We start from the raw sequence: 143,334 nt of genomic DNA on the forward strand, positions 1-143,334 counted from the left end.
CATTATAGCCTTTGGTTGACCAACAACTGCTTCAGGTATCCAGCTAGAAGTATTTTCCCCAAGCAAGAAGTTTCCCATCATTGCCCAAAGAAAAGAATAAGGGAAGCAGACAAAATGCAAGCACCTCCAAGTCAGTCTTCCACGGGAAAGCATAAGCACGTCACCATCTGGGACAGTAAAGAACAAATAGTAGAAAGTGTCCCATCTGCTAGTGGCTGGGAAATAATCTATGCAGTATAATGATTGACCTTGGCCAATCACTAGTGCCTCTAGGTTATGAAATAACTCACAAGATGCTCCAGAAGTTCCACACAAACAGTTGAGTCTCATGAATCTAGTAAGTACTTTCGGAAAGTCAGTTTCCTATAGAGGCAGCCTGCATCCAACTACAAGGATGCAGGGAACATCTCTGCTTTTTCAGTCATTCTAATGAAAACAGTAGATGAACCACATCAAGGGGAAATGGCAAGTTCTCTTTAGCAACTGTTCTTACAGCACAGGTAAATTCTGTTCCAGTTGCAAGGTAACAGATAGGAAAACCTTGCAATATAGCTACAGCTCAGATGCACAACACATTTGGAGTTGGTATTATTGTTAGGGCAGCAGTAAAAGCGGTGACTGTAAGACTTCTCACGGAGTCCTTTATCCTACCCCATGTACACAAAAGATGGCACAGACAGCAAAGGGAAAACATAAAATGCATGCAAAAGAGTACATGTCTCAGGAAAGATATATCCACCAAAGTCATGCTTCCTAGAGTTGAAGGAAATTCTGGTCCACAGTACCAGGAACACTAGTCATACCTTGCTCAGTCCCCGTGAGGACAGCCAAACCTTGTTAAATTCAGCCCTTTGAATTCGTAAATAAAGGCAAGGCTGGTTAAAGGCTAGCACAAGTACCTTTTACCACAAGTGGTTAAAGTATGGCAGAGTGGTTCAGTCAGTGACAGGCAGATGAGTTGGCAATTTTCGGATGTGCTAGTGAGCCCTTATTAAGGCAGTCAAACATCCTTCTAACACTGTGATTCTTCTATTTGAGAGACAGGCTTACTGGGGTGAAAAGAAGTGACTGTCCCTTAACTATGCCACACAGCACAGCAGAAGAAGCAAATCTTACACATTCTGAAGCACAGTGGAGGACTCTAGAAAGCTGTGCCTCACCACACCTCACTCCCAGGGAGCCAGACCAGATGACCTCCAGAGGTCTCTTCCAACCAAAATTATTCTACCATTCTGTGATTCTGCAACTCTGATTACCTGAGCCATTCACCAATGAGCAACGTATAAAGGACCAGCGTTCTACAGACTGGGCTCCCTGCAGTGCCACAGCACCAAACAAGGACAACTGGTATGTTTCTTTAAAGGTTAGGAATATAACATTTATTCAATGCCACTAAAAAGTACACCATTTCCAACAGCCCATTGCACACCTAAGTTTCCAGGTCAAAGCAGGAATAAGAAGGCATTAGGTATTGCTTTCATGGGCACTAGACATAGATTCTTTAGAGTCACAAGTCTCACGGAAAACAACTTTATCTGTTTTTTTGCTTGTTGCCTGTCCAATCAAAAGCAGCCATCCCAGCCTACATGTTGAGACAGCTAAGAGGAGTTTGGTGGGAATCTCAGTTCTTTCAGCACTGACATTAAATGACTATGCTTCTTCCACTGCGGGAACTTCCTCTGTCCTGCAAGAGAAAATAAGAGATTCAGGAACATGGAAGGATGCCTAGAAACCATACGTCTTTCTGCCTGCTGTGAGCACCATAGTGAAACCATTCATACATACATCCCAGCTGAGACGAGAACTGCACTTCCTTCCAAAACTCAGAGGAGAAAACGGTAATCTGCAAAATACGGCTCTTTGAGAAGAGTTTCACCTAGTAAAATCCTGCATGTACGCGACACGGAGTCACTTAAAAAAATGAGTTTTTTAAAAACAACAAAAGAATGGTAAGGGAAAATATACTGGCTAAGTTGACAACTAGCTATTGGATATGAAACCTTTTCACACTTTGGTTGCTACTTCATATCTAGTCCCTGTGTAAACTGAAATAAGATGAGCTGAGAACAATGGTTGTTCAATGCCATATAATGCATGTTCAGTGCTCAGGAGTCCCAACAAGCAAGTCATCCTCCTCTATCTTGGCCTGGAGGATCATGTTTTTCACTACTCTAGCCATCCATGATCTTAAAGCCCATTTCATATAGCTTTAGGCATCTTACCTGAAAGCTTTTCCATATAAACCATCTTGGAAATACCACCGAGACACTATAAACGTTAAATGGTGGAGACTGGTAATAGGAGAATTATGCACATATTAAACAAAGAAATTAAAAGTAAACCAAAGCTACAGAGGGTTGTAGAGGGGTTCTCTCCAGTGCTGCCTACTCTGGATGTGCTTCTCCCCAAGCAATGCTAGGAGAACAGCTTTTCTGACACCAGTGCATAGAGGCTCTAAGTAGGGACTGGAGGGCATGGGGGGTGATAAGGGTGCTACTTTATTTGACTACTCATTTTGCCCCTGAACACACTATAGCAATGCAACATATGTCTGAAGGGAGGGGACTCAACAACCTTTTGATAACTAAGCTGCACAGGGCATCCAGCACTCCTTGCCCTCCTTCAGAAAGACAACAGGTTACAGAAAGTAACAATAATCCACCCTCACCCCACATGAACCCATCTCTTCCCTTGGATGGGGAATCAGCAAAGAGAGCTAACTTACTGAGCGTGGCCCTCCCCTGTCTCTATGCTTGCTGTCCTGATCTGGGATGATATCTAGTGAGCGGTAACTTGGGGGTTTATCTTCTGGCCGGTCCCGAGACCGGCGGTGACGCTTGCGGTTCGCCACTGGGAGACGGACATGCTCTTCAGAGGAGCTCCATGACCCTCGCCGAGAAGGGGGAGAGTAGCTGTGCTGGCGGTGACCTGAGTTGTTGCTCCTCCTGGCATGGTGCTGGTAGTCTTGTCTCCCTGTGGGCTGCTGTCTTGAGTCACGATGGTGGCTGGACCGCTCCTTGGCCTCTTCCGGGTAGAAACTACTGCTGCTGCTGCTGCTCTTGCCCTTCTCAGCATGGTGCACAGGTGACACATCCCGTCTGGAGTGCCCAGGCCTGCCATTGTAGCTGCCTGTCCTCTGTCTTGGAGGACGCTCCTCTTGCTGCTGGTCCCAGGGCTCCCGACTGTAGGTGGAGTGAGAATCCCCACCGGGAGGCCGGGGCCACAGTCGATTTTCCCTCTTGTTCTCTGCTGAGGAGTCCCAGGGTTGGGGGGTGTGAGCACCTCTCTGGAGGCGTGAGGAGTTGCTGCTTCCGTGGAAGGAGGGGACAGGATCGATGAGCGGAGGCAGACGTATTACCCTGTGTTCCACAATATCGGAGCCTAGGGAGGAGAGCACGCTGGAATGCGGCACAGTCTGCTGTTGGCGGGAGGGTGGCAGGGGTTGAGATAGGTTGAGATTTTGGATTTCAGACTCCAGGTAGTCCAAGACACCCTTGTTTGAAGAAAGCGGACCTTGTGGCTGCACCAGTGGAATACTGCTGTGCAGGGACACATCTAAGGATGAGAGCACAGGACAATGCAGCAAGTCAAGGCAAAACAACGAAGAGAGGGCTCCTCTCCATAGATAATCTTGGCTGAAAACCTTTTAAGCATCTCTTCCCCACTGCAGATAGTCCCCTGCAACAGCCATGCAAGTTTCAAGCACCATAGGCAGAACATCTGCACTGCACAAGGTAAGGGGCAAAGTACAGTAACTGGAAAGCTGCAGCATTATCTGTGTTTTGGACAGCACAGAAGTAAGACATCAGTCACCCAGCAAACCAGGAAATCTAGCTGATATACTCAGAGAGAGGATTTTTTCCCTACAGCATTGATACCAAATTTCAATTAAAAAAAAACAGAAATTTCATAGTGTTCTGCTTTCCTGTTATATCTTGTTGAAATGGAAGCAATACAAGTCAAAACTACAGAAGAAGAAAATTTTGTATATATTAATGCATACACACAGAGATGTACAGATTAAGCAGCAAATGAGGAAATTTCTTCACTAGGAAGCTGGTGTAGCACTGGAGAAGGTACCTGAAGAGGTCATGGAATCTCCATCCTTGGAGATTTCCAAAACTTGTTAGACAAAGCAATGGATGGCATGATCTAGGTTGGTGATGGTCTCGTTTTGAGCAAGAGTTTAGACTAGATGACCTTAGAGGTCCCCTCTGCCCAAAATTTATATGATTTCTAAGCTGATTTTAAATAACTTTAATGGAAAGTTAAGCACAAAAGATTTGATGACTATGAAAACACAAGCTGAAAAGACTGCCTGAAGAACTTTGCCCATTGTTTTCTGCTAATGTGCACATGTCTTTAAGAAATTCCAGTGTTTTATATCATGGTGACTCGGTCACCAGATCTTCCTAAAGAGAGCTGGTGTCTTAGCTAGAAAAAAAAATGGTAACTGTAAAATTAACCAGCAGGCTAAAAAAGTGTATGCTCAAACACTTTGAATCCAGTATTCAAGACGTTTGCAAACTATTTCTTCAAACAATAGCTAAGACTAATCAGACACCGTATAAATCTGTGACTGCTGGATACTGATGAAAAGGTAATTTTAGATGGAAATTCGTTAAAAATTATTTGGGAAGTTGTTATGCTGAATTCTCCTATTTTTCTTGGACAATTAAAAATATTACTGGCAATAAGCTTTTTCTTTTATGTTTGATAATACCTCTTTCTCTAGAGCTTTAGACACTCCATCTTCTCTCCTCCATTAAGGTCACAAATAAATACCACTAATATATGTGATTTTGGGGGGAAATGTCTGGAAAATCCTTCCTAGTTCAGTAACAAGTCCTTCATTCTTTGGTGCATGCAGAATAAAGCTATTGCACAGAAGGCCATTTGCCCTCAAACATATGAAGACTAGACATTTGATAAGAAGTCAAACAAATTGCACTTCACTTGTCATATCAATTTTGGCTATAAGGAGTTGACCGTGACCAGCACAGCAGAACAAAGAGACAGTATCCTCCTCTACCACCGGAAGCAAGATAAGCTGGGTATATTTACCCTGCAGTCACTGTGGTGTAGCACAGATATACCCCACTTAGCACTAAACTACTTTACCCAGCACTGAGACTAGGAAAACACTTAAGACGGATATGTAGTATTTATCCACCCAGGTGGATAGTATCTAAAACATACTGCAGATACAATAGAGCCAATATTGCTTTGGTCTGGTGTTCTGGAGAAACACCTTTTTGCTTTTGTGGTAGAGAAGCTAAAGCCTCACCGCCAAACCTCTGTGAGAAGTTACCAGTTTCTCATCCAGATTTCCCTCTGAAATGATGCCCGATGTCTCACCTCGTTGCAGCAGAGGGTTCAGCTGGTAAGAAGAAAGTTGAGAATTCCCATCACTACCTCTGTAGAACATGTTGGGTGACATCCAAGGTGCAAGTGCACGAGCCTGCTTCATGAAGCGATGCCGTTCCAGTGCTGGAAAAGAAGTAAGTTTACAGCAGCTATCCCTAGAGCACAGCCAGCAGAACACATACAGTACCATTTTGCTTGATACATTGTGTCTTTTGGATGTGATCAGTTATTGGAAAACAACAGAATGAAAAGCTCTCCATCCTGTGACAAACAAAAAAGAGCCAGGGAAAGTTGCACAGCTTCAAACAGATACCTAAACAGAAGAAAAGGGTTAGTGCCAGATCTTCAGGGTACAGTTCCAGCAACTGGGATCAGCTGGCACTTCGATTAAGTACATAGCATATAACCAAATGGAAGACTTCTACCTGCCCACCTTTCCCATCATTACGAGTAGAGCTGCAGAAGGATGGGAGATAATGTCTTGTACAGCAAGATATACCACATTGCTTTCTCTCCTTAAAACTCTTTCAACTGGTCATTGATCCTTTTCCCCTTGGCTTTGATTTACAGCCAAACAAGAGCTTTTTTGTGCCTTTCATGTTGGCTCTGTCCAGATTATGTTTTCCACATCATAGTTAAAAACTTCCATCTTTGTCTGTCTGTTCTGCAAATAAAGCACCCAGAGATGCACTGTCCAGCTTCTCCCTTGCCAGCCTTTCAACCACTCTTGCCATCTCTTTCTAATTTATCTCGGTGTGAATGCTCAAATTAAATCCCTTAGGACAGCATGATCAAACAGGTAAGCAAACTAAATTTCCTGTTCTCAATGGCAATGTCCTGTGTACCAAGGGAGCAAAACCAATGGAAATTCCTCTCTCTTACTGGCTTCCTCCACTGCTCCAGATCCTTTCTGATGGGGTCAGGCTCAAAGTCCACTTCACTTTTTACAGCTCTTCTGCCTCACCTCCTCTACAAAGACAACGTCACCATCTCTGTCTGCAAAATTACCAGTCATTGCTGCTTCTTTTGGGGGAAACACCTAAATGATCACGTTACAGAAACTTACTACCTCTACTACAGACAATCAAAACTCAAGTTTATGAACAAGTAAATACTGAAAGTGCCAGACCTTAAAAAACATGACTGTGCATGTCTGTCATTGCTGTTTGAAGCTTTTCTGCAACTCAAACCTTTGCAAAGTTTCTCTTACATGGCTTCTCTGGAGTCTGAAAAGAGGCAGGCTTTTAGTGCTGTCTTTTCCCATGTCAGGTACTAACACAACATTCATGGCTATACATTTCAGGAGACAGACAGTAATGTAATTGTCTTTGAGACCTTTCCCCCTCTGATAAATCTGGCTGAATTTGGTTGCTGAAATTAAAAGCTATTGGATTGGAAGAGCCAGAGCACAGACAGACCAATTGGCTGCATAAACCTTGCTTCTTTAAGAAACCAGGCTACAGCTAAGCTCCAATTAATTCTGTCCCCTGGGTTCATCTGCAGCAGGCAGTATTTAGACTGTATGCTCTTTGGGACTGAGCCATCCCCTTCATTTCATGTAGACTCCTGCTGTTAAGAAGATTATATACATGTCCTCCTTTAGCTGTTTCACTGAATTTATATAGATCAAGACTGGAGCAAAACAGGGACTGCCCCTACAATCTACCATATCCTTTGCTTTCTCCACAGTTCAGGCAGCTCCCATTTGTTCTCCATCCCAAACTCCCCTCCTCTCTCCAGCCTGGCTCCAAACAGACTGAAAAACAAAGATGAAAACTTCAGGGTTTTAATCCTAATACTGTGATTTTTCTTCAGAGCACTGTGGCCTGAGGTATGAGCTTTCAAGTGTCTTATGTCAAACTTGCCTTCTTTTCTTTTTCTTTTTCTTTTTTTCTTTTTCTTTTTCTTTTTCTTTTTCTTTTTCTTTTCCCCCCCTTTTTTTTTTAAGGAGTTTTTAAGGAACCCTGGAGTTCAAGTTTCACACTTGAAGAAAGAGAGGAGCAAGGAAATGAAATGAAAATAAGGGAAAGGCCTTATTGATTCCTCTCCTGCTCCTCCCATTATCACCTTGAGAATCACCTACAGGTTGTATCTGCTGAATGTGCATCTCTAGGTTTTGACTGCAGTCTTCCCTGAGCAGCAAAAGGCCCAGTACAGGGCATATCTACAGGTTTCCCTCCTCACGGCGTGAAGGCAGTCACTGGGACCTAAACCTTCACATCTGTCTGATTCTCTGGTCTCTCCTTTAAGCTGAACAAATGCATAATTATCCATGGACTTCCTATGCTCCATCATCTTCCCTTCCTTCCCCAGATAGCTTGCCTCCCAGTTTGAACCTGATACACAGAGCACTGAATTCAGTACTCTGATTTCTCATCTGCAGAACAAAGGTAACGTTGCAGATCTTTTCTGGGAATTCTTGAAAATATACTGAACTGAAAAATGTTAAATTCCTCCCAGTTCCAAAATTCACAACTGTTGTAAAAATTTGGGAAGATGCCTCATTGTTTCCCCCACCCATTCTGCACTGAGAAAATTTTTCACCTTTGTCAGACTTTGCAGTTGCTGGGGCAAATCCAATTACAAAAATATACTTTCCAATTCAGTCAGACTCAGGTGCAAGTACATCCTATTTTGCATCAATTCATGCCTGGAAGAAATCCACAGGAGGGAAGTAGCTAACAGGAACCGAAGGTCATACATATATTTACCTTCATATTTGTACCAAGGAACTTTTCTCAGAGCTTTCCAGAGCAACATAATTGGCTTGCCCCAGGACATATTTAATATTTCTGTAACCTCACCTCTAAATTATGCAAAGAATTCACTCCTTTTGTAACTAGGTTCAAAACCATGTTAGTTAATGACCTGACTTTTAAAATACCCCGTGTTACCTTGCCCCAGTGGCATCTTTGCCTGTTCAGCAGATCTAGGCTACCCTCTAGTGGCCAATAACTGGGAAGAAATCAGCCACATTTAAATGGCTCTCTAATCCTAACATTTAGTTGAGGATTTCCGCTTTTTCTTCAGTTGCATAGAACGGTTATTCCTCATGACTGCTTTTTAAGATACCTCCTGTCTCAATCTTCTTCTGCATTTTAAGGTCTCCTGTTCCTTTTCTGGAAACCAAAAAGTAAGTTAGAGGCAGGAAGAAGTGAAGAGAAGGTGCATTACAGCAACGGAACAGTCACACAGATCCCTTGCAAAGTGGATAGAGGGCAGTAGCTGGGATGAAAATTACAGCCAGAGAATTCAGCAGCCAGTCAAGGAGGCTTGACTGGTCCGTAACTTCTCTCATGAGCAGAGAGACCTTTTAGGTGTCCCCCACGAATCTTTCCTACCTATCCTCAGTAGGAGACAGGAAAGACAACACCAGTCTGGAGTGTGCTGTTATCTATTACAGCATAGAAAAACAAAAAAAGAACTCACGCATATTCTGAATGCTCCTTTGCTGAAAACCAGGAAGCCTGGATGTATGAGTCTTATATATCTATCACCTCTGTCTCCCTCAAGGAAATTGATTTTTCTGCCAAGTCTCCATAGCCTCCTCACAACCAAACATTTCACTTGGGAGAACATAAAATACCCAGAAAGTGTTTTGTTTGGTTTTGGTTTTAGCAAATGAGGGGGATACTCTGTTCACTCTTTGCAATGGCTAAGCAAATTAAGCTTAAATCTAAAACTCTCACAGTAGGTTCTTTCAGCTCTTAGAGAGGTTGCAAACATCAAGGTATACCACAAAACTCTTTGCAAGCAAAGGGACACCAAAACCACAGCTACTTGTTCACAAATCCCCTCCTTGCAGCACCTAGGAAGAACTGGATGATTTCAGTGACAAGTAAATGTCACTTGTTGCATTTTGTTCCTGTTAGAGCATGTAAAATACAGAGGGCTATTCCAGTTTGCGTCACTGCAGAACTATGAAATTTCAGGTACAAGAACACAGAGGCTAAACAACTCCAGTAGGCAGAATTCCAATGCTATGCCTGGCTGGCTCTATTAACAGAACAGGCACTGACTTCAGAATCTTTATTATTGCTGAAAACTATGCAAAACTCTCTTGACCCTCAAAAACTCAGAAAGCATTTGCAGAACTGACCATCAAGACAGACCATCTTCCTCCTTTCTTTCTCATCCTCCTTCTCACCAAACAAAAAGTGAACAAACAAAAACTCTTTGCTTGTAGAAGGAGCAGGTCTGAAATACTCATAAGACAGAAAGTCCCGATTTTTACAGAGGTACCTCCCAGAGCAGCACATTGCAAGGCTAGGCCAGTTTGGAGAGCAGCATCATGATAACGGGAACAAGGCATTCGCTTGCCTCCCTCAAATGCACAGGCAGAAGAACCACAGTAGAACTGGGATGAAAACAGTCCAGAGCTATTCACATGAGGCCATGCTCTGGATAATGTGAGAGAAGCTGGCAGTAAGCTGTGAGTGGGGAGAAACTTCTGAAAGTAAGACACAGAGCTCCATAGGAGCAGGGTTGGATCCACACATCCTAGTTCCCCTTCTCTATTAAGTTACATGAAGGTTACATTGGCCAGAAAGACATCTCAATCTTCACATTGAAGCACAGGGAGAAATTGGAGCACAGCAAGCTGCATGTCAAGCTTTTGCCTTGACAGAAGCCATGGTTGGACATATACTTGCTTACACCTCACCTTCCTGGTTACAGCAGCACCGTGTTGGGCAGCAGACGCATGGGATGTGGCAGCAGCAATACTGGGGGCAGCACTGGCACCAGCACACTCCAATCAGCAGAAGGAAAAGGAGTCCACCAAGGATGATAAGGAGTACTGTGAGCCAATCTATGAGGGAAAGAGAGAGGAACCTCATATACCAGTAACCAATAAGTTACTGAGCACCTCTCTACCCAGAAGACATCTTGGGGTGGGAAGGAAGAGAACCGGGGACACTCAGGGGACAGACCACAAGCACTTACGGAGAACAATTAGCTTAACTTCCTTGTCCGGATCACCTGATGTATCTCCTGGTGCTTCCACAGTGCAATAATACATGCCATGGTCCCACCACATAACCTCGCTGATGGCAAGGTCTGCCCCTGTGGGAGAGGGATACAGAGGGTCAGCGGGCTCCTCAAGACTAGCTCTGTTTTCAGGCCTCACTGTAAGATGGCCCTGTGCTTGCAGGCGACATACTGTACTGTATTTTCCCTCTTCCAGTGGGCAGCCATCACTTTCAAATGAAAACAACTCACTCCCATTTTAGTCTATGGAGAACTCCTTTAAGTACCATTAACTGCTCATCCCTTTTCTCTTTGTGTTGCTTGAAGGCAAAGTAACTTACACGTGGGGCTAATTCTGTGTGGAATGAAATAGCAGAGCACTGCTGGGTGACGGATTTTAACAGAAATCTGCTGCTTCTGTTGCTGCCAGCTCCCAGCATTGGTTTCAGAGTACTGTCAACCTCACTGGCCAGCAGGGTGCCTCATTAACTCCAGGAAAGACCAGGAAACCACTACAGTGTATGCACCTCTTTCTAAGCTCGCATTTCATAATATTTCCCTCCTTCCTCTCCTCTTATCAAGAAATCACCTTGTCGTTTTTGCATGCAAAGGAGCTGGAGCAGAAGAGTTTCAGGGAGCCACATCAAATAAAACAGAAATAGAATAAAACAATTATACAATAGAAGAAACATGCCTAGGATGTTTACCACACTTAGATGTAACACAACCTCACACCTTAAAGCTGTTTCAGGTTAGGCCATGGCACACTGAATATGGATCGCTGTACCACATTGGGCCAGCTAGTCTAATAACTCTTTTCTGACAGTACCAATAGCTATTGCTTCAGAGACAGCAAAGAGCACATATTGCACCTGGGCAAGTATTCAGTATTTCTTAGAGGAAAGAATTGTTTTCTAGCCTCTGGGCTCTTCAACTCGCCTCTGCACTCTTCAGCGAAATGCTCAGGTATCCTCAACTCTGTCTTAGCTTGCAGAGCCTTCAACACCCTCAGGCCAGGGAAAGCAAATCTGGCCCCTCACGACTCTTGCTCCAATGCCACCTTACAGAATATGTAAGCTACAAATGATATTAGCCATGTTCATGCTTCTCTACACTTAGTAGGCCCAGATATTAGATAGTTACTGGGTTCACTGCCTGCCTGAGAAGTTGTGTCACTTACGGTTCTGAATGGTGATCTTCCGTTGCCTGTAATCGATGCCCAGTACAGGTTCGTTCTGCCCATATTTCTGGATGACAATGCGCACCTTTCGTTGGCTGTCATTGCAGTCATCAGACGGATCTTGCCCAAGAGCTAAACCAGCCTGGTATGCTACAAACACACATCATCAAATCAGAAGCCAGAAGTTTTTTTTCATAGGTCCAATTTCTATCCCCTTGTAAACAGAAGAAAAACTCTTAAATACACATGTACATCTGTTTTGGTTTAGTAACACAAACTATGGCTTCAAAACAGCAAGAGCAACTCTGGAGTACTTAAAAGCAAACAGAAGTGGAGCCACAGAAATGACAGAGATTTTGAGAATGCAAAAGCTGCAGAGGAGATGGCTCCTGCACTCACAACTGAAACAATGACAGTGGAAAGAAGCTGATGATGGTAGGCAGGAGGGCAGCTCCTTGGATGAAGACAAACAGCAGGGAAAAAAGTCACACAACTCATTAGGACTCCTGGAGCAATATCAAAAAGCATTTTTATTTCAAAACCAAATCTCTAGACAAATATGAACTGGTGTAGGACCCACTGATGTAGGTCCCACCTGTACTCCATTATGTTGTTCATAAAGACAGAAAAGAATCCATCGTTTGAATCCACCTCAGGATTATGTGTAGACTCGACAGAATTAATGAATGATTAGAGGCAATTACTGTGCATTACTCCTATGAGAGACTTGCAGCAAAATCTAACATTGAATCACTAGGCATTTGGGAGATGAAATTTGGAGAGATAATTCATACAAACACTCAGCATTATCCTTAAAGGGCTTGCAGTGAGGAGAGGAGAGGACAAAGCTTGTTAAAGGCCTCCATGCAGCTCTGTCTTCAATGTATCATGAAGAGCAGGATCCAGCTAGGCTAAGATTCTGACCTTCATGCTTTCTATCCCTGTTAGGGGCTATTAGCTCAAGTGTAGCCTGAACTCGAAGCACTAACTCTCTGCTGAAAGTAGTGGAGCCTGGGATCCATCTGCTCATGGACTTGGTAACATGCCTACCTAAGCTGTCTAGACTGCATGATGGAGAGCTAGGACACTATGGCACCAAACAAGCCCAGGCTCCCCACTTTGAGCTCAGTATTAAGTGTACAGTTAAGCTAAGATATGGCAGCCTAAATATACCTTAACAATCATTTTAAACACTCCTGAAACAAGGCCACAAACACTAGAATGTCTGCACACAAAGTGCTGTCACTTTCAGGTCTTTCTGCCCTCCAAAATGCAGGTGTTTCTTCTGCTTCCTAAAATCAATAACAACTAGTCACTGGCCACTAGCTCCAACCATGAGCCCCATCATGAAATCACAAAATCCATTTGTTGCAGGGTCCTTGCTTTCTGCTTTGGCAGAACGTAGGGTCGCAGGTTTGACATGTGCCAAAAACGGCAGAGCTTCCTGCCTCCCGACCTGATGACAAAGAGGACAGATGGTCTGCTTTGGCTAAGATTTCTCCGATACAGTGACATAAAGCCTTGATACCACAAAGGAAATGACATCTCTGCCCTCTTTTGTTGGAGCCCAGGGAAGTACCACCACCTGACCCGGTTTATGTGCAGAAAGAAGTCAAAAGTGTACATTCCCCAGTAAGTCTACCTTCCCCACGCTTCCATTTAAAGAGGAATTCATTGGAGAACAAACCTGACACTCACAGGCTGAGTAGTAGTCAAAGATGGGATCCTTGCAGAAGGATTTGAAGCGCCAGGTCACCACTACATCCTGCAGCTGTGCTGAGGTGCTGTAGTCACACCTGAGGACCACACTAGCAAACAAGGTGGTGTAACGCTCAACATCCTGAACTGTTACCAGCAGGGAGAGGCAACCTGCAAACAAGAACACAGAAGACAGTTGGCTGGCAGGAACAGACATCACATCACAACTTTCATCCCGGACTGGACCAACAACAGAAGTACGTCTCCTTTGGCCTCATGTAGAACTTGTACCCAGAGACCTCACAGTGCTTCACAAACAGTGTGTGAAGCGATGTCTCACAAGCCCTCTGGTGAAGCTGTGCAGATGAATCCTGGTTAGGATGCAAGTCCTGTCTCTCCCTGACAGAGCACAGCTTGAGCTATCCACCTGTCCTATTGACAGAATTCTTTCCTCTGAAGCAACTGTTACTAGATATTATGTAGCACATCACTCATACTCTACTCTACATGGTAGAATTGTCCCTCCAGGCTGTGGGAGATAGTTCTTTGGGCCAAAAGTGCGCAGAAGGGAATTGCCTTGCTTGTCATCCCAACCAGATAGGTTCTGCAGTGCTATCTGTTATGTGAACATCTAAATGAATTTTGTCAAGGTCTTGCTAAGATAGCCCTCAGAATGTTACCTAGTGGTGTCTAGGATGAAGACAATACTACTTTTGGGCTTTAGCATTATAGTTCCACCTAATCTTTATATCACTTTAGAATAACAGACATCAATTTTCCCCTTCCCCCCCTTTTTTTTCTTTCTTTCCATAAAGCTCTTGTTTTTCACTTTCTGACCTCACCTGTAACAGCCTCCACAGCATTTTCTATCCAAGTACAGCATCCACTGAGCAAGGTTTCACAAAGTTTCTTATAAGATATACATTAGTTTAGCCACACTCCAGTGACACCTCTATCTTGTTTAAACTTTGATAACACAATAAGTTGTGCTTGTCATTAACAATAGCAAAGTTATCACTCATTGCCCTTCGATAAGGCAAGGCAAACAGTGCTAAGTGAGTATAGGATACACTCTCCGGAGTACACCCCCAAGAACAGGACAGGGTTTGCAGTGCCATGGTAAAACGACCCTTAACTGGGGTGCATGACAGTGGGAAAGGAGGAAAGGAAGGTGGAAGGCTTGGAAAGTGCCAGCTGAATGGGTGATCATGAACTAGCATTCATTTCTATTGCGTCTTTAAAAATCTTCCATTCGTTCCATGTTTCGAGGATGACAGCAAGGGAACCGGGGACACTGCAGTATTATCTGGATCACATCTGCAAGTGCAATTCTTTCAATGTCCTTTTAGGTTGTGTCTCCACAGTATTCTCCAGGCAAATATGAGCTTTACCCATCCACAGTCTGTGCCAGGTGGAAACTATATAGCTACAGAGGTGCAATACTGCCTCAACAAATATTTCTGCAGTAGGATATGTCAATGCTGTGCTGCTCAGCTTCTGGTTTGAAACTCTCTTGGCACACCAACTTGAAGTACAGGCAGAGCAAACTCATTTGCCTGAAAAATGCCACACAAACAAAGAGAGGACCAGGGTAAACTCCAAATCTAAGACTCTTCTGAAAAAACCCCACATATACACACACACACAAACACAGAAATATCAATGGCCATGCACAATTCTAGCAAAAGCAAGGCTGTCTAGTTTTCACAGTGCTGTAGCAAGGCAAGGTCAAGACTGGTGACAGTTACAGTGGTTCTTATTTAACTACACTGCACTTCAACACATCTTGTTTCATCTGAGGTTTTCACTGTGAAAGAGCTAACCTGCAGTATCTTACTGCAGGAAAACACAAATGAACGCAAAATCCAAACCCTCAAAAGACTGACAAAACCTTGATCTCATTGGAAAGCAAACAGGTCTTTCCCACATGAATTATGAACTGCCTAAACTCATGAAAACAGAACTGATTTTCCATGAGTTTGTTACAACAACATCCCTCAGACAAGAATAAAATACTCAAAAATCACCACGTTTTTTTCACTTGAAGAAACCAAAGCTCTTTATGAAGGCATTCATTGTCATTACCTCTGTTATACCAAACAGTGAGAGTTAAAGACACGTTCCCCGTTTTTTAAACAGGTTAAAAACTTACTGTTCCCACTGGATGGCAATCAGATGTCTTAGCATTTCTGATGTTTCATGCTAACCTCCTCAACCAAGATCACAGAAGACAACTGAAAAGCTGAGAAAATAAGGAAGGTTCCTAAACTTGAACTGCATTCTTCTACTGCATTCTGCTGCCCTTCTTTTCTGCTTGGAAAGAATGAAATCGGGCACTACCAATCTAGTAAGTCATCATTACCTCTGATCTGTGACTTTGTATTGAAAAGACACTGATTTCCAGACCAAGTGAGGCCAGTTTTAGCTTGTGAGAACATCATGTAGGAATGGGGCTGCCAAGCAAGATAACCAAGAAGTATACCTCCCTATTATTTTCCTTCCTTTATTGGTTCTCTGCAAGAAACTGAACATCTAAAGCTAAATCATCAGCAAGGACCCAGATATCCAAGACCAAAATGATCACTCCTGAGAGCAGATGAGGAGCTAGAGGAAAGGAAATGACTATGCTTGCTGAAGGCCATCTACGGACATCAAGGGGAGCTCCTGTTTCCACACAGGCATGTTTCTACCAACCACCAAAGCACTGCAACTTCGCCAGATCTCAAAAGCAGCTGAGGATGCGCAGCCCCAGCAAAAGCTGGGGTTAGCACTTGTGACGAGCCATCGGGGAGTCCCCATGCTTCTTCCTGGTACTCAGGTCCAAACCAGCCCAGCTGCACGCAAGCAATGCAGGCGGCGAAACCTCTTCCCCTCCACCTAGGAGAGGAGCCAGCTGCACCTTGGCGGGTGGCGATATCCTCCCTCTCTGAGAGCGGCCACTGGCACGGCTTTGGGGCCCCGCTCAGGACACCCTCCGCCCCAAACCTGCCCTGGCCCGGGACGGGGAAGGAACAACACGGGACCCAGCCACCCCTTCCGCGGGCCTCAGGGCAGCCGCTCCCCCCGCCGCGCCGGGCCGAGCCCCGGGGCGCCGCGGCGGGGCCGCACTCACCCGCCGGCAGCCAGGCCAGCAGCAGCAGCGCCCGCCGCCAGCGCCCGCGCGGGGCCATGGCGCGGCCTCCTCCGCCGGGGCACGTCGCGCCGGGCCACCCCGCCGCGCCCACAGGCCCTCCCCTTCCCGTGGTGGCACCTGTCCCAGGGCCGGGCGCCTCCCGCGGCCCTCCCCGCACCTTTCCCCGTCGCCTTCCGGCCCTCGCCGCTCCCTCGCCGCCCCACCTCCGCCCGGGGCCCCGCAGGCGCCCCCTTTCCCCTCGCCAACGCCCGGCGCCGGGGCGCCTTCCCGGGTCAAAGCCCTGCGCGGGAGTCGGCGGGGGGAAGAGCGTGCTTACGCGGGCTTGTTTTTTCAGGCGCTCTGAATGCAAAGGGTGACTGACTGGCCAGTTTTTGCCAAGTTTTTCCTGTGCAGGAGGAGGAAAAAAAAAAGCGTGGAGAATTTCACACGTGAATTTGGAAGAGTTTTCAGCCCTTCTTGGAAACAGCAGGATACAAGAGAGAACTTTAATAATCGTGGCCATTATAATTTCTGACTGAACCATTCACTGTTGCCTCCGACAGAGTTGCTAAGGACTGGATCGTTAAATTATTCATTAAACGTCCTCATATATCCTGGCTTTGTGCAGCACCACGCGCCTTTGTATTGCACGCACACAAAGCACTCTGCGTAGACACTGCCCTTCACGACGTGGCGACCCTTCTCTCTTTAACTTGAGGGATGGACCTGACCTCAAATGCTTTCCAGGAGATGTGAAGATGTAACACAGATGTAAACGTGCACTTTTTGTGTGAGCTCAGTTTTCCTTGGAACTACGATGTGATCTATCGGTGGGGCCCCATGGGAGCAATGCTTTCCTACTGTGTGGGCCCAGCGAAGCTGAAACAGGTTGAGTCCGTCAGACCGCAAAGCTCATCTTGTTTTAACAACCACAGCTCAAAGCAGTGAGGATGGGGCCCACCAACGTCCTCCAAGTACTTCAGGAACGTTTGAAAATACCAGGACAAAGACAAAAAAAAAAAAAAAAAAAAAAAAAAAAAAAGCAGACACTTTGGGGGATTAATTTCACTTTCCTGTTTAGTTTGGAAAAAGGTCACAAGAGTGGTCAAAAGGGATTTTATTTTTCAAAAAATAAGACACTCCCCCCCCCAATCTATTGTACCGCCCAACGCACCGGTAACGGCCGGCGGCGCGCGGCCCACCCCCCCGCCGCCGAACGCCTCCAGGGCGCATGCGCACGGGCGGCCGCCGGCACGGCCGCACTACAGTTCCCAGAGCGCTCTGCGCGTCGTGGGAGCGGTTGCCTGGAAACGGGGCGAAGCCGCGATGGAGGAGGCGCCAGGTACGGAGCGAGCGGGCGGACGGGCGGGCGCCCCCGGGGACACGCCGCTCCTGCCCCACACGGACACCGGGGCGGGGGCAGGGGGAGCCCCCCCCATCACCCCGGGGGGAGCCCCCACGCCCCCGGGTTTCTCAGTGCCCCACCGATCTGCCCCCAGCAGCCACCCCCCCTACCCTGCACTCTCCTCCTGGCCGTTAACGGGGGGCTCCTAACCGCCGCCGCGGCGGTCCGCGGGGCCCCTCTGTGGCGACGCCGGCAAGCCGCCTCCCCACCGCGCTCCCCTCCCCGGGGGGGCTGTTTCCTTGCTGATTTTATTGCCGACTGCATCTGTGGCATACGTCACTGCTCTCTGAAGTTCATTTTTACGGTTTTCCTTTATACTGTAAGTTAATAAGTAACTACGGTGATGTGACCACTTCGGTGTTTCCACTTAATAAAAAACCTGGTAACTCACCTTTATTCACAATGCAGGTTTTAGTGGGCTTAACGCTTTTGCTTGCATGAGGCAGGACTGGGACATCTGGGTCCTACCTTTTAGATGTGAGGTTTGAAATCAGAGTCAGATTTTATTTCTCCTAATTTTATAGGAAAATATTTTGAACATGTGCAACACATATCAAACAACAGTCATGTTCTAAGCACTCTAATGGGCATCCCTGTCCGCCTTTTCCTTCTCTCTATCAGGGCAAGAAGAGATAATGAGGTTGTGATAAAGACGATGTGTCTGGATCCTGCTTTGTAGCTTTATTTGTGCTGTCTCAGACTCTAACCAGTAGATGTTTTATATATTTATCCTTAATTACTGCAAGGATTGGTATTTTCTGTTCTTCTCGTTCTTAGTCCTCTAGCTATTGTAAGAGAGATAGGTATGTTCCCTATTGCAAAAAAAATTTTTCTTGAGTTATATGCCTAAAACTGACATTTAATACTAATTTCATTGTGATACAGACTGATAATGATACACAGACAGCACAGACTGGCAATGTTATACACAGCTACGCCTGATTTACACTTAGATATTTTTCTTTGTATTTATGAGCACTAAAAGCCATTAAATTTTTTGAAGGAAAATAAGTCCTTCAAAACTTCATTGCTCACACATACCATGCCCACCATCAGCCCAAAACACTGTGATGTGGTCTCTAGGATAAAAGGAATGCTTAAACAGTTGTTTGGTAGTGTTTCTTCATTCTTAAAGAAAGAAAGACTCAGAAAAAAACTGCTAAGGGGACTGTACCTGAAAAAAGTTAAACCATCATGACTTGACAGATAGAGGAATAATTAGACACTTCCAAAACAGAGCTAGATTTGAAGAGGAGCTTCTGCCTGGAACAGAAGATCAGTACATAGTTGCTCACGGTAGACTCTCCTCATGACAGTTGTTTCAATCCCTATTTAAGGCCAGTATTACCTCAAGGTCAAAAAGAAACTAGTGAGTAGCATGTAAGGCTTAAAGTTACTGTGCTAGAAACAGACCAAGTTGGAATCAATAAAGCAAAAGGAAGTCCTGGGATAAACTGAATAACCTTGCATGGAATAAAGTCAAGTAAAGGAACTGCATACAAGGCAGTCTCTCCTGAGGAAAGAACACATGGCTGAAAATACATTTTGAGTTTTGTTCAACCTACTGGTGCCTGAAGCTTTTCTACAAAAATTTACAGACTTGTTGTGTGAAACAAAAAATTAAACATTTGTATGAACCAAAAAATTAAGCTTTTGTATGAACCATAACGCTTTTGTGTTAAGTTTTGTGAGAGCCAAAAAAATAAATCCTACAGAAGCAGCACAGAAGAGATGAAATTTTTAACCTCTTGCTTATTACTAGTACTAAAAGTGCTGTAGATATGTTTTGCAGTAATAGTTCCCTATTTCTATATTTTCTGAAGTACTGGACAAAACTGGCACTATCTTCCTTCCACAGATGTAAAAGCTGAGGTGAGAAAGGCCATGCTTTTTAAGCACAGTCACACAGTGGTGAGGCAGAAACAGTTTTTATAGTAACAACTAGAATTTTTCAGTTTCTGTAGCGTAACTGTGGGCTATATTGCAATCATTATTTAATTTGAGGCTTTCTATGCAGTTAAAGTGTCAATCACAGGATTTATGGAATCTGGTACTGTGTTTATGAAGTTTTACACATTTAAACACCTTTTTTTTTTTTTTGAAAGAGGAAAGGCGTAGGAGCATAATACGAAGAAAGAGGATCCTTTTAGTGAATTGTTTATACATTATCAAATAGACAGCCATTTGATTCAATTTTCATGTATTTTGAATAAATGAGCCACTTTGTTCACGTGAAAGATCTCTTAATGTCCAAATTTGCTGAGAATCTGAGAGAAACTCCTATACATAACAATTCTACATGGCAGCAAAATAGCTAACAAACATCTTATTTTTGAAAAGGCTGAGACAATATTCCTAAATGAACATATTTATCCATTCTGAGTTAAGGTATGGCTTTGGAAGTCGTAGCTAAGGGAAAGGCAGTTTGAGAGAAAATATTTTCCTTGAAGTTCACAGCTTATAGCCCTGGTCACTGAAACAAGAAAACATGAAATCACTCCTGGGTGAGTTCTTAGAAAGCTAAATAGGGGAACTGATGTGGATCTGTTACAGTATTTAAAGTCAACATCATGAACTATTAGGGCTAAGTTAAAAAAAAAAAAAAAAAAAAAGTATATGAATGCCATGCTCAGGCAAAGTGTATGATTTGGGATTGACCAAATTTTCTGATAGTCTACTTGCCTTTTTTCCTGTGAGAAATGTCACACTGATTTTATTTTCCACGCAGTTTTCAGTATCAAAAGCTTTAGTTCTAAACTTTTCAGGAAAACTGTCTCCTAAAATATGTACAGAGAGAAAATCAGTGTTCACACAGATGCATACCTCTGGCAGAGTGAATCTGTACTAAAGTTTTCTGGACCTGTAAAACCTAGTATCTGCAATCAGAGTAGACATCCCCCCTTGAACCTCCTCAGAGTCTATAAATTCAAAATTTTTGGCACAGTGCTTGAGCACCATCAGTGTAATATGAACAGTGAACATTGTGATACCTTCTATCACTAGAATCCACGTGTTGATGCAGGCTGAAATTTTCATACCATAATTCAGCCTAAAGCATTTTCCAGAGCTGAATTAATTTATAATGAAAACTAGTCTTAATAGTCTTAATTTTTGGAAGATAAATGGTTGATAATTAGTTACAAAAATTTGAAAATTTATAGCACTTTTATCTATGGATATCAAAACACTTTGCTAAGATGGGTAATTATTATTATCACATTTTTCACAAGAGATAAGTGAGACAGCCAGAGGTGAAATGGTTTATACAAATTGTACACGTCATTACTAGATCTAGAATGAATTCTGGTCTCTGTACACTCCACGATATGTTTATGCAGCTAGTCTATAATTATCTCTTCAATTTTAATGATGTCAGATCAGTTACTGTACTAAAAACTTATGAACTTTATTTAACTATATAGAGATACATTGGAATTGTTTTACGTTGATTTGTTTTCTGAATTTAAAAATTTCTGAATTTCTACTTTCAAATTTTTCCCATCACTCCTGAGGGGTAATACCTCATTTTAATTCTTAAATGAAATTAGGTAGGAAAGTCAGACTCTGGCAAAGCCTCAGAACCATCAGAAGAAGATAAGTAGGACAAGTTGACTATATAATGGTCAATGTACAATGTCCTTTTGCCTTCCTTTTTTCTCTGATAGATGGCATTAATACATAGATACATTTAGATATTTTCCCTTTGCTGAAATGCATCAAAAGATCTTTTTCCCAAATGGATTCTGACCCAATGTTAAGAACAGAAAATGTATTTTTAAGGACTTCTCTTTCTTGGTATAAATGTCAAGCTTATACATAGAAGGAAATTCATTTTAATTCTGGCAATATTTGTTCTTCTGAATATTTAGGTTTCTTTACAATCAATTTCTGAATATTTTTAATTCAGATTTTTTTAATAGCTGCGGTATTTGTAGAAAATTGCTCCAATGTTCACTTTAAAGTGCTTTCTTTGGAAATGGAGACCATGTTTGAAATCAAAAGGCAGACCAAATGTAGAGTAAGAGCAATATTTGTCCTTTTTGCTTCTTTTATGAAAGAGCAGAAAAGTTTATATAAAAGACTAATGTGATCATTTTTTATTTGAAAAATCCAGATCTTTTCACTCCAGGGCACAGTGGTAACTAGTGAAATTATAACACTCTGAAAAAAATATTCTGAAAGCTGAGAAATTGCTGGGGGTGGGAGGATTAAGCTGTTTAAAGTTCTTTTTTCTTTCTTTTTTTCATTTTATTAATTTGCTTGCAAGGAATACTGAATGTTTTGAAGAAAGCTCTTTTTTCCTTAAAGATTCATCTCTCTTGCTTCTCCATTGAAGATGTCAGATGACCTCAGACTGTTTCCTGAGATTTATTGAAGCCCACTAGAAAGATGGAGGACTAGCTTTTTTTGCTCAAAAATAAATCTTTCCTGAATATATTGGAGAAGCCCAAAACATGCAAATCTCTCTTCGGCTTCCTCTATCACATGATATTTAGATGAAAGTCTTTCTAATAGACTGAAAAAGTACACAGGGGTCCTTACCGGGTTCCCAAAAACAGAGCCAATGAATTCACTTTGAGTTAAACATATCCCTGGATTATCTGTGCTTGTAGTCTGCAGACAAGACACATTATTATGTTTGGGAATCTCAGAGTATTTGGGAGGAAAGGAAAATAGTCTAAAAAGCAAAAGACAAGAATATCAAGAGTGTCTCTCCACCACCACCAGGTAAAGAGGACGTGCCATCATCTCCAGGAAAACAGGAGGGAGCAGATGAGAAGCCAGCAGAAGGTGTCCAGGCAAATACCAGCAGCGTCCGTGAGTATTTCCTGCTATTATATAGTGATTTCAGTACCGAGCCTATGATAGCTTCTGGCTTCTCCTTCAGCTTACCCATTCCTTACTAGTAAGTGTGAATCTTCAGTTGCTACTCCTGATGCTGTCAAATTTAATTTTGACTCTAGTCAAAGATTTGCTCCCTCTAGAGAATTTCTGGGCTGACCACTGTGTCTGCAGCTCCAACTGTCCTTCATCCCATGAAGTCTCTTCTCTGACAATTCTTGCTTCTTGAAGAGGTCTCAATAGCCAATACTGCAATTAATTCAATAGTAATTCATCTTTCTTGATGCTCTGGGTTATTGGATGTAAACTCAGTCAGTCTCTTTCAATCACAAGGGCCTGGTTTTTGTCTTTAATACTGCTTTGATCTTGAAAGGCCTGTCTAGGTCCTTTGAGTCCAGTGTCTTTTTCAGAGATTCAGTATGTCATCTAACATATTAAATAGTATAGATTACAGAATCCACTAGTGACTCCTCTGCAGAACTTTGCAAGGCTTATACTGACATATTATTTTTGTCATTTGTTTGATATTCCTATAATACTTTTTTTCTGTTATAGGATGTGTTTCTTTCCTTCCACTAAGTTCTAAAATGTGGTTATTTGAAGGCAGACTTTTCTGTAGATAACAGGAAATTCATTGATGAACAGAAGGCTTTTTTGTTTTGTTTTGTTTTTTCACTACTCTGGAACTATATATTTGTTTAAATTAAGCATGTATGAGCAAAGTAGTCAAATGTAGTGATTCTAATTATCCTTTGCAGAAGAAAGCAAAACTAGCCTTCTGAAGGAATCACCAACTGCAGAGGAACAGGAAGAAGAATTGGAGCAAGTGGAGTCAGACATTGATCAAATTCGTGAGTGCTGCTTTCCACTGAGAAGATACTGACATGTACATAAAAATCCCCCCGGCTCTCCAGTTTCCCCCTTTTTTTTTTCTTCGCCTGTTACTGTTATGAATATTATCTCAGACCAGTGCTACTAAGTTACAGCTACCGAGTTTCTCCTCTTTCTTTCAGCTGGCTTACCTTGTGTATTTTGTTTCATTCTTTCCCTGGTGCTGAGGGGCTGTATTGTATGTTTTTGTTACTGATACAACATCTTTCATAAGATGTTTTCTCATATATTTTTCATATAACATCTAGGAGACAAAAAAAAATTAACATTAGGTGATAAGCTTACAAAATAGGTAATGGAGATTCGGTCTGAGGAATCAAGCTTGAAAATACTTTTAACGACTGCTTATAACTAATTGGAATTCATGTTGACATATTTTGCATTGCAATCCAGTGAAGAACTTTGCTGAGTCACATGTCAGCAGTATGCCCTATCTGTGACAATAGTATCTTATTATAGTCTGCTGTAAGGAAAAGAGCAAAAAATATGTGCTTGTACTAATTGTCTAGTATAATGATGTGCATTCAGTAGCTACTAAAAAGAGACACTTTAAACTTTATTTGGTTTCCAAAGCTGAGACCTAAGCACAAAGCAAAGCTGAACTGAAACTGCTTTTAGTATCTTAAGGTCTTGAATTTTAAAATCAATGTCTTTAAAACATACCCCAAATTTTTTGCTTTAATATCTTCAATGTAGAGTATTCACAATAAGGTTTTTAAAAACCTGAGAAAGGGCTTGTTACAAACTGCCCCAGGACAAGTTGTTACAAAGATACAATACATCTGTTTTCTGCTATGGAGTGCCTGTTAGTGTGTTAAGGAAGCAAGGAATCTGTAAATGCTTCATTTTTGCAGTTAGGTACAAGTATCAGCAAGAAGCCTAAGATTTACAGCAATTATAACTTTCCTTAATGTTCCCACTTTGGAGATGCAGAAGAAGATGTGGAAGAGCAGCATGATACTGAAGTATGCTCAGAGCCAGAAAAAAGGCCTGAGAAAGTAGAAAAGAAAATCTCAGAAACCTTCTACTATAAGTATGAAGATTTATACTCACGGCCATTTGTCACTGAAGACTCTGGGATACCAATTAACCTTCTTACTCTTGAGTATCCTTTCTGTTGAGACTGTGCAAATCTAGAGCTAGAAATTTCTTAAAGTATGCTCTTAAAATTGTACTTGCCTAATTTAGAGTACCCTATGTGGCATTAGTGGGATACCTCTGGGTGAGACACAGATAAGAATCTTGGCCAGTCATGGTTCTGGGTGAATTTGCCGTAAACATTATCTTGACCTCATAAGAATTTGATATTGGACATAGTGCTTACTGTCATAAATACTCCCACAGAACTACATCATGACCAAATTAGTGCGATCAGGCAGAGAACTAGGGTAAGAATATTCCCTGCTAGTAACTCTTCTTTTCTGTGTAACTATATTGGCCTTTCTGACAGACCTTATGAAAGGGTATGGGCAGAAGAGCTGCTGTGTACCTCTTTTCTTTTCTTTTCTTTTTTTTTTTTTTTTTTTCCCAGAACTACTAAGGGAGAAGAGGCGAAGAAGTTAAGTAGATTCTTAGCTCTGGTGCTCAGAAGACATAAACTGGTAAAATGAAAAAAGTGATGATCAGTAAGTGATGACCTTTGCTAGATATGGTCAAGTAGGATAGGAGATACGGCTTTCAGAAGTGCTTATGGTTTTCTCTGCAGACATAGTCAAGTTGCTGTTGAAGACTGGATTTTCCCTTATCTATATCAGTATATAAACATTAAATAAGTGAACTTGAGTATTTCTTTGGTGTGATCACTTGTTTGTAGCACAGTTCCTAACAATCTGAGGCACAGCTCTTACATTTTTTTTTGAGAAGAAAACATTGAATTGATAGAATATAAATCCTTGCAGCCTGAAAGGATCCAGCAGAGGCAAGAAGTGTGCCCTGTAATAGAGGTAGAAGGATGAAAAACAAAATTTATAAGGATTCAATATTCCTATCTCAGTCTTGGTCTAAGTACTGATTGTTTCTTTCCAAGTAGTAAAGTTTTCTAGAGACCCAGTATTAAATCTTTTCCTTATTAAATATTCTCAGACATTCTTTTGGATATGACTGCATGAGAACTGTAAACCTGCTGATGATGGATAGCCAAACACTGCTCTATATTGCAGGCAACCATGTGGTGCTCCTGGACCTGAAAACTAAATCTCAGAGTTACCTCCGGAGCAGCAGTGGTGGTGGAATTGGGGTTATCACAGTATGGATTATGTTTTTTGCTTTAGGATGTCAGTCCCTTTCTACAAATGAAATGGTCATGTGGTTGCTTGATGGGAGATTTCTACAGTTGCATTGGCACTCTTTTGTTCAACATTTCGTCTCTCTTAGTCATAACTGATACTAGTTTAGTGTTTTGTCTGTAGGTAAAATTTAGAAAATCAAGTACCTAGATAAATGAAGACAAAAATATCTGGTTTAATTCTAGTAATCTCCTACCAAGAGCTTGGGTTCTGAAATGCTTTCTCTGCTTTTGTAGCTCCTTATCCTGTGAATGGCCCTACCAGCTCTCAGTAATATTTCACATGAGCAAAGCTTTCAGAATCCCAGACTCGTATTGTTCTATTCCACTGTAAGCAGCTTTTTGGGAAAATCATATGTGTTTTCACAGCAGTTGCATTCAAGAGGGTTGTTCTTTTTATATTACCCTCTGAAAAAGTAGATGACTGTTGACCCAAGTGCTGTTCAGCTAGTGTATTGAGTCAGACAGAGCTAGTAAAATAATGCGTGATGAAGCAAATTATTATTTGGTTCCACAGTTTGTCATAGTTTTGCAGCATATGTGCAATATACCATTTTTGTATGCATAATGGTCTAACTCCAGTAGTGAGCAATAGATTGGCAGTTGTTGAGAATATGCAGATAGAATAATGCAATCTGTCAACCACAACATCTTCTGACTAATGAACAAGTAGATACAATAACTCAATAATTAGCTGAATACAACAAAGGTGTTTTTACAGCATCCAAAAGGATTTTTGTTTTTTTCAAGGCACACCCTACTAAGCAGTACTTTGCAGTAGGAGAAAAAGGAAAGAAGCCAGACCTCATCATCTACGAGTATCCTTCACTGAGGCCCTACAGAATACTACGAGGTAGTGTAAAAAGCACTATTTATTTTACACAAATGGGCCAGTGCTTATAGATCCCAGCAGATGGAGTAATGGTTCATTTTAAGTTTAGAAGAACATACAACCTTTTGGTACTTAACAGCACTGATTAAAAGTTTTTAAATTTTTCAATGGTAAAAAGCTTTTATTTAGTAGATACAATCAACTGAAGGCTATTAACTGGTGAAAAAAATGTAGTGGAAGTTGAGCTCCTTTTAAAGCAGTTTTTCCAATTGTTTCTTCCTCTTTTCTGTGTGTGTGTGTTTGTGTGTGTGTATGTGTGCGCATGCGGGTTGGGCTTTTATGTCTTTTCAGGAGGAACAGAGGAAGCCTATGTTTCTGCTGATTTCAACAATTCTGGCAATTTGCTAGCCAGTGTTGGTAGCGATCCTGACTACATGTTGACGATCTGGGATTGGAAACAGGAAAAGATTGTATTGAGGTCAAAAGCTTTTTCCCAGGATGTTTACAAGGTCACGTTTTCTCCTGATAATGAAGAGCAGTTAACTACGTCTGGAACAGGACACATCAAGTAGGTTTACTGATTATAGTTAATGTGCATGAGCTGTAAAGCCACAATATCTGGAAGATGACTAACAGGAAAGTGCCATTAGCAAACATGGACCAATGAGAAATGCTATTTTATCTGGCCATAACAATTACAAATATGAGAAAACTATTTCTTCAGACAGTCAGCCAATTCTTTTAACACCTTTGCTGTCCTAAAGGTATGATACTTGGTGTTGAATGCTTGTACCATTGTCTCCATTCTTGTAATTCCAACAAGCACTGTGAAGAATTAATCAAAAATATTTACATATACATCTCTTCTAGCTGTTAACATAACATACATACCTCCTCTGCCTCTGGGGTTTTCTACCTTTGATTTCTTGAGCTTAGCTGCTGCTTGGGCAGCCACTAGAACTGGTTGCCGAGAAATGGCTCAGGACCCCTATCCTGCTGTCAGAAACCTCCAAGAAACCCTTACAAAAATTTCATATACTCTCTTTTCTAGTAAGTTCATGGAACCTTTTGTAATGAAAAATGAATCACAGCCCTAAGCTCTTTGGGACAGGGATTGCCTTTGTGTCCAGTGTTCAGCCTTAAAATACCAGGGAGTTGAAATATGACTTAGATGCTATTATAATAGAAATTATACCTTTAAAATGATAACATATCTAAAGACTTTTGGATTTTACACAGGAATCAGATCAAAATCTCCAAATCTCTACAGTTGGTTTCAGGGTGGGTCTGAAATAAGAAATGGCTTGTTTAGACCCAGAAAAAATGTGACTTGGAAAATATTAGTTATGGAAATCATGCAAAATAAGCTCTTTTATAGTCTTTATTTTGAGCTACAATACTATGAATACAGTCTGACATAGCTTTTATAACACTGATATTCCTAAGCCTTAACCTAAGTTTAGTCCCAAATTCTAATTTCCAATACCTGTCTTAAATGTGATATGCCTCCTGTGCACAGAGGATGCATTGCAGTAGATGTTAATTTTTTGTGATACAGTAATTTAAAGTTATATTTTATACTGGTATAAATATAATGATCAATTAAAAATAGCTGTGAAGAACTAGGATAGAACTTTTCACTCACTGAGATTTTTACAGTCTTGTTTAAGTCCCTGGAGGTATTTGAATGAAATGCAGTGGAGGACACAGTCCTCCACTGAATTACACACAGTCCTCCACAGATTTACAGGGTTGATCATCAGACTCTGGAAACGGCAAGGATGAAACAGGCATGTGCAAGTACATGTGATGGTTATAGCAGGAAGAATATAGTTATATATTTTATACTTACTTATTTTAAATAGTAGTTTAGTCTTCATTCTGACCCTGCCAGATCATTTTTCTAATTTGCTTTTCATAGGGTTAGGAGAGAGAAAAACTGTATATTTACAAAGCTTTGTCTCATTTTAGAAAGATAAACCCAAGTTCTCTTATGAAAAAGAGTAATAAATTGTCAGCTTTCACCTCAGAGGTATCCCTGGGAAGATTATTTCAATGTCTGAGAAAGAATGAAGACTATGTTTAGGAAATCTTGTATTGGAGAGGGGCATGTTTTCTGTACTCAGGTTCTGGAAGATGGCTCTCACATTCACTGGTCTCAAGTTACAAGGAGCCTTGGGCAGGTTTGGAAAAACTGCAGTGACTGACATTATAGGGTATGTGGAGCTGCCTGATGGGAAGGTAAGTCTGAAAAAGTTTAATTCATTTGCTGTTCTCTCTCAGGATTTGGTATAAATTCTACTGAGTAAGTTGGAGGGTTACTATTTGCTTCAAAATGAGGTGAACTAGACCTTCATTGCACTACTGTGATAAGCTAATATTGACATTAATTTGCCAGAAAACTGGCTTGCTTTGTAATAATTGAAAAGTACAGTTAGCATTGTAATTCCCAGATGAAAGACTGGTGTTAGCTTAGACCTGAGGCTTCTATAATAGAGCAGTGAAAACACTGAGAGTAAAGAAATCAAAGAATATTATCGCTTATTCTTCACCATTTCAATGAATTTAAGTGATAAGCTACATTCCTAAAAAGTTGAATCTCCTCACCATTTATGCCTTCCTTCTCTTGCAAATATCTGTACATTGCTATGAATTTAATGCTTTCATAGAAACAAGCCACAAATATTTATCAGATTCTTGCCAGTATTTCTGCATGGTTAAGTGGAGGGGCTTATGTGCTTCTTTTTGTTTGAATTGAAGGTTATCTCAGGGGCTGAGTGGGGTAACTTACTGCTTTGGGATGGAGGCCTCATCAAAGTAGAGCTTTGTCGAACGGGATGCAAACCTTGTCACAACGGCCCAATCAGCCAGTTAATTCTGGATGAAGGAGAACTTGTGACTGTTGGAAAAGATGGCTTCATTCGGGTGAGTTTTTCTTTAGTGCTCTGTGTTGTGCAAGTTTGTGATCAGCAGGTAAATGTTACATATTGTGATCAGCAGGTAAATGTTACATATTTTTCTTTCCCAGAGCTTATTTGTGGAGGCAGATTTGCAATGCAGTGGCTTTCTGAGAATGAATTTTTAGAACAAACTTAGTAAGAGCACTTCTCCACAGTAGATTCAAAGTAGGTGTTTGAATCAGATAGTATTTATACAACATCTTTTGTTTGATAGTAGTAATTAATCACCATTTACTCTAATAAATCAAAATAAACTTCAATGATTCTCTAAAAGTTTTATTCTTGCCTGCATTCTAATAAATCTCTTTGTAATGTAGTTTTGGTTAATCTTTATAATTTTCAGATCTATTAGTATATTTATTTTTATTTCAAAGGGTAAACATGGCAATATTTGAAATTGATTTTCAGATTTTGTAATAGCTCAGATTATTTATGTTAAAATGGCATAGATATTCATTAATATCTTGGAGATACAATCACTGAAATAGAGTAGCAATTAAAAGATAAAGCACTGAGCATTCTGAAGGTAACACATGAAGCTATAAATTGAGGTCAAAGTGGTTTCCTTAATCATGCCCATTGCTGATCTCATCTGCTGATTATCAAGGATTTTGCAGTCCTGTTCACCTGCTCTTAAAAGGAAGACAAATTGTGCCTTCTACTGATTTGTGAAAGACCTGGATAACCAACAGGAAGCTGAATCTTACCGTTACAGACCACAGAGGGGTTCAAACACCCTAGCTTTCTTTTGGTTGTGTTTTAAAAATTGATATAATCCCTTTAGAAACATTCACTCAGGGTATCAGTGTGCCAGCTGATGTCTTGTCCTCATCTCACACAGCAGAACTTGGATGTGTAACATTTCCTTTTCTTTCTTCCCTAATGCTTCAATATGCACGATGTGCAGTGCAGGCAGGTATTGTTAACTCTCTGCACTTCTGAGTCAGCCGTGTATAACTTTACCAGTACTGGGGCTGGATTTATGGCATTGTTGTCTCAGAATTGGATTGAAATATTTTGCAATATGTTTTGCTTTCTGCCCCATTGTATCAGATGGTAGTAGCTAGTTGTCAATATTGCAGGTTATATTCAAACCAGTGAAGCAGACGTGACAGGTTTCATGCTCTGCCTGTGAGACTTATCCTTCCCTAGTTTCTTATCATTTTCAATTTCCATATTAATTGTATGTGAAAATGTGATTTGGACATGTTGGCCTAATGAATACTCATTTTCTGTGCTTGCGACTCCATGAAGGTGTGGGACATTGAAACAGTAGATGCTGCTGATACCATAGATGAAACAGGTTTACTGGAGATGGAGCCAATGAATGAACTTCTGGTTGGCAAGAACGTCAGTCTGAGTTTCATGGCAAAAGTTCATGATCGTGGACAGCCCATTTGGTATGCTCAGGTAAGATACACTCAAGTACATACAGCTCTGTGGAGAAATACAGAATGAGGAAGATGATGTTAAGTAATAGTGGGAGTCTGTTACCAGTCAGTATATTTTTTTTCCTGTAGAATCTAATCATCTTCCGGACCTATTTTTAGAGTAAAATAACATAGGAGACTTTGACTTTCAGAATCAGAACTACGTAGGAGTTGGAGAATGTCAAAATGTGTTATCTAACTTGTTTTATCCTGGAATAACGAGTAGGACTGATAGGACCAATGTGACCACATTCAGTCATTTGAATTTCGCAAGGATAATCTTTAAAGAATTTTTAAAGAATCACAGAAGGCAGTTTTATTTTCAAATTGAGTTTGAAAATATTCAGGTTACATGTTTTGTTTTTTCTTCTTTAGGATGCCAATGGAGCACTATGGAAGCTGGATTTGACTTTTTCAAATATTGTAAGTTTATTTTCTTTTTCCTTCTCCTGATTTCTTCAATTCCCTTGCAATAACTTCATTTTAATATACTGGTTGCCTCTGCAGTGCAGTTTATTTTTTACAGAGTTAGATAGTTAAAAATTTTAGCATTGAACCAGATTTTTTTTCTTAAACAATTTGTTTACATAACCTTATTGATTATAATGATTGCACAGGATTATCAGGAGAAATTATTGATTTTTGATTCCTGAAGTTTTGGCCACAAATTCAAGATGCTTTAAAGTATGTTTGAGTTTTAGTCTCATAAATTGGAAATACAAGACACCTAAATGGAGGATATGAGTTCAAGGAGTATTAACATAACCTGTCTAGAGAGGCTGTATTTGAAACAATCATTACAGTTATTTCTAAATGACGTAAAGAACTAGAAAAACAAGATGATGAAATGTACCTTTCGTGTTTTATCAAACTAACTACAGGTAATACTGCTGTAGATGTTTTTGATTAAAGAATCAGATGACAAAGGTAAAATTACTGCATTTCATTTTTGCTCTACAACGTATTGAAGTAAGTGGGAATGCATCCTTTGATTGGAAAAAATGTTATATGTGGTAACAGACAACTGATGTTCCAGGAATTTTATGGCAAAGAGAGATGTGTGAAGCATACTATAAAAACTAACAGCAGAAATTTATGGGAAAAATCTGTAACTCCTTGGATTGTGAAGAGATTTCCCTTGCAGTATAACCCCTAAGTGTAAGAGCATTTTCCTTGCCAATACAACAGCTTTTGTTGCAAAAGCAACAGCTTTTTCTTAAAAATGTTAACTCCAGGCTAGAAAACACTTAGAGAAAAGCACTGTCCTTTATTTTTTCATAGAAAATGCTGGATTTTAAAATAAGGTTAATGTTCCTACGTTGACTTGTTCATGATCTTGTTATGGATATATACACGGAGGGGGAAAAAAAAAAAAAAAGGAAATTGCATATAGGCACCCCAAATTTTGTTCATGCAACCACCCCCTGTCTAGATTTTTCAGGTTCGCTGTAGGTATGGCTGATAAAACCTTTCAAGGGCTGTTCCAGAGTACAGCAGAAGTTTTGTTCTTCTGTTTTGCCTCACAGACACATGATCCAGAGTGCCTGTATACCTTTCACTCTGGAAAGATTGAAGCCATGAGTGTGTCTCCTGTCACATATCTTATGGCTACCACTGCTCTTGACCGTAAGTACACTCTACTCTTCTTCTCTCAGCTCTTTAATTATGGTTATTTAAGAGTAATGGGAACTCCTGTTTTGGAACTACTCTGTTTTGAACTGAAATTGAGTATTTGCTCTTGTAAAGTTGCTTTCCAGACAGTTGTTATTCTATGGATCCATTCTTTAATAGTTAAGATATATTGTTAATGTTGCAAAATAATGTGTTAGGATTGCTTCATCTTGAAAGCCTTGGTTTTGATGAGAGAAATTCTTGTGGGAAGCTTTGTAAATTCTGTTTGTTCTGAATGAATGACTGGAAAGATGAGACATTTGGTTTGAATAACAACATTTCTATTCCAGGCTCTGGATTGATAAGTGTTGTGGTTTTTGTTTTGTTAGAAATGACATGAATTTCTAACATTGTATAAGTCATTGTGAATATTAATATTTGTGGCTTTCTTAGCAAATGAAATAGCTATAATGGTCTTAAATGCTAACATGCAATTACAGACATTTATTTAAAATATATAAATACTGCTATTTAAGTTTTTCACATTTAGCTTTATCCTTGTTTGAAAGAGCCACAGGCCAGAACTTTAATAGTATCATTTATGCTGCTGAGAAAATGCTACAAGGTCTTTAACAAAATTGCTTGTCAGCAGTGTCTTGTCATTTGTCTGTGTTACACCATTTACATGCACTTATAGCCTGAAGATAAACTCCTACTAGTTGAGCAAATGACATTTAGGATATATGCCAGCTGGAATGGAGTTTTATGCAGATCAATGTGTGTGTCGACTAATCTGTTAATTTCACCTCCAGTGAAGATGGCTGTTTTTGAACACTCTCCCATTTTCATGCATTTAAATATTTCCCTCCCTAGGCAATTCCAAGCAGTAACATATCCTCTTTTCCTATGTTGTCAGTGGAGATATCCCTTAGAATATACCACTGTTCTGTGATTACTTAAGAATTTCACATAGTGGTTGGTATGGGACTTGTTATGACAAACTTTAGCCCTTACAACTCAGGGAACGTTTAAGTTAAAGAGTAAAGAAAGCCTGTATTTTGTTCATGGGCACCATGCTAGCTGTTGTGCTCTGTAATCACCAGTCATGTCTTTCCAGATGGGTGTTTGATATTTAAAAAGAAAAATAACTTTCTGTTCAGTTTTCATTAAAAATAAATAGCAATTTCTTCATAAATCTTAAATAGTGACACAGCAAAAAGTAAGTTTCTACTATCTCCTTTGAACACAGGATCAGTGCGTATCTATGATTTCATCAGCAAAAGGCAATTGAGTGAAATTAAGTTTAAGCAAGGAGGAACAGCACTGACATGGGCACCTCGTGTAGTAAGTTTTTGCTAGTATGTTAGTAAGAATTCGTAAAGGGTCTATGAGAAAATTGAGAAAGATGCTTGCATTACAAAATCTTAAAGAAGTCGTTGTTTAGGCCATACTGGAATTTACTGTAGTATGCATATGTACAGTTTGCATAGTAATATGTATTTTTAAGGTAGATGTACAGTTTGACTTTACCACTGATTGTCAGTTTTCCTATTTTATATCTTGCTGAGATTTTAAAATCAGACTTTGGTGGGCAGTCACAGGAAATCTTATTTTATAAACTAACAGCTTCTATTTAAGCCAAACAGTTATTGTCAATTAACATGAGTTGCTAAACACATTTTGAAATGACAGTCCAGGCAATCCACAAACATTTGGAGATAAATTGTAAGAACTTGTAGCCAGAACTGATCATTTGTGGAGTGTTGAGTCTATCTCTTAGACAAATTTTCAATTTTAATTAAAATAGTGCCTAGTTATCTTCTTGAGGAAACATAGCACGCCTAGTGGGTTCATTATGCAAAAATTTATGGAGGAAAGTACTTTAGTCTAAGCCCACTGACTTACACTGCAATTTCTTTATCTTCTTTCTTCCACTCAAAGGTAAATCCTAAAGGAGGTCTAATTGCTGTGGGGTTTGAAGATGGCGTTGTGCGTATAATTGAAGTTTATGATCCCAAAGGACTGGCCATTGTGGCAGGACGGACCAATATAGGAAAGGCAGAGATGAATCTGAAACAAGCTTTCAAACCTCACACTGCTGCAGTAACAGCCTTGGCATATGAACAAAATGGAGATGTTCTTGCTACAGGAGTATGTGTCATTTCCTTCAGTTATTTTTATCAAGCCACAATTGTAGAGATTATTTTTATATAGATTAGGTAAAATTTATTGACTGATAACACATCATACTTACAGTATTTCTTTTGATTGCTTGTTATAGTTCTCTGTAGTACTGGGAAAAGAAAATGTTTGCACTCACCTATGTTTTCTGAAAAGAAGCAACCATGCAGTTGATACAATTCATTTTGTGAACTACTGGAGTGTTTAGTGTGAATTCTGTAATCCCCTTTGAAGATGGATTTGTTTCATTTTGTAATTAGTTTAGTAGTAGCTTGGAATTAGCAGCAGCAACTTCATTTGTACTTCAGAGATCCAGCCTTAGTATGAGGGCTACTGGGGAGCAGCAACGGTGGGGCTGCTCCGTAACATTGACTCCAAAACAAGTAAGGGCAGTGTCCTCACGGACAAGGCACCATCCCAGAGTTCCTGAGCAGCCCGAGCAGAGTGGACAGCCACCAGTTCCACCAGCATTCCAGTGATCATTAGAGAAAGGCAAGGTTACAAGTCACATCTGAGGTCAATCCAAGAAATCCAAACTACAGTTCAGGAACAGCTGGACACAGGACTGGGATCAGGTGCACCTATGACATAACTTAGGTCAGGCCTGAGCCTGGGCCTAAGCTTAAATGGAGCTTCTGGGGCAATGGGCAGAACACGCATGAATGGAGTTTCCAAGTGAGGCCCATCAGGGCAATTAAGGCCTATGGGTGCACTCAAAACCCTGAAGAAGGCGAATAGGATTTTTCACCATCATCAGGGAAACACAATTCTAAGTGCCCAAGGCAGGTGGAGGACTCACTTGTCTAGCCACAGATGTTTTGAAGTATGTGCATTTCGTGGAGTACCTGCAGTCTGCCATTTTTTTTTTTTTTGATAAGCTTTGATTCAGTCATCTTTCTTTTTTCTTCTCAGAGTAAAGACAAAACAGTTTTCTTTTTTGCTGTTGAAGACAAATATGAGCCAATTGGATTCATCTGTGTCCCTGGGCCTGTGCAGGCATTACAGTGGTCTCCACCTTCTCATGTGAGTAGTGAATGTTTGTTTGTTTGTTTCCTCCCCCAGGGTATTAGAACGTCATTTTGAAAAGAACTTCTGATCAAAATAGATGAAGATCCATCACCCTGGCCATGTTCTCTATAGACAATGTAGAAGACTCTTTTCTACTGTGTTCTTCAGGCAGCTTCAGAGTGACAGATCTTGTTTAGCTGTATCTCCAATTTAGTCACTCTGGACATATTTTGGACTTTGGATAATTAAGACCAGAATCATATGTAAGCCACAAAATTCTGGTCACCATCTTGAGCTTCTTCAAAAAAGGAACAAGCTTGTGGTGTAGCTTTTTAAATGTCTAAATTTTGTTGGTATAAGAGTTACTTGAGCATTATTGCATGTGCCTCTTTCCCATATTGAAACATGCGCTTGCAATTGTAGGCAAAGTGTTCAGTGCCTGTAAAGAAAACTTTATGTGCCTCCATGAATTCACACTCTGTATCTGAACGTAATCAGTCACTTACTCAAATCGATTCTCACTAACAAAAACTTATTTTAAAAGTTTGAGGTTAGAGTGGCATCAAATTTTGTTGGTCCAGTAATCTTGTTTAGAGGGGCATTTTGATACTGATAAAGTGCACAGTGAGATGTAATTATATTTATACATAGTGGGAAAGTTTTGCTATTGTAGTTTGTTCATGGGAACTGATATAAACTGTGCTCAGATAAGAACTCTTGCTAGTATGAATGCTGTCTTTCTCCAGAAATGACAAATCTTGGTCTCACAGCTGCATTTTGGGTCCTTTACTTGAAGGCAAGGTATTCCTGTTTAGTAGAAAAGCACCCATAATATCTTTGATATGTCAGATCTGGCAGAGCAGTTCTGTCTACCAGTGTCAGGTTTCCAGTACTAAATATGAACACTTACTAAACACACTTGAAGCATCTGAGTGTTTTATGCTACCTTTTTTTCTCTTTAAAATAAGCACCTTGTTGATTAAATACTACACATTAAACTAATTAAGTTTTAAGACTAAGGTTTTAGAAACACAATCATATTATTACTAGTTAACGTTCCCATAGTATGCCAGCTTTGTACTTTGTAGATCAGGGGTCAGATAAAATAAGCTTATCTCCCTTCTCTAGATTGCTTCTGAAAATTGAAACTAAATACAAACTTGCCTTTTAAAATCCGAAAAGACCATTTATTTACCTTACCTCAATTATTTTCCTTAACTTTGCATTTTAAGGGACCTGGCAGTTATAGCAATTAAGAAAAAACAACCAACCAAACAAAAAACCCAAGGTAAAATAGCTTTTGGCAAGATTCCCAGCCCAGTCTTGAAGATATAAAGCATTTAGAAAGTTTAGAAACATCTGAACTTTCATGTACTTGTCAAAACAAAACCTCAACCCCTAACTTCTGTGTCACATCCATCCTTTAAAGTAATCAAACTCCTAAAATGTCATCATGCTGTTTCCAAGCTAAACAGTGTCAGAATGATAGCTTTTTTGTATATGGCAAGGATGTCTTCACTTCATTAACTTTGATTAGGATACACAGTATAACAGAAGCTCCCTGGTTTCTGATGTCCATTTAGATGTGTCAATTTAAATAATACAATTAGAGTTAATGCCTCCTATCTGGTGTTTGGTTTTGTGCATGTGCATCTTCTGACTAGCTGTCCTTTCTCTCAATTCTATTTATACATCTTCCCCATGCTTGCTTTTTCATGTGATTTTTCTACAGGTTAAGAGTACTCTACTTGTCCTCTGTGAGAATGGCTTTGCTCTTCAGGTTCCTGCCCCTCATCCAGAGGAAGAGGGCACTGTGTCCACCTATCAAATCAAAAACCTGCCCATGCAGTACTTCCATTTTTACAGCATTAAATCCCGAATAAAGGTAAAGAATTCTCCTGTGGAAGAATTTCATGTTCTCCATGTGCTAGAAGGCTTCTAGTGTCTGTATTGCAGCATGGTATTTTTGGTAAGCTTTTCAGACAGAAAGGCCAAGTACGGTCCATTTGTGACTGTGTTTCAAAATTGCAAATTGCAAGTTGCTGGTTTTTTTTTTTTCCATTGAAATAACAAGCACATCACACTGAAAGCATGATGTGCATTTTAATCAATATTAGATTTAAATTTTAAATCAATATCAACATAGTGGTAGTGAAAGATAGCACAAGATGTTAGTTCTTAAAATATTTTCATTTTGGTAATTTTCAGAAAGAAGTATGTTCCTTGTGGTTGACCTTGGCTCTGTAGGAAATTCCTTTGAACAGAATCATAAAATACCCATTTGGTTACTTTGAGACAAATACAAAAATCATTCTTTTTCAGCGGTTAAATAGTTCTGATTTTTTGCATGCTTTAATAACTTTAAAATGTCATTTTTTTTTAAAAAAAGAATAACCTTCAGTATTGAAATTTATGCATTTCTGAATGAGAACTAGAATTTTAGAAGAAATACAAGGCCAAAGGAAGGGTTACGCCAGCTCTCAGCAATGATTAATTTTATGAAGTTATAGAGCAACCTGATGTTAGGCTCAGGAGCAGTGCTCTGTGAGCAAGCTCTCATTCACCACGTTCAGTCCACCAGATCACAGCAGCCTCTGGTTCTGTTCTTGACAGAGAAAGCAGAGAAATCATAGGTTAACTGCTCCTGTGTTCTCAGTGGCACCTTACCAAATGTTAGGCAAAGCCTCATTTCTCGTTATAACTAGGAGGAAGTCAGTATTCAGGAGAGAGTTCTTGGTGGTTTCCTCACACAAAGAACCATAAGAATGATTGCAGCATGATATGTAAGGAAAAATTGAAAGAATATGAGTATTTTTTTTCTTTTTTTAAGTCAAAAGAGAAAAATACTGTTGCAAGATATTGAAAGTCTTTAAAATCGAAAAGGTTTCTGCAAAGAGAAAGAATATTATTTTCTTTTTCCTCTAAGAACAGATCAATAAATAATAAGCTGCAATATGGATGTTTTAAATAAGGTGTAAGGTGTTTTTGTTTATGCTAAAGTAGGCTTGAATGGAAAGAAGATTTTAAAGGTTGTATAAATTTGCCAATGTAATCTTCGATTTAGCGTTCAGAAGGAACAGCTTCTCTGTTTTACTCCACATCAATGATATGTTAGAACTTGAGAATCAAGAGTTCAGCTTTCCAGCTTAAAGTTTTTCTCTTCAGCCAGCATAGAACAGAGTTGGGGAGCTCTGCAGAGGTAGCATGTTAATAGTGGTTAATATTGGGAATAATCTGTCTGAAGAATTGCTGAAGTCTGCTTCTCATGCACAATAATTTCTGTTTCAAAGCACCATGAGTCAAAATACTTGGGAGCAGGGAAACAGAGGGGCATTTTCATTGGAGACTGAGTGGAGACTCAGAGGTCTGTTTGATGTCTGCTGAACTGAAGGAAAAGAGATTTCTCTAGATATTTTCTGTATATAAGTCTAGGATGTTATGTGTCATTTATGAGACCCATTCAGTCAGTAATGTGTGGAAAGCATTGATTTCATCTTTTACTGCTTGCTGTAATAGCTGGAAGAGGAGATTGCACGGAGAGAGAAAAAAAAGCAGGAGAAAGAGAAAGCAAAACTTGAATGGATAAAGCAGCAACAGGAGATGGGAAAGCAGGTAGAAGAAGAGCCTGAGGAGGAACCTGAAGAAGAGGGGCCATTGCCACCTCTGTACATACCAGAGGAGCCCAGTCCCATCCTATGTGGGTTTTATTCAACACCAGGGAAATTTTGGCTCTCCTTGGTAAATCAGTTATTCTTTTATGTTTCTGGAATTGCATGTTGTGGCAACCTTTCCTTCATATCTGGATATCTTGGCTGATTTCAAATATCTGTTTTCTATTTGTAGGGCATAGGTTTCCCTTCTTATTTGATGGTTTCAGTGGTCTATCTGAAGTAAATCAGTAATATCTCTCCATTCTGATTGTCCATAAATTTCTAATTGTCATTCTTCTCAGTGAGGCCTAAATGAGTACAAAGACTAACCTGTTCCCTCACTAGCAGAAGGTAGAATCTTAATTTAGTGGTAGGATGATTTGTAATGCCAATGATTGATTTCATCTGTGGTTAAACAGAATCTCTAAGTATCTGGAAGGAACATTTTTTCACCTATAGTAGATTCATTTTCTTAAAATGACATTTAGGATAGAAAAAATAATTCATAAAATTGCATTTACCTGGTTAACTGTTTCAGTGTTCCCACCATTTCTTTGTGGTCCTTCTCTTCTTCAGGGTGGTTATGACTCTGGGTTCCTCTATCATTGTGTGTTCTCCTCAAATGAACACCAAGACAACCTTGAAAACAGGCAAGATGAACCCTTTGAAGTGATTCGTATGGAGGACACTGATGACAATCCCATCCACCAGATCTCCTTCTGGTATGTGTATATGTATATTAAAAAAAAATGTAACAGATCACTGATAAATCCTGGTGAAACTAAACTTGGGACAGAAGATAGTACACTACTTTGTCTTTCTTACTTTAATTAATTAATTTATTTATTTAAACCACGGACCAATACTCCTAGTATGCAGGAGCTCTCCCTAATTTCCTGGGAGTGAGTTTTACTTAGAATTCCTGATGGACACAGTTGCACAGTATAGCTAACAGCACATTCAGAAACCTCTAAGATGAAAATGTCTGTCTTTTTTTTTTTTTTTTTTTTTTTAATATAATTAAGTACTAATTAGGCCACAAACATCTTGGATAGTCAATCTCAAGGAGAACCATTAGAAGTCTTGCTACCCTTTTTATTGGATTGCAAATTGTGATCCCCAGAGCACCAATTGTCTTCACTATTTAGCAAAGAGAAAACAGCCCTCCAGGGGAACATTGAGGGAGCAGTTCATCCCTCTTGAAGAAAGAATACAGGCCTGTCAGGATATACTGCAAACTGTACAAATGAAAAGGAGAACTGTTTGCAGACTCTCAGAATTATTCCCTATGAGGCCATGTGTAATCTGCATTTAAGGAGGCAGGCTGAGATCAGAAGAACTGTCATCCACAATTGCATTCTCCACCAATCCTATTAGTTGGAGAGCTGGATTGGGATTTTTCTTTTTTTTTCCATCTCTGAACTTGGTCTCTTCTCTGCATGAGTTCCATGATGCCCAGTAGGTGTTGGAGTATTCCTGAGCATCCAATTAGCTTGCCAGAAGTTTGCAGTAGCATCATGCCTTCTTTAAGTGGTCTGTATACTTTGCTTCCACTTTACAAACTTCGGAAAGTTTCATTTATTCAGCTAGATTAGCTATTTAGAAGCATCATGTTTTGAGCTGTGATCTTACTTGTCCCAAGTCACCCTCTATGACTGTTTCTGGTTAATTGTTTTACAGTACCAGCAGACTGTTGATGTTCTGTGGGATGCAGAATGGCGCACTGCGTGTTTATCCTCTCCGAGAAAAAGACCTTTCAGCAAATACCCTGAAGGAATACTGGTCCTTCAACGTACATGACAATGATTATGGCCAGATCCAGGGGATCTGTTCTAGTTATGATGATAGGTTTCTGATTACCTGTGGTGGAGATGGAAACATTTTTGCCTTCAACATCTTGTCTCCAGAGGTCATTCACAAAGAGCTAAAAGCCAAAATCCCCTCTCCGAGGGTAAGTCTTTAAATGAAGATTCCTCAAAGTCTTTGGTAGAATGTTTTGATCATATAAAGACCTGCAGCTATGATTCTGGAACAACTCTAAATGTATACATTCCTAGCTACCTTTTTTTCACATATAGGGCCTATCTACTATGAAACTGCTGCAGATGGGCAAAACTCAGTTCAACTATTTTGGTTTGCAGATCTTCAATAGCAAAAGCTGAGGTTTCCAAAACAGTTTGAAAAAAGAGCACATGCAAAACATTTCGTAATATATAGGCCCTATGTCTGACTTGCTCCTTCTATGTGTTTTATGCTTCCCTTCAAACATGGAAAGTCTGTCTTTTTCATATATAATATTCAACTATCCTTCTCCCACTCAGAAGTATAATCATCCATGTTCCTAGGATGAAGGTACCACAAAGATTTCACGTATTTAATATCTGTCTTGGATTTAATTCCAGTACAGTGCAATTCTGCCCTGGGTGGGGGATCTAGAAACAGTGTTGGAGAATGCCAAATGTATAGTTTCTCAGTGGTTTTGGTACAATAAATATACAATTGACAAGCTGGATTTTTAAAATTTGCAAAATAGCTCAGCATGATAGTGATCCTATTGCTCTTCTGGTCTTGTGCAGCATCAGGAGTAAATGATTCTATGTGTGTTCTGTAATCACTGTGCAACTCATTACCTTTAGCAGATTTGAACAGATGACACTGGAGCTTGGTAACAGTCCTTCTGATAAAACATTAAGAAGAGCAAGACTTTATCTTATCCTTTCTAAAATGTTCTGACATTACTGAATCATCCCCAAATTATGCACATTTTAAAAATTCTTTGAATCATTGAAGTAAGTAAATCTAGCAGTGAGAGCTGTTGAGTAAGGAAGTGCTATAATGCACAATGAATTTTGGAGATGGTCTGCATTCATTGTAGTTTAAAACTCTTTAAAGTGTCAAGATTATCAAATTCAACTTTTAAATATTTTTCAGTATTAGCTGGAAATTAATTTTGGAAAGATACTTAGCAAGGGAGATAGAGAGAAAATTGTATGTGTAAGGGTGACTGTTATTTTACTCATTTAGTTAGAACTGCTCACCGCTCATGACTAGTTGGAATTTTTACCAATATTGCAAGAATATATAACACTGAGAAAAATGATTTTCTTAACTAAATGAATGATTGGAAACTATGGTATCAGCTCCTTGCTAGCTCCACTATCACAAGTAGTGATTAATATACAATTATAAAGCATATATATATATATAGTTATATAATTTTATCATTTTGAATATGTAAGTATCTCTATATTAAGATCTTTAAGGTGCAATTTCTATTGTTCAGGCTAGCAACATTGCTTAATGACCATCCTAAGAGTTTTTCCTTATCAGAGTAAATCTTCATTAAGTATCTATTCTAGTTGGAAGTCATATGGAAGATTTAAAAAAATACATCATTGTTAATGAGATTCTTGGAGAATCAAATACGAATCTTCTGAAACTAATTGAGTTATATTACAGATCAATTTAGTACCATTGTATTCACTGTAGGGTAATAGCCCCCCCTCTTTTTTTAGAGCATGATTTCCTAAGGAAATGAGCCTTGCGCAATTGCAGTGTCCATCCATCTGTCATTCTTCACAGCTAATAATTGGGAACCCATTTTGGATTCAGCAGACGCAAACCAAATGAATTACACATGTAACTTGGAATTAGCCCAGGATGTGTTGTCTCTTGTCAACCTGGCAGTGATGGAAGACTGGAGTATTGGATTTAGGGGAGTGGAGAACCAAAGATCTTAGGGGACAGAATCAAGTTGGGACATGCAGTCACACTGGGGTAAACATATATGGGGAGGATATAGGATTTGTGTTTTCTGCCCATAAGAACTAGGCTTCATTAGTTCTTTTATATGTAGAACAACTTGATTTTTTTTTTTTTTTGAAACATTAAAACCTGATTTTTAAGACCAGTATAGCAGCATGGATCGTGAAGGTTTCTTTTGGTTTTCCAAGCATCATCTGACTTATGAAAAACAATGGGAGCTCTCTCTTAATTTGTGACAGTTTTATTATCTGTTGAAACTATTATTACTTGCTTAAAGGCAAGGCAATGTTTTTATTCCAGAGTGGCCTTGAGAAGGAGAAGGCTGCTGAAGACATTGAGGATCCCAGTGCCTACAGGTAAGAAGTGCTCAGATAATGAAGAAAGATTTCCAAGCTCTGGTAGCTGTCTTCTAACCACATATCTCCTCTCACCCCCTAAGAGGTATGGGGAGTGGATCACCTTGAACTTGGGTTATTCTCTCTTTATACACAAGGTCTTTTCAACTTTTACTTCCATTCCATCTCCTTGCTCTGTGGAAGTAATTGAAGTATGACAGTCTGAGACTTGTTTAACTTCAGAGAACAGAGACAACACATGGCCAAGGTCAGAGCCCCAGGATGCTAGGAATGTACAAATACGTAGTAAGATTATTGGCCTCTCCTTGGAAGGCTTGGAGTGCTGCATTCTAAGTTATCTTCAGAGCAATTAAGTTCACTGTTTAAGGTTATCAAAGAATGCTAAAATGTTACACAAACTGATCTTTCTTCTCTTCCACTGAGATAATGCCATGTCTTTTTTTGTGAATTTTCAGCATTGAGAAAGCCAGGCAGAAAAAGGAGTATGAACAGATAATGAAGGAAGCTGAAGACAAGAAAAACAAGAAAAGAGAAGAGTTAAGTGCACTGAGACATGAGTTTCTTTCTTTGCTTCAAAAGAATCAGGAATTGCCAAAGCATATGCAGCTGCACAGAGAAGTACGTATGGTTTTCATAAGGTTCATTTACCTTTAGAGGTTCCTTTTTCCAAAATGTTGCTACTCAGTGGGTTAGAGCCAAATATGTTGAACCTTGTGGATCAAGCTGGTCCTATGAATGTATAATATCCCTGGAGTTCTAAATCACAGCTCATGATTTATGCCATTTAAGAGGTATATAGGAAAAACTTGGTTCTCTGTGAGGGATAGAATAGCCTCTAAAGTAAATGACTGTTATGTGTGTGGAACTCTGGTATCTGTGCAAAAACATTTCATACCAAAACCTTGTAGCGAAGCTACTGTGATACTGGGTTTTCTGTCTTTCTGCAGCAATATGAGATAGACCATAGAATCTTTGAAGAGCTGGATAGGCAGACAGCACAGAGAATCCACTTAGTGCAAAAGGAGATGGCTTGGGAGCAGGAGAAACACTTGATTGGACTGCAGAAATTACAAAATCGATAAGTACCATTTCTCTTCTACCTCTCCTTCTGACTTTGCATGAGGTTTATTATCTACGAAGTTGTTTCTGTCAGAAGGAAAGAGAATGCAATATTTTATTTCTTGTATAATAAATGTTTCTCCTTCTCTGTTATGATTTTATATAGGACATACAAAAGAGTACATATTGCTATTTGGATGTGATTACTTCTTTTGAATTCTTGGTCAAAATTTGGATATGCAGATCAAGAAAGTAACTTAATTCCGATTCCATTCTATACAAATAAAACTATTTTTTTTCAGAGAATAAATTTGCCTATGTTTTGCCAGTAAGTTTAGTAAGGTTCAAAAACTCTTATCCAAACTTTGAAGAATAACCTGTGAAATGAACCCTTGTTCTTCAGGCACAGTGCATCTGTCAGGTATTTTAGCGTCATTGAAAACATGGTGTGCTCTATACAGCTTAAAGATGTGAAATGAACTTTCTCAAGAACACAAGTTTAAGTGCAAGATGCATTGTTTTGTTTGTTTACTTAAATATAAGCATTCTAGCAAAAGATGAATCTATAAAAATAAATCCACAATAAAAAAATAAAACTATAGGTGCTAACAAAAATACCGTAGTGAAATAGAACATGTAACACTGGGACTTCCACTGACAAGAAGATTTGAATGAACCTGTTTTAATCACTCCTTAATCAAGGATGAAAGATACTTCCTTGAAAAACCAGGTGCAAATTTCAATACAGAAAGAGCAGTTCATGTGTTTATTCTTAAGCATCTCCATTCCTGGATTGGATGAAAATTAATAGACAGTGTCAGATGTCATTGTGCTATTAGTTACTGACTTGTGTATCTACCTGTAATGAGTGTGTGTGTAATCAGTATACTGCATTACTCGTATCCTTTTGGTCATAGAGGGAAAAATGGTAGTTGCTCCTGCTGACATCAGACAGTTTTGTCTAATTTTGTTCTTCAGGTTTCGGGACTCACTAGAATTTGACACTGTGGTTGTTCATGCTATTCAAAGCAATCATAAGATTTCTACCTATAGACTCCTAGCAATCTCTGAGAAATGCTACCAAGATAAGCAACGTGAGACATGGAAGAAGACAGTACTAAAACAAGAATGGAAAGAGACAGAGGAAAGGAAGATTGTGAGCGAAACAAGGCACATGCAAAGAACTACTGGTGATCATTTAAAGCTTATCAGTAATATGATTTCTGTCTTTCATCTCAGTTTATTTTCCTGAATACAAGTTAAAGAAATTATAGTATGTTACATAGTGACACTCTCGTAATTTTGCACGTTTGAGTCAATGTCAGCAATAGTCTGTCAGCTGTGTGAGTAGAATGTGACTAAGAGTGAACTCAAACAACCCAAATGCATTCAGAACATTCCCTGTGATGGACTATCCTGATCTACACTAGATCTAAAGGAGCTGTCCCAGGGTTTCTGGTAGTTGGGACTGTACTGTGTTGCACAGTACTTACGTGTTCATGTGTTTATTTTTTGGTCCAGCTGCTGGAGTTGTCGAGGGAGAATCAGAGGCAGAAAAGCTGAAAAAGTCAGAAGTACGAACGGTGACCACACGTCTTATAGCAAACCAGCGTGAGCAAATCAAAAGAATTGTTGAGAAGTCTGATAAGGTCAAAGCTAAGATCATGAAGAGGAAGGAGGAGTGGGAAGAACTGTGAGTCTCAAATCAGGATCTGTGCCCTTTTTGTTTTGCTTCTTGTCTGAGGTCAAATAGTTCCATTTAGCTGTCATACAGGGCTATCATATTGCTGCCTAGTTCCTTATTCTTCTAATGAGTATAATTAAAGTTGAGGAGCTTTTATGTGCCTCTGAGTCTCAAGTGAGGATTAAAATCTTTCAGTTAGCTGCATGGTTCCTCTTCTTAAAACATTAAACATGGAAGAAGATTATCACTGATTCAGCTAGGTAACTGTATCTTCAGGTAGAGAGTAAGAGAGGGGCTAAACTGATGATGGCTTATGCACCCAATAGACCATTACAGTCAATCCTCAGTTAACCTTACCAGCACCACACAGAGCAGAAGCTGCAACAGCTGGAATAAGTCGGTTGCATTAACATCATGACCATTACTTGAGAGTGGGTTTGTGACATGCCTTTGCGCTCCATGCTGGCTCCCATCTTGAGAGACAAGAAAGGGGGACAAGAAATCTTTGAATATTCATGGAAGTACAGAAGCTCAAAGCTCTTCTTTAGGAGATGAATCACAAGAAATTGAACTAATGTAGTGTCAGAGCACAAGCTGTTTTGAAGCTATAAACAGTTTAACAATAAAGAAAGTAGTATCCGTTATTTTGTGCTGCAACTTGGCAGAGTGTTGCAACATGAGTCCCTGAGAATAGGAGCAGCCTGTACTCTCTAAACCCAGAACTCAGTCCAAGTGCCAGGGTTTAACCTGTCTCATGGCAGGTCTACATTACAAGAGTTCTTGGGCAGAAAAATAATCTATCTGAGGTTTTCCTTCAAATATGCAAGCCTTTTCTTCTCAAAGTAGCCACTGCTCTATGAAAGAGGTATATGATTTGCTCTTGATCCCTAACTCACCTTCCAGACCTTGCTACACAAATAGGAAGGTATCAAATAACCCTGTTTCTTCATCTATATGATGATTGTCTTAAAGCTCTGCTTTGTTTATACCTACTAGATACAAGAACAAACCTAGTGATGACTATGAGAATCCCAAAGATGCTCAGGACATCAAAGAAGCACAGGAAAATATGGGAGATTATAAACTGAAGACTGCTGCTGACTACAAAGTCCCTGAGCACAAGCGTATAAACACTGAGAAGAAGATGATACAGCTTGCATCCTTGGAAGTGTTGGTATGTAAACTGATTCACTGGTATGAAAATATCCCCCTGTCTGGAGGAGGGAGGATGGGCATATTAGTCTCTGATGACATTTTTTGAAAGGAGATCAATTGGATGCATTGGATGCGGGAAGCCTTGAAGGATGGGCTGTGTCAAGTCAACTTCAGTTACAAATCAACTTGTGAACTGTTACTGCTTCATGAATCTCAAGCTCAGATCAATCCAGGATAACTTTCAGCTGGCCCTTCTTAAACAAGAAGGAGAATTTACCTTTTCCAGCACTTCAATAGGAACATCTATCTTTCAAAATTTTCGAACAAATCCTGTCATCTAGTCATTGTTATACTTTCTTTAAAACTCTGAACTAAATAATCGCTGTCATGAAATACCTATAAACAAACAGGGACGTGGGCAGAGACAAGTCTTTTTAGAGTTGCTTCTTCGTATTGGCACTTGGAGGATCACTGCTGCTGGGTGCTGAGCAGTGGAATCTTCCTGGGAAACCAGATGTTTTCGTGCTACCTCCCTGTGGCAGGACCCTCTTAGCCACTACATACCTTTTAACCACTAAGCTCAAATGTTTTGCAGTACCTTTGTTGGTTTCTTTGTGACTTCTTTTTTATTTTCCTTCATCTCATGGGAACTCATAGATTTTTCATTTTATTTAGCTAGAGTGTAGAAAAGTGAAGACAAACTTCTTTAGCTAAAAGAACAATGAAGAAATATGTCCTCTGGTCTTGAGTTTGTCTAGTTGCTTTTTGGTATGGGGACATTTCTTGCCTTGCTTACTGACAAACGGGCCTCTACTCAGCATAGTTTATCTAAGTATCGCAATGCAAAAATCATACTCTGTATAAAAGTGTCTCAATTCCTCAAAAAAAAAAAAATCCTTGAATCTTCCTCAGTCCTGTCCTTGCAAACCTGTTGACTAACCTCAGGCTCCCTCTAGGCTGAGTTGCTTTGATAATGAGGTTACAGCATTATAGAGGCAATGCTATAATCTCAGGGGCTTTATTGTATCAGTTTAATGCCCAAGTGTCAGTACTTCACTGTATGATGATGTTACAGAGTTCCCAGTGGTTAATCTAGTTCAGTAGGATAAGCCAATACAAACAAAGGGAATAGTTCTTGTTGTAAATCATAGGTTTATACAGAAGCAGAAATCCAATTACTTCAGATGGCTGGTGTATGGGGTTGTTTTCTTTTATCAAGGTAAGAGAAGTTTCTGCCAAATGCATTCATAGTCACGTTCTATTGTTAATTCATGTGAAGAGAGGAAATGAATACAGTGTCCCTTTATTAGTGCCCTGAGATCTGTTTTCAGGTCAGTAAAGATGCAAACAAGAAGTTACTAAGAGGCTTTGTTGCACTCATCTGTTTAATTCATGCCCCTTACATTTCAGATCAGTGGATATTTATCTTTGAGTTGGAGAAAAATATTCAGCTGATCCCAAATTTTTCTGAGTTGACTTAGGGATCCTGGATTATTGGAAGGCCTAGAGAGAATTTGTTTTGGACATCTAGTGCTTTTTATCCAATTGCAAAAGTTTGCAAAATTCAACTTTCTTGCATTTAATATTGCTATCTACTATACTTTGAAAATTCAGATAGTTCTTCCACTTCCAATGGCCTACAGTAGTTGTGTTTTCAGCTTCACAGATAAAAGACAATCTCAACTCATCTTCCAGATCTACATTTATGGAGGACTGATCATTTCTTCAAGGTTGTATGAGATAGCTGCTTTGTTTCAAAGACTGTCTAAGAAATGCTAATTTGCAGAGAAGGTACAGAAAAGAAAGTTGATATGGAAAGAAGGAAAGTCAGTATGACAAGCCACTTATCCATTACTTGTATTGGGGGAGATCACATGCTATGTAAATGTCCCTGGGGAATGCTCCTAAAATTGTTTTTTCTTTGCAGATCCATGAGAAGAAAGTGAACATGAACAAGCAGATCATGTCTTTGCGGGATCTCAAGATTTCTATTATTGATGAAATCAAGTGTTTAGTGCAAGAACTGAAATCTGTGCAGGCAGCCTTGGATTTATCTGAACAGCTCCCTCTTCCCCCAATCCCTCAGTTACACCTGGATGAAGTTCCAGAAAAAAAATTCCAATTTGACAGTGACATCCTCCTGAAGTTCAAACATGAGCAGGAGGCCAAGGCAAAGCACCAGGAACAGTTGGAATGTGAAAATACATTTGGTGTTTTCAGAGAAAGGTTTCTTCATGGTCCTTCCATCAGTGAGACTGAGCCTATGACACGGACCACAAGTATGCGCTCAATAAAAATACCATCATCTGTGGTCACAGAGCAGCCAAAGGTTTTTGAGATTGAGAAGGCAGAACCAACAGAAATGGAATTAGAAATAATAAAGAGGGAGAAGATTAGAAACATATACTTACAGGAGACCTTGATTAAAAGGGTAGGAAACCAAAAGTTCATTTTTTCAGATTGAATAACCCCACTCTATCAGAAATAAAACCAGAAACTCTTCCGTCTCAGTGCTGCAGCTACTCTTGCCTTTGGGAATTTCAGGAGAATGTTATCTAGAGTAAATTTACAGTGTAAATCAGTATAAATCCCTAACTGTGATTACTGTGCTGACTACTGTCAATAGAAAAACAGATCTTGGAGTTATTATTAACTGTTCTGTGAAAGCGTGAGCTCAGTGGTCAAAAAAGACAAATAGAGTATTAGAAATTATTTAGAAAGTGATGGAGGAAAAAATGAGTTATCACTATACCTTCATACACACATGATGTTCTTAGCTCTCAGATAACATGAGTAATCCTGGCCTTTTGATCTCAAAACTAATTTTGTAGAATCAGAAAAGGTACAGGAGAGTGTAACAAGAATGCTTAAAGTCATGGAAAAGCTTCTTTAAAAGGCATGTCCTGGGCATCTTTGACCAGGAAATGAGGCAACTGTAGGGGATGTGACAGAGATGACAAAATCATGAACTGCTAGAAAAGGAGAGTGGAACCTGCCTCTTAAAAGAGGAGGGATATCAAATTAAATGGTCAGGTAGAAGGCTTAAAACATTCACATGAGAGTAGTTTTCCTAGCCGATAATAATTGAACTTTGGCACTTCTAACTTTGGGATGGCGGAAAACTACAATTTAATAAACCGGGGGGGGGGGGGGGGGGAATCAATTCAAAGCTGCTGATGACAAACATACCACCTCAGACTCAGGATATCTCCAAAGTCAGAGTTTAGGGTGGTATAGTGGGGAGAATGCTGAAAGTGTATCACTGTTCAATTGTTTGCTCTGCTTCTTATCTTCTTTCCTAAAGAATTTTCTGTTGGCCGTTGAGTCTATGGTCTAACCCATCACAGACACCTTTGTGTTTCTATGTATGAAGGTTTTGAGAAAACATGCAAATGCTGCTCTGACCATCACATATATAGCAGCCGCTCCTGTTAGCAGCTGTTAGTACAAATTTCACTGTAAATGTCTATGGAAAGACCCAGTACATATTCCAAGACAAGTGTGTCAAGGCAGAAGACAGTAATAGGTTTGTTGCTATATCTAGGATTGTTACAATGAACTGCTTCAGGCTATTGTAGAACACTGTGTGTATGATAAGTAAAATATTTCCTTGAGCACTATGGGAGGCACTGAAACATTTCTGCGAAGTTCTAGTGATTCTTGTGTCTTTGTGCTGAGAACAAAGACACATTTGGGTTTAATTTTGTCTTTGTAAACACTTCAGTAGTTCATAGTAAATAACATGGGCAAGTTTTTGACTTGGCAAAGAGAGGATATTTGCATTCTACTCCTTTCTCTAGCTTAACATCTTTAGCTCACTTGTAATACTTGCCCTGTCTCTGATTTGCCTTTCTCATATGCTCCAGATCAATGCACTGGTGATCAACTTTGATGCTGAACTCCGCTACCTGCGACATATGAAACTGAAGCTAGATGTGCAGATGAAATGTGCTGACCTGTGCCACATCACATGGTTTGAAGAGCTGCTTCTCTTGAAGAACTTCGAAAAACATGAGGACCTTCTACAGGGGCGTGTTAATACTCTCTTCAGTGAGCAGAAGGCCATGCAAGTAAGTAGTCCACGTGTGTCTGGATTTAATAACACTGCTAATGAGTGGCTTGAAACAAAAGCAATCCATAAAATAAATGATGTCATCTCTTCTCTTCCCTTTAGCACTGACTCAGTGTTCAGTGCTAATTTGGGGAAATAAGAAGCTCTCAATAATGGTCACTTTTAGTTTCAAATACTTAAATTTTTCTAGATCTTAATAATTGTATTTTAATGGGTACTTAGTGATGTGGAATTAGTGACAAATCATATCCTTTAAATTAAGAGCTTTTTTTTTATATATATATATAGCAGAAATTAAATAGCTACCTTGCACAGATGGAGGATAGAAAGTATGAGATTGCAAAGCTTCAGGACTGTGAGAAAGCTCTTTATGCCACCTTCCAAGCATCCCTTGGAGAAAATAACAAGTTTGCCCGTTTCCTGACCAAAGTTCTGAAGAAAAAAATCAAGCGCATTAAAAAGAAAGAAGTAGAAAGAGAAGCAGGTTGGAGACACTATTTATTCTTTTTCTGATTTATGGATTTATTATACATATTTCCTTGCTATCAGGTAAACATCTCAATGTGCATGGAGTCCTAGATACAGCATTCAACATTCAACTTGGTTCAAAAAAACAAATAGATTAGACCTATCCAGCTTTTGCCTATATGAAAACTTACATTCTGTGGCAGCCATTTTGCATTATAAGAATGGTGTAATTCAGTCTCTGGCATGATTACATTTGGTCTGATGACAGCTCCTAAAACTTACTTCCTGTATGTCAGTATTGAGGATACATTGATAATCAGCAGGAAGAAGAGGCAAAGCTTTTAATAGCTACTTCCTATGCTCTACCAATGGGAGCTATGGATAAGTGATTTATCTGCCATGTTCATGACATTTTCCTTTAATCTGTCCATTGACTAATGAGAGGTCATAAACCCAATCTACAATCATCCATTAGTCACTGGACTAAACATATTTTGAAATGATTTCATTCGTCTTAGTGACTAGGTATTTAAACTATTAAGACTAGGCAGTGTTATTGAGCTAAAATACATGTTTGCTGTCTCTGACTTGATTTTTGATTTCAAGGGTGACATGATGTGCAAAAAGTACAGACAATAGTGATGCTTTTGTGACAGTTTTTGTGCCTCTGTGCGTTTTACCTGACTGATTAATTTCTGTAGTAGAATGGTAAACCCGTTATGTTTAAATTCCAAATAGCTAGTACATACAAAAAGAAGAAAAATCCTTGAAGAAAGTCCTTCAAAATGTGCCTGTGTTTATTTGTGCATGTGGTGCTATTGGATGTTCTCTCTCCTTCACTTTTTTCTTTAAATCATCAAATCAATGGGATAGGCAAAACGTGCCTGGGTCCGTATATTACTAGGGTGATTTTCTTGGATTATGAGGGATGCCAGCACATCAGCACAGTGTACAGCTAAAGGGTCTGTGGGTCTTTTGCAAGCCAGCAATACTGTTCTTTTCTTCTAGATGAAGAAGGTGAGAGTGAAGAGGAGAGTGATGAAGAGTCCAGCTTGGAGAGTGATGAAGAAGATTCAGGATCTGAAGATGAAGTCTTTGATGACTCGGTTTGCCCAAAAAGTACCTAAGCCATCATTTCACTGAATTGATTACCTGTTTATCTTTATGTGCAATAATGTGTATTTAAAATGAAAACACATATTTTCTCATTATTTGTTTCATATTAATGCTATTAGTAAGGGTAAGAGAGTATTCGCTCCTCCTGAGTGGGACCTTTCTCCTTAAAAAATCTCAGTGAAGATAATAAAACCGCTGTTGTACAGAACACCTTACTTAAAATGTTTGGGAAAAAAAAAAAAAAAAAAAAAAAAAAAAAAAAAAAAAGCTTAGCTGAATGCTAAGAATTAATTACTATATATAAAGGATCCTTCACCTTTCATGGCCGTTTTCTATAGAGAAGACACTCCTAGTGTGAGCAGAGCTAGAGCAAGGCTGCAGATGCTCTCCAGAAACCTGCTACCTCCCTGTGCTTCATGCCTGTGAAGGGAGTTCTGGGGAAATTCTCCAGTAGTGTTAAATTAAGCTCTTTGTTACCACCTCGTGGATTTATATGGCAATTGCCTGTTGCTAGGCTTTTCTCTGGTGGGTATCTGAATGGTTAGGAGCTTTATTTTGCAAAATCCTATTCATTCACTTGTTCAACAAAGGCAACCAACTTTTTTAATTGGTATTTAAACTTTTTAAAACTATCCCCCTAAACCCTACTTTAGGTTTCTTTTTCAATCTTTGAGTGATATATCAATGACCACTTAACAACATTGCTTTATTTTTGGTTAAAATTTACCATCAAATTGCCTTATCATATTGTTTTAAAATTGGTTTTAAAAGAAAAACCTCATTTTCACAAATTGGATTTTTGATTAACTCCTCTCCTACCTCTTTTAAAATGAAATATTAGGAAGAAATACAGAAGATTTTTACTTATTATTGAAACACTCTAAATTACTAATTTAGTGATGAAATAATAACCTACATTTTGCACCTTCATATTTGTGCTTTTAAGTGTAGTTTGTCTTGTCCTTTATTGGACTTCTTATGCCAGCTGATTTGGGTATATAATGCTGTATTGATTACTGAAGTCACTGTGTTAGATTCACAGGTCTTGCTTTGTGTCAAACAAATGAAACTGGTCCTATGGACCCCAACTGCCTTTGCAAATAAAGCTATAAATGATCCCCATAGCAAGTCCATCGTTTATACTGACAGGTGCTATGGACAAATAACTACATATTCTCATAACTAAAGATTGTACCATAACACACGTTAATTTCTGGGACTGAATTAGTTACATAACATAACTTGTGAGCATTTGGATTTAATATTGCATTTGATGCATGTTTAGTTCTGAAGCAAACTGTTTGGACTGAATGTAAAGAAAAAAAGATCCATCCAAGATGTTCAGTCACAATCATGAAGACAGTCAGCCCAGATTGTTGAAGTCTAACAAAGCTCTAAGGACCAACAGCATGGTGTTATTATGGGTAACCTGCATAGTAGGAGAAGCAGCTAGCTCAAGCTTGTAATTACAGTGCAGTTGTAATGAAACTAAACTATCCTATGACCCTTTCCTTCTCAGATTGTGATGAGGCACTCTTCCAAAACACTATCCAGCTCCGTGAGAAGCGATTAGACATTGAGGATGCTTTAATAGAGCAGAAGAAAGCTGCTGACAATCTCAGAAAGGAATATGATGCCTTGGCCAAAAAGGTACTGTGTGTCCTCTTCTCGACAAGCATCAGTTGCCTCCAGCAGAGTGAGAACACTATGAAACTGAATTTGTCTGGGATTTGAAACTAGAGCACTAACCTTTCAAGGGGCCTCAATCTGGGGAGAGATAGCCATGCTAGCATGGAGGCAGGATGCAGCCTCACAGCCACAGCAGAAGGCTCAACATACGTCACCCTGAAATGGGTAAATCAAGGTGGTCTAGCCCCAGCTGCTTTGGGTCTGGCTCCAAGCTTTAGGTCTATCTCTTTTCCAACTGTCTAATCCTCATGCAGCAGCAAGATTTGGACTCCCTGGTTTAGATGCAACACTTGATGTAGCTTGGCCCATCTTATGCCCATGTTTATGGGGATAGAACATATAGAGCATGCTTGTCCTAACACAAATGCATGCTCAAATAAGTGGAGAATAAAAAAGGCATCTCTTCCATCTATTTCTTTTGCTTCTAGTTATTTTCTTCTGCTCTTTGTCACGGTAATCATAAAATAAAAACTCATTTGTGAGTTTTCCTTTTAGCTCTTTCTCAGCTCCTACATTTATCGAGGCATTTGCTTTGTATTAATTCAAAAATATCTTAATTTCAAAGGTTATCTGTGATTGGGAGTTCTGCCAAAATAACATTATGCAAGGCTCCCTTTTATTGTGTCTTAAAAACGACCCATCAAATATGTTTAACTTACGACTTTTTTGTTGTTGTTGTTTATTTAGTTTTTAAAGGCTTTCCTAAGTGCCAGCTGCCACATATTCACCCTGGAGTCTGACATTTGAGTCTGAATTGTTTCTTTCTCATGCAGAATCAATAAGCCTTTCCAGGCATAAGACAATAAAAAAATATCTTGCAGGCTCTGTAGATCTAGAAGTGTTTTAGACACTAAACAGAGCAGCTGTTTCTTGATCCATACATGGCTTTTCCAGTAAAAAGACTTCTGTGTGTGTACATGTGCATAGAAGTATTCAGCATAGAGTCTTGCTTGAATAGGTAGCTCAATGTCATGTTAGTGAAACTCATCTATCATAGCACGTTTTAAAAAAATATCTATTGGTTTTCCATGCTTCTTTCCCTTCAGATCAAGGACTCTTAACACAGAACCTTGCTGCCTCACTTACTTGAGAACTTTCTTGAAAATTGTGCTTGTCCACAATTTGTTTTTTGGCAGGCAAAAGTAGTGGAAGCTAGCCTGGACACAGCAGAGGGGGAACTGGAGGCCTTTCAGCGGGAAAAGCAGCAGAGATTGAATGAGCTGCATGTAGTTGTGCCTTTGAAACTTCATCAGGTAATTCACATGTTCTGCATTTATCACTTCTACTTTTGACAGATGCAAAATAAACTCTTTACCTTTAGACAGTACTGTTACTGGTTTTGGAGAACCTTAGTTCTGGATTTGCTACGTTCTCCTTGGAGTGACAGTGCTATGAATTGAACTTCATATTGCTGTTACTCTAGATTTTTCCTTCTCTACTCCTATACTGACAGAAAAGGGATAAGGACAGGCAGGTTGGCCCATTGCTGAAATATGTGTAGCCTTCAAGCATTTTACAGGTTTGGCATGGGATTTTTCTTCAGGTCTGTGCCTATTGATAGTTTTCTGGAAAAAAAATTCCTATTGAAACTAGTGGGAGTTTTGCCCAGTTCAAGAATGCTGGATTGGATATAATGCATTCATCTACACAGCTTTTTATTCCATGTATGATGAGCAGAGAATGAAGAGGAAAAACTCAAGACAATGCTCTTATTTCCTCAGGACTGAGTCTTGTCCTCAGGGAAAGATGATAGGCCTCATCTGCCTCTGCCTATTCTGGCTCAAATACTTCTGAGACAAGCTCAGCTCTCTCCATTTGTTTAATCTCCCTTCATTAAAACATCGGTAAGAAAGACAGAAGAGTCTCATACCTGGCTGCACAATTCTGCAGCTCCCAGATCATCTGAAAGCCACAGATGTTTGGTAGGGAGTTCCTCTCTCCCCCTCAGTTCCAGACACTGTATGAGGAAGAGTAGACAACTTTGTGGAGAGAATCAACACAGAGCTCTAAGCAGCCTTTTAGCTTTGCTGCGTGGTGGTGGTTATTTGTCCCAAAACATGAGTTGTGTCTATGTTCAGTGTTTCCTCACTTGACAGTTCTCTAACACTCACACATTTGTTATCCAGAGAGGTCACCAGCACCCTTAGAAAATAAAAGTTAGCATTGCTTATGGCTGTTTCTGGCAGGTGGAGTACTTGGTTAATGGGGAGATACCCAGTGACTTCTCCCAAGCTTTGGTATTTACCAACCAGTCCTTGGAGTATCTGCAGAAGAGAATTCTGGACCTACAGAATGAAAAGATAATGCAGAGAGAGATCTTTAGGAAGGCCCGACAACAACATAAGCAGCTTGTCCAGGACAAAAAGGAGATGGAGATAAAGATTCAGCGTGAGTAACAGAGACTCTAAACAACACAGTTTGCTAGTGCTCTTTCTGTGTCCCTTTCTGGGTGTGAGTAACTCACCAGCAGTCTGTTATCTTTACACGCACACAGATGTCCCAGATGGTTATTGCAGAAAATAAAACAGAAAAAAAAAAACAGATCGTGGGCTGTTTTGATGAAGTACTGGTAGTGCGCCAGCATTGCAGAGTTATTTGGCTGTGTTAATTTGGGAACTTAGTGAAAGCAGAGCTGACTGAGAGGAGACACTGGAAATCAGGACACACAATTGCTATTTTTGGCTCTAAGTCAGAACTGCTAGGAAAAAGTACTTCCTCTAAAGTCACATAAACTTTTTCAGCAATTTCTTCCCCTTTCCTCCTTTGAAGAACAAGGCAAGCCCTATTCAAAACAATTCCTGAATGACCAACCCTAAGGATGTTCACATATCTGGCACTGCCAAACCCACCTCTGTGGAACTGCCAAGACTTTAGGTAGCCTTCAGCATGGGAGTGACTGACCAGGACTGGCCAGGCATGTGGCCTGGTGGCAACATAGGCTTGATCAGTGCCAGGGACAAATAACAGCATTTGGTTGAGCTTTGTATGGCTTTGTATAAAATATTTCTTAGAGAGCAAGTATCAAAGAGCTCAGACAAAGGGAGCTATGAATAAGCTGCAAATCCTTACTAATGGGCAAAAGTGAGTTCTTCAGTGAGTGCCATACCCTTTCTGTTAGGACTGGAAGAGAAGTGTAATCAGCTGATGATGACAAAGTTTGGCCAACTGGTTGATTTAGAAGCACTCCAAGCACACTCAGTTAATGCACGCTTGGAAGAGTTGAAGGTGCAAACAATGGAGAAAGAATATGTGCATTCCCAGGAACTCGAAGAATGGGAGGTAAGGAACAAGAGGAAGAGATAATGGATGATGATGATGATGCTGTTCTATTAAGGCTTCATTTGCTTGAGTTTGAATAGCCACACTAAAATCTTTGGTTAACATGTTCATTTTTTCCCCCATCTGTAATCAAGAGACTATAATGTTCAAAGCTTATTTTCCATCATCCTTCCTATCTTTCCTCCAGTTGCTGCAACACAGCCTATTTTTTCTTGGAGGTAGTTAATCTGTTTTTGTTTTTTGTTTGTTTGGTTGATTTTGTTTAGTTTTTTTACTTTCCTCAAATACATCCTTCTACTTCACTCTCTCTGTCAGCTTTTACTAGAATCCTTTCTCTGGCTTTCAGCCAGCATTCAGCACCTACTGCATCTTCCCACTGTATCTGGTGATAACTCTCTGAATGCAGAGCAGTGCTGCCTCGTGCCTGGGATGTTAGACTGTGCAACATGCCAGTAACTGACAGTATGGGAAGTGCGTGCCTATCTGGAGGGCCTAAGGTTTTGCTACAATAGTGTGAGCAGGCAGCAGTCTTATAGTATCCTCACAAAGCACCACTGTTGTCTGTCACTGTGTACATAAGTAGAGAGAAAATTAGAGAACAGCCTGGAGCAGATCGCAAAAGATCCAGAAAATCTCTCTATGAGCAAGTATTCTTGTTTTAAGCTGATTAAGATTTTTTTTCCTGTGCAGTGAAACACCATCGTCTTTACACATATATCTGATACATTTTCTAACTTCCACTTTTTCCTGTTCATGTTAGTTGGCAGCACATTCTGGGCTTAGCCTCATTGGGGACATTCACTGCTCCTTGGTCCAGTGTCCTTCAACAGAGGATACATCTAAGTCTGACTCAAAACTTTTATAATTGACTTTGGTGAGGACCCAAGCAGGTTTGTAGTGAACCACCTGCTCTTTGCGGGTTTGTGCAGCATGACACTAACAGTCCGTTTCTGGGGAAGTAGGGTGTTCAAGCACGTTTGCCACTCCTTGCTCTCCCGGTCATCTGTGTTTGTAGCTCTGCAGAGAATTCCTGTCCCTCCACTGGATTTGGACACGGGAGTCAAATTTCAGTACAGAAACTAATAGGTCCAGCCTTTTCTATTCCTTTGCTATGTTGGCTTGCAATAGGCATAGGAGCCATCTTAATATCTAACAGGCATGCTGAGGTACAGATACAATGTATCTGGGTTTTTTTCTTTCTCACCCTTTGCCTAACTGCTGAGTCATTGGCAATAATAAAAAAGAACAATTAAAAAAGAAAAGCCTTTGTACTAAGGATATTACAAGATCATGTGGTGCATTCAGGATCACAGTCTGTCCAAGTCTCTTTTGTGACACTTACATTCCTGACTGGCACTTCTTCTCTATTTCACACTTTTTATTATCTCATCCTGGCTTATCTGTTTATATCTATCTAGGAAAAAATCGTCGACCTGCGGCAGCAGCTAATGATGCTGACCAAAGAAAACACCAGCAAGCTGCAGCAGCTGAACCAATTCTACCTTGAAAAGCAGCAACTTGAAACTAAGCTGGATTCACTAAAGAATGATCTAGTAAGCTTTTTAGCTGTTGTACCACATCAAGGTTTGGGACTGTTCAGAAATAGATGAGCATTTATCTGGTCCTCCTGCTTCTGTGGTCTAAGATCTTGCTTTGCAGTCAGCAGTTCAGTCTAATACTGTCTAGTGGTACAGCCTGCTCCAGTTCTTACTGAAAGAAAGATGGTCTGATCCTGAAGTAGGCCATACCTTAGCTTCTCTATTAATTTCTTAGCTGGTTTCTAATAGTGAAACAAATCCATCTTCTTTCCTGCCTACTTATAATTAGAGAAATTCTAATAGCAAGTCAAAGCTATTTCCTTGTTACATGGAGACAGCCAAATGAATTAGGACGTTTTCTTTACTCTGAACTAGGGAATGAGCCAGCCACCTGTCCAAGGCTAAATTAATGGTCCTTCACTCAGTGATTTCTAAGTACCTCTGACTGAGAAGCAGAGCAGTCATGAAGCTGATCTGCCTCTGAGAAAGCCTCTCTTTCCTACTTGAAATAAATTCCCACTGTCCTTTCTCCCATGGTTTATAGGAGCTAACTTTTCTCTCCTTACAGGGAGCGGAATTTCAGGGCCCTCGAAGTACTGACACTATGGAGGAAGCCAGGCTGAAGTCAGTGTTCAACTACATGCTTGGTGAGACAGCACTCCTGAAAGAAAAAATCACTCTCCTAGGCAGGAAAGATGTACGTCTAGGAGAGGAACTTGCTCACTTTAGCAGAAAAAATGCATACCTCTTTCTCCAACCTTTACCTTCCTGGGACTCTGAGACACCAACTGAAACATTCCCTATTCCTACACCAGAAAGGGTATCTGGTGGTCAGAGTGCACCTTAAATATGGACATAGTTAACTGTGGAGGTAATAATCCCTGTAAGCGTGAAGGGAACTGTTTTTGTTATGCAGGGGTTTAGTTGTAAAGGTTTGTATCTGTTGTCCTTTGCAAAATATGATCGTAGTGACAAATAGGGAATAAAAAGAACAAATACAACCAATAAACATTATTATCAATCCATTGCAGAGATTTGCACTGGACAGATGCTCTGTGAGTGTGTGTGTGTGTTCTTAGCTCTTGGTCAAGAGGATGGCTTTTGAAAGTTGGATATAAGAAACAATTTCACATAGCAAATCTAGTTTTGGCACTGGAGAATAGTAAAAGGGGTCTGCCTTAAAGCTGTGTTTCGTTATTGATTGACCATCCCAGCAGCAATGGCAGCTGAGAGTCACTTCTCTTATCCCTAAGACTGAGCTAGTTAAAGTCATTGTGAAAAGAGAAGGGAAACGTTATTTGTTTGGAAAAGCAAAGGGCTCTTCCTCTGCAGGGCCTACATTGTTAAGGGTATAGGCCCAACCAAAGAATTTCTTGCTTGCTTCTGTTTTATAGAAGTGGGAAACGGCACTGAAGTGAAGGTCTAATGTTGGAGTGCAGAACAGTGTTAACCTAGTATTAGAAAGCTATAGTAAATTTGAAGTTAGACCGTAACTCCACTGACTGGCACCTGCCTGTATTGATCAGAGTGAGAGCAGAGCCAGGCTCTATATGTTTTCAGGTTTTATTCTTTCTTTCCTCTAGTGTCTAGGATGTTGACAGTGCATGATCATCTACAGCAGCTCTTACCTTGTCTTTCTGTGAAAAGCTTCTTCAACTTCAAAAGTGGAGGGGTTTTATTGCACTTTTCTTTCAGTGCAAAGCTGCTGAGCACAGAGAGGTTTCAGTTTTGTTGTTATTTTTAATTAAACAAAATATGCAACCTGCACCTGCTCTTGCTTCTCCTCTCCACTCTCCGCCTTTTCCTGCTGTTTTTATATCTTCTTGCTGGTATATGCTCAGCTGGGATCCAACCATAGCCCAGACAGGCACAAGAACTGTTCCTGCTGGTCCCAGCACAATAAAATGAATGATACTTTTGCTGCTTGCTTCTTCAGTGGGCAGCTCTGAAGGCACTGAGCATCCTCTGTTTCCTTAAGAGATGGGAGAAAAAAGAATACCCAACAGACTTGGATGCTGAAAGCCTTTGAAGTGAGAAAAAATATAGGATGGTGGGGGTAAGGAAACAAGAATTTGCAGAGGTTTGGATTTTCCCACTCAAACCCATGCAGCTATGTTTAGACACAAATGAAAATTTCTTCACTTGTACCCCTCACTAGTGGTTTTATGTCACTGAACTGGCACATGGGTCTTCCCTCTTCTGTTGAGCTCAGCATTGGATGGCCTAGCAGACTATAACATCACCTTTCCCTAGGTGTCCTGTTTGCTATGTTTCTGCAAGGGAAAAAGAGTAGACTGATTTTATGGGAGAATTTAGTGTACAGCTAGCCAGAGAAAAGACTAAAGCCTTTATTTTAGATGTTAAAGCATGGGTTTGTCTTTACAGATATGCGGCTGCAGATGGCGTATATGTGAAAGGTTGTTAAAGTTGATTAAGCAGAGTGCATAACTCCAGTCCATTCATGTGAGTGTGTTCCTGGGAGATGCCATCCTGTGGAGGAGAAGGAATAAAAACCTTTTCCATAGCATCATCTTTCATGAAGCCCCTGCTGCAAAGAGAGTGCTAGATGTTAGCAGCAGCTCTGCTTGGGCCCCTGTCCCACAATGTTTCTTGTGCTGCTTTCTTTCAGTCTTCTGTTCTTAAGAACAGCCTAGTGCCATAGATGGCTGCTGTCCTGTTTCTTGGCCCCTCCTGTTGCTTTGCTGAGGATGCCTTCTGTCTCTGTAGCATTATAAAAGGCACATATACATCTATATACAAGTGCATAAATATATAAATAGAGATGTTATACAAAAATAAATACCCATTCTCTTTCTCTCTTTACAATAAGTCTTTTGCAAAAGGCAGCTTCGTCCCTAACTGGTAGGAGAATGAGTCTCTAAGGGCTTCAGTGGTGGTGGGCTGCTTTTCAGATGCCTTGGTAGGTCCTGACCCAAAGATGTGAGCAATGAATTCTGGGGATGGATATCTCCTCTTGACTGGCAGCAATCTAGCCGTTCTACTTCTTCAACTGGCACCAGGCCAAGGCAGCAAGGGCTTCCTGAAAAAGAGAGGTGCAAGAGACTATTAGAATGTATAGAAATATACATGTAGAAATGGGAGATGCTGTGGCAGCTTTCTAGTCAACAGTCTACTTTATGAAAATTGGTACCCTGGTCAAAGATAAAGAACCATGTTCTGAAAGTCCTACCTCTATCAGAGTTTGTTCCCATGCTTTCACATGATGCTACAAGCTTAAATGTACATGCATAAAAAAATGCATGATCCATGCTACAAGAAGGCTAGATCAAGTCCTGAAGGAATGGATTCAAGTCATTGTTCACTGGTCTTTGTGTTTGACTGGCAGTCTAGGAAGATTAAGTAGGGATTAAGTAAGTCCCTGCAACTGGAGGTAGGTATACGCCTTCTAACAACATATAGGTCAAGCTTTTGGAAAAATGAGAATCCATCTTCTGAAACTGGCCCAGGCAGTTAAGTCTCCAGCTGCTAGTGAGGGCTTTTCATGCTGCTGTTCTGTACAGTATTAAGGAATACTCTTGCACCACACTACTGAGCATTAACATAGCCTTCAAAAAGGCTCTATAATGAGAATTCCCTTCAAGATCAGCCTAAAACAATGAGATGAAGCAATCTCTGAGCTTTCCAAACAACTGACCTTGGTGGAATATGGGATCTTGTCGAGCATCCAGGCCAGGGCCTCCCATTTTGCTGCCTATCACTGGATGATGCAGGCCAACAAAGTGCTCTTGAAGGTGAGCACAATCATCTTGTGGCTGGAGAAGCTGATGAGTGGAATCATCTGGGAGACTGTAGAGGAAAGAGCTGTCTTCTGGTCTTGTATTGGACAATCTGGGGAGGCAGACAAACAGATAAGGTTGTTCAACACTATTCACAGATTTTTTTTCCTTTAACGATACAAGCTATGTAGTAGCTCAGCCAACTGCATTAATGTAATGACATAGAGCATTCCTAAATGAGGGGAGATGGGAAATTGGGATGTCCTTGTAGGATGGGAACGAGGTGATAGGAACTGATATCCATGATTCAAAAGCTGGTGCATGTCACAGGAGCTGGGAGCAGCAGTATTGCCCATGGAGCACAGGAGTAACGACTCAAAGTCTGAACAGTGAGAGACACACACCTGCAACTGAACTATTGCCACATTCTGCGAGAGCTGTTTATCAGCATCCAGCTGGATGTTTCATAGTTCTTACATAGTTCTCTCATCCTCCTTTTTAGTCTCCCACTTAGGAGCAAAGGCAGAAAAGGGAAAGAGGAAAAAAAAATAAAGTAGGTCTTGACCATCTCTAAAATGAAATTACCCTTCCCTCAAAGCTTAGGAGGAATGAGCTCTATTAAAAACGTGTAGACCAAGAAGGCCTACTGCTTGAGTACAGATTTGTTTACCAAGTGATTTGAGACAGAAAGTAGAGAAATTGAGGGCTGGCTTTTATGAGCATCTACTCTTGTGGGCCCTGCTGGATCATCCCATTCTCCCCCTCTGTAAGCCAGGACTAACCTGGAGGGCTGGTAGTCTTGCTGGGCATTTCCATTTTGCAGCACTCTCGCCTGCAGCAAGGTGTTGGTCTCCTCATGCAGCTGGAAAGACAGAGGAGAATCTTAGCAGAGCAATGCCACAGGGCAGTGTTAAGAGCAGGGTGCTGATCTGTGATACAGAACCAGAGCCATGGGGAAGCTCTCATGAAAGAAGACAGAAAAAAAAAAGTTGAAATGGTTTCTTCTGCTACAGAGGCCAGAGTGGTGCTGAGCACTGAAAAACTCACTTCTCACTGCTTAATCAGTGGGGGATGATAACCAAGTCATGGTCTTAGTTGTGCCACTACCTTGGCTTGTGTCACTATTTACAGATACAGTGTCCTTAGCACTGTCAGTCCCTATGAGATTTGCTCGGCAAAAACAGGAACTGTTAGCATGAAGAGATCCCTTTGCTTATTGCCTTCTCTGTACCTAGAGCCACTGCCTCCAGAAATCAACTCTTCACCAGCATTGTGGAGACCTTCCAGCTCATCCCATGTCTCAGACTTCACTGCAGAGGGGAAATCTCTCTCAAGAAGCAGCCAGTCTTCCTACTTCTACAAAGAACTTCTACTTCTGCAAAGGGTGCCAGGCATGCCAGCAGAGTTCTCCCACTGCAACCACAGTCATGTCAGACCAACTGTTAAACCTGGGTGTGGACATACCTGCTGCATGTCATCTGGGCTGTAATCTCGAGGCTTAGTGTTTGCATAGCCCACTCCTGCAGAAGGGCAGATGCCATTCAGATGTGCCCCATTGGGATAACGCTGCCCATTAACATAGGGATGTCCGTTGGCACGTGGAGCAGAGATGCTCCTCAGGGGTACCATGGTGTATTGGCAGGATGACACCAGCAGCCCAGCTCCTGGGAAGCTCATGTCAATGGTTTGCTCTGCAAAGGGAAGAAAAAGGAAGTCTGAGGCCAGGAGCAGAGGTGAAGCCTACCAGGCAGCCGTTTTGGCCACCCAAAACATCCTTGGAGATAGATGATGGGAGGGGCGCCTACACAGAGGAGAAGGGGGTGCTCATTTTCTCTTCAGCTAGTCCCAGAGTTCCTTCTCAACAAGGTAAGCAGGACAAGGGGCAAATAGTGGCCATTGTTGTGATGGGCTACCACAAGACATCTGGGACTTATTCTCTGCCCGCACCCTCCCTGCTTCCCAGATTGTGGAGCCCGTGTGCTTTTGGGTGCTTGACTCAATTACACTCAAGGTCAGGTCTAACCCACAGAGCAGAGCACATCTTGTATACTGGCCCTCAGGAAAGAATCCTTACTCTGCTTGGACCAAGCTCTCCAAAGGCAAAAAGGGATGAAGGCCACGATGAGGAGTACAATGGAGCCCAGCACAACCCCTACAATCAAGTATGGCAAGTCGCTGGAACGAGCCACCATGGCCCCTGTCCCGAGGCCACTGTGCCCACCACCAAGTGGGGGATGTTGCTGGGGGGGCACCGTTGAGGGTGGAAGACGACCCGGCAGACCAAGAGATTTCCGAGCTGTGAAGGGAAAGGACAGCGAGTTAGACATAGGCATATCACTCTATGGTGACAGACAGCAGGAGGAAGAGCAGGATGCACCAGGGATGTCTGCACTGCTGCAGAATGGACAGTGGCTACAGAGGCTTTAAAGGAGCGCTCCTGGTTGCCAGAGTTTTGGATAGGCTAATGCCTACCACAGTACAGACAGGTCCTCCGTGCATGGCTTACAGATCTGCCAGTCTCTTGGGATGCTAAAGCAAAAAAAAAAAAAAAAAAAAAAAAAGGCTCCTCCATTCACTTGGACTTAACGCTGTTCCTACAATGACAGCACAGCTGCTTCAAAGACTACTTAAGGCCAAATACAGCAGCTCAGAACAGGAAGGGAAAGTTAGCCCTCCTGGTTCCAATCACCATCTATCTACCCAACACTCAGGGAGACAAAAGGTAACTACCACTCTGAGGGAAATGGCAACTGACTTGTAACACTCTGCACAAAGGTGCTGCGAGTACTGGTAGGGGTACGTACACATGCCAAGCAACAGCATCAACAAACCTTCCCCTTTCTTCTCCCAGCCCCAAAGCTGCCTCCATGTCTCTTCTCCTCTGCCTCCACCTCCTTTCCCAAACCAAGATGAAGTATAGCAGGCAGGGATGGTACCTGCTTGCTGTGCTCTGTACAACCGCAGGCAGGGAAGGTGCAGGGCTGCACTCCCAGAGATGCCCTGCAAAGCTCATTACCTTTGGTCTCACAGATCATCACATTGCTGAACTCGCTTTCACCACCCTCGTTGAAGCATTGCATCTTAATGTCATAGGAGGTCTCTGGCTGCAGGTGGCTGATGGAGTGCCAATACCGATCTCCTGAAGAGGGAACACACAAACCATATCACCAGCTTCCTCTGGGAACATGTGGCTGATCCAGCTACCTGCTAGACAAAGCAAGACTACCAGCTGCGACAGTCTCCTGCCTTTTGTGCACAGGGCTCCTTCTGGCCGTGTGATTCTTCCAGGAGGAACCAGCAGCTGGGACCAGTCTCCCAATATCTCTTACCTTCCACCACATCCTTCTTGTAGTCACTGTCATTGTCACTGTCAGTGGGGCGGTAATAGATGTAAAAGCCATGGATGGGAGTGTTGTTGTTGCTGGCTGGAATATACTGCAGAGAATGGGAAGGGGAGCAGAAATTAGCAGAGATGGCATGCTCTCAGATCCATATTGTGCTGGGTGGGGAACAGAAGCAGAAATGAGATGGGACAGGAGGAAGATCCAGAAAGGAGATCATCCTAGTGCTGCCACTGGATTGCACAGTAAAGGCTTCCTTCCAAGGGCTGAGAGCTATTTTATACCCTCACAGCCTGCTTCTCTCCAGTAACACAAGACCCATGAATTTGGTCCCATCAGATCAAATATCCAGTATTCTGCTCCTTCCCAAGACCCACAGTCAATGCTTTAGAGAAGAAATTCCTCAGCAACAGTGACTCAGCTGGGCAAGGCTAAGTGCCCATTCACCTTCACTTCATTATGCTTAGGGCTGCCAGACAAACTACATCTTGCCATGAACCAGTGAGCACAGAAGACTCATGTCTCTGTAGATAGCTCTGTTCCTGTACCTGGAACACTTGGGGCCATGCTGTTCCTGCTGTCTTTCACCCAGCATTTTACCACAGAGGTTGGCAAGAGACCACTCCTCCTTACCAAAGTTTATCAGCTACTGTTTGTGTTTAAAGGACCAGCAGTGACCATTCTGCCATGTAGCAATTTCTGACAAGAGGAAGGTGGCAGAGAAAAGGGTGATGCATCCCTCTGAATTAGCTCCAAGCTGCCGGAAATGCTTGAATCTGGGCTTGTGATCCAAAAGATCCTACTCTCTACTAAAAATTCTCCAGGGTGGACTGCTGTAAATGATTACCAGCACCTAGAATCATTACGCAGAAAGTGAAAGTGAAGGACATATCTGCTGGAAACCACTGGGACAGTCGCAAGGGCTAACGAATTCCAAGAATTTGGCCAGGAGAGCAAGCAGCCACCTTGTGCATCAATGCTTGTTGAACAAAATGGTCAAGACTCTGAGGACACACACAGTGAAATGCGTCCTGCACATAATGCTGGATTCAGATAAAAAGGGTTTCCTAAGTTCTCAGACTTTCCTTGCTCCTTCTTGGATCAAGCCCAGACCTTCTTTGCTGCAGAGAGCTATTGGATCACAGATTCTTTTGTGCTGGTGACAGGCTCCAGTATGGTAACTTGGGAAATTTGTGAACTAGGAAAGTAGCACCCACACATCTGTACACTCAGAGGTCTTCTCTTCCCATTCGCCCCAACCCCAAAACATACCATCCACTTCAGCATGATGGTGGTCTCGTTGATGGCATCTGTGAAGGTAATGTATGGCCCAGCCACAGGGCGCTCGTAGACACGGTTGCTATACCCAGACACTACATATAGCCGAGATGCAGCACTGGGCTCACTCTCTCCCAGGATGTTCAGTGCCCGGACACGGAACTTATATGAAGTGCCTAGGGGAGAAATTGGAAATAAGAGTTGCTCCAGGACAGTACTGAAGACTTCAATGACTTCCACTGCCAGCAGAAGCTTGTGGAGAGAAGCTACATCTCCTCCAGAAGGCAGAAAGCGCTTCAGAGAGGCTTTGATGGAAGAACAAATATTCAGTGGCCAGATTTCAGTCATGTGCTAGACTGCACCTGCTTTTATTACCCTCTCACTGTTTCTATCTGGAAGGTCTACAAGTCAGCTAGCAAAATTCTGTACTAAAAGGCATGTGAGTAGATCAGAGACTCATGAAAAAAACATCCTGACACCAGAGCAGGTCTGGAAAGGCTTCCTTCCTTTACTACGTGGAAATCAGGTATACAAATCAGCATTAAAAGCTCTGAGTCTAAATTACTCTTACCCAAATATCAATTTCTGTTCTTTAAATTTAACTAGATATTTTCCCCTTTTAAGCTGGCCAGCTCAGTGATGCCTTCTTTCCTCATGTGAAGTGGAATGGGAATTGTGTGCCACTATGCCTTGCCTGTGGCTAGGAAGAGAAAGGATCTGTAAGGTCTAGTAAGTGATAAAACCAAGATACTCTTATGCCATTAGTAACTACATCCTGTAATATAGACAAGCATGTGCAAGCCTCCTTGAGGGAGGTCAAGTCTAAGCTGTTCCATGCAGCTGGAGAAATTGGAGAGTTTTCCCTTGCATTTAAGGCTGGAGCTGGGAAGGCTTTGTTCTGCTCACACACCTCAGGGTTAAGCATGATCTGACAGCTGGCTGACCATCCTTCAGGGACTGCACAGCTTTTCTGGAAAGTGAGAACACCTGCCTACCTTTCTCTAGGCCTGGGATTTCCACAGAGAGGCGAGAGGGAGGAATGTCACTGGTGGCCAGGACCCAGTCTCCCATCTTCTTCAGTTTCTTATATTCTACACGGAAAGACTGGATGGGGAACCCGCCATTCCCACGGGGGATCCAGGTCACGTACACAGATGTCTCTGATGCCATGGAGATGGTTGGACGGTCTGGTGCCTCTGGAGCTGCAAGGGGCAGAGAAGGACATCAAGACATGAGACATATTCATCTCACTGTATCTAGAGAATCCTGTAGCTCAGAGGTATGTAGGTGAAGGACTACTTGCATTGCACCCGCATGCATTCTTTAAATCATGAATACTCTCTTCTTTTGTCTCTTCATTAGACGTGGCACCCCAAACCCTCACCCCTTCTCTTTTGTGCTCTCCAACCTTCTTTTATTCCTGCTTGCAACTCATCTCTTTTCCTCTCCTTTTACGTCCAAGAGGCAAGATTAGTGGTGTGTATACACATATCATAGGAGGGGTAGCAGTGAGAGGTGTGGATGAAGGGTTGGTGACAGCAGAAGGCTTGACTGATGTAGAAGCAGTAAGAGGAGACTGAACATAGGGAAAGAAAGGGAACAGATGGGTGAAGGAGATGAGATCAGAGGAAGGACTAAGAGGAGGAAATAAGAAAAAGTTCTGCTTTGTAGAAATATACTTAGATAGGAAGACAATTGAAAAGTGGGAGAGAAAGAGATATTGACTGTGGAGAAGATGAAAAAAAGGGACACATGAATGAATGGAAGATGGAAGGAGGACTACAGGGCAATTCACACAAAGCGTCATGGCAGCAGTGAATAATACTAATGGCAGGCACAAGGTGGAATGCAATGAACTGGATTACCCAGGTGGAAACTGACATTTCTCCAGTGCAACAAAATGGCTGAGTTGGGGCAATCTCCATCCCTGGAGTGGGCCCTTTGTAGGGCTTAACTAAGAGACAAGGACTTCAGGACCTGCAAGGACTGGGTTCTCTTCTGTCTCTCTGCACGTAATGGCGCATGGGAGCTTGTTCCTCCTGGGTGCTGCACATCCGTGGACTCTGTGGCGGGGCTGTCTGAACCCTTCATGTGAAACTCAGGAAGAGATAAAGCTTCTGAGAGGTTCTCTGCATTAACGGTGGGAGAGGCCATGGGGATCAACCTGCTCTCCTGAGACTGCCTGCCAGAGCAATAGCAGAGGGGTCCGAGAAGCACCAGTCCTTGTCAGGAGCTAGAGACGACCCATTCAGCTTTGCACAGTCTTGCTTCACCCAGCGGAGGCTTTAACCCCAGCACAGCCTGACCACTATCACCTAGAACAGACCCAGCACCCCTCACCCTCCCTTATTGCTCAGTTCAGGCAGGGCCTTACGGGAGAGACGGCTGTTGTCGGACTGGTTACTACTCTGAGTGCTTGTGCCTGGGTCATCCTTCTGGATTTGCTGCTCTTTGCTGGCGACAATCTCTGGCTTTGGACGCCGGCCTACCCAAAAGGGAGAGACGACATCAATGAGGAGGAGACACATGAGAAAGTTAATCTTTCCTGTGATGGGCAAACAAAATATTCCCATGCAAGGCTGCTGGGATAAGTACTCTTTGGACCAAAACAGCCCTAGACGTTCAAAGCTCTCTACTTGTAGACAGGAACTAAAAGTTGCACTAAAGTGCAGGCTTGTTAAACTATTAACAGCTTTTCCCCACCCCACCAACATTTTATTTTCTAAAATTTAATTGGTTTTCTGAAAAAGTTGTTGCTGGATTTCTACCTGAGAAAGTGGTAATTAGCACGAGAGAGAGGCCTGAGGGGAGATGGGGACCCACCACGTCTATGTGGAAGGTTGCTACAAAGGGAATGCCATTCCTCATGCTTGCTGGGGACAGGAAAGGCAGCAAGAGGGCAGGGAACCTTAGCTTAGGCTTTTGAAACACCTTTTTAATGGTAAAGTAGCTTGATCCTGAGGAAAGCTTGGAGTTTCCTTTAGTGAAGGACAGGCACTTAAGAACAGATTAGATAAACACCAGCCAGGAAAGACTCCTGCACAGTTGATCCTGTCTTTAGGCAGAGGACAGATTAAGTGACCTCTTGACATCTGCTCCAGACCTACTTCCTATGGTTCTGCAGGTGTCCAACTGAGTCACCTAGACAGGAAGGAACTTACTCTATCCCGAGGAGAAGTGAAGATTTTATTTTCCCTTTCCCCGTTTCAGACATGCTGTCCTTTCCCTTTGCTCTCCCTTTTGTCAAAGTTGCTCTGAGCTCAAGGGCAGGTACATTTCCAGAGCAGGAACAGCCCCTTTGCCTCAAAGGCCATGGCAGGCTATAAGAAGGGGGCCAGCACTGGGCCTGCACCTCAAGGCTGGAGGATGGTGTCTCCAAGGGTACTTCCCAGTGACTCAAAGCAAAACGCCCAGGGAAAGGTTTGACCTTTACCAGTCCTGAAGGTCACCATGGCTGTCTGTCCCTCGCCAGCACAGTTGTGAGCAGCCATCTCCACCTCATAGAGGCTCCCAGGGTCCAGCCTGGTCAGGGTCAGGCGGTGCTGCGACGCTGGAACGTCCCTCACTGTCCAGCTGTCTGAGGCGTTGGTGACCTGCTGAAAGACCAATGTACATGTTGCAGAGCTGGGGGTGAGCTTGGCTTCTTGCCTGCTTCAAGCTCAGAAACTTGCATTACAGGTCGTAGCAACTGGGCTAACTTCCCTGTCCGCTCCCCTTCCGCAAAGAAGGAAGAATTTTTTCAGCCTGTTTTCACAAAGGTGAAGAATTCAGGTATAAACAGGACACGTCACCAAGCATGGAAGTATTTTCTTGATGCCTAGCTGCCTCAGAGGTTAACTCACCCCTACATTATCTGCTGCTCCCCTCTGCTATCACTGCTCCTCAATACATGCAGCAGTGCCATTCAGCTCTGGAGCAGTTATGCTCACAAAAGGCAGAGTTAGTTAAAGGATCTAGTGGGTTTAGGAGCCAAATCTCTTCTACTCTCCAAACCCTGAGCTGCCCATTTCCATGGAATGAGGTGCCTGGAAACCGCTTTTGGTGATCTGGACCTAAAATCACTTGAATAATGGCTTTTTATCCAGTTATGTATTGCCTACTCCATTAACTTCCCTAGCAGGAGCAGGAGGCTGACCACCCCCTCAGTGCTCTCATTTCTTTGCCTGGGGAGGAGGGTTCAACCCCTTTCTAGGATGTGCCATTTCAAACTATGCTATGGGATTTTGGGAAGCCCAGGACACTTGGAGGTGGGCAGACTTAAGTCTATGAAGCCTCCCCACTGGCATTTCCTGGCTCAATTGAGGAACTCTAGTGTTTAAGCAGGGACTAAACAGTGTATGTCTGTGGACCCCAGAAAGGGTTGGAAATGGCACATTTTTCAGTGATGTCCTGATGCCCCAGACAGAGGGGGAGGGAAGGTGGGACCTTCCTCTTTCTCCCCAGCTGCAAGGATAATATTTTTGCAGGCAAATACACAGGACACCGAAGTGACCCAGTGCTGAAAAGAGCATTAGCAGCGCAGGCAACGCAACAAAACGGAAATGCCAAGACTCTGCTGTATCATTTATCTTCTCTTAGCGTTTGACACTGACTGATTAATGCCTGCCCAGTTTTATTTTTATTCCTGAGCCTGTAGAGTTGTGAGGCCAAGGAGGGGAGCTCTGAAGACTGGTTATGTCCAGGAAAATGAAAGAGAAATTCTTAAGAAACAAAAATAATGGCTGTGTAGCATCTAACTGCTCACAGGCCATTGAAATTTTAAGGCAGTGTAGAAGTAGGGAAAAGAAACATCCTGAGATATTTTCTAGAGGGGAGACAGACCCAAGCACAGTACAAATTTAAGTCTCCTGTCAGCAGGTTTGGCTTTCCTTAGCCACCTTTCACCCAAAGAGCCTTTTCTTTTGTGGCTGAATTGATTTCTTCCCTCGCTACACACACGCAGTTCCAGCCAGAGATGTTAAACCCAGATCATTATATAACTTGATTCTAAGCATCTCTGAAGGAAAGACACTCTTTCTAAACAAGTTTAAGGGTTATTGGGACTAAGCCCTTCCCATACAATCCTTAAGCCTCCTAAGAAAGAGTCTCCAGCTGAGAATTTGGACTACACTGAAAACATATTACTGCAAACTGCAGTGACCCATGGTGACCTCCACTGCCCTACAGACCCTTCCAGGTGAAGTGCTGAAAAACAAATAAAATATGGTCAGACTCCACTCTGTAAGTTAAGATCACATGCAGAATTAGTTGTTATATGATATGCCATTGCGGGACACATCTCTTCCTGGCAGACAAATAGACCCAACAGTCTGGTGTGGTTTTTGGTATTTTTTAATTTAAAGTTGCCTGTTGTGCTCTTGTGTTGGCATCTCATGTCTTTGTTTCAAAGGGCTATTTAAAGAGATGGTTAGCTGAAACCCTCAGTTTAAGTTTTGTTTAGAAAGAAATCATGGATGCGTGCAGAGGTTATAAAAGCCTCCTAATATAACAAATATTTTCACGAAGTCAAAAAAATTCCAGGAAAATAGATACACATATAATTGAAAATGGTGCCTAGCAGTGGCTGGGAATCCAAATCTGGAATGTACTTGAACCCCAAAACAAAACTTACCACTCAAGTGCAACTCCCTGCATAGCCCAAAGAAATACAAGAAGCAAACAGATAAATCCAAGCTCTTTTTCCCCTTGAATCCCCTGTAAAATAACAAGGCATGCTCTACACCTTGAAAGCAGAATTTTTACCTCAATGGTGCTTTGATATTTTAGAGCAATCGCTAGGCTGCAGCCCTGTCAGAAGTCTGCCTGCCATGCTGAGAAGCAGAGGCGAAGGGCAGGAACCCCAGGGCCCGGCAGGGCTGCTTGTCGGCGCGCCGGGGGCTTGCTCTGTGCCGTCAGCCAAGAGACGTGCTCGATAGCACACTGTCTTTCATCTTCTACAATAAAACCCTGAGAAACAGGTGGCTTGGGACCCCCTCAAGATTTAGCATTGCTGTAGCAGCTCTCTGCCTGCTCCTCATTGTCACCGAGCGTGGGGGCTTCAGCGCTGCCGAACAGCGCCCTTCGTTTGGCAAGGCAGGTGTGTGTGGGCTGGGAGAGGCTGCTGCTCTGCATCCTGCAGCCTGAGCCTTTCAAGGGTGCCGCATCCCCCAGCTCCTGCTGGCTCGGGCCACTGTGAGAGTCAGCCAAGACAGGAGTGTTACAGAGCCAGTCACTGCACAGCCTGCCCTCAGGACTTCCCGGTTGTGCAAGCCCACAGCTGGGACTTGGAAGGGGAAGTCTGTTAAGCTGGAAATACACATGGGTGTGCATACACCCTCCGCTCATGCAGACACACGCGCTGCTCTGGGCACTGCTCTTGGAGAGCTTAGCAAACCTCTCACAGCCTGCCCTCCTCACACCTCAGTGGACTGAGGCTGCAGCTGAGGATGTCATACCAACCAGCGCTGCCAGTGAGCTATGGGTGCCCATGCCCCATATTTGCCCATGGAGCATGCAAATGTGCAACAAGGCCACCAGGTGACCTATAGAACGGGTGCTGAGGAAAGATGGGAGCAGGGCAAAACAGTGATACCTTGCGATGCTTCACCACGTAATAGAGGATGGGGGCTCTGCTGTCAGGACGAGGTCTCCACACCAGATCATAGCTGTCCGTCTTGGATGTCCGGGGAGAACTGAGGATGATAGGGGCCTCAGCTGGAGATATGGACTCCCTGTTGGCTGTGCACTGTAGAGACGCTGCCAGAGGGGTTGTCCCAGGCTTTGGCAGTCCTGCTTTATCCAGGGGCAGCTTTAGAGCTTTGTCTCTGGAAGGTGGTGTTGGCGGCTGAGCTGAGCCCAGCCAGGCATCTCGCCCAGAGTTCAGGGTAGTTCCTGAAAAAGATGCCCAGAGTGAATGAGTGGGGCAGGCAGGGCAAATGCCAGTTCCAGTTTGCAGTGAAGGCAGAGCAATCAGAAGCCCCTTAAATGAATCCTCTCAGAAGCCTGAAGGTACCCACTCACTGTGGCACAGGAGTCTTAGAAGCTTCAGGTCCCAGGCAGTGCTGGCTGCTATGCCACTTGAAAAGGTGTTGGGAACAGGTTCTCCTTCTCCCAGTACAAATGTAACAAGCCTCACTGAGGCCTCTTTCAGAACAGCCCTTGGTTACATGGTGCTTCCTACCCCTCTGAAGCCATTCTTACCCTGAATAGGCTCAGCATGGACCAAGTAAACGGAAGGCACCTCTTTTACGCAAGCTGCATCCACCCACATCAGTGTTTACACTCTTGCTCAGTGCAAACTCAGACACAGAGAGCTGAATAAGCCAAGAGGTAAGGCACTACACTACGGTGCTCCTTGCCTCTCACGTACAACTATCTCATGTAGTATGCACGTGTGGCATAGCTATCATCCATTCCTACAGGGAGATAAGGAGATTCTAGTCAGAGAAACCCTAGGACTGTACAGTGACAGGGAGGGAAGAACACAGCAGCTCCAACACAAGCATGATGGTTACACACAGACTTTCTTCTCCTGCTCCCCTCTGGTCCTTCCCAGTGCATTAGGCTCTGTGATTGAATAGTCATGAGCTTGGAGAAAGGAACGGGGTACAGACTTACCCGGTCGAGCTGTTCTCAGTTGCACCATGGCTTGTGCACTGCCGACTTCATTTTCTGCCATGCACTGATATATACCCTCATCCTCAGGCCCTACGCTGACCAGCCGCAGCGCTCTGCGGGACAGCCGGAGCCGGTGGCTGGAGGAGAGGGGCACAGCGTTGCGCAGCCACATGACGGAGGGCTGGGGGTTCCCTCGCACCTCGCAGGTGAACTTTGCGCTCTGGCCCCAGGGAATGATTTGCTGGGACAGCCCCATGGTGACTTCTGGAGGCTCTGTGTGAGGAAAAATACAGCTGCTGAGCACCACTTTGCAAGCAGCACGGCACAGTTATGACTTTGGACTACCCTCTCTGGTAGGGATGAGGGTGAAGGCACAGATCTTCAGCCCTCCCAGTCCTCCCTTTGCAGGGGCCCACAGGGGTCTGCTTTGTTACTCCTCCCCTTTAGCATCCACATGAGCTACAAGGAGAAGTGGTCCAAGGCCAGCTGCCCTTCTCAGTCCCATGGTGACAGCAGTCACATACAAATCCCATTTTTCTTAGCTGAGACACTGCCCTGCAAAGGTTGTGCTTTTGCCGACCATAGATCAGCACCCGAATGAAATGCACTCCAGCAAAACGTAGGCATATCTTCCCTAATGCTTGTCAGAAAGGGAAAGATGTGTGGTGGAAATATCTAAGCTATACTGTCCCTTACATTTCCCAGCTCAGAGAGTGCTTCCCTACAGAGCAGAGCAGAGAGCAAGACACCCCCTGACATCTTCCCTATGGCAATGTCAAATATGTCTAAGAAGCAGTTCAGTCCTGCACCAGTCAGTGTTAGTGAAAACCTAATGATACAAACAGTAAGAGAAGAGATTGCCCAGAGGAAAGAGGGGATCCATTATCTCTCACTCATGGTGGGATGCCAGGATGGAGGAACCAGCACCCCCAACGAAGAAGTCATCTTATATCTTAGAAACTGGAACCTCAAGTAGGAATTTTCCTTGCATTATGGCTTGTCCAGGGAGAGAAATAGCAGCACTAGTATTTTCCCATGAACATAGTGGAGAAAGTCCAAGCCCTTCCTGGAACAAGGCGAGCGAAGGCTATTGCAGCACTCACCAAACACCTGCACATTGTAGAAGATGAATGCGGCTCCAGTCTCACCAACCCCATTGTCAGCCATGCAGCTGTAGGTCCCAGAATCCTCCTCACTTGTGGGGTCAATCAGGAGGTTGCTGAGCAAGAACCGTGTCTTATTGTATGCAGACACGCTGGAACCGTCTTTGGCCCAAGTGACCCGCGGAGGTGGGATGCCACTGGCCACACACTCCAAGATGAGGCTTTGGCCTTTGGTGACGATGATGGTCTGAGCTTCAGGTGGGTAGATTATCCGAGCTGCCTCTGCTGTGGAGCCTGTCAAGGAGAGAAGGAAGGGAGGCGAGTGGGAAAGAAGGTGGCCAGGGGAAAATGCCCTGTACAGAGTATAGGTAGGGGAAATGGTAGGGTTAAGGCTGTGCTCCTGCACTGGTATGTGTATGCAACCCCTGAGGAGGTACAGTAATCCCAGGGGTTGCACACACATACCTTGGGGAGTAGACCTCATGGCCTCCTGCTGCTGGACTGCAGTTTTCCCAGCAGCTGATAAAGTCATTTCATACAGAAAACCAGCTGGACTAGCACTGGTATGCATTCCCAAGGCTTGAAGCTCTAAGGAGGACGTGCAGTGAAAGGAGAACGGCTTACGTCTTACACGGAGCCTCTCACTGGAGACCGAAGTTTTCACCTCCTGAGTCACAGGGTTGTAGGCAGCACATTTATAAGTTCCCTCATCCTCTTGGCTGGCATTGACGATTTGAAGGTTCCCGGATGGCATGATAAGGTAGTTGTCTATATGGAGAGAAGGGGAGATGGTGTGTGGTCATAAGGAATACCCCTCCAGAAATAACACAGCGCCCTGAAGGAATATGTGGGCAAATGGGAAGGGAGAAAAGAACGAGATGACACTGACAGCAGTGAAATGAACCGTTTGGTTCCAGCACTAGGGGTAGGGGATGAGGGGGATAATGAAGCAGCAGGGGAAGGAGGGAAGTCTCATGCGATGCAAACTTGTCACAGGTATGCGCAAAATTCAGATCCAAATTTAAAAAATTCCGCTAGATTCAGTCATCTTTATTGAGGGACTGGACTAGAGGAATACTTCATGAACAAATGAAGAAGCCCAATGAAGAGCAATATGGTGTAGCAGCTAATTCTGCCTCCTCTCCCCTTTCATGAGTTGGTGGTAAACGTGGCTTCCCAGTTGTAGCTAGTGGGGGGCATTGGCGAGACTCAGCAGAGGTGCTAAAATAACCTGTGCTCAGGCCAGTGCAAAAAAAAACCAGTAGACAGAGAAAGTTATTGCTACTAGGGAAGGGTAAAACTGAGGCTGTGGGAGGAGGACGGGAGGGAGGAGCCCTCCCGGTACTTGCCCCCACTGGCGGCTCACCTCGGGATGCCTCCAGCCACTCATGCTTCACACTGTAGCGGACCTGAGCCTTAGGGTGGCTTTCAGGCAGGTCGCAGGCAATCACAGCTGTGTTCCCCTCATCTACCTCGATCACATGCTGGCCATCAAACTTGAAATCTTTGAGATCTGTAAAGAGAGCAAAGGACAGCATCTCACAGGCTGGTTCAGCACCCCAGCTTTGGCTCTAGATAGAGCACCTCAGAAACCTTCCAGAGAAACCAAATCATAAAGCTAGCATCAAAAGGTAGGTGATAGCAAAGACAAACAAAATTTGGGAGGATCGGGTAACAAAATTCAGAAGCAAAAGACTCCACATGACTTATTTTGACTAACAAAGGGGAAATACCTGTTCTGAAAGGCAAGTGCAGGAGAAGGAATGCAAAGCAGGAAAGGTGTCATTCTCAGCATGTGTTTTGCAGACCTAAAGCTCAGCTTCCAACTCTCCCACTGCCTGAACAATTGATATCTCCGTGCAAGGAATTCTTGCTCCAGCCACATATTTTACAGCCCAAACTGGTTAACCACTAGAGTTTTAGTACGTCTGAACAGTGCCTGCACCATCGTTCAAAGAGCAGGAGGATCACAAGGAAAACCCGAGGGCAGCGAGTAGTCTCCTTCAGCAGGTTAGCTTGCAAAAGCCAAGGTAACAGGAGGTAAGGGCTGGGAAGCTTTCCTGAGAGTACAGCAGCTACTTTGGTGCAGTTTGTTTGAGGGCTAGTGGGTCCCCTGCTTTTGCACTGCATTCCTGGGGCGAGATGCCAGTCAAGGGGGCTTTTTGGAAAAAAAGAAAGAAAGAAAGAAAGAAAGAAAGAAAGAAAAAAGAAAAGGAGATAAATGAGAATAGCAGACCAGGAGAGCGGACTAGGAGGAACAAATAGGGTTTCAGCAGGAGAGGCATCTGACCAGGCACCTGTGCCTGCCTGCTGGCTAGTCCATTTGGGAAGTCCATCAAAAAAGAGGGATGTTTTCCCAGGCTCGACCTCCCCCAAGCTCAGCCCCTTCCCCTTCACTCCCTCTTTTGTCCCAGCTGCTCGCTTCAGCCAGCTGGGCCAGAAAAGTAGAAGGCCATCAGCAAAATGCTTTGAGGGCTCCCATCCGCAGCCCTAGAGGCAGACTGACTTCGTGCCCGAGTCTGTCATGCGCCGTGCAGCCACCGTCTCCCCAGACCAGCCGCAAGTGGCCTCACAAACCCACCATCCCTGCCTTTGCCTCTGCACATGGTTGCACCTGATTTTTGGGTATGGAGATTTGTACCAGGGCCCCGCCACCAACGAGGGAAAGGGTACTGAGTTTTGGGCAATGACAACTGGCAGTTGAAATGGAAAAGCTGTGCATCCTTGCCTGGAATTTTTCCGTCCTACTTGGAAAAAAAAGTCCCCTTCATGCATTTCTATAGTGCTGTGCACCAGCCCACTTGACCACCAGTGACAGCTCTGCGCCTTGCAGCAGCAAGTTACGTTACTGCGTCAAGGCTCAGCAGAGCCGATCTGCCACAGGACGCAGTACTAGCACACGCCTTCTGAGTTGCAGGCCACTAAATCAGGATGAGACCACATTTTCTTTTCAAAACCCCACGCTAAGGCAACACGTTACATCCATTGCCATGACCCGGCAAGGCCGGGCGCTGTCAGCAGCTCCGTCACCCCTCAAAACCAATCCAAATATGTGGTGCCTTTGACCTCGGGCAGTTTGGAGATTGCGGGGGGAATAAAAGGGCTTGTGGAGAGCGGCCTACACACAACCGTCCCTTGGCAGCCCCAAGCAAGCAGAAAAATGTGTTTTTGTTCTCTGGGAAATATAGCAGCTCTCCAAGAGCAAAAGACGGCTCTGGCTCCAACCTTCTCCCACCCACAGTCATGGAAAAGTGACATGAAATTTCTCAAATAGACTTTCTGATTAAAGCAAGATCCTTTATAAAGTTTAAATAAAAAACATCTCTCTTGGCAAGGCAGCGCAAAAGCCTCCCCGAACGCCAACCGGAGAGGCGAGTGTTCCAGTGCCCAGATTTGAGGAGCGGCGAGGAGGTTGAAAAGAGAAGGGGAGGTTTTGCAATGTCATAAAAATGATTTGCAGAGAACACGCTTAATACTTCTGGAATTTCTTGGCATCACTCAATTAAAAAATAATAATAATAAAAAAAGGAATAAGAGTGAACTTCAGAAATGTGATTAATCCTTTAAGGCAAGCTGAGGAGGGGAGCCATGTTTCCACTGGGTATTAAGGCCAGATGAAGGTTAACTCTTAACTTGTGAGAAAGAGGCAGCACGTTTTGCTCCACCAACAACGAAAGTTAGTGCTAGGGAGGGGGAAGGTGCTGGATATTTTCTCTTTTTTGCTTTTCCTATTTGATCAAGGAATGAAACAGTAAGAGGCACAAAAATGGAAAGAGGTGGAGAAAAGGCGAGAACCCAGTGTCTGCCTGCCCGCATCGCACACATTTCTCCAATCAACAAAATATAAACGAGCATCAGGAAAATTAATGTGCGCCTTGGTGGTCTGAATTCATCACATCCAAATTAAGATTTCGGAGCCAAGGTACAGGTCCCAGCAATGCTGGCAGGGATCTGCACGTACACACGCACGGCCCCCAGAAGAGGGAAGAGGGGCCCAGGAGCCAGAGAGGCGGCAGCAGAAAGCACAGACCAAGGGCTCCGCTGCAGCGGCGCCCGCCGCGCAACGCCAGCCTCCCCGGGACGGAAAACAACCGCGAGATTTTGGCTGCCGAAAAGACTCGCTTGTGTAAGAGAGGGCAGCTCCGGCTCCGCGCCGGGCGCGGACAACGCCGCTGCGCTTTCTGGGGGGTTCGGCCCGGGAGCGCTGCCCGCCGCCCCTCTCCGCTGGCACGTGCGAGCGCAGCACGAGGTGGACGCGGGCCAAGGAAGCGCAGCTCCGGCGCGGGGGCCCAGCACTCGCCCCCTCTGCTTGCCCACTCTGCGGCAGCGTCACAGGCCAGGAGGTGCCGGAGCGCTGCAAATCCCAGATGCCCTGGGATAACAGGGATTTTCCACCTCCCTCCCCCCCCCCCCGCCTTTTTTCTTTTTCTTTTTAAAGAGGGTGCGACCGAAGGCCGCTGCCCGTGTCCATCTGCGCTGTGCTCGCAGGCATGATCCCGCGAGCAGGAGCGCGAGGAGGGTCAGGCCCGCGGCTAGCCGAGCCGCTGTCGTCGGGGAGCAAAACCAGCTGAACACCAGGGCCCCGGGCCAAGCAACAAGGCAGGCTAGACAGATCAGATTAAACGAACGGGAGGCCATAAATAACTTTTACAAAAAGCGTAATAGTAAATAAAAGCAGGCCCCTCAAGGTGAAAGTCTTCCCTGTTGCCTTCACTTCAAGGGTAGAGAAAGGTCAGGGAGGGAAGGCAGAGCCCCGGAGAGCAGCCAGGACGGAGGGTCCCCCAGCCCAAACGGCGAGGGGGGCAGCTTTCCCTGCTAACCCCCCATCCCATTTGGCTATCGGAGCAGCCTGGGGCTACAGCTCTCGCCTGGGCCGAGCTGCACCGCGACTGCTGCTCCGTTCACTCCGTCCGGAGAACCGCCGGCGGAGCCACCGTCTCGCCAGGTCCCCACGGCATTTCGCTCCCGCCTCGCTCCCCCGGCCCCAGGCCACCTCCCAACCTCGCCGCCACATCTCCGCCGGCTCTCTCCTCTGCGGGCCGGCTCAGGAAATACCACCTGTGTTTTTCCTCGCTCCCCTCCTCGCTTCACCTCTGCCCCCGGAGCCGGGGCTCTTGGGAAGCTGGCTGGGTGAGCAAATGCTTTTCCAACGTGCAGCTGAAATCCTCCCTCCCGCCCTGCTGCCGGTGCACGCACCAGGGGAGTAATCAGGAGAGAGGCCCCGGCAGGAGGAAAATGAAAGGGGCTGGCTGCCAAAAGCAGCTGCAAATTCCTGCGGGATCCCGAGCGCAGCTCAGCACGGGGTCACGGCTAAATGGCACCAGGCGGGAATGCCCAGCTTTGCCCCCGGGACTGCCTCCAGGAAACCCAGCGCAGAAACTCCTCGCCGGGCACTGCAGCTGATCCTTCGATTGGCATCAAGCGTTGCCTTGGCCTGCGTAGGTCTAACCTGAAGTCACTGGGAACGGCTCCAGCTCGTGTCCGTGCTGTTTGGCCCCAGGATAGCAGGGGATTGCACAGGGATGGGCTGAAGCAGCTGGATGCCATTTACTTCCCCGCTTGTCTGAATTAATGTCACCTCTCTGCAGGTCAGGCTTGCTGTTGTGCAAAATGCACGGACGTTCAACGCGCAAGCCCAGTGCTGCGAGTCGCATGGCTTTAACCACTCCTGGCTGCCCGCTTCACAGCGGCAAAGCACTTTGGAGTTTTTTTTTTTTTTTTTTTTTGCTGAGAGCTGCTAAGCTGCCCCATTAGTCCCACCAGGGCTCTGAATACTCAAAGTCTTTTGCTGGTGCAGAACCAGCCCACATCAACACATTCGTATCCCTCATGAATTTATGTGCTCCCCTACGGCTCATAGGAGCCATACTTTTTTCAAACAGCACTTCCACTCGGTAAACGGGCTGGAGCAGAGCTTCTCATGTGATGGCAAATCTGCCACCCCACCCAGACGTAGGCAGAGAAAAATCCTCTCTCTTTCTTGTACTTCCCAGCCATATGAAGGCTTAGAAAAACTAGGATTACCAGCCACCGCTGCTCGGGATATTCAAGCTGGCCCAGCCTCCAGACCATCACTGCGGGGCCAAAGAACTGCCTCTGAGCAATGCAGCACCTACCCCACACAGCACGGCCAGCGGTGACATCCATGCTGATGTGCCACAGGCTGCCAGTATTGGGTTTTGCCATCGCTGGGCACCTGGCTAGCTCTAACTGGTCTCAAAATTGCTCAAGTAATGGCTGAAGTGCTGTGCCTTTAAGAAACCTTCCCCTTTCTGCAGATCTCTACTCCCTTGACCCTTCGGCTATGCAATAACTATTTCATCTCTGCTCGAGGAATGAACTGCTAGTTTCAACTAGCCCTCCAAGCCAAGGAGAGCAGAGATGGACTCAGAAATGTCAGCAGGTATCACTGTACCACAGGCATGAGAAGCAGGTATCTGTCCCAAGGCCATAGCTGTCGGTATGATAAAAGTGATTATCTGCTTGCTGATTGTCAGCAGAACATGAGGAGGCCACCAAGAAACGGTGCACACTGAGTCTGGGGTACGCTAGGGGGTTTCCCCCAAAGGAGGAGGAGAAAAAAAAGAAAAAAGAGTGAAAATAACATCTTGTGGCCAAATTTTAGACTATCTACTCTCTCCAAACCTAACAAGACAACTTTTCTAGTGATGTTGGCCCTCTTCTGAAAAACATCTTGAAAACACTTTGTTTCTCCTGCTTGCATCATTCACTCTCCAGTGTCACTTCCCACCCTCCACCTAAGACATTTTTGGATGGGGCTAAAACTTTCAGAGTTTTTTGTTTTTTTTTTTTTTCTTTTTTTTTCTTAATCCCTTTCAGTCTCTAAGGTGATCTGGAAGATCAATTGCTATGCCTATCTGCCAGGGGCTTCCCTCTTCCTCCTGAGAGGACTGTCTCACCAAACCACTTTGGAGCAAGGCTCTGCAGACAGGGTCTGGAGTTGGAGTGACAGTCCATAGCACATCTGCTACCACTGCTTTCACACTCAGTCCCAGTACAAATCAGTGCCTACTCTGTTATTTTAGACTTAGGCAAAGTCATTTCAGAAAGCAGCTGCCAGCTCACTAACATGAACCTGTTCTTTGATCAGCTCTCTCTGGCCACACAAAAAGAGATTTCTTTCCTACACTTTCAGTCCCCCATCTTTCCAGGGCTTTCCTCTCTCACTCAACTCATCAGCTGCCAAGCTGCCTTCCCCACCAAGGGCTCTCTCTTGCCCAAGACTGCCAAAATCTGTGTGGGACACAGCTGCTGCCATCCCCACCTCCCCTACAAAGACCATGGATCCACACAGGGCAGCGGGGGAGCTCTGTGATGGATTAGTTGCTCATTCACCTAACCTCCAGTCTCAGTTTGGTGAGCTCCACTGAAGGGTGCTTGTGGCTTCCCCTTACCAGTAGTGCCTTTGCCATGGCAGATGTTGTACCAAGGGGCAAGTCCCCCTCATTTACATCCCCAGCCCCAGTTGTAATTCAGTGGCTGAAGACACTTGGCTCCTGGAGAGGGCTTAGGTCTGTAAAGGTGCAAATAATCACAGGGCAGGTCAGTTCTAACAGGACCTGCTCAGCACCACTGTTCATCTCATCTTCTCCTGGCCTGTGTGGACTGGAAGAAAGGACAGGCTTAAATCAACAAAGTGCCATGCTGCAGGGCAGTGCTGGACTTGATTATAGCTTTGATTTGCCCTGAGAGACATGGTAGAACCTCCTGTTCTAGGACTTGTCTCCCCTCTGCCACTGACTCTAGACCAGAGAAGACAGACAGGCCAAGCAGTAGTGCTCAGTCCTAGGAGACAAAACTGCGGGGCAGGAAGGAGTATGTGTGTGCATTGGGGGGGGGGGGGGGCAGATTTCACTCTAAGAATGAAATGATCAGGCTGAGGAGCACACCCTGCTCTCCTAAATGCAAACCATGCCCTTGGTAATCCCATCCACCTCTCCCCTCCTCTCCTTCCCTCTATCAGGCCACCAGCGCACACAGCCCCCTTTCTGCTCTGGAATGTGTTCTCCGAAACTTAATCTCAGTGCAGAGCTCAGGCCAAATTCCCCGACGGATTCAGCTGGGTGACAACCCCCTCCCGCCCTGCACTGGAGCTCAGCAACTCTCCCTCGCTTTCCCTCTCCTCCTCCTACCCAGCCCGGCCTAAACATTTCACTTCTGATTAATGTATCAGTGACAAGCCAATAGCTCTTGGCTTTAAAGCAAAGCCAGCTCCTGCTTTGCACAAACATCTTCACTCCTTCACTTTCTTAAGGCTTAGCCCCAAACTGCCCCTTTCCAGGAAGACAGAGGCCTCCCCAAGCCAGAAGACGGGGCCAGTAGACAGCGCTGTCACTGCCGGGGGGTAGCAGTCTCCTTTGCGTGAACTTGCTGTGTCAGAAATTGCACAGGTCTCAGAGAGGATTAGACTCTCTGCCGCCAAAGAAGGGTGATTCATACAGTGCCTCCCCTTCTCCTGGCAGGCGTGGGTTGCCCTTTCTCAGATGCGTCCAAATACAGCACTTTCTCCAATTTGAGCATAACATCTGGCCAAAATCAGACCCCTGTAAGAGAAGTTCACCACGCTAAGACACTCCTGACTATGCACACACATCTCCTTGGTCTGTTGCCAACACGAGAGAGCAGCAGTGAGGAGGACATAAGCTCAGAGAGAGCAGCAAAATCCCATGCTCAGAGTTGTGGCTCAGAAGCAAGGTGGCTCCTTGCTACCATGCCATTGCAACCTAGTATGAAGAGGACAAACCTCCAGGAAAGGAGATCCTGCCCCACTGGGATCCCAGTGGTTGTAGCAAATACAGTGTCCTGCCCCTAAAAGAATAAAATCACATTACAAGTGCTTCTAGATACTGTGCTGTTCTGTCCCTGTGTCCTGCCAACTGCTGCTCTTGCCTTATCAAACCAGAAGCATGCAGGCCTTTGCCTTCATTGGCCTCATGTATTCAAGGCCCTCCTTAAGCAAGACATCAGCTCCCTCATCTCTCCCTTTCCCCAGCAAGGAACAACCCTAATATGAATTCAGAGCAGCACAGAAACAGCAGGTCCCACCACAGCATGAGCAGGGCAAGGCACTCGCGCTTTCTGTGGGACAGGCAGGCAGCAAAAGGTAGTAGATATTGACCGCTGGCTCGCAACAGCCCCACAGCCCAGGCAGTACTTTGTTGATCAGCACCAGCAGGTATTTTTTGGTAACCTCAGTTAAGAACTCAGCAACTAGAAGAGGCAACATAAGGTCAGGGAACCGAATGCGCACGCACAAAATTCATAGCTGACATTGTTTCTGCTCTTTGTGAGCCTGCGTAAACTCACTGCAGGACAGGTCTGTAGCCTGTCATGCAGAAGAACTTCTTGGGTCATGGCCAGACTACAACACAACAGTCAGTCTGCAGTTGAAAATGCTATAAAATGGCCTATGCCAAGGGAGCACTCCCCTGACACCAGTGGGAACAAGTGAGCTCGGACGACCCTCTTAAGATGCATGAGTGAAGGCCAAGCAACACAGGGGATGGCAGAAGACTGAAACTACTCACTAGCTAATGTTACCACTGCAGGAACACTGGCAATGACTCCTTCAGGCACACGAGCGATGCACTGGTAGCGCCCCACGGTGTGGTTGTTGAGGGCTGTGATGAGGAGTTTCCCTCGTTCAATGTGGATACCCAGCACGTTGTCTGATCCAACCAGCTCTTTCCCGTTCAGTCTCCAGGTAAGGTTCACCCTGGGGGGGTCCACCACACACCCTAGGCTGACCGAGCCTCCCAGCTTTTGGACAATGGAGGCAGGCTGGACAGTGACCTGCAGAGATTCACCTGCACAGAGGGAAAGAAAAGGAAATAAGAAAAGATGGAAAAATAACTCTAGTGCTGGTATGCTTTGGATTCCCCACAGCCTATGGTTGTGCTGCATAGTCTCCTTTGCCCCCTACATCCACCCTAGTGCTTGGAGATGCACATCAGCCCTATTCTTCTTTAGCACTACCATGCTGAGACGTCCAGCTCCAACTGTAACCCCTTCTCTCAGGGAGCATTTGAACCCAGATCTTTGGTCAAAGCTATTGATGAAGGAATGGAGAGAGAAATGAACCTGTGCGTGAGGCATAGCTACGGTACTCAGCCCGAAGGGAGCAGCATGGTGAGGACGCTGGGTGAGCAGAGCTGGGGGGAACATTGCCTGCTCAAGTAGGGATTTCACTATTGGGGATTTCCTCTTGCCCCTAGGGGAAGTGAGGCAGCAGGATTTACTGCACCACCTCCAGAATGGGATTGGACATTGCAGGATGTCCCTTAGGGAAATGGGAGAAATCAAGCCTTTTGAGAGAGAAGGGGGATCTGCTATCTCGAGTTTAATAGCCTTTATTTGCCTCAAGCAAAACATAAAGCAAAATCGAATAGTTGAGTAAGGAAAGAAACTCACTTAGTTTGGCAAAGCAGCTAGCAACTGCGAGAATCAGGCAAGGGATGGGGGACATTGGTCTCTTCCTTCCGCATGTCATTGCCATCCCATACAGCATGTCTTGGAGCAGAGGCACCCAGGGAAGGGTCCCATAAGCTGCCTCAGAGGATGCAGCGGAGGTGTGGCAGTAGCTTCCTGTGGATGACAAGAGAGACGATGGCATGAGATCCTCAGACTCCCTGTGCTTTCCCCTGGCTTCTCTAACAATATCCATCAAACTTCCAGGGATTCACCAAGTCTGTGGCCTGAGCAGGCTTCAGATGCTGATACAAGCACTTCCCCTCCCTGGCCTCTGGAGGCCTTTCCCTGGTCGTTTTTCTCCCAAGACATCATATCCACAGCTCTCAGCATAAATTTACATGTTTATGCATGTACACACACACGCACGCACACATATTCCCTATCATCATTTCAGATTCAGCAAAGTAAATGCTTGTACTGTGCCAGCAATCTATATCACGCAATTTTCAGGAGCAAAACACAAACATTTCCAACAAAATGCTACTGGAGATATTCGCTAAATGTTGCTGCCACTTCTTGGTTGTGTCTGCAGAATATACTCTAGCTTAAATGCCCCCCCCCCAAAGAAAAGTAGATGCAAGTGCAGTCCTAACCTAGAAAACGGAGTTGATCCCACACTTCTGTTCCTGAGACTTTGACCACGTCACTATTGAGCATACCCATGTGCCAGTCCAGACAGGACTCTTATGTGAGCTAAAAGTTTCTCTACAAGGAACTATTCTGAAGTAGAAGACATACCTTTCCAGGAGAAGAGGAATGACCAGTTCCAAATTCATTTAAATTCAATGCCCTGGGCTAAAGGTGGATTAAGCTAATTTGGCTTAACATACTTTACCTTTAATCTAAATAAAGGGATCCAGTGTATGAAAGAATTCATATTAATTATTCTGCCCAAAATGCACAGCCTATTTTGATTTGACCTTCCCTGTCTGGACAAATCATTACATTCACATTTGAAAGCATCAATAATCTTCAAAAATCTTGAAGCCCAAGACCACGTGTCACAACCCAGATTGCTGTGAAGAGCTCCACACCGCAGCAGCTGTTTTGGAGAAACTGTCATGAATGAACCCTAAACCAGACAAGCCAGGTAGGGGGGATTAAAAATCTAAGCGGCTACAGCCAGAAGTGACCATCCAATATGCCTTCGATGTCAGAGGGGATTCACCTTCAAGCAAGGCTGAAGGGCTGAGAGCAAGAAGAGGTATACCCCTACAGAAATCATAATACAGCTACAGTATTCTCAGCTCCTTCCAGGAGCAGCCCTAAGAAGACGACCTGCATGTCTAAAGGTGTTTCAGAATTGTTCCTATGGCACGTCCACATTGGCACTAGAAGAATTCGAAGACCAAATCCACCACAGTAGCCAACTCACACAGCAGTTGTTTTTCCTGCTCCCCCTACAGATACACAGTCAGCTCATTAACTGCTGATCATCATCCTCATCATAATCATTATCCTCAAGAGCATCTGGATCCTGCAGAGCAGCATTACCTGCTTTAGCCATCACTGGTTTGAGCATGTCCTTTCCATATCCATCTCAGTTAGAAAGGTGAGACAAATCTCTTCAGACAAAACCTCTAAAAGAGGGATTCCTGAAGTAAAAACTGCCACAGACTCCATGTGAGATGCTTGGTGAGTCTTTCAAGGGAAGGCTGACCTACTACTAGCAAGGAATGACAGCACTTGTGCAAATCTAACTGGCTGCTCTCAAACGACTTCACCTGAGCACTGGTGACAGTAAAGGTCCAAGAGCACAGCACTCGTGGCAATGTCTGTGACTGGCTGTGCTGAGCTCCAAATGACTACAGCAGGAATTAAGAAAGCTAGTTTGCGTACATCTCTGCAAACTCTGCACATTTGACAGTGTCACAAGCTGCCCCCTTGCCCCTCTGTGTGCAGAGAACTGGTTAGGAGTCAAGTCATGGAGGAGACATTCATTTGAAGTTGAGAGGAGGTGGGAAAAAGAAAAACCCACCCATTTTGAGTTGGAATTTCAAACGGAAGAGATGCCAAATAAACTAATCTGCAGCTGGAGCTTTGCAAATACCACAAAGAACATCTTTACATGGTATTTTGAAGGCTGGTGTGAGCTCACTCTGCCTGCCTTTCCAGCGGGCTAGATGCAAGCCAGCTCTTTCCCAGAAGTCATGTAGCAATGGTTAGTGTGGCTGTAAGCCTCAGCTAATAAGCCTTAGTGAGAAGCAGGGTAAATTAGGTCATGCCTGATTTGGCCAGGAGCATGGAAGTGCCCCCTACCTTCAGGCATCAGGCTTATGTATACCACGAAGACATCCAGAAAGACTACATAAACTTATATTTTTACCTACACAGCCTGTTACACATGGAAGTCCTCTGTTGGTAACCACCAGCGCCAAAATGACAGTAAGTGATTTCCCTTCCATGCTCTTCATCATTCCCGGTATCACTCTTCTTCTCAGATGAGGGAAAAAAGACTCAACAATTCGCCTTCGAAGAGTTTTCCCCACCAACCAACACATACAGTAGGACTAGATCCTTTAACTATTAGCTTGGAGAGCATCTGTGTTACTAAAGTTCATTTCCCTGCGTAAGACAATTACCAAAGCAGCCCACCTCACACTGCAGCCGTCTCTGGCAAACCACCACTGAACACAGCAGCAAAAGTGCCCGATCTCTATCCATGCCAGAACATACACTATCACCACCACTGATGCACTACTAATTACATTAATCTACAAAAGACTTCAAGTTAGTTTAGGCTTAAAATATGAGCCTTGTTTGCACTTTACTCCATAAGGTGTCCTGGGGATAAAAAGTCTTCCACTAAACTAGAAGAAGAATCTTTTTAGGGTAGGATATAATTCTTGCTTCCCAGTGCTGGAAGGCTACAGAGTAAAGCTGACTCATTTGCCCTATCAGGATGGGTTTGGCAGAAGAATGGAAAAGTGTTGGACAGAGAAGAGAGTTCTTTCTTGGAGCCCATGCTGGGGGAAGGGGTAGGTGAAAAAGTTCCCAACCAGACCTCCCTGCAGTTCTCCACAGTGCAGAACCTCTGGCCAGGAGGGCAGAGGAGCAAAAATGTGTAACAGACCCTTCATGAGCTAGGACCACCCAGGCACATCGATGCAATGACTAAACTGGCTGTCCTCAGTCCTGTAAAAAGATGAAGGGCAATAGGTGGGGAAGAAAAAAAAAAGAAAAAAAAAGAGATCAAAAAATTTGGCCAATGCACTAGGCAGATTAAACAGTATTGAATACAGACTGAGGAGAGAAGGTGTGTTACAGCAAGTGTATGGTACCTCCCCAAACCTCTAGGCAGAATATGAGCTCTAAATAGGGACATGTGGTCATTTCTTTCACAGCTGAGTGAAGTACAAAAAGTAAATGACTAGCATAAAAATAATGAGGAAAATGAATGAAAACATCAATTCCAAAAGAACTACTAGGATCCGGGGCCAGATTTAGAAATTCTCAGCTTCCACAATTGAAGCCAGATTTTCAAAAGCATTCAGTTCTTGACATGCTGAGCTCTTCTGAATAGGCAACCAACTTATTCCGATGCCTAAATGGGAACTGACCTCTTTTGAAAATGTTGCCCTTAAGCAGTCTGCAAGTAGTGCAAAGCAAGGAACTTTATTAATCAAGCAGATTTTGATCTGCCCAAGGTCCTTGTAAGCAGCCCCAGAGCTGACGGCAGCGGGAAAGGCAGCAGAGGTGTGGAGCGGAGGGCTCCCCAGGCGCCCCCAGAGCGAGTGCTGCTGGGCAGGGAGCCGTGCCCTGCACCAGGAGCCTGCTCTGCTGCCTCTTCTCCTCAAGGTAGGTCCTCGAAGAAATATCCCTGGTTGCTGACAGTCCTTTTTCCTCCTGCCACTGAGAGAGTGAGTCTCAAAGCTCACACTTCAGTGCTATTCTGGAAAAGAAAGCGTTAAGGTCACCTGAAGAGCTTCAGCAGGGGAAGAAAAAGTTATTTATTTGTTTTTGCTTAATTCTTTCCTGATGGGTTAAAATAATTTCCTATCAGTGGAATGAGGGCTCTAAGTCCCTTACAGACAGCCCAGTAACTCAAAGGAGAGGTCATTATGAGAATAAAATTAATGAGAGCTTCATCAGATAGAGTGGGTGTAAAATCTGTCAGCTCGGTTTCCTGCTGCACACGTGCACCCGGCACAGTGTTACAGAGACGGAGAGGACGGCAAAGGGAGAGGAGCAAGAAAAACCATTTAGCAAAGGGGATGAAGGTATGAAAAGGGCAGAAAGGAGTGTGTGCGTGGTGGAGGGAGATAAAGCTGGACAGCAAAAGGCGTTCTGAATTAAACAGACGCAGCACGAGAGGTGTCTGCTGATTAGAGACTGAAGGTTTTACTGAGGAAATGCTGCCCACAGCCCCAGGCCCCCTCCTGCTTAACAAGGGCTGGCCATAGAGCCGGCTGTGATTTACGGGGCTCCCAAATAGAAACCAGCCTCTGCCCTGCTCCCGGGCTGCGGCGCAGGGACGGATGCAGGGCGCAGGGAAAAGCAAAGGCAGCCTGGGATGGGAAAGCACCAAGATCCCCCTGAACTCCGAGCGGAAAGCGCAAGGGCAGCACCAAGCATTGCCACGCACTAGGACGAGCGGAGGGAGGGATGCCTGCGCGCTCGCCCTGCGCTGCAGCGGCGCCGGGACAACCCCGGTCCAGCAGAGCCTGCAGGTGACAGGCACCTTTTCCATTTCATATCTTGGCATTTCTTGGCTTTTAGCTACTCAAACTGACTCACAGAAGAGGACTTGAGCTGTCTTCAAGGTGGATCACAGGTTGCAGGGCTAAGTTGACCTTTATAAAAAACACAGACACAAAAACAAACAACCCCCCTCCCCCCCAAAAAAAAAACCACACTCTCAAGCTGAAAAACACTGTCAAGGTGATGCAGCCCAGCAGGTCAGCTGCAACATCCTTGCACGACTTCTTGGCACGGATGGCATCTGCAAACTGCAGAAGCAAACTGCTACTCCAAAAACCCATCAAACAGCGACATACGAGAGGCTAAAGAGAGGCTAACCTCAACCCACCGCCACCCCATTTTCTAATTTCAGAATTTCACACCATTAGCTACATTTGCTCTTTCTGGCAGGGTCTGGCAAATGAGGGGTCTGGAGCAGGACAGACGCTCCCTCTCCCCCATGAAAGCACGGGGACGAGGACATCCTCGCTGCCCAGGGAGAGCCAGCAGCCTGAGCAGAAAGGGGTCGGTGTCGGGACGGGGCAGAGAGAGGCAGCATCCAACACTGCCCTGATGTATTTAAAGTTGAGGACGGATTGCATTGTACATGCAAACAGGGATAAAAGCTTGCCTGGTTTCCTCCTTAAAACTGACAGCTCGTGACTAGGCAGTGCTTTAGCTAGAGCGAAGGTGGCCCTTGATTAACATGGTGTGAGGAGCTTCCTTCCAACTTTTTTTTTTTTTCAGTGATTAGGCCAAAAAAAAGCTTTTTTTTTTTTTTTTTTTTTTTTTTTAAGAATAAGCTCAAAAGGTCCAGGCAGAGGACTCCACAGAGAAGCCACAACAGAGGAATCTCTAGGTAAATTCACGCTGGAGACCGGGAGGGATAAAATATCTGGGCTCAAAACTCACCCAGGGCCTCGCTGCTGTACCAGAGAGCGTGTTTGCCCTGCGAGCTAGGGGATCAGTCCGCGGCACCCGCGAGGGTGGCGCTGCCCCGGGGCCCTGCGGGCTCCCTGCGCCTCCGGAGACCTCTCCTGCCTCCTCGCGGGGTGACCGACTGGGAGAGGGCTCGTGCACTGGAGCCGAATTCGCCGGGTTATTTCTCTGCCCTGAAGACAGCGCCGGCCCTTGAAAAGACAAAACTCCTTGGCTAAAGCATGGGGGGGGGGAGAGAAAGCAAGCCCACATCCTTTCTTCAATATAGTGCTTCCCCCATGCCCTAGACACTTAATTTCCCTCCTCCCCCCCTTCCCCCCTCCACCACCACCACCATTCTGAGTAAATTCAATTTGACAACCCTGCTAATTGGATAAATGCTGCTCCCCGCGCTCCTTCAGGGCCGCTGGCTTTTCTTTTCTCGTTTTTGGAGGGCGATTGTGGCTGTTCTTTAACACGAATTCCATCTGCTTTATTTCTCCCCTGCCCATTCAAGACCCCTCCTGAATATGGATGAGGGCTGCAGCCCCCACCACCACCTCCACCTCCGCCTCCCCCTCGCTGCATCCTCGCCTCCTTCCCCGTCCCTTTCTCCTTCCCCTCCCTGCCTCCCTCCTCCTCCTCCTCCTCCCTGCCTTCTCCCATTGCCGGGGACAATAACCCCCCTCTTCCAAAACACCCCCCCTCCATCTCCCACCCCCTCCGCCCTTTTCCCTTTAGATAAACACAGGCAGTGTCAAGTGTGAGGGGAAGGGGGGAAGGGGGGCGACTGCCAGTCAAGCCCCAGGCCCTCAATGCGGCCTGGAGGCCTACCCTAATCTGCTGCATGCTTGCCATATGGGAGCTGTGTTGCCCTGGGAAACACTAACAGGCAGAACGGAGCTTAATAGAGTCCATATTCATTGTAATGCAGTGAAATGGCTCGAGGGACTATTGCCCCTTGGGTCTGTTTTCATTCTTCTGGTCCCCCTCTTTCTTTTCTCTCTTTCTCTCTTTTTTTTCCCCTCCCTCCTTCCCCCCCTTCTTCTTTTTTTTTTTTTTTTTTTTTTTCCCTTCCTTTCAAAAGGACGAGGTCCCTGGAGAGCTCTAATCTGGAGAGGCCGGGGGGCTCCGGGAAGGGACACCACGGGGGTAGGAGCGGGAAGGGGGCAGGGAAAAGGCGAGGTGGTTAAGGAGGCGAAGGAGAGGTGGAGGGCGAGAGGAAAGCAGCCACTAATAAGCATGCAGCAGGCCAGCTGTCAAGATGCTCCCAGCGCTGCGTGGGGCGCAGAGCGCCAGCCAGCGCTGGCACCGCGGCCGCCAGCGGGCTCCTTCCAGGGACGCGCTCGCCTCCCTCCCCCTGAGCGCCTCTGTCCTCATCTGCTAAACACGGCACACGGGACAAAAAGGGCGCAGATGGAGCGTGCTGCGCAGCCTCTTCAGAAACAAAGTGCACCTCGGAAACAGATGTTGTTGCTGCAACAAGCCCGGAGCTCCTGGCTTCTCCCTGGCTCCTTCCCCAAACGGCACGATGGGGGAAGGCAGCCGAAGGCAGCCCTGTAGCAGTCGCTAGAGCTGCCCCTGGGGCCAGGGCAGGACACTTCGCTGGTTGAGACCCTTATCCGAGATTCAAGCCAACTTCAATCCCAACCTGGGAGAGCAACCGTAGATCAACTTTTCCCCTGCATGCCCTGTCCTTTTCTTCCTTGACCCATTTGAAGATTCTTCAACCTTTCAGCGAACATCCTAATTTAAAAAGCTGGAAATGCCCCCAGAGAGTGAACATCTCCAGCATTTACAGAAGCAAGTGTCAGGGAATCAGTAAACCTTGCTGAATTCCTAGTTCTGAGACACTCTGAGATCCCAAGCAAGTGCACACAGGTTCGTAGCTCAACCTACCCTGCTCACCAAAGCTGGTTTTGGGAGAGTGGTCAGCATCACCTCGTAAAACCGTGATGTAGCCACATGCTTGTAATCACTTATCTACTCCGAAGAGTTTCCAGTTTGCCTCATGCTCATGGCACAGCCAGAAGGTCTGACATACCTGGGCTTTGCAACGGGACAGCATCACATCTTTGTGATGAGAAACACCGCAGAGAATGAAGCACAAAAAGGGTCACCCATCAACACAGATGTGATGTGTAAAACATCTTCAATCTTAGATGCAGGTGATTTACGGCATTGCATTATTTGCCTATCAGCTCAAGCATCCCATCTCTTGCTATATAAAAACACTACCCACTTTATCATTCATATTTCAGTTAAACCTAGAGATCATGTCAATGCAGTCAGAGCTGCACAGATGCGCAGTGACAGATGCTGTAGAAAACAAAAACCAGCCCATGCCCTAGACAGTTTACACAACAAGCTAGGAAGACCAACATCAGTTGAAGATGTTTGATACAAAGGGTAACAACATTTACCTATTTATATCTTTTTCTGTTCAAACAGACGGAGCAAAGGAAGCAGTTCTTGCCTGCTCATGGCCGTTTGTATTTGCATTCCGCAGCTTCACTCCGAGGCAGTGTAAGAGATAGGCCTGCATTTCGTAGCTTTGCAGAGACTCCGGGTAGCACGAGACAGGCCAGTTAAGATGTCAAGATGACTTCAAGACTGCATAGGTTACACCAGAGGCAATTCCCTCTGCCACTCCCAGCCACTAACCTCAAGCCAGGAAGGTGTAATGGTAACATCAAACCTCCCTTTTGTTCCTCCCTCTCAGCCTTAGAAAAGGGGGATTAGCGAGAAATAAACAAGCCCTTAAAAAAAAAGGTAAGACCAAAAAAAAAAAAAAAAAAAAACACCCAATTAGTGTAACCTCAGGTCAAGAGGCCTGGAATAAAGTGCACCTGAGCAAGGCTCATTCACCCAGTTTAGGTTAATGGGCTAGCCAGGGTTGCATGAACTTGAAGGATGGGTGGCAAGAGCCCTCCAATGCTGCTGGTGCGCTGCTCAGCCCCCCACGAACCCAGGGCAGGCGTCAGGTTGTTCCCCTACCAGCTGCAGTAGAGGAGAGCCTGGCAGGGATGGGCACCTCCCACCAAGAGCCCTCATCAAGAGCAACCACACAGATATGCTTGTGGCTAGTTTACAGTCAGAGCACTGCTTTTTTTTTTCCATTCTCATCCTTTCCAAGCAAACAAAACACCCCCCCAAAACTTGAAGGCTGAGGCTTTAATTGCCTGCTGGGTTAGGGAGAGGTCAGAGAAGAGGCAGGCCCAGCACAAGGAGGGGAAATAATACAGGGCAAAAGCTCTATGAGGTACAAAAGGAAAATGGGAAATAAAAGTGGCAGAAAGGAAAAGCCAGGAAAATTAGAGATGAGGAGGCCAGCAGGTACAGAGAAATAGGGGAGCTGGGGATTTGTTTTATTTCCTTATGCTGCTTTTGTTCTTGACTGCTCCGGGGCAGATCTCTCGCTGTAACCAAGCAATGACAGGGCTCACCTGCAGCGTGGGAGCCCATGCGCCAGTCCTTGCTCTGCCTTTCCCAAAGCAGGGCCATGACCTGGGATTGCCACATCCCAAGCAAATCTCACTCTCTCCGTCCAGCACTGCTGTATCTCGTTCAAATGTCAGATACTCATCAGACAAGGCAAACCACTCCCGTTCTCACCAAAAGCTCCATCCTCGTCTACTGCAAAAGCTTAGCTGGCAGATGAACTTCCATAACATGCTCCGTTTCCAGTGAAACAGCATTTTTCCCTAGGAAGTGGGGTGGTGTGCACAGCTACCTGGCCCTCACCCTGTTGCGTGCGGGGAAGTCTCACGCTGCCCGGCCACAGCGCTCCACCATGCTGGCCAGGACAAGCGTTTTGTCACCGATGTGGCCGCAGCACTGTAAATCCCGCAGCCTGCGCTACCTAGTTATCACCCTGCAGCCTCTTGGTAGCTCAGCCACATGGAGCAATCAGCCCTGGGCTGCAGGTTTCTCTGGGAAGGAGGACTACAAATCACGATACAGGAGTGACGAGGCACTGCCCCGAAGAGGCTCATCCCCATTTTCCTGTCTCAGCCACATGACACGGGTCAGGCTTACAACAGGACAGACAAGAAATATCACAGTATCCATTCTACTATCTATGGGTAACATACTTCTCTTTGAGAGCAGAATTCATATAATATTAACCAGACCACAGAAGAGCAGTGTACCAGCTGAATAACCCTGGTTAATAAATGCACAAAACACTGCAGGATCACCTAGGTGAAAAAAGAGCACTACTGCCAGCTCCAAGCCAGTTACTTAAGCTCCTGAACACAAAGTAAAGGCAGAGCACTTACTGAGGCTTCTGGAAATCAGACCCTTTTTTCATATGTTTAAACACGGGCTACGGAACCGTCCTTTGAGATTCAACTTTAAAAAAAAATCTTTGTCTAGGAAGAACAGAAAACACTTGATCATGTCAAACTAGGAACAGTAATAGAGTGAGATAGAAGTTTGAAGAAGGAAAAAAAGTACACAAAACCAGAAAATCCCAGAGATTCTGCCAGTGACAAGCTATTAAGCTTTGTCTCAGTGGAGAAACTTTCCTTATGGAGTAGAGAGACTGCCCTTTTTTATTAAAAAAAAAAAAAAAAAAAAAAAAAAAAGCTTTTGAGGCCTCTTTCAACTCTTCTAGTGTTTATCTGGGGAGCAGAGGCATCTACAACAATTGCAGAGTTAATAGGAAATGACCACATTTATTATAAGTCAGTCCCACAGCAGATTATCTCCCAAAAATAAGGCATCTAGAAGCTCATAAAAGGGCTTGATCCTGCTGTCTCTAAAATCAACGTGATCTTTGCCATGACTTGAATGGGAGCAGGCCCAGAAATGGCATTAACAAGTGCAAGACTAGTTTAACATAGTTAAAAATCAAAATCCAGAAGAGCATACAAAAGAGACAGGACAAAGTACTCACCAGTAACATCAATACAAAGTTTAATCCCCAGATGGCTGGCTTTAGAGACATCCCCATCACCACCATAAAGAAAAACTGCCTTCCAGTTTGAACTCCTTTCAGCAGCAACTTGTTGCTGGGATGCAAATGAGCACAAGCCCATTTTTCTTTTTCTTTGAAGATCATATTTAAAAGATTTGTATTTTAAGTTTGGAATAAATGGAAGTTTTTTTTCTCTCCATAGCTGTCACTTAAATGCTTTTCACTAACAATAATCACTTTTGTTACGAGAGCAGGTCAAAAGCCTCTAGGACTCTCTGCTGGAACAAGTTTCCCCTGGAATACATGTCACTACAGGGAAGAAAAAAAAAAAAGGAGGGGTGAGGGGAGGAGAATGACACTGAAGACCAGCAAAATGAAGAGACAGAAATGACTGTCTGCAAAAGATGCTCTGGGTGGTACCAAATGCTAAGGTGCAGTGAGGGTACAGCCCTCCAAGACTCAGGGCTGAGTTTGGTCCATGACTACCTCAGAGCCACCCAGGCTTGAAGCAGCAGCAGCTCTGTGCCCAGCACTGCACTGGCACCTGGTTGGGCTGAGCTATGGGCCTTACCTGGTGTTGCAGTCAGCACCTGATGCTCTGCCCTGCACTGTGCTGCCCAGAGAACCCATAGCGAACCATCTGGAGGTGAAACACCACGAGATGTCTCTTATAGTAGTATCTCAGTGAAGCAGAGAGAACATCATGCTCCACGATAAAAAAAAAAAAAAAAAAAAAAAAGAGACAGAAAACACAGTGCAGTAACACCCTGGGCTTTACTCTCAAGCAGCCTGGGAAGCATGGTTTACCTGCTCGCACTCAAGCCAACAGCTACAAAATGCAGTTGCTTGCAAAAGTCAAGGACAGTGGCCATTCTCTTATCTGTCATTGCCACAACCAAGGTGACAGCAGCTACTTGGCAGGAGCACGCGCACGCAGACAAGACCCAGTTGCAAGCGCAGATTGCAGCCGATGATGCTATGGCCCTGCACAGGCTAGTTGTCGGCTCTCCTCCTTGCCCTTTCACACTTGTGTCTGTTTTGAGAGCCAGAGAGGGTGCGAACACGGCACCAGAGGCACCTCCCTGGGCTCTTCACACAATAAGCACCAGCAGCAGCTCCAGCTGCAGAGTTTGCTTTCCTTGACACACAGTTTACTTTCTCCATTCCTCTGCATCCCGCCCCTGCCACTTACCCCTCACTCCAAAAAGGCTCTCTCGAACAGGCTTAAGCTTTAAACAAATAAGAGTTTGGAAAGCAGTGGCCTGCTCCCTCTCTCCCCCTGCCTCCACCACAGAGCAATAGCGCAAGCGGAGCTGGCAAGCGCTGCACACGCATAGAAAACAAACATGTGGAGCAGAGCCAGCTGTGAAGTTGGATTTGGCATATGCTCTTTGCAAAAGGCATAAAAGTGCATAGGAGAAGGGAGAAGTAGAGAAGTGAGCAGAATGGGGTGAGCTGGGGATGCTGCTGCCTCTAGGGAGGAATATGACTGTATTAAAGAGCCCCAGCACACACACATGAGGGGCTGTACATACAGATACAGATCTTGTGCTCTGCATGGATGCAGAGGGATGAGACAGACCTAAAGCAACATTTCCCGAGCTATCTGGGAAGATGGGGAGCTCCCCCACTCCTTTCCTAGGGAGTTGAACTGTTGTTGCACACTCTTGTCCCCCTCCCCCCCCCAAGCAAAATTAGCATATTCTGATACAATATGTGGAAAATAAATACACTTTTACCTTCTCGTGTCTGCAACGCTGCCTCCTCATTCTGAAGCTTTCTTATTTCTCCTCCCTATGCACGCTATGCTCTGGGGTATATATGCCCTGGGAGGGGGGGGTACATGCCCCATAGTGCAGGAAATACTTACCCAACTTCCTATCCCCTCAACTGAGAATTACATATGTTGAGGGCATGTACTTACCCAAATCCTTTCCCCCCCACCCCACCCCACTCTCGATTGGCTATGAAAGGATAGCAGGCAAAATATTCCTTCTCTTGCACCCAAGCACACAGGGGAACGTCAGCATGTGTACTCCTCTGCTCTCACTGGTACAATCTAGCCAAGGGAATGGCATTCGCAGGCTTTAAGAGCGGAATTACTATGGCCTTACATCAACCCTGGATCCATGCAGGTTTTTCCTCCCTTTCTCTCCTCCCAGTCATCTCCATGCAAAACTAAACAGAAGCCCATGCAGTTTACCTGGTTTGGGGATAAAAATCCAGAAATTTACATTGTTTATATATGGTTTCCACCCAAAACCATAAACCAGCCCAGGCTATCTTGTAAGGTTCCTCAGCTGCGTTTGGAGGTGGTAGCAAAGTCAGCAGTGTCCTACCCGGTCTTAGGCTTTGTCCAAAACAGGCCAGCAGCTGGACAGATTAACAGTACAGGTTGACCACTCACACAATGTGAAGACACATTTTCTTCTACCTCCTTACCATCCATGAAACAGTAAGAGCTTTCCCTTCTCCAGACCCACCATGAAATGCTTGTGCCTCAGCATCACTCTAAACCACTACCAAAATGACAAGAGATAACATATAGATCATCCTTCCCGTGAACTGTATTATGGACACTTGATTGCAACTAGGAAATATAATTTACCTTGGAGGAGTCTTGCAGCTGCCCTCCCCCCCCTCCGCCCAATGGAATTTACTGGAGTGCCAAAAAAGTCATGGATCACCCAAGATAAGGTGATGCTTGAAACTAGCCAACCAAACTACTCTGGTCCCTTTACTTTTGGCAGCAAACTAAGCTTATCACAAGACAAGGAGGAGGCCCAGAATTATAATAATGAGGATTATGATTCCACATTTCTGGAATCACTTCTTTATCTGTTGGACAAAGCAAACTCCTGGCCGTAACTCAGCTTCCCAGGTTGCAAAAACAGGAAAAGCAAATCCCCACTCTGAACGAGCAGTAACCAGATGAACATGAGTCAGACTATTTCAGACTACCAGATGAAAAATGCTAGACAGGTATGCGGCCTTATTATTTATATTGCTTCCTGGTAGCCCCAGGATTTCTTGATTAGTAAAATACATATGTCAGCATCCTGGGCTTCCAGTTTCAGTAACTGAATCAAGCAGGAATGGGCACGCTGACTGCAACAAGTGTGTATGGGGGGGAGGGGAATAGAATTTACACGACACACAAAATACACTGATTAAAGGAGACAGCAACCAAGAGATTATTGCCAGCAGAGAGCAGGACAGCTCTGCGAGGTTTGTCAGACTAAACTCTCCATAATCACAGACTCCAGGGAAAGTGTTTATCAAGTAAACATTGAAACACTCAATTGCCAAGAACTAAGTAAATGGAGAAGAAGCAGCAACAGAGTCAATGTGGCACCATTTGCAAATGTCTCGTGGTCAGCTGTCAGAGCCCAGTTATGCCGGTTCGCAGGCACTAACAAAGCCACGGGTCTGAGCAACATTAGGAAGACTCAGAAGAAGCTTAGCTGAACAAGCAGTAATTCATGCCTTCAAAATACTTTTATCCAACACAAGATTTGTTTATACGTGGGTACAATGGAGATTTTCCTGCAGCATGTTCATACTAAACTGACCAACTTTGGCAAGTGAAATGGAGCTGAACTCCATCCAGGCTTAAGGGAGTCCTCCTTGATAATGACCGTCCTGGCCTTGATAATGCTCTGTCGTGGTAGTTACTGTGCTTACAAGGAACGAGAGACCCAGGCCAAACAAATCACAGATTTAAGGGCAGGTCCACTGATTCCAGCCGTAAAAGCAGGAGTGCTTGGTGGCACCCAGACTGACAGGACACAAGTCAGAGGCATCCGGAGACAGTGCTGCTGCAGCTTACCTTGAGCTGCACCCGACATAGCTATGGTGCTCCCTGGCCCAAGCTGGCAAGTCAATATCGTGCTGGGCCATGTGGATTTACCGGCTATGGGGAATGGTATAGTAGATGCTGTGAGGCTGCACAAAGGTCACAGCCACTCTACTTGCTTTATATTTAAGTTGGCAAGAGCCAGAGAGCAGAAGGAAAGGGAATCTTAAAAAGCAAAGGAACTTTCTCAGTCAATAGTCCCCACCATTGGAGCAAGGAAGGGAAACTGGTCTTCCAGCTCCCACACATGTACCTATCTTTTGGCCAGCACTTTCCATCTATGGTTCACAAGGCTGCTGAAAAGGGTGTGTGGATGACATAAGGGGTCCACCAAAAGTGACCAAAAAACCCCACAAGTTCAGACAGGCTGCTCAATCAGGCATGAACATGAAATTTCCAACAAGGTGCACTGAGCTCCATAGGAAAGTATTCAAGAACATACATTGTCACAAAATAAAGCTGAAATCCATTGTATGGGATCACAAACATGCACCTTTTGTCCACATGCTCCTATTCTCCCCTGCTTCATCCTGACAAGTGACACTGGTTATTTTCAATCTTTACATATCAGACTCCTCTTGGCTTACTAGACAGATATGTGCAAGACACAGGGCATGTTTTAAGGTGAGCATCAGATGTATCATTCCTCTTTCTGTCACTAGTCACCCTATGCACCTACAGTGGTGCTGTGGTAACCACCCCTCAGCATGTCTGGGATCAGCTGCACTTACTGGAAGAGGCTAAAATTTCACGTGCTGCAGCAGAAGCTGCTGGGCAGAGGAAGGCGTTTATGGTCTGCAGCCCGAGGTCACTGACACCTTCTTTGGAGCTGAAGGTTGTGTTTACGTTCAGGAGGTTTGTGGGGGGATTAGGAAAGCTGTTTTCTCTCTAACTGAACAAAAGGGATTGTGAGAGTTTGGAGGGCCAGAGAGGCTGCTGGTCCCTGCAAAGAGAGGGCTTCCAGGTTTAGTGGCAGTGAATAGCGACTCTGCCTGGGTTTATACAAAGGGATTTTATGCATTTTTGTATGCAGCACTAGTTCCCCCTAACATCTGGGCTCTGAGGGAGGTGGGGTGGCCTGTCTGGGAGAATCCCGTCCAGGTCAAAGAGGCTAGATCTCCATACCAACAAACAGTCCAGTATCAAGGATCACACTCTGGGGCCTTTTAATTGCGAAGGCCATGAGCTCCTCTGGAGTCCTGGTACAAGTGCTCCAAGTATTTAGAACCTGGAAAACAACTTAATAAAGAGATCCTGTTGCATTAATTTTCCCTTCTGTTCCCCTCTTGTATCCTCACCCTCAGTACAGCAGCCCTGGGGCAATTAAATCAGCAGCCTACACACTGTGCAATATTTATGGCCCAATGCAGTTGCCAGTATAGCAGAACATGCCTATGGTCCCCTCCTCCAGCCCCCGCAGCAACACGATTTTGCAGCCCAAGAGCTTCGCTGGGAACAGGAGGAGGCAGCACTCCTAGCATTCCCATCAGCTAGCCAAGCTGTCGGGCAGCAAGCTCACAGCAACCCCTGCCCCAAACCAGTGGGCGCTGGGGCTTGCTGCTGCCCCGGTCCCAGCAGCGCCCCCTTTCACCAGGCTCCCTTAGCAGGGGGTGCCCAAGGACAATGTGCTTCCCAAGTGTTTGACACATCAGGAGGCAAAAGTCTTCTCTGCCCCCTGATGGGGGACGGCCATAGCAAAGCTGAGCCCCATCCCAAATCACACCAGGTGTTTCTGCAGGGCAGGAAACAGAGCACAGCAGGCCCAACTCTCTGCAAGGAAAATGCTGACTTATTTTAAACAGCTGCCACACCGATTCTGGATCCTCACAGATAAACAGATGCAGATTTCTCATCCATTCACTATGGTCTCCACCAACAAGAGCCTCAGACAGTCATCAGTATTTCACCAGAATGGCAGGCTTTTGCTTGGGACCATTCAGGTCACTTGGGCCAAAAAACACAACTAAGATTTTCCCTGCATGACAGAAGGGGAATGACAAAGAGTTAAACTTGGGATAGCGTCAAAATGTTCTTTGCTTTCCGAAGCGAGACTATCTTTGGCAGTGTCTCCATCTGGGAAATGACATCCCTCCCTCCCCTCACTTCCCCCTCTTCTTCCCCCCTCCCTCTTGAGCTCAGAACAAAGCATTGCACTGCCCAACATGTTCCTCAACTGGTTTCATCTTGGTCCAAATGCTTGTTGTGTTTTAACTCCTGCCAAAAAGAAATGCATAAAAAATAATTTAAAAACAGGCATGTGTGGGGCAAGGGGAGAGGAAGCAGAGAGAGCAGAGGAAGTCATTAAAACTGAATCTTGATTAGCTACCAGTAGTGGAGAAAGGAAACAGTGGGGAGAGGAGAATTTTCTCTTGTGATATCTCATGTCATGTTGAAGCTAAGACCAACAGGCGAGAGACAAGTCAGCCTCCACACAATCCCCCATCTAGTGCTAAAACTAATTTGCTTGACCTTCTGGTCTATGATGTGCCACCCTATCATCATCATCATAAGAGACATCACCTTCCTCAAAACATTTTCCTATCACTCACTACATACATTTTTTAATCACTCTCATAGCCACAGCTCTCCTAGCTGGCAGAAAAACAGTGTGTCCGCCACTCTACACTGAGCCCCTGTCCCACTGAGCCAAGAACAGGCACAGCTACCTCTGCTGATCATTCCCAAAGTTGGAAAAAAAAGCAGGAATGAGCTTTCCCACAGAGCAAGGACAAGTGGAAGCCATTTAGAAGCAGCCCAATGTCCCTTCCAACTCCTCTCCCCCAACTCATTCTGTTAGTGCAAGGAAAAGCGACACATGGCATTGCATAGGTGCACCTAGCAGGAATGTAGTTACTGGCCCACCAGCTAGAGCGGCCTTCTCCCAGGTTCATTCAATGCAGGCGCTGCTCAGTGGCTGAACCCAGGTTCCTAGTGTTATCCCTCTTCACCATTCTCTTCCCAGGGCTGGAGAAGACCAAATGCTCTTACACACTTCTGCTATGCTAAAGGGCTGCACTTTGTGTTCCGGGGTGGGAGGCAATACTTGTCTCCTAATGCAGCACCTCTTTTTGCGTCAGTACCAAACCACACTCCGAGCCCTTGTCCACAGAGGGCTGGAGGATGCAGCACAGCTGTCCAGCTTGTGCAGTCATTGCTACCTCTGCTGCCAAACAGAAATGCTTGGCCATGGTAAAACCATAAGGCATTCTAGAGGAAACTCAGCCTGCAGGGGCTGTTGGTACACGGTCTATAGATAGGCTAGGTGGGCAAAATGAAAAGGCCCAGATTGGCTCTATCTCCCAAAAGAGATCTCTTCCCCTCGTCCCCCCCAAAGAAAAGAAAAGAAGAAAAAAAAAAAGAAAAAAAATCACAGTGGTTAAAAAAGCCCTTAAAAGCAAAACAGTAACCAGTTCAATCTGAGAGTCTGTCAGTGGTGAATCCATGGACACACAGAGGATGTTTTTGGTTCCCTCAGTACAAAGACCCTTGGTTTCCCTCCTCCTCATATTTCTCCATTGCTGGTGCCAGAGACAGTTCAAGGCTTTGCAACAGCACCCGTAAAACTAAGCATTGCTGTCCCGAAGGCAAACAACCAGCTCCAGGGGTTGCTCTCCCTTTGAGAGGCATGGGGAGCCCTGAAGAGAAGGGCAGGCCAAACCCGCTGCTCCTGGAAGACTGCAAAAGGGTCACCCCGGCAGCACTCCAGCAACTTGCTGCCCGCCAGCGGTTCCCTCCACGGTTTGGCTTTCCCAGACATGACTTCGGCTCACAGGCAGCAGGGCCATGTCATTTTGCTTCCCTGGGGTTTGCTTACACTACAGCTGGCACTCTGTGACATGTCAGATAGAGGGAGAGATTAACTCCTTCTTTAAGTATCTCACTACTGTTATAATTTTAAACACAGCTGGTTGAAAGTTTCTCAGTAAAGCCATAAATAAATAAATACTTAAAGGAAATTTCCTGTGATCTGAAAACTTCACCTACTGGTCTAGTCTTTATCAAATGAGGTTCTCTCTCTGGTATGCGTAAGCCCACTTGCTTTCACTTTCTCTCCTATAAGGATCAAATCCATGTAACCATTTTCTTTTCAAGATTTCATTGCCTGTGTTGTCTCACATCTTAACACCAAAGCCCCCTTTGACCCATGTGGTAACATTCTGGTCCTGCTCACTGACTTTTCATTTTTCTCTTAAGAGGCAATTCGTCTTCCCAAGATCCAAAGATCCAGACACTGAAAACTTCTCTCAAACCTGTCTGCAGAATATGTCTTTTCCTGCTTCTCAGGAGAGAGACAGAACACCTCAGCCAACTGCTACTCTGATATTTTTTCCCCTTCTTTTACAGCTCATGCCATGTCTCATTATCTCTCATTCCTCCATCATAGCCAACTTGCTTTAGAAAGTAATCAGCTTCTACAACTGTGGACAGTTTTCCAAAAATCACCATCTGTCACAGCATTCTGCATAAAATAATTATTACAACAACACCCAACATCTTCTATTAGCAGTCTGTTAAGGAAAGAAAACGGTCACCTATCGCTGAGTAAGTGTGACATGGGAGGCAGCACTTTTATTCTAGCCCTCTCTGTCTGCCAGTGGCAGACAAAATTTGTTTAGCACTGGCTGTAGAAGACTTCAGAGTTATATAAATAACAAATAATATCTTGGGTCAGCTGAGAAAGAGGCCCCCAAGTATGAAGCTCAGCCCACAGAGCAATGGAAGTGGTTGCCCCCAAAGGACACCCTTCTACAGTACTTCTCATTTACCCAGGATGGGGCCCATTCAAATTCCCTTCAACCTTGGAAAGGATGACTTGGAGCTCCCACCCTCTTCACTCAAATGCCAACCCACTCCTTCCGGCACAAAAGAGGAAATAAATTAATGACCAAATTGCTTCCACTATTTTTTCCAGGCTATTGTTATGTGACTGCATTTGGAAGTAAGGGAGCAAAAAAAATACATGACTGTGGTCAGTGTCTGTGCTAGATTAGGGGAAGGGGAAAAAAAGAACAAAACCCAACCCTTGACTTAAATGCTTAGTCACTTTTGGAGAAAACTCTATCCAGTGAAGGGACCAGGAAGACACTGTGACAAACCAAAAATCACTCACTAAGCATTTGGCCTTGAAGGGCTGATAACAGGAGAAGTAGACCAGAAGGGAATCAACCATTCATTTATTAAGGTTTATTGTTCAGCACAAGAAATCCTTAAGAATCCTAGCAATGATCTAAGCTAAGAAGTCTACTTCTCTCTCATAAAGGACTAAGATGCTTTTGTGCTGTTAACTGTTTTGTGGCTCCAGAACACCTTTCTAATGCAAGAGATGCCTCTGCTTGAGAGGTGCTAATAAGTTTTCACAGAAGAGATCTTCAGAGATCATTCTCTCTGAAGACTCACTCAACAGAAGACTGGGAGAACACAGAAAGCCTCTGGTATTAACTCAGTTGTTTACTAAGGGAAAAAAAATAGAGCTGAGTTTTCTTCTCCTCCTCCTACCCCCCCCCCCCAAATATCTTGCCCTTACATTACCTGCCCAGTAAAGGAAAATAAGGACTATTTTATTGACTTACTTTCTACAGAGAGTTCTTCATGACCTTACTATAAAGGTACTCTACAAAAGTATAACAGAAAGACACCCTCTGCTTCAAGGAATTTGTCTCTAATTGCTTGCAGAGACTATCAATGCTTTCTTGGAGAAGAAAAGCCTGGCTTTCCCATAGCACCAAATGCCTCCAGAAGAAACTTCGACTGTTTAGTGCAAAGTCACCAGTAGAACAGCTCAGTCAGTGCTTGCCTGAACAGCATTCTGATCTATAGATTATGTTAAACATTGTCACTTGTTGCATACAGACTACACATGCAGTATTAGAAGTGGAAGGGAACACTTTCTCCCCCCCCCCCCCCCCCATAGCAATGGGAACAAGTCTCCTACATAAAGGAAATCCAGTTTCAGAATTATCTATAAGGAAGTTACTGACCGTTTTCTAGTATGGAAAATACCATGAACTCTTTTAGGATTGGGAAAAAAAAAAAAAAACAAAAAACACAAAACTGCTCAGTTTTGAGGAAATGCTGTTTCATGGTTTTAAATCCAGTTCCACAGCTGGCACACTCTGCCATGCAATGGGTAAAGCAAACTGTTCTCAAAGGGTAACATCTACAATGTGCTTTGGGATTTAATATCTCTCATTAAAGAGATAAGCTATATAAACATAAACTGTAACAATGGGACAAAAAGCAGCTTCCAGAACTCCCTCTGCAAGCTTAACAGGGAAACAATGATAATTTCCCTCTACATTTCTTGCCAGCTGAAGTTTGTCTCTTTTCCCCTCATTTGCTTTGCTGACAATGAACAGCTGCTAGGAGCATCCTTCTTTGTGCAAGAGGAGGACAAATCCAGGGCAGCCTCTGGGCCTTTGTACCCCCATTAAAGCCTCTGGAGAGTCTCTGCTCCTGGCCACTAAAAGCCACAGAGAAACCTCTGCCAGTCATATCTATTGACTACAAAGGTGTTACATGGAAAATGAGTTTTGTTTTGCAGCCCTCATGTAAAGATAAGATAACCTTTGGAAACAGGAAGTGGGGAGCTTCTGGAAGAGGCAATTTTTTGAGGTCTGCCCCAGATGTGCCTATTTAAGGGTCTTTATTTTGGGTTCCTCCTCCTTAACTCTACCTTACTTATTACCAACTTTTATTTATGCGCTTATTTAGCATAAAGCTCTGGAAGCACAAAGCTTGCAGCTCCTAGGCAAATCTACCTCACTGTGGCTAACAACCAGCTGTGGGTTTTTGGCCTGTTGCCTAGTTGCCCCTTGCACACGCCATGACTGCGTCCACCCTCCCCACTGAGGCACTTCCCTGGGTGCCTAAGGGGAGACAGGTCAACACTAAAACCTCTGAGACTGCAAAATGCTGGGAGATTGGAAACATTGGCAGAGATCTGAAAAATGTTGTATTCGAACCCCAGAGCTCCAATCTGCCAGACTGGGGTGGGGTGGGGGGGAACAAGTGAAGGAGAGTCATGGATTTCCTGCTGGGATAGGCCTGTGTTTATCCAGAGCCACCTCTGGTGAGGCTGCAACCCTGCCTGCCATGGCAGGCAGTAGCTCTGCCTGGGCGAGGGCTCCTCAAACCTGCTCCGACACGCCTGCACCGCACACTCGCCCCCGAGGCGGCAAGGGCTGGGAGCACCTCTCCGGCAGCAGCAGGCTGGCACCTGGAGAGGCACCTCCAGTTGTTCCTTATCAGCCCTCCCGAAAACAAGTAAGGACAGGGGCATTCGGCATAGGCCCAACAAGCCTTTCTCAGCCCCAGCAACTGCTCTTGCAGCACAAGGACCTCAGGCAGAGAGGGTAAATTAAAGCCAGAAAACTGGGAAGCGGAGAGGCGCAAGGCCCCGGCGGCAGTCTCCACATCCTTTGGGAGGCAGCACACACTGGGGAAACGGGCACGCATTCGCAGGCTCAACTACAATCCAGTTCGCCTTTTCCTTTGTGGAGACTCATAAAAATGCTCCGCTGGCAAAGGGAAATGCATGTGAACGCTGAGAGGGAGGGAGAAGTTATCTTCACTATGTATAGGGTAGGGGTATGTCACAATCCAATTTTTTTGTCCCCTTTCTCATCCCACAGTCTAATTCAGCTGGATGAAAGCAAAGGCAACAGCTAAGTTGGTGTGATCCAGCAGTCTTTCATGCATGGGGAGAAACCTGGGACCAGAGAGCAGAGAAGAAAAAGCCATAACTGTTGCAGCTGGCTGGCATCTCCCACTGCTTTTCCACTCCAAAGGCACTTAGCCCAGGAGAAGCTGGAAGGGCCCAAATACCTCATCTAACATCTCCTCTGTAATTAAATTCTTCAGCTTGCAGAGGGCAGCTCAGTCACAAAACTGAGGAGTCCTGCTTCAAATATGATCCTCTCCCTACAGAGCAGGGAAAGGCGTCATCTCTTCATCCAACCACAAAGAGCCCTTTGCAACAAAACGCCATTAAAAAAATATGTTTCAAAGCATTCCTCTATGCAAAAACCCCTCAGACTGCAGTTCAGGCTGCTACTTATCCAGCAGCAGGACACAACGATGAGCAGCCCCACAGGAGAGCTTGCCTGCAACTCACAGCAGACAAGCAAGTGCCAGCGGAGGAAGCCTGTACAGGCCCCATCCCCACCTGCTTCCCAAAGCAGTGCTATCAGGTCAAAAGGCAGAAAGGAGGAGGGGGGAGGGAATTGCCGAGACGCTGGTGAGGCAACTCTATGCCCTTGAGAGATGGTTCCCAGTTACCCCATCAAGCTGGGCTCTCAGGCCAGCTGTGCTCGTGTTCTGCTGTTGGTGTCAGCAGCTCCATCTTGGGCTATATGCAGGGGCAAGAGTTGAGTTAGCATTTGTGTACCCTTGTGAGTCCTCAGCAATATATTCAACACGGTCCTGAGCTCTCAGGAAGAGCAGCTCTTTGTATTTCTACAGCTCCTCATCCCTCCTCTGCACAACCTAAGGTACTTCTGGACCGACTGTGCAGAGGTGAGTAACTAGAGGTGTCTGGGCCACCACAAGAGCCATGTACCTACCCTTAGTAGCATCTGTTGAGTTCATCCTTGGCCTGTGTAGTATAAGCCAGTGCCTCCAGGGCAGGAGGAGCACAGTCCCCGATCACCCCAGAAAGGAGGTACGCAATATTTACATAATGAGAACGTTTTGCTTGCAGCATGCACGTTTATTACACTGGCTCTCTGTTCAACCAGCTATCTTTCAAAGTATGATGCCGCAACTTGAAAACTAGCTGACAGGAGAGAATTAAAGCCATAGCTGGCTTCCTTCCTTCCGCTTCAGCCAGGCGTTCCTGCTCTCCACCTGCCATCCCCCAGAACCCAAGCAGACCTCTTGTTCATTTGCCTTCTGAAGACAGACACAAATTTCAGTCCTGTGAGACGAGCAGTTTGTCTCAGTTGCAAGGCATGCCACAGCAGCAAGACACTACAAACAATTTCTGCAGGGCCAAGTGCCCCCATTCAGGCAACCAGTTACTGGACCTTTGGAGATACCACTCTTTACTGACTGATGTGAGCCGAGAGCTAATAATGAAGATGAGACCTTGCTATGGACAACTCTAAGCTAAAGAGAGAGCTCATAGGCAGAGCAGCCCTTGGTGAAATCCAAGCAATACTTAGTTTTGACCTCCTCTTCTGAAGAGGAGGCCTAGATGGAGAATAAAGCATGGGGCTCCCTATCAGACAACATGGGGTTTGCACTAAGCACTAACCCTGACCTGCTGAGTGACCCCAGGGCACATGCATCCTTCTTCATGCTTTGTTTTTATCTCCTATACTCTGCTTGCCTTACTGTTTTGAATGGGGATATAGGAACTGTTTTGCATTACAGATTAGCGTAGTGTCTAACATAGCGAGGTCCCAGTCCTGGTTAAAACTTCCGGACACTACTGCAATACAAATAATAATTTAGGTTTGGGATTATGGTGATGGAGAGTGATGGGGTGGCAAGTCTTTCTCAAGGTCTTCATCTGGGGAGTCAACGTCAAGATAAGTAGAAGTTTGTTAAATGCTTCAGCTCTGCAAAAAGTGGGTTATGCTCACATTTTTGTGGCTGTTGAACTTTTTGCTTGTTTGCTTGGTCACTAGTTTGGGAAAATTTTCTAAAAGTGGTTCTTTGAAGTGGCTCAGAGGTTAGGGATGTCCAAAGTTATCCCTAGGGGCACAGATTTTAGGGCAAAGCACATGTTAGGTGGTCAGATGTCAATGATAAACACAACTTACTATTTGCTCTAGATGTTGTTCTATTTGTGCTCCAATTTCCTCTCCTTCCCAAATCAGCAGTCCAGGAAATTGTGATGAGAACCTGACAAGTACACAACTAGTGAGTATGTTCCTGCCTAATTTACTACATTATGTTAATAGTTGACACTTGCTCCCAGGAAAGACAGCAGACTTCATAATGCAATCAGCAGATTTGTACTGCATATTTGCATACCAGGCAAATACAGCTTAGTCTGACAGACTAGCACAGATGCTAAAAGATAAAGGGCTGGCTTTTCTTGGGCTTGTGAATAGCCATAGCAGTGTAAACCATGATGCTCTTCCCTAACATTTCCCCAAACTGGCTACTTGCCTCTCTGCCAAGAGGAAGTAGGGTCAGCAAACACACAGCTGGGCTCCAGCTCCATATGTTGGTACTGATTCCTCTTCCTCAGCAGCCGTCACTAAGTTAATGGGCTGCACGGCCATCTAGAAGAGCTGATCATGATCCTGAGACTGTCTCCCTCTCTACTGGCAGGGCAGTGATTTCCGACAGGGCATGGAGCTGGGTATACCAGGATCTTAAACTACCCTCACAACATTCACCAGAGCTCAGGTTGCCAGAAATGCAGGGTCCTTAAAAGCAAGTAGCCATTGACCTACTTTGCATGCCTTCTCTTCGAAGTTATGAAGAAGCTCAGGCATGAGTCAGTACACAACAAGGAACTCTGCTCCTCACCTGCTGGGAAGCAAAGGACCTTCTCCCTTCAGGCCAGCTTCAGCCACTTGAAGAGCAACATCAGAATGATGAAATGACAATGACAGACTCATCCTGAGCAGTCGCCAGCGTCCTGAGCAGTCACCACACCTCTCTGAGGTGTGCTCCATGCTCTGGTTTCTCATAGCTCTCTCACAAACTCCACAGGCGGCTGACAGCTACAGGCTGAATACCCTGCCCCAACAGCTGAGGGGTAGGAAAGTTCTCACAGTGACTCAAAGGCTGGTACTTATTAAACCAAGCTTGCCAAGGGTCCTACTGCTGGGTCCAGAGGGAGATGGCCACAAGGTGCTCCTTGCTGGATTCATTTCCCCCTACAGCTGGGGATTTGGGCCATCATGATCTCCTTCTCCTAGGATAGCTCTGGCTTGGGAGCTACTCTTCAACTCCTTGCAAGGCCAAGGCATGTCTGATGGACTCTCTATTTCAGAGGTAGCTATTTACATGCAGAAATGGTGGTTAGGACTAGCTTTGACAGCTACTACACTGGTGACAGCAGGACAGTCCCACAGATCTACTGAGAGTGACTTAGTACTTAAAAGCAAGGGGAGAGTAGGCTGGTCTCTCCAGAACACTCAAGGGACTTCAATGCACAGGTCTCACTGATTCTTGACTATGTCATTAAAAAGTCACCCCAAGTACTTTTAAAAAAATCCCACCCAGTACGCTTTTGAAGGCATCTCATTCAGACTCAAACCCACCCCTTCAATCTGATGGGGCTTGAGTTTGTTGAACAAGCAGCTTTCCAAAGATAAAAGAAAAATCACATTCCCATCACCTCAGACGCAGGGGGCCCAAAGGAATCACTCATTGACAGTGGCAGGCTTAAAAGAAGTTGGGCCAACCAGTCGTTTTTACCACCTACAGCTGAGCAACGTGCAACGAAGCACTACCTTTTGCCCCAAAGGGGACTGCCGTCCAGCAGAGGGCTGGAGTGACGAGAATGCTGTACATGTCAGCTGCAGCTCAGGGAGCAATTTGGGACAGAAGGCACTAGATGAAGTAAATAATTATTCAGCATCCAGAATATTATTGGCTTCCAAATAATTGTCTATTTGTGTGCATGCATGCACAAGAATCCTCGTTCCATGGTCTTTGCCAGTATATTCCCAGTGCTGTGACTCCTGGGGGACAAGGCCCATACTTGTCTTCAATCTTGCCTTTGGATCTCAAACACTAAGGTTTCAGATTTTGTTTTAAAAAACATTTTCTCTGGCAACTGGGCTGCTAATGGATTTGATGTTTTTGCTCTTGCCTCCTACCTACCTTTAAAAGCTTGGCGCCAAAGAGCTTCTTTGAAGATAAGGCCAAATTTGCAATTTAAGGGAAGGAACTTCATAAAACTAGACATGAAGCAATGGAAAGGAGGGGAGGCAAAAAAAAAAAAAAAAAAAAAAAGAGCCACTTCACTTGTTGAGATATACAGTGTACAGCACATAAGATTACAATGGCCTCTCTGTACCACCACTGGCAGGAGCCGTAAATCCACTGCAGCTGCAGCGCTACTACCTATGCTAGACTCCCTAAGGGTCACTTTCAGAAAGCAGCTCCTCTACGGCAGGACACCCAGCTTATCCTGCAAATCAAAAACATCACACAGCTCTTACAGAGCCCAGATCCTCCTAGCACGCATGGGTGGATCCCCCCAAAGGGATCCTCAGGGGTTTCCTGTCAGGCTGCCAATGCCCCCAAGAGGCTCTCTACTGAAAATGAGCAGTGGTCCTTATCCAAGAGGTCTTTTTGATGGCCAGTAAACCCACGGTCTCTTGCAGTCTCCAGCAGACCTATCCTCAACACCACAAGGAGGCAGGGAAGTACCACCAACAGGTTTTGCAGGTGGAGAGCTGAGGCAAAAGAGCAACTTGCCCTAACTTGGAGGGAAATCTGTAGCGCAGAGAGAATCAGACCTGCTCTCCTCACGTCCCAAGTTGGCACCCCAGAACCTGGCCATCACTAATTGAGGTAGTTGCTCTGCCATAGAGAAAAAGTATCAGGATATATTACAGTGACATTATCTAAGGAAGCTGCATTTTGCACATAAATGTTATATTCTAAGCAAGTGTATCCACATTTGAGGTTTATTTCTCTGAGACAGTCTCAGTAACTTTATACTAGCACAAAGTTTTCTCAACCATACTAACACAACACACTGATTCACAGGGCTCTGCCTAGCCTGTTCTTCTGTTAATGTCAGGGAAAAAAAGAACAAAAAAGGAACCTTGGCCTGATATTTGAAAGTAGGCAGCGCAGTTCTGACAGGGACACTCACACCCTTTCCCTCTCCACTCTCATGATTCAAGTAAGGGGAGAAGCGCCTGACGCACGGCCTTTGGACACACAAGCTTGTTTGGACTTGCTGACCTTGCAGCCAGTGAGCACAGCCTAGCATTTGGCAGGAGCCCTGGGACCCTGGCTCTGCGTAGGAGTATGACTTGCTGGCTAATCTCCGTGCCAGACCGGACCTTGGAGCGCCAAAATGGAACAGCCACTTGGGGTTTGGGGTAACTTACTGCTTATGCTGGGCAGAGAAGCTGAGGAGGAAAAGAGACTGGTTTCCAAGCCACTAGCTGGTTTTACAGACACATACAGAGCTACACTGCAGCCCAGATCCTGCGTGATCTTGACAACAGTGTGTTTGCAGAGGGGCATAACACTGTTGTGTGGTTTGGACTTAGCCCAACCCACTGCACCATCGCAGGGTGCAGTCACAATCCTCGCGTCTAGCGGGAGCTCGGGGATGGATTTCGGTCACAGGGCAGCAGCCTCCTCAAAGAGGCTGAGCAGAACGCGAGGGTAAAGTTTGGCTCTCACCTCTGTGCTGGCACGCTGCCTACAAAAAAGGCGAAGAAGCTCAAGCACGTCCCACACGCTCCCTGAAGCACATTTCCCTCCATCGATCCCACCAGAGCCAAAATAAATTGGCACTGCCTTTAACTCAAGCACTCCTGTAACACACAACAACAGCCCTGAGAGCCCCTCTCAGCAACTGTGGCCCCACTGTGCCAGGTGCTGCGCCAACAACTCCGTCAGGCACAGCCGAGCCTCTGATCCCATTTGTCCTTTTTTGGGGAGAGGAAGAAAGACCATTTTAATAAAAGGAGCATGCAATATCCTCAGGGCAGGGATCTGTTGTTCCCTATTTACGTACAAAACACTGCACTGCCTACGGCAACTTCAGAACTGCACAAGCATTGAACGTTTTTCCCGTGCAACAAATAGCTTTCTGAGCTTCTCGGCTGATTCGTTTCCATTGCATTCGCACTCCTTCTGTGTTGACTTTCCACAAACATTCATACAGCTGGCTTGCAGAAGCACAAGTTTCTGTGAAAAGTAGTTTTTAAAAACTCTTATATGCAAGTATGCATACAAAGCAAATTCTAAAAGCTTCCCATCCTGCAAGCATTCCCTCCAGAAAATCAGCTTCAAGCATGTTGTTCAGCCAACAAAGCAACTGTAATAATGTTGTATGATTGGGGGCCAAGACTAAACCAAATACCGGGAAATAAAAAGATGTTTTTGCTACATTTCGTTAAATAATTACTCAAAATCCTTGTAGAAGAATGGAAGATAATATTCACCAGCATTCTACCTAAGGACCTGAAATTCACTGAATACATTATTCTCTTTAAATTATTCTTGTGGCCTAGGAACTGGAATATGTAACAGCCCTTTAAACTGAGACTGACCACAGGAACACCAAAATACACAACAGCAGGTTTTTCCCTCAGGATGTTTTTAGTCTAACCAGAAACAGGAAGTCTCCAAAGATTTTCCAAAAGAGCTTTTTTCCTTGTGGGATACACCATCCCAACAGTACTCCTGACAGTGCAAGGTTTTTAGACTGCGAGGTAATGGTTTAAACCAAGAGATTTGTAATCCTGATCCATAATATGTCAGCAGTAACACATCAAATCTTCTCTGCGCATTAAAGACGTCGAGGGAATTTTGCCTCATCTGAGGCACTCAGGGTCAGGCATGAACACGACCAATCCGTCATTATTTACGACCAAAGAAACTTTTGTTAACCCAGAGTTACAGTGGCCTCCTACTGCTTTAATTTCTTGTGGGTTGAATGACTAAACTGAGACTGCAGCCTGAAAACCTGGGAGGACAGAATTAATCTGAATCCTGCCGTAACGCATGCCTGCTGCACTGGATACGGCACCAAATGCTGGAAACGCAAGATACTTCCATGGTGCCACGTCACACCTGCACCTGGGCCAAAAATGCAAACCTCCGGTGTAGGTTGCAGGCCGTTAGCCTTGCTGTCGCCTCCGCCAGCTGCCACTCCAAAGGGCCACGGCTACAGAAGACAACAGCAAAGTTTGTGTTGAGCGTCTTCTTTCCTCCCCGCCTTCCCCGGGACAACGCTCCCGTCACGTGCGCGGTTCCTGAGCTGTGACTATGGCTGGGGTAAAAACTGCAGCGAAACTCCAGCCTTGCCCCTCTCAGCTCACTCAGCCTTGCACCAAGATGTGCCATAAACAGCTCAGTGACAGGTTCTGCTAGCCTCTGGTGCAGCCACTGACACAAACCTGCTGCTGCAGTGCCCAAACCGTCAGTGTCATGGAAACCCATCTCTCTTCCTGGACTGTAACAACCATAGGAAAAGAGCATGTTTTTAAAGAAGAAAGATGCCTCCTCAGCCCTCTTGACAGCCTATGAGAGGCTCAGCAGGGCCCAGCAGGTCCTCCCTTTCATGCCTGTGCTCTGGTCTGTGAGAAACAAGGGTTTGTGCCTGTTAGCTTGGAAGATCCAGTGTGGACAGCAGTATTTGCCATTCCACATTTTTTACCCCATCTGTGCTGGGTATTAGCCTGGTTCTGAAACCGAGGCACTGGGTCGTGAAGGGAATTGCTTAAGTTCACACAGGGCACGTGCATCAGCTGAAACTTTAGCCCAGACATTTTTGACACCCAAGCTTGTGCTTCAGCCTTAAGAATGCCTTTCTTCCCCATCACTGATCTTCTCTCCTAGAGCCAGCGTAGAGGAAATAATAGGGTTTTTTTTGTTCTGTATAGTATTAAACTGACAGGTTTCTGTAGTCCTGAGGGTATGTGACTCAGGAAAAGGCCACGAAGCCCTGGCAGGCAGATTTGTTGGTAATTCAGTTGTGATCATTCAGTAACATAGAGAGAAACTATAAAAACTGAGGTCTGCTTTAAAACGATTAGATTTCTTAATTCAGCAAAAGAAGTTTCCTCTCTGCATGACTTGGGATGATGGGGACAAAGCAGGCTGCTCACTTCACAGCCTCAGCTGCAATGCTCCTGGTGTGGCAGAAGGCCACAGACAGCTCCTAAAGGCCCAACTCTATTGCTCCTGGCTATATCAGCAGCTATATCAGTTATATATACATAATTGTTTTATATACATATACATATATATATATATATATATGTATGTATGTATACAGGAGTTATATCAGCAGCTTGAAAACACAGCTAAGATGGAAGTTCAGTATCGAAGAGCTTGGAAGGATCAGTCTGCCATCAGTTTTGAGGACAGCACAGGATTTCCAGAAGTGAAGGGGTCTGGGCAATAATTCATCTGTCTTTGAAAAGAGCAAAACTCCGAAGTGAAAGCCAAGAGTTTTGCACGCAAAGGGCTAGAAAGACATCTGCAAATATCAAGCACTGAGTTTCACTTTACAATGTTTGTAAGAGCAGGCACTCTGTGCTCACTGGGAATATCATGCCAGTACTAGATATGGAAAAGCTGTATTTTGCAGACCATAGGGAAAAAGAGCATCTGCAAGACTTATATCCCAGTTTACTCTAAGCAGAGAAGAAATGTGTGTGGATTCAGCTACTTGTACTGGGAGATCTCTCAAAGAAAGATCTCAAGGGTGTGTACATGTATGAGAGAGAAAAGGAGAGAAAACTGAACTTGCTTTTCAAATCCGTATGGGACTGTTGCACGTCCTCCAGTTGAACCTGCCTCATTCTCCCCAGTGGGAACTGCATCAGCAGGGAGGACCCCTCTGTATCTGACTTCAGCCCTAACAGCAAACACATACTGGGATCTTGTCTGTGTTGTACATGTACGATTAATCCCTTCAGTTGTGTATAAAGGGGAAGGTTAAAAAAGTACATAGAGCAAAACTCTATTTATTTCTCATCAGAGAATATCATCCACCCTGCAGGGAGCTCACAACTCTCTTAATTTTCCTGTTCCAGGGCAATTCCTACTAACAGGGAAAGTTATTTCACCTTCATTTCTCTAAGTCGCTCAAATAGAACCAATCTTCATTGCAAACCCTTGATATGTTTCTGCCAAAATCCTCCGTAGAGCCAGAAACCTCAATATCCAACCCATTAGAAAAAAAAGGTGTGTGTGTTTACGTATGTATGTGTATTATATACATGCACATATATATCTATACATATAAAAGAACCCCCCTCTATACCCAGACACATTAAGGCAGTTCCAAAAGAAAAGAAAGCTAAAACAAAATCCTACTCACAAACGCCCACATTCTTTTAATATTTTCCATGACAGTTTTTGAGCCCATGGGAAAAGAAACTTTAATGGCTGATTGTGAATGAACGTATCAAAAAGATACTGTGGTAGCAATGTAAAAATCAAGGGCACTGGACACCAAGAAAATCAACCAATTTAAGAGATGCCTAGAATTACGCACACGCACACACTGTGTGCATGGAAGCCTGTTAGCCCACTCACGTAATGCCGCAGAGAGGTCAAGAGAGTTTGTTTAAAACAAGCAAGAGCAAAAAACACCTTTACTAGACCTGAACTGCTTTTTCCACAATGTCAGTGAAATAAACACTTAGGGAATTAGAATTTGTTGAGGCAGTGCTCAGAAATACAAGATTTGTATTAAGTAACCTTTACCAGATGTGGATAACATTAAAAATCCAGTATTATTTTTCAGGGCAATTATCAACATCTTTAGAGCATTTCAAAAAGTTTCATTTGGATGCAGCTACAGCTTCCTCACCCGTTTTGTCCTCCAGCACATTTTCTATTTACAGTCAGCACCAAGAGGACCTGCCAAAGTTAGAGCCCAAACAGCGAGGTGCACGTGCATACATCCTACGGTATCCCATGGCGGGGCAGAAAATTACTTCCCCCAACCCAAATCGTTCGTTGCCCTTGCGCCGGGGCAAAAAATATCTGACTGCACAAGAAGAGGACAAGGATTTTACTCACGGGTTACCCACCCACGCTTTCTTTGCAGCAGCACCAGCCCCTTCAACCCAGCGCCGACCAAAAATGCCTCTGCGTTTCGCGGGAGCCGAGTCCTGTCTGTGAACTCCCATCAGTTTTTGACAAGAGTTGGGGCAACAGAAAGCGAGCGTCTCTTCCACTGCTTTTCCCTCTCCCTCTCTTCACCGCACGGTCCCTCCTCACGCAGCCGCCGGCGGCGAGCAGGACGGGGACACTTTGCCGACTAGCTTTTGGGAAAGCCTTTGGCCAGCGCTGGAGCCCGGCGGTGCGAGCGTGCACCGGGCCCTCCATTAAAGCCGCCTAAACCCCGGAGGGAAGAGCCGAGGGGAAAATAAAAAAGGAAAAAAAAAAAAAAAAAAAAAAAAACAGCCGAGTCCCCGAAATCCCACCTGCCCGGTGCAAAACGGATCACACCCTGGGGGGGCTCGGCGGGAGCTCACTCCGCTCTTGTCATTTCTCTTGCGTCCAGCGCACAGAGAAATCCCGCGCGGAGCCGCTTCGCAGCAGCCCGGGGAGCAACTTCCCAAACTCGGGCGCAAAGGTTTGCGGCTGCGAGGCAGGAGCCGACGGAGGAGGGGAGGCAAGTCCCTCACCCCGGCCGCCGCGGCTCTCCCCGGCGGCCCCCTGCGAGGCCAGCCTGCCCTCCCCCCCGCGCCGCCCCCTCTGCCCCGGGAGCCCTGCCACTCACCCGGGTCTCCGACGGAGCAGGACGGAGAGACACAAAGATGCGCAAAATGCGGGGAAGCAACAAAGAGGCTTAACTCCGGGAGCTGGGAACTTCCAGGCCGGATCTGCAGGGAATTCAGCACATACACACACAGAAAGAGGGGAAAAAAGGGGGGGGGGGGAAGAGGAAAGAGAAAGAAAGAAAGAGGGGGGAAAGTCTTGTTTTTTGGGGGGAAGGGGAGGGGGAAAGAGGGGGCCCTTGCTTTGGGGGCCGGCGGTGCTCCTCCGCGAGCTGTTCGTAGGGGTATAGCGCGATACCGGCAGGGCTCAGGAGCGGAGGGGAAAGCAAGAGGAGGAGGAGGAGGAGGAGGAGGAGAGCGGCGTGGGGATGCGGGAAGCCCGACCCTCCATATGGGAGACGGTTTTTGGATGACTGAACTCTCAAACAATCCCTGTCTTTAGCGGCTCCTGCCCCAGAGCCTCCCCCCCCCCCCCGCACCTCCCCTCCCCCGAGGAGGAGGAGCCAGAGAAGGCGGAAAAAAAAAGCCCGCAAAATACAACACCCCCCCCCCCAAAAAAAAAAAAAAAAAAGGAGGCAGCAGCCGCCCTCTCCCTCCCGTCCCGGTACCGGCAAGGGACGGTGGGGGCCCACGCCAAAAGCCCGGCCGGGGACCCCCGCGGGGCCCGGCCGCCGCCTCCCCTCCCTCCCTCCCGCCGCGCCGCCCCGGCCAAGCGGAAGCGGCAAACTTGTGCCGAAAAGTTCAGCCCCCGCGGGCGCCGGGCCGGCCGGGGCAGCAGGCCCGCGGCGGGGCCGAGGGGCGCCCCGAGGGGCCGCGGGGGCCCGGCCCCCTCCCCCCCCGGCCCGGCCGCCGCCATCGCCGCCCCCCGCGGGGCCGCCCCGCGGCGGGAGCGCGCTTAGGAGCGTCGCATCGCTACGTGCCTCAGTTTCCCCAGCTGGGGCAGCGCAGCTCGCCCGTCTGCCGAGCTGCCTCGCGGACCTAATCAGTGCGTGTGATGGTATCCGAGGTACTTCGTCTGGCCGGCGTTGCCCGCAGACTCATCCCCTCCAGGGGACGATCCCTGTCCTGTCTGTGCTGGTGCGGGACCCAAGACCGGGCCATCTGGAGCAGCGTGCCAGGAAGCGTGAAAGGGAGGAGTAGGCAGGGAAGGAAGAGAAATGACTACGTGAGAGGCAAAGCTTTGCGCAGATCCACGTGAAATAAGATGAGCCCGACTGTTTACTTCAGTAAACAGTTTTTTCTCCTGAAGTGTTGGTGCTAATGTTTTGCTAAATGAAGACAGTAACTTCCAGAGGTAGTGGAGGAGATTTTGTATGTAGGATTTTAGCCAAGGTCTGGTCTCAAGGAAGGTGCCCAGCTCCCCCACCTAACCTGAAGAAGTACAGCTTCTCTGAAGGTGACATGGGGAAGAACGAGACAAGAAGGAAGACACTGTGCCTAGCTGGGGCCTCAGTGGCTGCAGCCCTCATTTCTGCAGGAAGAGCATGGACTAGGAGACTCCCAGGGGAAGCAGCCCATGCACAACACTGTGCGGCAGGGGAGACGGAGGTGGGCTGTGCCTGGTCCCATGCCTGGCTTGGGCCTGAGGCTTGTCCTCTGACCCATGTGGGGAAGGCAGCTGAGGCATTGCTGTGCAAGCTTTGAGACAGTTCTCCTTCCTTCCAAGTGAAGGAGACCTCCTACGAGCTTCACATGAGCTCTTTCCATTCCCACATGGAATTGCCTTTTCTCTGGGTCATGGATTTGGACTTCAGAAACGCTATGTTTCCCCGAAGCTTGCCATTGCCAGACACTCCTTGTAGGAGTAAGGGGTCAGGATGCAAGGAGCCTTTGGCAAATGTGGAAGACTCAGAGACAAGAGGGTATCGAGAGGTTACCATGTGGTCAGTAAATCATGGCAGGAGGGAAGGAGTGAGGACCCGTCTCTCATTAAATGACATCACTGCTGCAGAGCAAGAGTACTCCCTCTCCACGGTGTTTGCAGAGCATCTCTCTGTATGTTTCTCCCCTGTGCTGGGTTTCCCATCTTCCCCAGATCTACCACCATGTGCTTCTGGCACTATTTGGCTCCTTTTTCTCTTACAGCCACCCCCCCAGCAGGTGCTTGCGGTCAGGAAAATGTTTCAGGCACAACTTTTCAAGAAAAGCGAAGACACAAATCTGCAATTAAACCAACCCAACTCCTGCTTGTTGCCTCCTCTCACTGTAAAGATGAATACATGCCCAACAACATACAGGCTAGAAGATTAACCTGGAATTGTAAGGGTATCATCTATCCTTTGAAGCCTTTCTGTCAGCACTACCTTGAAATAATCTGCCATCCCTGAAAAACAGATCAGAATGGGAGAGTTAAAGGAAACATGGATAGGTTTCTTACCCCTTTACCATGCATGGAGCACAGGTGATAAGGAAGATGTACAGTTTCTGAATCTGAAGTTAAGGAATCACGGAAACACAGAATGGTTGAGGTTGCAAGGGACCTCTGGAGATCATCTAGTCCAACCTCTCTGCTCAAGTAGGGTCACACAGAACGTATTAGACAGGATCACGTGCAGGTGGGTTTTGCATATCTCCAGAGAAGGAGATCCCACAACCTCTGGGCAACCTGTTCCAGTGCTCTGTCACTCTCACAGTAAAGAAGTTCTTCCTCATATTCAGGTGGAACTTCCTGTGTTTCAGTTTGTGCCTGTTACCTCTTGTCCTGTTGCTTGGCACCACTGCAAAGAGTCTGACCTCATCCTCTTGACACCTTCTCTTAAGGTATTTATAGACATTAATAAGACCCCCCTCAGTTCTCTCTTCTCCAGGCTAAACAGGCCCAGCTCTCACAGCCTTTCCTCATAGGGCAGATGCTCCAGTCCTCTAATCACCTTGTAGCCCTATGCTGGACTCTTTCCAGTAGCTCCATTTCCCTCCCTTTCCCCTCTGGGGAGCCCACAACTGGACACAGTACTCGAGATGAGGCCTCCCCAGGGCTGAGCAGAGGGGCAGGATCACCTCCCTTGACCTGCTGGCAACACTCTTCCGAATGCACCCCAGGATACCACTGGCCTTCTTGGCCACAAGGGCACATTGCTGGCTCATGGTCAACTTGTCATCCACCAGCACTCCCAGGTCCTTCTCTGCAGAGCTGCTCTCCAGAAGGTCAGCCCCCAGCTTGTACTGGTGCCTAGGGTTATTTCTCCCTAGGTGCAGGACTCTGCACTTGCCCTTGTTGAACCTCAGGAGGTTCCTCTCCACCCAGCTTTCCAGCCTGTCCAGGTCTCTCTGTATGGCAGCACAGCCCTCAGGTGTGTCAGCCACTCCTCCCAGCTTGGTATCCTCTGCAAACTTGCTGAGGAGGCACTCTGTCCCCTCATCCAGGTCATTGACGAATAAGTTGAACAAGTTTGTCCCTAAGGTACACCACTAGATACAGGCCTCCAGCTAGACTGTGCCACTGATCTCAACCCTCTGAGCTTTGCCTTTCAGCTAGTTCTCAGTGCAGCTCACTATCTATTCATCTAACCCACACTTCCTGAGGTTATCTAGGAGGATGTTATAGGAGAAAGTGTCGAAAGTCTTGCTGGAGTCAAGTCCCTCAGTCAAAGAAGGTGAAACAGTTTATCCTTGTGTCATCATTAGGTTTCAGAGTTATTCCTGTTGACTTGTACTGTAAAGAGGCACCTATGCTCCTAGCTTACCCATTTCTCATGTACAAAGATGACTTCAATGATTTAGGTTTTTATGCTTTTAAACTTTTGGGTTTCTTGGGTTTTTTTATGATAGGTGTACTGAAAATGTCAAAATTGTTTTTTCTGAACTGTTTCTTTAGTTTCTAGGAAATATGTATTGATGGCCCGTAAACTTGATATCTGAACAGTTAGGTTTATCAAGTTAAAAACAAACCTTCCTCCACAATGTTAACTTCACTGTCTAATTATCATTTAAAGAACTGTTTCCCAAATTCCAAGGTTTTCTTTTTGTTGCTCAGTAACACAGTTCTTAGGTGCTAAATCCATATGTAGACACCTCACTAAGTGGCCTAATTTTTAGAAGTGCTGAGACCTCTAGCACCTGCCTAGTCTGAAAAACAGTGGTTTCCTAATTTAGAGCAGTCATAAACTGTCCTAAATTAAAACAGGAATTGAATTAGCCCTGACTAGTTTTAGGACTGGAGAGGTGTGAAGAAAGAGGAGAGAAAGAACTAGAGCTACCTTGTGCAAAGACCTGCCCCAGGGTTTGTTTAACGCTAGGGAAAAAGGGGCCAGCTTTGTAACCTTGCAGGGTTGCATTCCCACCTTATGCTCAGGAGGAAGAAATGAGAGTGCAGCGATGCGCTTCATGAGCTGCTCTGCCCACTAGCCTCTGCTGAAACATCTTTGGGACAGTGCAGCACCCCTTTGCCAAAAGGAATCTTTTTTTTCCTGTGGGTGGCTGACGAGGCAGAAGGTGCAGCAAGAGGACCTCTCACCCTTAGTAGCCGCCCCAATCCCAGTGCACTCCTTGTTACCGGCTTGCTGGACCGAGCCTGGCCTTCTCCAGTGCCGGGCAAAATTGTCGCTGCTGCTCCCTTTCAAGGCATAGCCTCCTCCTTGGGGCTGCTGAAGCTCCAGCTGTGTGATATTGTACGGAGCAAGGCGGGGGGCATCGAGGGACTCCAGATGAAAGGGCGAGCTCAAAGGAAACTGGACCCTGGCATTTCGGCAAGATACTCAGTGGGTAACAGGCTCAGTTAAATTTGCTCATTCAGCCAGCTAAGAAGGAGAGTTTTCTCATCCGTCCCGCTATGTTTAATTCATCCACACATGCCTTCCAATTACCGCAGGACTAATAAATAGAGGGAAATGGCAGGGGGAGTATAGGAGCAGAGCAGAGCCTAGCCCCCAGGGCCAAGTACCCCAAAAACTTCAGTGCTGCTTGTGATCTGCTTGCTGCTGGGTCTGTCATCCCATAGGGAGCTCAGCAGGGTCTCTGGTTCCGAGTCCTTAAAATTTTAGCCCAGATTCGGTCTCGTTTCTTTTCAGAAATACACATCGCAGGAGGTGCATGCACAGAGTGACACTTTCAGGTGTCAATGCAAAACTCCCAGTGAAATTAATGCAGCATTCGTGCCTCCATTGGGACTCCAGGATTTGTCCCTCTGCTTTTTTTTCGCTCTTACCTTTTACAGAAATGGCACATGGAAGGAAGATGGAATGGAGGAAATGGGCTGTGGAGCCAAAGACAAGATGGAGAAAATCCTCCTTCCGTGAGCAAGTACAAAGCTGTCTGGCCGTATTGTTGGGAATTTATGGTTAGTTTGATGAAGAGAAGTAAAAAGAGGCTGGGATTAGATCATCCCCAGAAGCAGGCTGAGGGGAACAGCTTTGATTCGAAGTGGCCAGCAAGTCATCCTGAGTGCGATTGCACAGAGAGGGGAAAAAACTCACATTAGAAAGTGAAGTGAATAGGCAGCTCCTAGTTCAAAGGAATTTCAGCCTGAGTTTTACTTTGTTTACCCTCTTGTAAAGCTATTTGTTACTTCGATAATCCATAGGAAATGGGATCATTTCTCTCTCGGCATGTCAAATTAAATAAACAAATAAAACCTTGTTTGGCTGGTGAGAAGCTTAGTGAAGAAAGTGTATTTGTACAGGGATTCGGGAACTGAGCATCTTTCAGAGGTAGAAGATTAGGAAAGAAATCAGAGAAACGAAGAAAGTGATTCAGTCATCAAAACTCAGAGAGCTAAATTGGGATGGGGAAGGGGGAGAACAAGAAGGTAGGGTCTGTCTATATTAGGAAATCTATACTGGTTTAAACTAAACCAACTTGATGTCAGCTTAATTTCACCGCTAGGACCCAAGTCAGGGACATAGACTTGATTATGACAAGTTTACCTTGAGCTCAAACAGAAATGTTTTACGCTCACTGAGATTTTATTATCCGTTGTATGTGTTTGTAACCTCAAGTGTAAACCCAACCCTAAAGCCAAAGGGTGAAACTTTTATGCTGAGAAACTAGTAAACACTGTGACAAGGTGTAAATTAAACTAGGAGAAAGTGGAGGAGGAAATGAACTTGCTGTGGCTGTGTCAAAGGCACTTCGGCACTGAAATGGGGAACATTGCAACATCTCATTTTTAGATATTTGGTCCCACATGAGGGTGCCAGGACCCTGTGTCGGCTCCCCCTAAAAGTGAGGGGGAAGGAGAAGGGAAGGGCGAGGGGAAAGAGGCCCTCTAATGGTGTTGAAAATAACCTACCCTTTACACCCATTCAGATCTTGCCAAGAAGGAAAAACTTAAGTTCTGCTTTAGAGATGAAAATCCTTTTTAGTGACCCATCTTGTACCCGTCTTGCACCAGGGCCTAGGCTCTCCAGGGCCAGCTCTGCCTTGTTTAACAAAGTATAGTTTTACTGATACAACCCCATTTCAAACCAGACATAGCCCCGCGTGGTTACTGTTCTCCTTTTGTGCAGTGCTAGCTATATTGGTATAAAATATCTTATATACAGATGCAGCTGTGCCTATACTCTAGGTCTTGTACTATATATATGCTGGCTGTTCTAAAAAAGTACTGTTCTATTTGCAGTCCGTTCATTGATAAAAATATTTGGACAATGAATGGGCCCCTGAGTCTACGAGATGACCCAATTCACTCAACTTTCCAAATGTTGAAATGTCACTCAACATTTCAGGCAAAGGACAAGGTCTTTAAGAAAAGGTTTTGTTAGTTGGAAATTACCAAACCCAGTGAGCAAAACCTTTTGTTTTACTTGAGTAAGGAGCTCAGATCAATGCCCTGAAATAAATAGACTTTTTTTTCTAGGATTCTGATTTCCTTCCTCAGAACTCTTCTACAGTGTAAAACTTCTCATGCAGTGAAAGTGAATGCAATCACATTTGTGATTAGGACCACACACCTCATTGCCAGTGCTATCACGCTGGATGTGGGAAGTCCTGAGGTTGGATTGAAGAGCATCACGAACCTGCTGTGCATAGAAAGAGGTAGTGCTGATTATTCAGTTAATGTCCTCCTGCATTTGGAATCATTGCCAAAATCCATCTCAGAGTAATGATAGGAGGTGCTGCCTTGATGACAAGATGTAAAAACAAGATCATGCGCTTCCTGTTGTGCTGTGTTGCTATGTGCTATTACACAGGGATCATGTTTTACCCCTGAGAAGGTGAAATTTCAGTAGTAGGCAAGGTTATTCAGGTATTCAGGTCCTTCACAGAAAAGGATTTGGAAACTTTAGGATGCAGGTGAAGTGGATACAGAGGATATACATACATATATATATATATACACATATATATACATGTATATATGCACACACAAATTGTGTGTATACACACACATGCACACGCACACACACATCCACAACATGACCAGCTCATGGAAAAATCAGGGGTTTTCTGTTGCGTACACACCTTCAGCTAGGAATCACAGCAGAGAAGGTGAGGTATCTACACGGTATCAGGTTAGGTGGCTCTTACTGTACTGTTTCCCCTGCTGTCCATTTTTAGGCTTACAGAAGTTTGTTGAAAAAACAGGTCATTTCTTCTCATGTTAGATGAACCACTTCTCTCTTCTGCAGACCAGACTTTGCATGGAAACCTACACTGGTCTGTGGGAGTCCTATTCCCATCACTATAGGCTTCGCTGGATTTAGGATATCACGCTTTTTGCTGATTCCCTTAATCTGGAGTCGTACAGGGTTTAGATACATCATCAGTCAAGTTGGAGAGGCATCTTAAAGGTGATCTAGGTTAATGCTGAAGAGTGAAAAGATCCCTTTGGCCGTTTTTAGTCCCTGAGTAATTACATCTGTATTAAATAGCTAGCTGTCATATATATCAGCAAAGGAGCTTACATTTTAAGACTCGTAGATATCCATTTACATTTAATTCTGTCTTTATTGTAGTCCATTTATACATCTATTATTAATCTATAACCTTTCCTTGTCCTCCACCACTTTCCCACACACCTTTTGCCTTTACTTCTTTATATTTTTTTCATTGCCTATGGTTTGTTCCTACCTTGCCCCCTTGAATAGCCCTCAAACAAGTCCTGATCTTCAAGAAATGAAAGGGTTTGGTATCTAGTTTCTCTGGCGCCTATTCCCCCTGCATCCACGTCCGTACCCCTCTAGCCTGCCCATCGCCCACATTCCGAGCATGAAAGCCTGCTGGGTTAATCCAGCGCGGAGCACATTGTGTGTGTGAGTCATGACGGGCTCAGTAAGGCGTGCAGAGCTGATAAAAGGCAGCTCTGATGGGCTCTGTCAGGGATCCCAGAGAAACAGCGTGGAAAAGATTTGCTAACCTACATCCCAGCCCCAGTGTCCAAGGCCTCAAGACAGCGAGGCGCCAGGGGGAGCGCAAGGAAGTGCCTGCGACACTAGCAGGTCCCACTCTGGGCTCAGCCCACAGGAGAGCCCATGGCCCCAGACACATGCCTGGGAGCACCAGGATCCACTCTGAGCTCATGGTGCTAAAGTCAGGGCTGGCACAAGCCACCAGGTCTGGTGGAGGTTTCCCAGGGGTAACCTCTGTCTACCCAGAAGGGCCAGCTGGTCAGAGGTCATTCCTGATCTCCCAAAGCAATGTCAGAGGTGTCACCCTCCATAAAATTACCTTCTCCATTTATGCTCATGCAGCTGGCCAATCTGGGGCACCCTCCAGCAGAGCTTCCTTGAGAGATTGCCTGAAAGCCAGGCTACTCTTTGATGTGCTCTTGTCTGTCTCAGAGGGACCTCTGCACCCTGCAGGCCCAAACACTGCTGTGGCAGACAGCAATAGTAGCAAATGGTGATGCTCCTTGTGCGTCCCTTCTCATGCCTGTCACTGTCTGCTCTTGGGTGAGGCTCTCAAGGGCTTCTCTTGCTGGCTGCTGGCTCTCCCCTAAACCCAGCTAGCCATCCCTCCAGCCCCAGTGGCCATAAGCTGGAAGCCCCTAAGCCCACACGTCAACTTCCCATTGGGCCTTACCATGGAGCTCTTAGCCTTGGGTAGGGTCTTACTGTTTCCAGTTATCTGACTACTGAAAAAGGCTTAACCACTCCATCCTTTCAGGCTGGAAGCTGACAGCATGGCACTCTCTGTAAACTGAGCTGAAATTGTCGGTAGATCAGACACATTTCCTAAAGCGTCCCTCAAAACATCGTGTTACTAACCTGCAGCTTTCCTATTTATTCATTATTCCTAGTGTGATGCTTTTTTATTGTCCTGAGCAGTATCTCCATTTCTCCAGTGTTGACTTTACAGGCACTGACTTCTGAACTGTTTTAAGTCCCTCTCCTTTGGCTTAGTCTGGCTATGCATTGCCTATCCACAGTATCCTTTTAATACTGTCCTCTCTGAAACGCTACTTTTATGTGGCATATCCACTGAATACTGTTATCCCTTTGCAATCTGAAGACTGTGTAAAAGGCAGGAAGAGCTCTTCTTACAGCTCTGTGCCTCTCTGAATGTGCCCTCTTTTCTCTTCTCATTAGGCTGGGCGCATGCACGGTTCCACTGCATTTTAAAGATCAGGATCTCAGAGAATCTACCACTCATTTCTTTGTAACTTAAGAAATCAGGTCCTCTTTTAGAAAACAGAATCACAGCTGATATCAAGGCCATGGTACTCAGGAGTTTACAGTCTCTGAGAACCTTAAAAGGTTGTGTAACTTAGCTTTTCGGATCATTTCTTAATCCAAAGAGCAAACTAACCCTCTGGGAGAGGAAAAAAAAAGAAAAAAGAAAATCCACAGATTCTTTTGTGGAGTAATACTACACAGCAGCCTACAGTTACTGCCAAATAAAAGTCAGGCTAAGCTTTGAAATTTTACATCTTTCATTTCTACTAGCTGCTTTTATTCCCCTCCATTTCGTTTGATTGCATGTGTGAGAATATTGCATGAGGTGTGAGTATACTGAGGGAATTTGGAGAATGATGTTATAATCCCCTTGTGGACCACCTTCGGAAGTCTTGCAAGCAATCAGTCCTCAAAATACTCATGATCTAGTCTGTTCCTTGCAAGCTAGATTGTACTAGGCCTAAGACCCGTTTAAGCCGCTTTCTTGACTGATATAGGCGAACCCTAGAAGCTTCTTATAGAAGGCATAAAAAAGGCTCAGAGAGAGGGTGAGAGCTGTGATCTTTTCTATACAACTTAAATTTTACACTGCTTTAGTTCATCTCATTACTTCCGGTTCTACTGTTTTGGAGCATATTGCTTAGTATTTACGAGTCTTTGACCCTGTCTGCTGGTCAGACAGATATACTTGATCTTGGCCTGATTCTCCCTCAGTTACCCTGCTGTAAACTCCCCTGAATTCACACCACCGTAGATGTATGTAACACGAGAGCCCCTTATGAGGCCCCTTATTCTTTTAGTCTCCTCTCATGAATCAGGTCCTCTAGCAGCACCTGAAATCATTCCTGCTAGACCAAAGCATGCATCGAGAAGCTTTTGTAGTGAATCTATGGAGATCAAATGATCTTAGAAGTTTTGCTGTTATGTACAGTGCTGTGGACAGCTTGACCAGAGCCACTGAACTTGAAAACGGTACAAGGCTGTGTCTAAAGAGCCTTCCTCACCTGCATGAGGACGAGGGCTTGGAGGCAGGTCTTGTCAGGACAGAGTTACTCAGTGTGCAGGATCATAGTACACTCTCAAAATGTGAGAAACTAGGTAGTGCCAGTTGAGGGAATTACAGAAAAATAGAGCAAGAAAAAAGAGGGCCCTGAAGCCCACAGCATCACCTTATGCTGCTGATTCTTGGGTGCATGATGTTCTTTACGTTTTCTACTTTAGTACCAAATTCATCCTTCTAAAGTGCCTCTAAAGATTTTTACAAACCAAAGCCCAGACCCCAGACCTCTGCCTCCTGCTGAAAGCCTGGTAACTGCAGCTCAGAGGGTAACACTCTTCTCATGGGCAAGTGGGTGAACTCCCTGTAGTGCAAGCAAGATGCAATATGAAATGCAACACGGCTTTACCAGTTTTCTCCTTGCTAACCCCATTATAAGCACCGCAAAAATAAATACGAGAGATATTCATGTCAAATGCATTTTAAAAATAATATTACAAAGGGTTAATATTTTTTGGAAAAAAAAACGGACACTACTTTGCATTCTGAAAGTCAAATCTGGATGGTGTCCTATGACTTGCCAGAGCCATGAATTTCCCTGAAGGAGTTCAATTTCCTTATTGAAGCTCATTTGGGGAGTTCCTCCCTTCCTTTGAATATTCAAACCAGAATTCCTCAGCCATCTCTCTTTTGCTTGTCACTCTTTGCCCTGTTTGTTTATTTTTTGCACTTCTCACAGCCTGGACAAGGCAAACAGGCTAGTTGATTGTTGGTTTGCATCTCTTTCACTGTAAGGTTTGTTTATGTCTTAGCACAGTGATGCAATATTTGGGTTGAATGCTTCAAGGGGGAATGTTTATAAAACTAAAAAAAATATTTCCATTTGATTTGTTTATAGGAAGTTTTTTCTTGTGGTCTTTGGTTTTGAAAAGGCCTTTGCATGTTTTCTTTCCCTCCCCCCTCCCCCTTTGCAGATCTGAAGTTTGGAGCCAAATTCAGTCATGATAATGTCATGACTGACTCTTTAGGTATTTCTACCATGCTCAGTATTATAGTACTATGATACTGGAGTGTCTTCATCCTGGTCTTGCAGCTCTTCTCAGTGGTGTCTCCCTTCCCGTATGCTGAGGTCCAGAGTGTGGGGCTGGGGGGTTTCCAGCCCTTGATTTGAACAACTCCCCGTTGTTCCCTAATTGGCTCTGGCCTGGGCAGCCCTCAGGCAGGGCAGGCTGCACTACAGGAGAGAGTTGGAAGAGTTAATTGGAAATGTTACTTAGAAGGAAAAACAAAAGAGTAATAGGAAAGGCATCTTCGTGTGACTGAGGGCTTAACCGAAACCAGGCCTTCTCCCTCTATGCCGGCTTGGAAAACAAGGGAGTACGTGCAGGCAGCCGCCGACAGAGATTGTGCATGTGTTCCCCTCGGCCGCGAAATATGTAGGCAAGGCTGAGCTGCTCACAGCCGGGGGGGGAAGGCTATACACTCACTCCCGCGGCTTCTTGGGGCTACACATCCTTCCTCATCGCCTGCTCCTCACCCTGCTACAGCCTGCATGGTGGTACCCAGGCCCGGGGTGCACTTCCCATTAGCACTGTGCTAGCGCCAGTCATTGCACACCTGCTGTCCCCTTTCTGTCCCTCTCCTATCTGCTGGGCACTCCTTAGCTGGAGGAGGCTCTCCGATGCTATTTTACATCATTCTTCTCCAAGCATTGCCTATCTGAATGCTCAAATGCTTGGAAAGGCAGCATACCACAGGGCAGCCTTCTTGTGATAATGGGCCAAGGAACAAGGATGCTGAGAAGATGAACGTCCTGCTTTCTGCCCTCACAGAAAATGTTTCAGTGGCCCTGGCTCTGGGGAATTCACAGCTTCTCCTACCAGGGCTTGCTAGCAAGAGGCATTGACAGGGCTGGAGGAAGCTCAGGTTTCCTCTTGTGCCTTGTGTTTCTGCTTCCTTGTACTGAAAGCACAGAAGGCAGTTGTAAAACATCCCTCCAGTCATTTCACTGTTCTGCTCTGCTATCCCAACACAGACCAGTGCCAGACCTGTTTCTCTCAGCAGGACAAACCATCACCACCTTTGCCTTGCCATAAGCATATCTACAGGCCAGAAAACAACTGGGAACACAGTACATAACAACACATCCTAAACTTTTTGAACCGTCAAATATTAACAGCCTTAGGCACCCACACATGTGTGTCACCACTGTTGCAGCTGGAAGCATCAGAAAGGTGAGATGGCCTCTCAGCCCAGGTGCAGCTCACTTGCCACAACCTCACTAATCAGCAGTGCTTCACAGACCATCATTTGGCAAAAGCTTGTATAGGAAAAAACTGCTTTTAGAGATGTTTCCAGCTACCTTCAGCCTCTGCCTGTGTAGGAATAATATGAGATCACTGGCTCAGAGGAAGTCTTGGCTTCCCCATCAGCAGGTGGTCCTGGGACATGGAACAGCCTGTGTGTGCTACAGCCAGGGGGATCTGGGAGCACCAAGGCACTGGCATCTGGGTAGTGGGAACATACCCAGATGAACAAATGAAAGCAAGACCCTCGTGCTTTTTTGTCTAGTGGGCCCTCCCACATGAAGAGATTGCAATTTCTGTTTAGTTTTCCCTTGAATGCTCCCTGCTCGACACGCACCATTTCAGATACATGCCAGCCACCTGCTGCCGACAGCTCCTGACGATGCTTAGCATCCTGGTTCCCAGCAGACTGCTCCATCACCACAGCAGGTCCTGGGGCAGCCCCACATTTCCCCACTCGCACACTGTGTTCTCCCCAAGGCTGAGACCTGATGGAAAGGAAAAGCACGGGCAATGAACGGGCTGGCTCAAGCCTCTTTTATAAGGAAGGAAAAGGAGGACAAGTTAAAGGAGAATACAAAGCCTATTTTTCTTCAGAGGTGACAAAGAACATGTACATGGGTTGCAAACACTTATTCTGGAACACCAGGATGCAGGCAAACTCACTCTGACTGTCACCTTTTCTCCCAGTCAGCAATCTCTTCATCCCTTGGAGACATGCTGTGATAGCATCTTTGTGCCCCAAAACCAGCAGACTCCTTCTGCGAACATGAGGGTCATACTATGAGCATAATTACTCTGTCCAATTAACTTAGGACAGAAAGGTGCCTAAAGCCCCAGCCCCTGGCTTCAGACTGGAGCAATCTAGCCAGGGAGCAGGGAAACTTGAACCTGGAGGACAGATGTTACAGGAGAAGGGATGAGACATATGCTGACCTGAATTTCACACGTGTCCAAAGACAGTGCAGATACAGCTGCCTTGAATCAGGGATCACACAGAATGGTTGAGGTTGGAAGAGACCTCTGGAGATCATCTAGGTCACGGCACAAATGTGATTCAAAGGTGGCTATGAGGTGAGCTAAGAAATGGAGTAGAGGCCACTCACAGCAATACTAAGATTTTTCTTGAAAGTGTATACATGGCTGGGTAAAGAAAACTAAGGCTAATATATCTTATCAAGAGTCCTGGCTTGATTAGAACTGTATTATCTGGGGCTTCATAGTCTACAGCATGCATATGGGTCATCATAATCTGTTTATCCTAGTCTGTCTTGGCTCTTCAGTTGTAAGAGAGATGCTACAGCATCATGTTCTTAGGCCTTTTTAAAACACTGAGAGCCAGACAGAGTAGAGCACCATAGGAAATGGAGGGCAATGTAGACTAAAGTGCAGTTACAGATACCATAACCACCAGCCTTGGTTTGTGAGGGAAACCCAAGGGGGGTATCATTTTGCAGGCTGTGGCTTACCGTACACTTTCATGCCATCTTGGTACCTACCTGGGCCACTAATCACCTCCTCTGGGGAAGGAAGATCTGTGGGGCACACTGACATGGTACATGAAAGATGGTCCCTGCAAATAGCTATTACACATCTGTTTGTATGTTACTGTCAGATGCTGGATGGTGGTTCCTAAGCGTAGTAGAAATAGCTTATTTATTCTCTTTGGCATTTAGATCCAGTCCCTCTTATTTCTCCCTTCTCCTCCCAACCCATAGCCCCCTCCCTCAAAAGCCAAGTTAATGCCTTCCAGATGAGGTGCTAGAAGCTGCTAATTGTACCCGGATCCATCCCGATTTGTGCTTCAGTCAGCAAGGCACCTCACTAATGGATCTGAGACTTGGCAGTGGGCCTGGGACCAGTGTCAAAGGAAACAGATGAGAGAGAAAGAAAGAGTAGAGTGTTAGAGGGAGAGTGGGGAGACCAAGAAAGGAAAATGATTATTCTTCCTAACAGCAAGAGGCTGAATCCTGATAAGGGTTTGTGGTTCTCCCTGGCAAAATTGTGTGTGGGTGGAGGAGTGTATCAGGCAGCAGGGGCTCATTGCCTTCTCCTGGCAGAAACATGACCCCTGGCCAGGTTGGTCCTTGGCATTGCTTTTTGCTCCCCGGGCAGGCAGTGCTCTGCTCCTGGGGAGGCTCATGTTCTCAGAGCGGTGGCAAAGCAGAGCTATAACACACCTGGGCTTTATGAGCTCCTGGCCCATGTGGGGCCTCTGCTGGCTGGAGCTGCTGGAGCTAGTTTTCCTGATGTGGAGCTGGAAGAGGCTTGGCCGAGGAAAGCTGGGAAGTGGGGCCTGAGCTGTTTCTCCCTCTCATGGAGGGCATTCATCACACTTCACCAACAGCCTCCAGGAGAAGAGGAGCCGGATAGGGTGAAGAGACATGGATGAGAGGTGGAGTGAAGAGGAGAGAAAATAAGAGGGAAGGGGGTGGGAGGAGAGGGAATGAGAGAGTGAAAGCAGGCAGGATAAGCAAAGAAACAGAGCCTGAGAGGAGAAAGAGAGAACAGAAAGTACTTTAAAGGGCTAGAGGAAGAGGCAGAAGGGGAAAGGCAAGATGAAAGGCGAAGGTGGGAGAATAAGGAGATGAGGATGTAGTGCTTTGGTCTTGCCCCTGTTGAGCACACACTGCCCACGGTGCTGCCTGGGGAGCTACATCAGCAGCCTGATGGAGCTGCAGCTTCCCTGCAGCCCCATGCTCCTCTGTTTCTGGCAGAGGGAGTGCTCTGAGGAGAGTCGGAGGGAAACAGTGCAGGTTGTCCTACCCAGGAGCCCATGCAGACTCAGGGGTGAAGAGCTTCCTATTGACCCAAAGACCTTAGGGGCTTCTCTTTAATGGTTTGCCATGATCTTCTGCAGGTGCAGGTCTGTTTCTGGACATGTGGACAACAGAGACATAAGGAGACTTGAGCAAAGTGCACAAGCAGGCAGGAGAAAGCTTGGGCCTTACCATCAGGGCCGAAGACGGCATTCCACAGCAGCATCCTAGTGATTACATAGAGGGAGCTCAAAGGCTTACGGCAACAGAGTTTTTCAGTAACTCTGCAGTTTTGTTCATTTCTCAGCACCTCCTCTTCAGCATATCTGCCTAGAGCTGAAGAAAAGATTTGTACTATATCCTTGGGGTTTAGCTTGAGGGTAGCATGAAGGAACCTCCTTTCTGTGTGCTGGAGGGCCCCAGCTTGCCACACAATGGTTTCTCTCCATCACAAGGTATCCCTTGAGTTCTAATCTAGTGTCTTTCACAAAATATTTTATGAAAGGGAGTTTATTCCACTCATTTTACAGGTGGAGAAAAAGAAGGTCAAAATAACACTTCCTAGGTTTATACAGCGAGCCAGGCCTGCCTGGGATAGGACTCAAAGTTCTCCATCAGAAGTTACCTCATCTGATAGATCACGTACTGAAATTAGCAGACCTATAAAGTCATCAGAGAGGGAACTAAGGTCCAATGGCAGAACTGCATCAGACAAAAAATTCCCAACTGAGAACAAATCCATGCTAGTGACGTGGATGGATGGGCACTTGGTCTCAATGAAGTCTTTTCATTGGAAAAAAAAGGCAACAAGAAACACCTAGGTGCAAGGAAACAACCAAATGATCTGTGGCTACCAGGGCCTCAAAGGTGTGATGTGACACCTAGCAATGAACGTTATAATGCTGGGAAAGATGCCCCAGGTGGAGGAGAAGTGCCAGGCTGAAAACATCACTAGGACAACTGGAAGCAACCAACTGTAATGGGAACCCAGTTGGTGTCAGCCAGTGAGGAACCATGTTAAATTCCCTTTGGCTGCAAGTCTCGTTTTCATCAGCTTTGCATTTCTTGGCAAAGATCAGAGGGAGTTTCCACTAGACTGTGATTCATTTAGTGAAATTTGATCTTGGCCAGCAGGGGAGGGAAGTAGTGAGACAGACAGACTGAAAGAAACACAGTGCACTTTGAGCAGACACATGACTGTCAGGCCTCTGCAGAAGGGGCAAAAAGAGACCTGTTCTCCTGATAGGGATCTCCACGGGCAATCTGCTGGAGAAAGAAGTAAGGAAGTAGGAGAACAAACTAATTACAGACATTGTGTGTGCTTCTATGTGTCTACAAACTGATTAGCTCATGTCTCCAAAGCATTTGGAGATGGAAACTAGTTAATTATCCTTATTATTTTTCCCCCTTTTGTGGTCCTAGTTATTTTTGGAGACTCTTCTAAATACAATACGCCACCCAGGTATTGGCTGCGCCAAAGCCTGTCAGAATTCCTGATGTGTCTTTTCCTCCCCCCCCACCCCAAGAACAAAATATTCCCAGTGAGAATGATTCGTTCTTCTTGAAATAAGGACAAATCAAAGGCGGGGGGGGGGGAGGGGACAGGGAGAAGAAGAAGAAGAAAAATAACATATCCCAAGCTGGTATGTGCCAGTCACATGACATTTTCCTGCTTCTGTGCCTCTCCAAGGCCAAAGGCAAGGTGGCTGCTTGTCTCTGCACACATCAGAGCCCCGGGATACTGGCACAGAGGATGGCCTGGTACATAGAAAACAAAAGCATAATCCCTTCACAGCTAATTGCAACACAAGTAAGACTTAGATTCATTTTCTTTCCATTGTTGTTGTCATGGGTACCCACCAGAGGACATGGAGGGAAACCCTAGTGACCTTCTGCAGTGAGGTAACCTGCAGAAGAACCTGCCCTTAAGCTTCATCTGCCACCTACTCTTCTTCTTCCCAAACTTAGTGCATGGCTTCCACGTGATGTGCAGGCTTTCTTTTTCCTGTGATCCTAAAGTTGCCTGGAGAACTAGGGAAGAAGCTGCAAAATCCGTTCACATGGAGAAGGTCACTTTGGGATTCAGGATGCTCTTACACATGGATAGTTTGCAGGCAGTCTGACAGCGGTTTGAGGTAGCCCCTGCCAAGGGAGAAGGGTGCACAGCCTGACCTGCACCTGGAGCTGTGTGGGACTGGGTCTGCTCTGAGGTGCCCAGGCCTTCTGCAGCAGTCTCAGGAAATGAGCAGACAGTACGGGGCTAGAATTTCCTTGGTTGCCCCTTATAATTTGTGTAAGGTTTGGCTGTGGAGAAATGCCCAGCCCTTTCCTTCCTCTCTTTCCTGTTTTCACTGCCCAGGGCTACAACACTCTCTGGCCAGGTGGGAAGCCAGAATCCAAGAACTGGAGAACTGACAGTTTTTTTTCAGTGCTATGCCAAAGCATTAAGCACTGGGAAACCAGACCAAGCACACCATGTTAAAATAAAGAGATAGCTGAAGACTTCCAGACCATGACAGGTTTGATCTGGCTTCTTTATTTGTTGGCAGAAGGGACAGAGGGAGGCCAGGGCAGGGACCGAGCATGTGCTGTATGTGCCAGAGGGAGCATATCTCCTCCAAGTCAGCTGTACTCTGTCTGCTTTCACACGTGGCCGCTCAGTCCCATTATGGGGCTCTGCTTTGTGTGGTGGCCTGAAGGCAAGAACATCTGTACCAGGTCCATTGCAATGTGATTTATGAATCCTCTCAGAGGTCCCATCTTGTTCTCCTCCTCTTCCTTTTGGGGACTTAGGGAGTTAGTTGTCTTGGGGGTAGTTTTTTTTTTCAAGAGCACTTCAAATTCATTTAAGGCAGGACCTTTTGATTTACTGTGCTTTGGTTTCAGGAACACAAGACTTTAAGGGGAAAAAGGAAGCTTTTTAGATTTTTGAGTAGGTGTTTCCTGTTACACTTCAGCCTTGTTGCACAAGCAGAAAGTATACCGTAGTGGAAAACCAGGACTTCTTCTAGCTGCTGGTCACTACCCAAAGCACTGCGCTTACACCACATACTGCCAGCTAAGGTTTCAAACAGCGGTGGTGATGCTGAAAATTGAGATTTCATAGCTGTATGCCTTAGCTTTACAAAAGCACCTGATAGACACAGGCTAGTGTAACTTCTCCCTAGCCTGCTTCCCTGCCTGCACACAGCCCGTGGCTGCCAGCGCACCGGCAGGGGCTCCAACACCATTCCCTGGAGCTTAAAAGTGACCTGAAGCAGTAGTGAGCGCCCATCCTCAGCGCATTGGCCACAGAAAAGAGAGCACACGTGAGCTGCAGGAGCTGACTTAGAGAGGCCCAGTTTTTCAAACATGAAGTCAATCCATATTGACTCTTTGCTCTGTCTTTTATACAGCATAGTGTTTGCTGAGATCTTGGATCCCAGCAAAATCAGACTTCAGGATTTTGACAAGACACAAGCAGCAGTTTTACAGATTTATAAAATAGAAGCAAATGAATATGGTGGACAGTGAGCAGTAAGGACAAACTTCTGTCCTTACTCACAGCTTTTCAAGTGGCAGAAAGGTTGCAGAAAGAAGGCGTATTGCTGCCTTTCAGCACCCCATTATTTCTGAACCTCCAAGAGCATGCTGACACAGCTGCATAAATTAGCAGTTGTGGGATCATCTATCCAGAATGGTCCATTGCAAGCACAAAAAGGATATGAAAGACAAAAACATGATTTCCATATAACAGCCACATAACAGCAAGAATTGTAATGTGAGAGTGTAAAAGATTAATTTGCAAAGTGGTGAGAGGCATCCAGAGGAAGACGCTGCCCCAAGGACTGCAGGATGTGCTTCTCTCCCTTTCGGCAAGTGACTTTTTCTAACTCCAGTTCTTAAAATATTGCAATGTACTTCCAGAGCAGTTTGCCTTTCTCAGATCTGAAGTTTACGATACCAACAGAACATCTTATGGTGAATAAATCACAGAGTTAAAAATAGGAGAAAAAAAGGAGAGTGGCTGATTTTCCACACTTTGAGGAGCAGAAATTGTTTTATTTTGTTTTGTTTTGTTTTCTTGAAGCCCAAGATTGGTGTGATTGAAAAGTCAGATCCGTTTGTTTCTCCCTGCTGCAATGAACATCTCACGCAAGTCCAGGGTATCCTAGCCTAAAGTCTGCCATCTGCAATCCGCTCACCAAAATTTCACACCTTTCATAAGAGAAAAATAAAGTGTTACAGTAGAGGTAGACGGTCAGATACATACTACGTTATATAAAAAGCACATGCACGCTTATATAAATTCATCTGGGCCTCTCGGTACCCCACTGACAGTAATTCAGACTGTCCACGAGAGCATCACAGGAAAAATCTACATGGACCTTTCTACTCTGTCAGAAAACAACCAGATAAATAGAACCTTCTGCGAAAGCTATTCAGTGATAAAACACAATGTGCCTCACTACACTGGGAAATCTGAGACCCAACTTTAACAGTTAATGCCACCAAATGAGCCAAAACCTCAAGAGTAACTTTATATCTACAGTTCTGCAAACAAGGATTGCATGCGTTACCAGAACTGGAGCAACAACAGTTTCAGAGCAGAATGGGGTTGCTGACTCCTCCTAAGCAGCCTTTAGAAACCAGCCAAGATAGGGTTGCGTTCCACAAAGCACAAGTGAATCAAAAACAGAATCCACTTGGAAAAACAGTCTGTTCCTAAAAAAGCCCTGCTCTCAGACATTCTGACCACTGGGGCACTAGCAAAAATTGAGTGCTACTCAGGACACTGTTCCAGGCACACATTAGAGAACGGGCTACCATTCTTGCCATCCTCACTGCGAAGGGAACAACTCAGAATAGAACAGATGCAGAAAAAGGCTAGCTGGATGATCAGGGGAAGACAGTGCCTATCACAGAATAGGAGACTTGATTTATTCAGCCCAGCAAAATGCAGACTGAGAATGTCTGATTGTTCTTGGTAAACACATCAGAGGGATAAGCACCAGGGAGGCAGCAGAGCTATTTAAGCCTTAGAACAATGTTGGCACAAGAACAAGTGGGCATGTTCTAGCCAGGAATAAATTCAGACTGGAAACAAAAAGAATGGTTTAAGCCTCAGAGCTGTCAAATTCTGGAATAGCCTACTAATTGGGGTAATGGGAGAATCTCAAAACTCATTAGGATTGTTTGGAGCTTCACATTTGTGAAAAAGATTGCATTATGTGATTGCTAACAATAGCAATGGATGAGACTTGATAGAACAGGAGATCCCTTCTAGCACTACATCCCTACTGTGAGCCACTCAGGATTGATTTCTTTCTCATGTGTCCATGTTAAGACAGGAGAGTTGCAGGATCCTTTGCCATCCAGCCCTACGGGGAAACTGTTCACAAGCCAGCTGCAAGAAAGGAGATGAGGGGACGCTTTCTCAGATGGCTGAAGATAATGTGACAGTTCCCGCTAATGAGCTGTGAGAAGAAATGCGTCTCTTGTCCCAGGAGAGAGACTGCAGGCATCGCATTAGGCCACAGTCAATCACCAGAGTAGAAATGAACAGCAATGACAAACAGCTGAAATTCCAGAGGATAAAGCCAAGTGCAGGCATTTGCTCAATAGAGGCTTGCTTTGTCTTTTCAAAAGTAATAGAGGCTGAATGATTACCTGTGAAAATACACATATCCATTTTTGTCATTTTGGGTGATGGCAGCTCTGCACCAAGCCCTAGGATCACCTATCCCATTAAACCCAGGAGAGAGCTGCAGTGAAATGGTAGTTTTACAGTCATATACCTCCTCCTCTTCTTCAGGGGAAGCACTCCCACCCCAGATACTAGTCAGTCAAAAATATATTCCAATATATTCTAATGGAAACAATCCTGATGGTCTTTGGCAAGCTTTGGCAAACTTGACAGGTCCACCCCAGCTGAGGGGCTCAGGTGTGAAGAAAGGCATCCACGTCCTGAGGCACACACTCATGGAGGTCCCCAGAGGAAGGGAGCCTCAGAGAGAGCCCGGGGTCAGAGTGAAAAGTGAGGGCCCTGGGAGCTGAAGGCAATGCAGCAAGGTGAACCAGCTATTGAGCTGCCACATTCAGTTTTAAGTCACTGGGCTGTGCTGAATGCAAAGGGCCAGCCAAGGAGAAAGCTTGCTGGGTGAAAGGATCCTAGCATCAGGCGGAGAAAACAGGACGCAAGGGTGGCCAAAGGTGTGTGTCTTCCCTATGACGTTTCAACATACCTAGCTGAGCTTCCCTAGGGCTTGCATGTCCAAATGAGCACATGGCTTATACACATTTCATGAGCCTAGAGGTAGGCCAGCATGATTTGGGAGGGCTACATGCAATGTCTGACCTTTGGTGAGAGCCCCCACAGTGAGCTTCTTGCGGGCACATTTCACTGGAAGAGCTTATGCTCCCCTTCTGGATGGGCTTATCCATCTTAGCTGGATTTGGACAGTACCTAAACAGGGGCTTACAAGCATCACCAACCTTTTATCTCCTTTATTCCCTCTCTTGAGCTGCTCTCAAACCATTTACCTCAGCATAGCCCACGCAGTTATATTCTCTCCATGCTGTTCCACTTTGAGGTTGACTGCTAAATGTAAAGAAGCAAAAAGAAGAAAAACATGATGTCAGTCCAGGAGAGAGGGTATCAATGACCCTTACATTCATTGCCCTTCCCAGAAGAAAAATCTTTTTTCTCCCTAAAAAGTGGCACCTGTGCAAAATCAGAGTGGCACATCACTCAGTTGCTCCTATTTAGTCCTTTCAACCATCTGTCATGAGTAACCCAACCCATTTTGGATCTTGGGCTCATTTAGCTGCAGTTAGATGGATGGAGAAACATGCACTCAGAGAAAGTGGCATTTCTCATCCTTGGTGACTCTTTACCTGAGGCAAAAGGGAAATGAAGAGCTGAGGAATAACTCAATGGGGACATAAGAAAGGGAATTAATGTCATAGCTGCTGGCTAACTCACAGGACTTCCATACAGGAATGATAAGATCAAGCTCTAAATTCTCTTTCTCTCGTTCATCACATGCACACACAAACACACACACACACCTCTCTTTAGGAAATTGAAAGAAAGAAAAAGTAATAATAAAATATTTTAGATGAGAGAGAAAGAATTCTCTGTGATTGAGAACATATAATGGAAACCAGCTGCCAGAGCAAGACCAAAGACTGGTCCTGCTGGGGTTTTGTTGACAGGGTCACTTTTCACAGGTACCTGCTGAGGAAGAGGGAGGGATGCTCAGGAGACAGCATGGAGGAGGAGACAGAAAGGTGAAGGAGTGCATTACACAGTGTTTCACCTCGGTGCTACCCTGGCTCCCCCCCTTCCCTCTTTCAAGAAGTAGTTGTTGGAGAAGAGCCACTATGGGACAAAATGAGAAAGTGAGCATAAACATGGTGTGAGTGTGTGGGTGGTTCTATCTGAGCAAAAGGGGGTGGGTGGAACAAAAGAAAGAGGAGCCCAAAAGTTCAGCACATGAAACAAAAGCCAAGACTTGCCCTGTGCTCCCCTTCCTGTCCTTTCCTCAGTCCAGACAGCTGCAATTAAGATGTAACTGATATACTGAGATTTGCTCCCTCGACTCGGCATGCCCTTGCTTCTTCCTTTGCCGTCAGCCCACCCCAATTTGCCCACAGATATGATAATTGCCCAGCTCCAGGGCACTACAGTGGCTGCCCAGGCATGAACCCACTTATTCAGAGCCATGCCATGACTACCAGACCTAGCTAAAGCAATTTCTGGGAAGGGAAGTTTCAGCAGAGCCCAGAGCTTTCAATTCCTTCTTTCTCCATTGAATATT

At 44.6% G+C, this 143,334-nt stretch overlaps 3 protein-coding genes across 7 annotated transcripts; 1 reads left to right on the forward strand and 2 right to left on the reverse strand.

Moving 5' to 3' along the window:
* Window positions 1-1,589: 1,589 nt before the first annotated feature.
* ILDR1 (immunoglobulin like domain containing receptor 1) lies at window positions 1,590-16,383 on the reverse strand. The gene is made up of 8 exons (XM_062572113.1): window positions 16,326-16,383; window positions 13,214-13,384; window positions 11,516-11,665; window positions 10,312-10,431; window positions 10,031-10,177; window positions 5,359-5,490; window positions 2,726-3,555; window positions 1,590-1,684 (listed from the first exon to the last, which is right to left on the reverse strand). The coding sequence occupies exons 1-8, from the start codon at window positions 16,381-16,383 to the stop codon at window positions 1,643-1,645; spliced, it is 1,650 nt and encodes a 549-aa protein (XP_062428097.1). The 3' UTR covers window positions 1,590-1,642.
* A 1,268-nt stretch (window positions 16,384-17,651) lies between these two features.
* On the forward strand, window positions 17,652-60,579 carry CFAP44 (cilia and flagella associated protein 44). The gene is given in 36 exon segments (XM_062573102.1): window positions 17,652-17,667; window positions 22,459-22,548; window positions 23,331-23,423; window positions 24,397-24,568; window positions 25,546-25,708; window positions 26,498-26,600; window positions 26,931-27,147; window positions 28,706-28,820; window positions 29,340-29,504; window positions 30,794-30,949; window positions 31,345-31,392; window positions 32,496-32,595; window positions 33,830-33,924; window positions 34,522-34,731; window positions 35,674-35,784; window positions 37,502-37,654; window positions 39,286-39,507; window positions 39,996-40,141; window positions 41,100-41,370; window positions 43,485-43,540; window positions 43,996-44,158; window positions 44,488-44,622; window positions 45,555-45,789; window positions 46,121-46,292; window positions 47,280-47,457; window positions 49,366-49,869; window positions 51,305-51,508; window positions 51,799-51,994; window positions 52,987-53,097; window positions 54,614-54,744; window positions 55,920-56,036; window positions 56,970-57,171; window positions 57,902-58,062; window positions 59,481-59,615; window positions 60,169-60,297; window positions 60,517-60,579. Coding segments are annotated over 36 exon segments (5,538 nt in total).
* Window positions 60,580-61,934: 1,355 nt separating this feature from the next.
* Window positions 61,935-120,365, reverse strand: BOC (BOC cell adhesion associated, oncogene regulated). Of its 5 annotated transcripts, none has more exons than XM_062595500.1 (19): window positions 119,922-120,365; window positions 87,087-87,260; window positions 86,204-86,482; window positions 78,022-78,168; window positions 77,280-77,423; window positions 76,656-76,949; window positions 75,553-75,825; window positions 74,528-74,826; window positions 71,390-71,552; window positions 70,331-70,441; window positions 68,952-69,158; window positions 67,951-68,132; window positions 66,667-66,772; window positions 66,354-66,476; window positions 65,412-65,633; window positions 64,802-65,028; window positions 64,120-64,199; window positions 63,256-63,449; window positions 61,935-62,640 (listed from the first exon to the last, which is right to left on the reverse strand). In XM_062595500.1, exons 2-19 carry the CDS (start codon window positions 87,181-87,183, stop codon window positions 62,456-62,458), a joined length of 3,333 nt encoding a protein of 1,110 aa, XP_062451484.1. In that variant the 5' UTR covers window positions 87,184-87,260; window positions 119,922-120,365; the 3' UTR covers window positions 61,935-62,455. The 5 variants fall into 5 exon arrangements, with proteins under 5 accessions (XP_062451484.1, XP_062451474.1, XP_062451463.1 ...); XM_062595490.1 differs by lacking the exon at window positions 119,922-120,365 and adding an exon at window positions 102,647-102,727 and having other exon boundaries at window positions 71,390-71,549; XM_062595479.1 differs by lacking the exon at window positions 119,922-120,365 and adding an exon at window positions 102,647-102,727.
* Window positions 120,366-143,334: the final 22,969 nt, after the last annotated feature.

The sequence above is a fragment of the Rhea pennata genome, chromosome 1, assembly GCF_028389875.1.
Source record: "Rhea pennata isolate bPtePen1 chromosome 1, bPtePen1.pri, whole genome shotgun sequence".
Taxonomy (NCBI): Eukaryota; Metazoa; Chordata; class Aves; order Rheiformes; family Rheidae; genus Rhea; species Rhea pennata.

Excerpts from the sequence above, each read along its gene's own strand:
- ILDR1 (XM_062572113.1), bottom strand. The coding sequence starts at position 16,383 with ATGGCCCCGCGCGGGCGCTGGCGGCGGGCGCTGCTGCTGCTGGCCTGG. Across the intron at positions 5,491-10,030 it reads GTGCTGCTGTAACCAGGAAG|CACTGGAACGGCATCGCTTC; the intron begins GTGAGGTGTAAG and ends CTTCTTTTCCAG. Across the intron at positions 3,556-5,358 it reads GAACCCTCTGCTGCAACGAG|ATGTGTCCCTGCACAGCAGT; the intron begins GTGAGACATCGG and ends TCTCATCCTTAG.
- BOC (XM_062595479.1), bottom strand. The coding sequence starts at position 102,704 with ATGGCCTTCGCAATTAAAAGGCCCCAGAGTGTGATCCTTGATACTGGA. Across the intron at positions 71,553-74,527 it reads ACGTGGTGAAGCATCGCAAG|CAGGTCACCAACGCCTCAGA; the intron begins GTATCACTGTTT and ends TTGGTCTTTCAG. Across the intron at positions 69,159-70,330 it reads CGACAACAGCCGTCTCTCCC|CTCCAGAGGCACCAGACCGT; the intron begins GTAAGGCCCTGC and ends TGCCCCTTGCAG.